The 144,179-nt window shown below is 43.5% G+C and overlaps 1 long non-coding RNA gene across 1 annotated transcript; it reads left to right on the top strand.

Moving 5' to 3' along the window:
- The first annotated feature begins 23,156 nt into the window (after positions 1 to 23,156).
- On the top strand, positions 23,157 to 140,029 carry LOC143988457 (uncharacterized). The gene is made up of 3 exons (XR_013276862.1): positions 23,157 to 23,251; positions 58,125 to 58,190; positions 139,941 to 140,029. It is a non-coding gene; the product is annotated as an uncharacterized LOC143988457 (long non-coding RNA).
- The last annotated feature ends 4,150 nt before the right edge of the window (positions 140,030 to 144,179 follow it).

Below are 144,179 nucleotides of genomic sequence, written 5' to 3'. Positions count from 1 at the left end.
TCACCTGTAAAAAAAAAAGTAAAAAAAAAACACAACACACAAGGGTTAAAATAGTTTATTGCACAGCTCCGGGGGTCTTCCGTCTTCGGGGGTATTCTCGCCGGACTCCTCCGCTATCTTCTGCTAGCTCTTTTACTAGCAGAGGAGCCTGGCTTTCTTCTTCACCGCCGCCCTCTTCTTCCGACTTCGGGGGTCTTGTCCCCCTCTTCGGTTCTTCTTCCCGGTCTTCTGTCGCCGCCTTCTGTTCTTCTCTTCAGATGTTGCCTCGTCGCATCCCATGCTCACAATGGCACCGACGCGACGCGCAGCGACTTATATAGGGACATCACCGGATGATGTCCCCGCCTATTATGATGTCACAGTCCCAGCATCCTCTATATAAGTCGCCGCGCGTCACGTTGGTGCCATTGTGAGCAGAGGATGCGACAAGGCAACATCTGAAGAGAAGAAGAGAAGAACAGAAGGCGGCGACAGTGGCGTCAGAAGACCGGGCCACCGCCTGTAAAAGAGCTGGAAGAAGGCGCGGTGGCCCGGCAAGAAGAACCTAAGAGGGGGACAAGACCCCCGAAGAGGGGGACAAGACCCCCGAAGTCGGAAGAAGAGGGCGGCAGCGAAGAAGAAAGCTGGGCTCCTCCGCTAGTAAAAGAGCTAGCAGAAGATAGTGGAGGAGTCCGGCGAGAAGACCCCCAAAGACGGAAGACCCCCGGAGCTGTGCAATAAACTATTTTAACCCTTGTGTGTTGTGTTTTTTTTTACTTTTTTTACAGGTGAATGGGTAGGGGTACATTGTACCCCATACTCATTCACATAGGGTGGGGGGCCAGGATCCGGGGGCCCCCTTATTAAAGGGGGCTCCCGGATTCTGATAAGCCCCCCGCCCGCAGACCCCGACAACCAACGGCCAGGGTTGTCGGGAAGAGGCCCTTGTCCTCATCGACATGGGGACATGGGGACAAGGTGCTTTGGGGTGGGGGGGCGCTTGCCCCCTCTTCCCCAAGGCACCCCCCATGTTGAGGGCACGCGGCCTAGTACGGCTCAGGAGGGGGCCGCTTGCTCCCCCCCCCTTTCCTGGCCGGCCGGGTAGCGTGCTCGGACAAGGGTCGGCGTTGGGGTTCCCCTTTAAGTCCATACCAGGTGGCGGGGCCAGCGACGCATCCTTTGCGGGCCCCGCCTACCTGGAGACGTGCTCAAAATGAGCGGACTTTTCTCAGGGCGGGAAAAGTCTGTTCATTTCAAAAGTACGGCGGACTTGCATACGCACGGCCGGATTGTCCGCCGAAATGCAAGTCCGGCGGGAAGATTGGAGTGCAAAACTACTTTCTAAGTCCGCCGTACTTTCGGGTCAAAAAAGTCCGCCGGAGGCTACACACGGGGGGGGATTTTCCGGCGGACTTGAGTTTGCCGGACTTTTTCACCCGATTGTTTGATCATGTGTACGCGGCATTAGAAACACCTCCCTAGGGAACACGTATCCCCTTGATCGCCACCTGGTGTTAACCCCTTCCCTGCCAGTGGCATTTATACAGTGATCAGTGGCTATTTTTAGCTCTGATCGCTGTATAAATGTCACTGGTCCCAAAAAAGTGTCAAAAGTGTTCGATCTGTCCGCCGTAATGTTGCAGTCCCACTAATGCTGATCACCACTATTACTAGCAAAAGAAAAAAACGTTATAATAAAAATACCATAAATATATCCCCTATTTTGTAGATGCTATAGCAAACTAATCAATATACGCTTATTGCTATTTTTTTTACCAAAAATATGTAGAAGAATACACATAGGCCTAAACTGATGAAGAATTTTTTCTTCTTTTATTTCAGGATATTTATTATAGCAAAAATCTTCTTCTTTTTTTTTTTTTTTTTAATTGTCGATATTTCTTTGTTTATAGTGCAAAAAGTAAAGAACGTAGAGGTGATCAAATACCACAAAAAAAAGCTCTATTTGTGGGAAAAAAAGGACGTTAATTTTGTTTGTGTACAGCATTGCACGACCGCATAATTGTCAGTTAAAGCAACACAGTGCCGTATCACAAAAAATGGCCTGGTCATTAAGGGGGTAAATCCTTCTGGGGCTGAAGTGGTCAAAACAATTTTAAACCCCAAAGAAAAAATTGCATATATTGCAACTTAAAAATTCTTGGATGTTGTGACTGCATTTGTGTTCTTTTTTACCTGGTGATCTGGCCAGTAAGGCTGTTTTTTCCTAACCTCCTTTACCAGACCAATCGGTCCAGCAAGAGTGGCAGAGGGTTGAGGCAAACCATTTAAGCCCCATACACACTATCAGATTATCTGCTGAGTTTTTCCTTCAGATTTACCAAAACCATGTAGTAGAAGGGCCTGCCTGATTGCATACACATTGAAACTCCTAAGGTTTGTCCTCATATTATATGGTTTTGGTAAATCTGAAGGAAAAACTCAGCAGATAATCTGATAGTGTGTATGGGGCTTTTCAGTGCCTTGCAAAAGTATTCACCCCCCTTGGCTTTTTGGGCTTTTTGCCTATTTTGTTACATTACAGCCTTTAGTTTAATGTTTTTTTTAAAATGTGAATTCTATCTGATGGATCAGAACACAATAGTCTAAGTTGGTGAAGTAAAATTAGAAAAATATATACATAAAACTATTTCTCGGAAATAAAAAAACTGATAATTGGCATGTGCGTATGTATTCACCCCCTTTGTTATGAAGCCCATAAAAAGCTCTGGTGCAACCAATTACCTTCAGAAGTCACATAATTAATGAAATGATGTCCACCTGTGTGCAATCTAAGTGTCACATGATCTGTCATTACATATACACACCTTTTTGAAAGGCCCCAGTGGCTGCAACACCTAAGCAAGAGGCACCACTAATCAAACACTGCCATGAAAACCAAGGAACTTTCCAAACAAGCAAGTGACAATGTTGTTGAGAAGTACAAGTCAGGGTAAGGTTATAAAAAAATATCCACATATTTGATGATCCCTGGGAGCACAATCAAATGTATCATAACCAGAACATGGAAAGAACATGGTACAACAGCAAACCTGCCAAGAGATGGCCGCACACCAAAACTCACGGACCAGGCAAGAAGGGCATTAATCAGACAGGCAGCACAGAGACCTAAGGTAACCTGGAGGAGCTACAGAGTTCCACAGCAGAGACTGGAGTATCTGTACATAGGACGACAATAAGCCGTAAGCTCCATAGATTTGGGCTTTATGGCAGAGCAGCCAGAAGAAAACCAAGACTGACAGTCAGCAGCTCTCCTATTCTGTTCCTCCACACTCATTGGAGTGCTGAGCTGTGGAGGGGCGGGAGCAGCCATCTCATTGTCTTGCTGAGACTGCCATCAATCAAGGCACCTGGCAGATCCAGACTTTCTAAGTCAGGATGATGCGGTGCCTCGACTGATTGCAGTGATGCCAGCGGAGAGCGGACTTCAGACCACTCTCCGCTGAAAACAGGTCACAGGAGTGCAAAACTAATTGCACCTTTGTGACCCATAGGAGGACAGCCTAAAAAGCTCAGGCTTCACGGTGGGTATCGATTATGAATGACACCATGAGAATGGAGGAGATGTTGGCACTGGACAATGACACTTACGCCAAATTTGTTTCTCAGTGGTCGATCTGGCTCCGCTTCTCTTCTTCTGACACTTTAATGAACCAAATCTTAAATGCATAAGGCCGCTGTGGGCTCTCCCTTACCCTACCCCCCCTATCCAATTGCTTCCCCCTCCCCCCCTTCCTCCCCCTTTTTTCTTCCTCTCCTCTTGCTATTTCGCTTTCCCCTATACTGCCTTGCTCCTCTTTACTTTGCTCTTTTCTCTTCTCTCTTCCTTTCTGTCTTTTCTTTTTTATGTTCTTATCTAAAAACTGCGTCATGTAGTAACCCATGGGTGCTTCTCCCCTACTGTAACCTTAGGGACCGGAGCACAGGCCGTCTTTTCTACCCTCCAAGCTTCCTGTCAGGGACCGGCTATGGCCGATTGTCGTTAGCCGATCTCCTGTAATTGTACCTCTGTCACTGTTCCTGTCTGTATATGCCTCATGATGGTTACTGTTTATTGTTTTTACTTGACATGTCTTAATAAAAATATTTTCAACACTAAAAAGCTCAGGCTGAACTTCTCCTTTAAACAGCAGTGCTCACATTTGCTTCTCCCCATCTTGTAAGTCCAGCTTCCTGGGATCAGTTTTGGGACAACAATTTGTGAACCCTGGACTTTTAGATGCAGTAGATTTGATGCCTTGCAGTCCAACGCTAAGCATTTTTTGTGACAATTTAAATTTGATTGAAATCTGCCAGATTTCCCCATCAACACAGACAGTGCTGACAGGGGAATCAGCAATTGTCTTCTCCCAGCGAGGGGGGGGGGGGGGTTGAGTGGGGAGACAGGAAAAGACAGTGATTATTGCTAGTGGCTATAGCAGGTGCTAGCAATAATCACAAGAGAATTCAGCGGGCTGGTTGTACCCAAGTTCTTTGATCAATCAACTTAGTAAATTTAGCCTGCCTTTTACCAGTTTGAAACCCGCCAGGTTCAGCAGGACCCAGCCTAGATTTGAATCATTAATGGGAGGCCTAAAGTGGATTAGGAATCCATAGAGTGAACTACACGTCCCATAATTCCATGCAGTGAGCAAGAGGGAGGCATGTTTAAAGATAACACATGGAAGATGAAGTGCCATGGAAAGGGTGACAGTGAGAAAGAAGTCAAGTGACCATTATTGGGAGTCTCCTCGGTTAACCATTGGTGGTGTATTCCTGATCTGCTGTCTTTTGAATTTATAATACGGGATCTGCCATTGGGACCCTGTCGGGGGGGGGGGGGGGGGGGTTGATTGCAAGCTGGTTGATGCTTGCCTCTGGTAAGTAAGCGTGCATTCTTTATGGTGGTCAACACTTATTGGTGACAGAAGATTGCATGTATCCATCACATTCACTTTATTATTTGGACTAATACTTGAATTCTATTATCACTCAAGATGTAATTTTTTATTCATTTTCATACATTTTTATTAATTTTTATTAATTTTGATAAAATTTGTATTCATTTACACAATATTGGTTGAGGGTATTTCACATTTGATTGTCCACATATTCATTTAATTGATTTAATTATCTGAATATTTACCTCTGATTCAAAACAGGGGTGTCACTGTCAGTGCAGCTACCTTCCTTTATTTTACTGTGTTTTTGTGTGTATCATACATAGTAGCTGCTGATATTCATTACTTTATAATTAGTTAGGAGCGCCGTATTTTTCCTTTTTTTCCTAAAGTAGATTGCACAACAAAATTGGTTAGATTGAAACATGCAATATACCTAAAGTTAGGAAAGGGAAGGAATGGTCGGCACTCAGGATGACTCTAAGTTGGCAATACACTGGTCAACTTGTGTTTCATATCCTACATAATCAGCCAAAATGAATTCCATGTATAGTCCTGTCAGCACCATCTGGTTCTTGTCACAATTACTGGGATAGAAATTCTAGGAAGCACAGTGCCTGCATCCAATCAGATACAGGTACTGTTTGGGTATTCTACCATCCATGGGTGGCTGTATAATAGTTGGCATTAAAAGTTTATCCATCAAGTAGGTTTAGCATGGATGAGGGAATCAAGTAATTTCTCTCATTCAGCCTGAGGAGCCAAACAAGAAAAATCTTAATGTGTATAGTCAGCCTAATCCTTGAAAAATAAAACTAACGGAAGCAAATTGGCTGCCCTTACAAACCAGTCAATGAACTGACAGCTGGAGTCTGAGTTGTCACCACGGACAACCTTTTTTTTTTTAACTAGCTTTAATAATTAATTTTCATTATCACAGTACCATGGCATGTATCAATGCTATATTCTGTATTCGCATGAAATTACCAATATATTCTCATAACCTGACAAGTAAAAAAAAAAAAGGAATAGTTTAGAATTTGTGTCACCTCAAAATTTTATTCTAAGAGTGGCACAATGAGAGAATGATTTACCAAGGTAGATACCAAGTATGACTTTATATCTGACAGTTCTCCAGTACAGCATGCCTCAGGGATGATCTGCCACAGCTAGGGTATTTAGCCTACAAAAAATTGCAGCAGCGAGTTGGTTTAATAGATGCTATAAACGGAATTACGGTGGAATTCATGTGTTATTTCGGTAATGCCACTCTGATTCACCATATGTGTAATATGTATGTATTAAGGTACCTCAGAAGCTCCATGCTGGTTTCATGATGACAGTTTTGTAATAGCGCTTTTTTTTTCTTTATACTGTAAAGCTAATGGGAAAAGATAGCGTGCGTTATAGTTTCAGTGATAAATGAGATTCCTTTTTAAATCAAATGATTGGCTACACTGAATAGTCATGGGATGGAGGCTGAGCTCCATGCTGTTCCTCTGGGCCAGCTATTAAAATCTAAAGATAGAACCAGAATCTTGTACATAGGGGAAGCTCTGAGTCTATAAAACCTAATGCTCAGAGAGAGAGATGTTACCTTTAAATGTGCTCCCTAGCGGTTACAGAGCTTTGTCTACGTCATATTTTGGACATCAGAGAAAGGTACTTTCCAAAAAACTGCTTGGGTCATGTCAAAAGACTATGCTCATACATGGCTAGAGGGGAATACAGTCTGTGCTTAAAGTGTATCTACGTTGTATACCCAAAAAAATTATTTTTATACATTTTTGGATAGAATGGGGAAAGGTTAGAATTCCTGCCAGGTTTTTACTGCTATCTGGAGCTCCAAGAGTTTTTCCCTCACTTCCTGTTCTGGGGACAATGTTTTACCAGGCAGGAAGTGAGGTACAATTTTCAACAGGGAAACGGACAACAATACAAAGCTGACAGGGATTCTAGCAACTCCTTAATATCATGCCCCTTACTCCCCTCGTTTAGCCTAAAGTGATTATAAACAAACACCTTGTAAAACAACCCATTCCGTTTAAAATTGAAATGAAAGGCAAAACATTTTTGTATACATAAACAGTGCATCCAGAAAGTATTCACCTTTTCCACATTTTGTTATATTACATCATAGGTTAGACTTGATGGACTTGTGTCTTTTTTCAACCTCATCTACTATGTAACAATGTAACAGCCTTATTCCAAAAATGGATTAAATTCATTATTCTTCTCAAAACTCTACAAACAGCTCAGGTGCATCCTGTTTCCACTGATCATACTGGAGATGTTTCTACAACTAGTTTGGAGTCCACTTGTGGTCAATTCAGTTGATTGGACATGATTTGGAAAGGCACACAACTGAGTTAACTCCTTACATGCTGAATGGTCAGTGGGGCACAGGCAAGATCACTTAACTCTTTATATGCCGAATGTTCAGTGGGCACACAGGCACAACACATGATCGGGCACCTTGACAGCTGAGCAGGGACACAGTCACGAGTCATCATTATTACAAGGGGATACAGGATTTCAGTGGCAAGAGGGGGTGGTAGTTGGGTGGGTAAAAGGGCAGTAGTTGTGGGGGGTCTGTCCATGGGGGGTCAGTAGTTGGGTGGTGAAGGACTGTGTGCAGGGGGCGGTGGTTGGGGATCTGTTAGTGGTGGGAGGGGGTGGTAGGTGAGGTGGTCTGTCAGTGGGGGTGTTTTGAAGGGGTGGCAGTTGGTGAGGTGGAGGTCAGAAGTTGGGAGGGTAGGGGAGGGGTCGGTAGTTTAGTGGGATGGGGATTTATCTGGGGGGACAAGATGGTATTTGGGGGGTGGGTGTTTGTCAGTAGGGAGTAGGGGGCAGTAGATGAGTGTTTGGGTGACATGAATTGGTAGCCAGAGGGGTAGAGGTCTATCAGTGGTGTGGTGTTGGGGGGGTGGGGATCTATCAGTGGGGGGAGGCAGTAGTTGGGGGTGGAGGTCTGTGGGTGGGGGGCAATAGTTGGAGGGGTGGGGGAGGTGACAGTAGTTGGGGGTTAGGGATTATGAGTAGTGGTGGGAGGGGCTGGTAGATGGGGGTGTGGGTCTGTTAGTGGGGGGTAGGGGTCTCTCAGGGGGCGGTAGTTGATGGAGTGTGGGTCAGTAGTTGGGGGTAGAGGAGGAGTCAGTAGGTGGGGATGTATCAGTGGGGGAACCAGGTGGTATTTTGGGGGGTGGGAGTCTGTCAGTGGGGGCACTAGTGAAGTAACCATCCCACACTGACCATTTGGCATGTAAGGATTTAACCTTCATGCTACACCGCCTCTCCCCGCCTGTGATGTCATCCTGTGGGTGAGGTGGGGTGAAGGAGGAGCTGGAGATCTGCATGGAGAGCGGCAGACTTTCATGTTGACAAGTGTTTGGTTACTTGCTTGTTGATGTGATCTAGGTCTGCAGCTCCTCCCACCCTCTGCCCTACTGGTGGGGTGACGTTGTCGGTGGGGAGGGAGACCCTGATAAAAATATGATTTCCATTGTCATTTGATTCTGTGCAAAATCGCACTATTGTGAACAGAACCTTAGTGATTAAAGCCGGGTTCACATATGTGCAACCACGGGTTCCTGCCTGGGGTCCGGCGCGTGTCTGTTCACCGGTTCAGGTGCGATTTCAGGTCTGAATTTTTGCCTGAATTGGCAGCTGAACAGGACCCAAACACACACAGGACCCTTTTGCAATACGCTCCACGGTTGCCCTGGACCTATGTGAACCGGCTCCATTGAGAGCCGGTCACACTCGTCTTTCATCTGAATTTGATGCAGGAAAACCTGCATCCAATTATCATATATGTGAACCCAGCCTAAATCAGCTACTGAAAATTCTTAAGAAACTGAGGATTTAATATCATTCTAGTAAAAAAAATGCATTTTTACTTCTGTCTGTTGTGCAACCTTTTTACCATATCAGAAGTGAAAGAATCTCTTTCCCACCAGCAGTAAAACGAGACCGGCGTTCTAATATTTCCCTACTCTGTCCAAAACTAACAAAAAAATATTAGGCTCTACATAAACAATTTTTTTATTTTCATCAAGTAAATCAAATAGAAAAGTGTTAGAGCTCCTGTCATGACCTCCAATAGGTACAATGACAGCTGCACTCCATTGATGCTTTTTCTTTAGTGTATTTTCATTGCCAAGCACCTGAAGCCAAAATCAACAGTCTACATAAAGCTAACTAAGTATAATAAACATACACAAATAAAAATTAAAGTGTAACTACATAATTACCAGTAATGACTATTATGAAAGTAAAGTGGGCCTAGTACAACTTAACCACAAGTCAAATAAAAGAAAACACACCGTCACTGAAGAATAGTATCATACAGTCATCATACACACCTAATAGTATAATATATTTGCATACCAAACACCTCTTTTATTATTGCCCTTTTCTCTGGGTAACAACATGGGCACCATTTTGTTTGCTTAGACCCCATACAAACTATACATCTTTTGTTATCAGATTTACTTTTGATTTACCAAAACCATGTAGTGCAAGTGCCTGCCTTATTGCATACAAATTGAAACTCTAATGCCGCATACACACGATCAGAATTTTGGTCGGAAAAAGCTCTGATGGTTTTCCCGATAGAATTCCGATAGGATTTCGCTCAAGCTGTCTTGCATACACACGGTCACACCAAATTCCGACCGTCAAGAACGTGGACGGCAGGGATCCTCAAACTACGGCCTCCAGCTGTTGCGGAACTACGCATCCCATGAGGCATTGTAAAACTTTTGACATTCACAGACATGACTAGGCATGATGGGAATTGTAGTTTCTGAACAGCTGGAGGGCCGTAGTTTGAAGACCCCTGTACTACGGGATTAGAAAAAGGAGGTTCAATAGCCAGTAGCCAATAGCTTCCGTCTCGTAGTTGAATCTGAGCATGCGTGAATTTTTGCGCGTCGGAATTGCATACACACGATCTGAATTTCCGATTGAAACTTTTTCCATCGGAAAAATTGAGAACCTGCTCTCAATCTTTTGCTGGTGGAAATTCGGCCAGCAAAATGGAGCATACGCATGGTCGCATTTTCCGATGAAAAGCTCTCATCGGTCTTTTGCTGGCTGAAATTCCGACCGTGTGTGTGCAACAATAAGGTGTGACCTATTATATTGTTTTGGTAAATCTGAAGGAAAAAAAATCTACAGAAAATTGTATAGTGTGTATTCAGCTTTATGCTGGCCATACACTATACGAAAAATCAAACCCATTTTTGAAAGCAAACATTTGGCACAAACGATAGTGCCATCAAGTAATGACCAATAAATCATTCAGTGGACATAAATGAATGCATTTTTTGTTAGTTTTTTTTACATATACCTAGTGCAAACAGTTCAGACGGGAAGCAAAATAACCTTTCAATTTATCGTTTGTTCGGCAGAAAATTTCCAAACTTGTCCTTCATTTTTTCGGCTCAAAAACGTCCCAACGATTATCAATTGTGTGCCCGTTATCTGGTGGAAAAACGAACAAACTGTTAATGACCGAATGACTAAACTCTACTACTGACAACTTTTCTTGTCCACTGCACCAAGGTCACAGGTTTTCTTTAGGCTGCATTCACACTGCTGCTGGATGCGGCTCACAGCCGGGGGTCCTATGTGTCCCTATTCTCTGTTTCAGGGACGAATCAGGGCTGAATTTTTGCCTGATCTTAGACCTGAAATGGAGCCAAAGACGCACAGGCCTCCTGTGCAAGCCGCTCCGCAGCCACCATGGAGATATGTGAACCGGCTCAATAGAGAGGCAGTCATAATCTCCTGTCATGCGAATTGGATGTGGGGAAACCCACATCCAATTCCCACTAGTGTGAACCCAGCCTTACAGATTTCTTGCCTGCTCTGGCAGTACTGTGCTGTCTTGATCATGCAGGCATGTCAATAAGATATTGACATGGATTAAAGTATTAGGTGTTGAGGGTATTGTGCTCCTTTAGCCTGCCTGTCCTATATAAAAAAAGGTCCTTCCTGCTTTATACGGCCCCTTTCACACAAGCGTTTTGATCGGGTCTGCCTGTCCGTTTTTCAGGCGGACCTAATCAGAACCTCCATTCTCCTCTATGGAGCTGCTCATGTAAATGGACTTGTGTTAGTTTACACCCACCTACATCCTATCCGATCCACTAAAAACAGACAGATGGGTATCTCCTCCTGTGTTAGGATCCTTCCAGGCCAACTTTTCCGAGCACCCGGCCTGAGGCAACACCCCCCTCCGGTAAAGGGTCCCTCAAGCACCACCGACAGCCTCTCCTAAGCACTGCTTCTCCATCTTCCACCCGACTACCTTGCTGGCATGGCCCATGTTTATTTACTTCTGGGAATTGGCTGAGGCCCTATAAATATTCATGGCAGCTCCTCCTAACCTCCAACCTTTAGTTCTAGAAGGTTCTCCAACCTTCCAGACACCAGGGGGGAGGCACCAGAGAGCTACGAGGATGAGTCATCCAACCCTGGCCTCTAGTAACCCTGACCTGATTTAGGTTTTTCCTGGCTAGAAATATGCTTTACCTACTCTCAACTCTAGTAGCACACACTAGAGGGTGCTACACCTGTACTCAATGATTGGTTAGCTGATCAGGAGGAAGTGGATCCACCAGACCTTTTGGCTAGGTGGATCAGAGTGTGCCTTGCCCCAGTCAAAAGTCTTGCTCCATGGGGGTCAGTGAAGGTTTCTTCCTTTTCAGGAGGGGACCATATGACACACCCTCATGCACTTTTTGTGTGTTCCATGCACTTTTTTGGTTCACTTTGGTGTTTTGTTTTTGTGTACCACACCATGGAAAATTAAATAAATAAATCAAGTAAGACCTTTTTTTTCTAAGATGGGATAAAGGGGCACATTTATGGCTATTTATGTAAGGTTCTTGATTTTCCTTGTCAATTATTCAGGATGTGGAGCACTAGCTGGATAACTGTGATAGAGCTCTTTGCCTTTCTAAAGCAAAGCAGTGTGATGTCTGACACCCAGGATGATCTTCTTTGATCAACACAGAGTCCAGACACATGTCCTAATTAAAGCCTTGCAAAAATAAGTGCTAAGGGATAATCTCTCTGCTACTCCATTATGTGAACATTTATGTACAGGTGAGATGTGACAGACCATCAAATGTTGGCACAGACACACCTGGTTTTAAAGGTTGCATCTGCTGCCTTTTGCCTGGTACACGCAATCAGAAAATCAGACAAAAATACCGCTTTTGAAGCAATCATACGATAATCTGATCGTTAGAACACAGCCTTCGAGAGCCGATCACGACAGTTCATCCGAAATTATCCGAAGGGACAAATGCAAAGCTTTTCTCGTACAATAGCAGAACATAGAATTTTCACCAGTACAGTACTAGTCCGAGCAAAAAAATCCGAAGATCAAGACCACGTATGCTCAGAAACGAAAGAATACATTACAATACAACACATTACAACACTTGCGAAGTTGTATTCTGTTGTAGAATTTTCAGAATTTTGTAACCTTTTCATTTTCAATATGAGACTAGAATGCAAAAATAAAAACGGATAATCATTCGTCCGATATTCTCATTTTGTGTATGAGGCTTAACATACATGGACATAATGCAGTGAATTCTGGAGAAACTAAACATTTGAAATACAGTTTACCGTGTATGGGCTTCTTTACCTGTAAGAATATTTAGAATTCTGTTCAGACAGGTTTGTGATTCCCACATTCCTGCCATAAGGCGTAACCAGGCCAGGGACATTTCTGTCTCTTATCACAGCTCTACAGCTGTATCATCTGTCTGTTCACTGAACTAGAAAAGGGTATCCTCGCCTTGCTGGAACACCTCCTCCTTCAGCTCCTAGTGCCTGAAAACATGTTATTCTTACAGCATTGTGCCATGGGGGGTGCTAAACATATTACAGAAGGAGAACTTATTGTGAAGGCATCATGCACACTGGACGTTATAAAACAAAACAAAAAAAAACAGTAGTGTTAGCTTTAGAAGCTGTAGAATATCAGTTTTTCAGCATTTTTGCAGTAGCGTTTTTTAGCTTTTTTTTTTACATAAATTATACTCCCGCAGAAGCTTATGGCTCAAAAACGCTGATAAACGCTGAATAGCCACATTTTTCAGCGTTTTTATGTTTTTTTCAGAGTAAAGCCTCGTACAGACGATCGGATTTCCTGCAAACAAAACCTCTGACTTTTGTCCAAAGGTGTGTGCCTGGATTTTGTCTTGCATAAAAACGGCAAGGAATTGTCGGGCAACAAACATTAACGTAGTAGCGTACTATGTGGTTTTTCATCTCTTTAGCGCCACCCTTTGAATTCCTTCTACTAATTTCCTGTTAGTATAAGTTTGGTGAGTGTTGAGTGGTGGGTTTTCAGTTCACGTTTTTTATTTGGTGCTTTTCTGTTAGTTTCTGAACAGCCATTCGTCAACCAGACAGGTTGCAGAATCGGAGGAGATAACTTGTTATTTATTATTGGCCTTGGAGTTATTGCTTTGATCCAAGTCCAGGAACAGGAGGAGGAGGAGTTCTTGGACCAAAAATTGGTTGCTTTATTGTGACCAATTATGTCATATGCCTTTGCTGTGGGAGCTCCAGGAGAATAATCCAGATGTTTTTTGGAATTATCTCCGGATGACAGACCCCTGCATTCACCAACTCTTGGCATTGTTGACCCCTATATTAAGAAGTAGGACACATGCATGAGGCTTTTGTTTTATTTTTAGTTGAATAATAATGATTTGATTTGTTATATTTTTGGATGAATAGAATGCACTTTTTGGTTAAGTTCTATTGGCAGATAGCATGTCTAATTTTATTTTTATTTTTAATACACAATACAAAAAAATTGTGGAGAATAATACTTGGCTATGTGTTTTACTTCAGATGACAGTTTAAGAGTAGGCAGTTACATAAAAAAAAAAAAAAATACAATGTAAAATTGACAATATAGTTGTATCTTTGATCTTAAAAACTATGGGATAATGGTGTTGTGGTAACTTGCCCAAAAAAAAAAAAAAACATAATAATATTATTCTTGATATCACTAGAAAAAAAAGCCTTTGAAAATGTGTTCTCAATAACTCCATCAGTATCACCAGCAAAGCAGCTTCATTATTATCCCATTAAAGAAGAAGAAAATGTGCACTGCATTTCGAGATTTCATAATTTGCCACATCACAAATGTTAATTCTCCATTACGAATGCTAGTTTGCGTGTTTGTACTTTGGACTTTTGTCCAACGGATTTGTGTACATACTCTCGGAAAATCCAACAGACACTTGTCTGCGAAAATTTTAAAACCTGCCATCCAACAGTTGTCTGTGCTAAATCCAACAATTGTCTGTTGGAGCGTACAAACGCTCTGACTTTCCGCCAACAGCCTGTCATCACACCTTTCCCGTCGGAAAATCTGATCGTGTGTACGAGGCTTTAGAGCATTTTTACAGCTGAAAAACTCCTCTCAAAACCCCCTAGATTTGAATTTTTTTCCAGCCAGAAAACGCCCCTGCAAAAAACTGCTAACAACACCCTGCATGGACACATAGGATAACATGTTGGAGAGTTTATTGGCTGCAGAAAAAAAAAGTCTAAAGCCAAAAACAGTCGCTGTAAAAGCATCCAGTGTGCATGAGGCCTTAAAGTGGTTCTAAAGGTTTTTATCTTTATGTTTTCTACGCATGAAGGCAAAAATCTTCAGTGTGTACCTCCCCCTTCAGCCTCCTCTAATAGTTACTAATCCTGATCTTGATCCAGTGATGTACACGAGAGCCGAGGCTCTCCCAGGTCTCTTCTTCCTCATTGGCTGAGATGCAGCAGCAGGAGCCATTGGCTCCCACCGCTGTCAATCAAAGCCAGTGAGTTGGGAATGGGGGTGTGGGGCTGAGCCATGCTCTTTGTCCTATGGACACCAAGAGTGGGGCTCGGGTGCGAGCATGCCTGAGTGTCCCCATAGCAAGCGGTTTGCTACGGGGCACTCGGCAGGAGGGAGGGGTCCAGAACGCTGGCAGGGGGACCCAAGAAGAGGAGGATATTGGCTGCTCTGTGCTAAACCATTGCATAAGGCAGGTAAGTATGACATGTTTGTTGTTTTAAAAAAAATGGGCTTTACAAACACTTTAAGCAGTATTTATTTCAGAGACTTTTCTCTTGTGCCCATGCCCATTCTCAAATTGACTGATAAAGGGCCCACTGTTATATGGCTACTACTTTCAATTATTACCACCTGAGAAATATCAGTGCTAAATAAGAATAGTAGCAGCAACTGCACCCCTTTTAGCCACGAAAGGTTTAAGACATGCTGGTAGGTTAATTGGCTTCTGTCCAAAAATTGGCCCTAGTTTATTAATGTGATTTGGGGACCTTGGGTGTGGGGATTGATGTGTGTGCTTAAATAAATAATATATAATGGAGGAGCATCTTGATGAGATGCAATGTACATGGATAGGGACAATTGTGGACACTCACTCAGGTTGAACTGGATGGACTGGTGTCTTTATTTAACTTTACTAACTATGACATGATCTCATCAAAAAAAAATAAGTTTAGCAGAGGATGCCTCCTACTAGTCTTTCAGCTCAGTGCAGGTTTTTGTGAGCCAATCCCAGCAAAAGAAAATGAGATGGCTAAAGCTCGGTACACACTACTAGTTTTTTTTCATTCAACCCAGCAGGGCTGAACGAAAGAAAAACCTGAAAGCTCAGGAGGAGCCGCTGTACTAACTACAGTGAGGGAAAAAATTTGATCTCCTGCTGATTTTGTACATTTGCCCACTGACAAAGAAATGATCAGTCTATAATTTTAATAGTAGGTTTATTTTAACAGTGAGAGGCAGAATAACAACAAAAATATCCTGAAAAACGCATTTTAAAAAAGTTATAAATTGATTTGCATTTTAATGAGTGAAATAAGTATTTGATCCCATATCAATCAGAAAGATTTCTGGCTCCCAGGTGTCTTCTATAGAGGTAACGAGCTGAGATTAAGAGCACTCTCTGAGGCCCTGTTCACTTTGGGCCCATTTGACATGCGATTTGACCTAGGTGATCCAAGCGGAAGTTCTCCTCTCCCCCTGTCTCCGTGAAGTTTTCTGGGACGTGTCACAGGTCCCAGAAGACTGCCTGACCATTCAGGAAGTGCAGCATGATTCGAGCATGCACAGTGCACAGCCGGTTGTGATGCCACAAGCTGTCCCAGAGGATGCCCACAGTTGAAAATCCGGCACTGGGGAGAAGAGAGGCAGAGAAGCGATGGTTTAGGCGACCACATCGCTGGACCGTGGGACAGGTAAGTGTCTGTTTATTAAAAGTCAGCTGCTGACTTTTAATAAACACAAAAAATTATTGGAACTTCACTTTAAAGTAAATCGATTGAACTTCCTGACTTTAGCACAGTTGCTGTGGTTATTATATAGCAGCCGTCATTAAATGGCAGCCCACGGTCTGAGTACGCTCCTGCCTGGGCCGCCAGTGTAGTGCCGATTGTCAGCAGTCACTGGTTTGCTGGGACAATGGGTCTCCCAGCAACCAGTGATGTTGCATGTGTGTGCCCCGCCCCCTGCTCCTGTTCAGGGCTCTCACTCCCAGTCAGGCCGTGAGTTGGAGGCATGATGTCACGTGCGCGCCCCGCCCCCTGCTGCTCACAGCTCCCGGCTCTTACTCCTTGCAAGGTATATCTCGCAGCTTCCGTCCCCTACAGCTTGCCAATTGTGCTGACTCCTGCAAGCAAGGTATTTGGGGCACATTTTTTTCTAAGGCGATCGCTGATGGCCATTTTTTTAATGTACACACTGATGGGCATATTTTGTTAAGGGGCACACTGATAGGCACATTTTGTGGTAAGGGGCACACAGATGGGCACATTTTGTAGTTCCCATCAGAGTGCCCCTTAACATAAAATGTGCCCATCAACATAAAATGTGCCCATCAGTGTGACCCCTGTTTTATGTTAAGGGGCACTCTGACAGGCACATTTTATGTTAAAGGGCACTCTGATGGAGACAACTGATGTGACAGGGACACCTGATGTAAAGGGGCACTCTGATGGGGACACCTGATGTAAGGGGCACTCTGATGGGGACACCTGATGTAAGGGGCACTCTGATGGGGACACCTGATGTAAGGGGCACTCTGATGGGGACACCTGATGTAATTGGGCACTCTGATGGGGACACCGGATATAAGGAGATACTCTGATGGTGGCAACTGATTTATGAGGGTAGTCTGATGGCGGCACCCAATGTAATTAATTACTCTGGTCATGTAAGAGGGAACCCTATTTACATTTACAGAGTATTACCAGAGTGTATGGAGGAAACAGTAAGAAAAGCGCCAGAGAGTGCAGCTTGCTCCAAAAAAAGAAAGGAAGACACGTACAATCTTTGATGGCACAGACTTGTGATTCGGACCTCGGGCAGAAATTTTTTTTAGTTAATGGACCTCCTTTAATTTCAATTCACTACCCCTGTTGTATACATAAGTAGTTCACTGAAAGTGTTCACCTTTAACTGCTCTATAAATGACAAAATTGCTTGCATGACAATTATACTGTATGTTGTATACATTTTAAGAGAAAGTAGCGTTTCCATGAAATGATTTTTAGCCTAGGTTCAGACTGACAGCGGGAATGAGATCATGCGACTTCGGGGGCGATTTCAGAGACATCTGTGCAGAAACCCACACAGATGTCTATTAAAATTGCACCCTGGAGTTTCCAAAAGTAGTACAGAAGCTACTTTTGGGAATCGGTGCGGCGTTGCCGAATTGGCGTCCACTTCGAGCAAAGCAATTTCAGGCAACAGCCTCCAATTTGGCATGCGATTTGACATGTGAAATCGCATGCCAAATCACTGCAATGTGCACCAGGGCTAAAACACAATTTGAATAATGGATGCTTTTTAATATACTGTTATTGAGTGCAGTCAACTCGATACTAAGGTAACAGGCAGGTCATTTTACTTTTGGAGGATAGCTTTCTTGTTTGAGCTTACTCGATGCAGCTATACATATTAGATATGTTTTATGTAATTTATACCATTACCATGTAATATCCAATCTCTATTGATTTTACGATATGAAGTACATATTGGCTCCCATCATCTATTATGTGCTATGATGCTTATCTTGTTTATGTATCAACATCACTATGCAATTTGATGTTATGTATATTAAAGTGCTCAATTTTTGTACAATTATATATATTGCAATTTGCTAATTTGTATGCAAATAAATACTTTTTTACAGATTGACCAGTTATTCACTCGCCACGTGCCTCATTTAAACTCCATAATTCCTTTCTCATTTATGTTGTTTGAGTTTAAGCAATTAAAACAATGAAAAATAAAGATGCACCCACACCCAGTGATGTATTTTGGTTTTGTGCGGCCCTAGGCAAGACAAAAAATGTGCGCCCCCCCCATCTAAGTTTGCCTGTATAGAGGCATGCTAGGGCAGTATAGCGATGGGCTGTATAGGGTGGGGCTAGGGTAGTATAGGGGCAGCTGTATAGGGCGGGGCTAGGGTAGTATAGGGGCAGGCTATGCAGTATAGCAATGGGTTAGGGCTGTATAGGGCAGGGCTAGGGTAGTATAGGGGCAGGCTAGGGCAGTAGAGCGATGGACTAGGGGGGTATAGGTGCAGCCATATCAGGCGGGGCTAGGGTAGTATAGCGATGGTTTAAGGTAGTATAGGTGCAGGCTAGGGTAGTATAGGGGCAGCCATATAGGGTGGGGCTAGGGTAGTGTAGAGATGGGCTAAGGCTATATAGGGCCGGGGCTAGGGTAGTATAGGGATGGTCTAGGGTAGTATCGGTGCAGGCTAGGGCAGTATAGCGATGGGCTAGGACTTTATAGAGTGGGGCTAGGGTAGTATAGGTGCAGGCTAGGGCTGTATATTGATTTTTAGTTTGAGCATGACAAATTATGCAACATTTGGGCTTGTGTATAAATTAAATGACCTTAGCAACCAGGCAGCAGATCAGTAGCCACTACTAAAAAAATTAAGGATTCCCTTTGTACTCTGTCATATATCCTGCAGCTACAGGACTAACTTACCAGGTGATCTTCTTGGTGCTATCTCTAACATTCTGCAACGCTTAGTCTCACTAATGCACCAAGAAGGCATGCAAGGCACGAGGCCGGCCACACCGACTCCTCGATTTTCACCCAATGGAAATGCAAGCCTCTAATGCTTCACCCACACATCAGCTGCTGGCAGAGGAGCTGCCCCGGTTCTCTGTCTCTCATGGGTACCCAGCCTCCTGCAGCACACATACCTCAGCTCTTCATGCATGTCAGGGTGTCAGTCAGACTCTGTGTGCAAGCAGCCCCACAGCAACTATGAGTACCGCATGTACTTTGTTGAAGACAGTAGGACAGCCTTTTTACAGATCATCAGTGTAGCCTGCCCCCCAGGCCCAGTCCATCCCTGGGGTGGTGCCGCCCCCTTGAAAAATGCTGCCCAAGGCAAATGCCTTGTTTGCCTCGGGTAGATACGCCCCTGCCCATACCCTACAACAAGAAAGGAAATTTAGAACAGAAGTAAGGTATCTTTTTTAATGCTTACTCTGAAATTCTGAGTTAAAAATTGTTCCTGCATGCACATGTGTGAATCTGTGTTCCATTTTGCATAATACATATTATCCATATGCGGTCTTGTAGAGTCTATTCATCACCATTAGAAAATGGCGATGAAGGAGTTACTACTGTCTGAGGGAAGTGATATCATCATTCCCTAGCAGAAACATCTCTAATAATTTTTTTTTTATTAATCCTCATCAAGAAATGGACATGTAATAAAGGTTCTTCTACACCCACCCTAATCAAAACTGTCTTCCGCTACTTTATCTGTCACTTGTTACTTATATTAAATGCTGTTGTCAATTAAATTACAAAAAAGGAATGCATGGTAGAACTGGGAGGAGTGACACTATTCTGTTTAGTTATTTGCTCTGCCCCTCAATGAAAAGATAGTGATATAATGTAATAACCTAATAAGACAAGGAAAGCCCATGACCTCTGGGCTATGCAGCCTGCAGAGCTGAGACCAAAAAGTCAACGGGGGAATTACAGGTCTTGTTCTATGCCGGCACAGAAGCTGAGTAACTACCTGGAAAAGCCACAAGACACATCCAGAGGGGTATTTAATATCGCTCTAATGTCATTCTTCTGGGGGTATGGCCCTTTAAAGTGACCTGTGCCATATTCAAAAATTCCTGTTGCCAGTTTTGGTGGCTTTACCGACACATGCGGCAGATTCATGTTCTACTTCGTAGTGCCACTTTAAAAAGTGGTGCTATTACTGCTTCAAGCAAAAAAATTATTACAAAACAAAGATAACAAAACTGGAGGTAATAAAGACTAACTCTAACTTGGAATACAGAGACAAGCCAAAGTGCCCATCCCTGTATGCTGTGTAGCAGCCACCACATCTAAGAACTGGTAAGCTTCAAATAACTTTGTTTTGCTCAGAGTTCAGCTTTAAAATGGTTGTAAAGGCATAAAGGGGGCTGCTTCACACAGAAGGTTTTTTACCTTCATACATTCTAATACTTACCAGAGTCCACCTCGATCCCATGATGTCTGGAGTGCGCCTGATTGGTTGCCCCAAGAGCGAGCTGTTTGCTGTGGAGGCACCCGGCATAACTGGGTACTAGCATTTATAGGTAAGGTAAATCCAGGGAATATCAGATTGCCTCTCAGGAAATCAGGGAGGAATTTTTTCCCCTGCTGAAGCAATTTGGATCATGCTTTGCTGTTTTTTTTTTTGCCTTCCTCTGGATCAACTGTGGGTATATTATTGTGTATATGGGATTGTGTCCTGGTTCACACTGATATGACAAATGCTCCGACTTTGTGAGCACATGTTGTATGGCATGTGCAAATCAATGATTTCCTATGAGAGCCATCTTAACTGATCCAACACAAGTCGGTCTGACTTTTTTAGAAAAGGTTCTTGCACTACTTTGGTCCAATTTCAGCCCATTCAATATCATTAAAGTCAGATCCTTGTCCTAACCATCCAACTTGTGACATCTGACGTGATTACAGCAGCAGGAAAAGGAATTTATGTCACGCTGGGATTGTTTTGATTGGTCAAAGGACAAGTCGGACTATCTCAAAGTTGGGGCAAAATCTTATCCTGTTCATTCAAGTCGGATGGAAGTAGGACTGAAGTTGGAACAATGTAGGACCAATATCACAGGCCAAAGTTGGACCGACATTTGTGCTGTACCAGTGTGAACCTGGCCTGTATGATTTTTCCCCCTCCTTTTATTGGCTGAATCAGATAGACTTGTGTCTCTTTTCAACCTGACAATGGAGTGCTGGTGTGGGACCCGACAAAAGGAGGATCGGGGCTGCTCTGTGCAAAAATAGAGCAGGTAAGTATTACATGTATATGTTTAAAAAAAAAAAACACACTTTAAAGGGGTTGTAAACCCTTTTGCGTTAAGGTGAAAAAACACCTGGCAGTGACTGGCCCCCTTTCTACTTACCTGAGCCCTGGAAGTTCATCTGCCGGGGATGCGCTATTCCTTTGCTCTGGGTTCTTGATTGGATAGATCGATAGCAGCGCAGCCATTAGCTCCTGCTGCTGTCAATCAAATCCAATGATGCGGGGGGCGGGGTCGAGTCATTCATTCGGCGGCTATGGATGCCGAATGCTGGACTCGGGAGCGTGCCCGCAAGGTAACCCCTGGAACAGCACTTCTCCTAGGGGGTTATCTGATATTGGGAGGAGCCACCGAGGGACCCCAGAAGAAGATGTTCGGGGCCATTCTGTGCAAAACGAGCTGCATACTGCCGGTAAGTATATGTTTTTTTTTTTTATATAAACAAAGCTTTACATTCACTTTAATGTCGCTTTAAAGAAAGAAGACCATTTTACAGCACACTTATTTTTTTTTTTCTCGCTGTGCATTTTTTCACTCACTCGGATGGTAGGGTGCAGAATGTCGGGCTGCCTGAGGTCTAGGGGGATTTGTGGCCCTTAGACCCCCTTCACACTGGGGCGCATTGCAGGCGCTGCAGCGCTAAAAATAGCACCTGCAAAACGCTCTGAAAGAGCCGCTGCTGTGTCTCCAATGTGAAAGCCCCGATGGCTTTCACACTGGAGCGGTGCGCTGGCAAGAAGCTAAAAAAAGTCCTGCTAGCAGCATCTTTGGAGCGGTGTATACACTGCTCCTGCCCATTGAAATCAATGGGGCAGGGTGGCTATACCGCTGGCATAGCGCTGCTGCAGCAGCGCTTTGCGTAGTCTTAACCCTTTCTCAGCTGCTAGCGGGGGTAAAAGCGCTCCCCGCTAGCGGCCGAATAGCGCAGCGAAATTGCCAGTAAAGCGCCACTAAAATAGCAGCGGTTTACCACCGACGCTGCCCCAGTGTGAAAGGGGCCTTAGGATTCTTCCTCCCCTGCCAGGGGGTCTCTCTTTGGGAGTGCCCCCACCTAATATTTGGGGAGAGGGGATCAGTGACGCACCCTAGTGCACTTTTTTTGTGTGAACACGTTTATCGAGTCATTTTAATTGTTTTTTTTTTTTTGCACAGCGCACTGTGAGCTTAAAAAAAATAAACCCATGTGATGCCAATTGCACAACACAATATTGATTGCACTTTTTTTAATGTAGAATAAATACAGTGGCATGTGAAGCCGTCATACGGCTCAGGCCATTGCCCCCCAGCACTGTGATCCATCCAGCATTGTGCAGTACTGACTTTACATACTACAAATCACAGGCATGCTGTCCCCAGAGTTGAAGTCAGGTGATGTGGGCAGTGCAGCCATGCAGCAGCAGCAGTACATCTCCCTCCAGTGTATACAGGATGTTGTCACAAGCTCTGACAGCTATGAAAACATCCAAACACATCCTAATTACACACACAAGCACATGGACCGCTGGCGTCACGTGACCTCTCGGCGGGGCGACACCCCGCCCCCTTGTGACTGACACGCTGTTACGTCACGCCACCTTCCTAAGCGTGTCAAGCCTCGTTGTGAGGCGGCTTGTCGCGCGGGATGTTGATGCGCGTGATTGAAGGCGAGGCTTGACTTCTCTCACCTGAGAGTCCTCGCGGGCACCGGAGCAAACCAACTAGGCTAAAAGAGAGGGGAAGGTTAAATTAAATTCTTTGTGGGAAAACGTTTTTTTATTTACAGCACTGCATCATACTATAAACACCTGTTTTTTTTGTGTGTGTTTTTTTAAAATTTTGGTTTAAATAAGGAACGAACTTCCCGGTGTTGATAAACATTTGGTATAGTCTGGGGGAAAGAGCGGGAACAGCGTGGTCATGTGACCCGCCCTCCTCATGAAGTGACGCATACTGGAGGAATTGCCGCTGGTGTGTATGAGGTGACAGAAGTCAGCCCTGGCCAGGTCATTATCCTCCCAGAGAGGCCATGTTTACCAGTCTAATGTTTGTATTCCGTAATGTAAGCGTTAATGATTGTGTACTCTATGGGGCCCCAGATAGAAGAATACTAAGTTGGCACATTTACCACCTGAAAGCGTCTCATTGTGAGGAACTGAGAATTATATGCCATTCAGTGCTCATTCACACCACTGCATAGCATTTGTTGTGTTGTGGGACCTTTTCTGGTGTTCAGTACATGACAAATGTGTGTTTACTAGCCTTATTTTCGTGTGTTATTAACATTTAATAAAACCGCAATATGACTTGCGTTTTTTGCACATTTCCAGCTTCACCCCTATAATAACTTGTGCTTAACCCCTAAGCGTTGACCGTACACAAAGATGCGGTCTCTTAGGGCCGGTTCACACTATTGTGATGCCAGACATCGCATGTAATTTGCAGCGCACTGCTGTTCACATTACATGCGATGTCAGCCATAAACTTAATATGGCTGATATTGCACCGCATTCGGTCCAAGCACACACAGGACCCTTTTTTCAGTTCGGACCAGAATCGGATCGCATGTGTGTTCACACATATGCGTTCCGATTCATGTCCGAACTGTCAGTTCGCAGTGCGATATACGATCTGAAATGGGGGTGTCGTTAACATATAATGACACTCCCCAGCAGTTCGCATATGGCAGTGTGAACTGCCGTGCGGGCCGGGTGCGATTCGGGAACTCGCGGTTGATTCGCAGGGTTCTCGCATCACAATAGTGTGAACCGGCCCTTAGCGGGTGGGCCTTGGTGCTGAGTGGCCGCATATTTGCGTTCATGAGGGCAAATACAGCCCTGCAAACTCCCGCCACAGTTAATCGCTGCTTGCGATTGGAAGTTTTCCGATCATGTGACAGCCAATCACAGCGGTCACATGATCCTAAACCCCTTAAAGGGGCGAGAGACGTCAGTTGCATTCATACCTGCACATTCTGGGAATGTGCTAAAAATGCGAGTTGCTCTTGGCGTGCAGTTAATTGTTAATGGCTCCCCAAACACGCACTTTTATTGCACAACAATAAGGATCCTTCCACATGGGCTTGTCCATTGGAAGGCCTCCACTTGTTCAGCGGGGGGATCAATCCGCTGATCCCCGCTGAGCAGGCGGATGACAGGTTTCACTGTACTGAGATGGACCTGTCTGAGTCCTGCTCTCCTCTATGGGGAGATCAGATGAAACAGGACCAGCCTATTCATTAGTGGAGCCTGGGCACCGCCCCCTCTATCTAAAGCGGCCACCCCCCTAGTCATCTGTCTGCTGTCATCCACTGCCCCCGAGCGACCCCCAGGTTGTTTTTTGACAAATAACTGGTTGATAAGGAGTGGGCCAGGAAGCTGGCCACCGCGTCCTTAACAACAGATGACTCATCAGCTGATGAGTCCTGCCCCCCCCCCCAAATGCATACAAGGCCCTTCGGATCTGGTATATATTTTAAGGGGAACCCCACACCAAAAAAAAAATCCATTCTGGACCCTTATGCAAGCATGCAGATGGGCAGGTTAGGAAAGGGGGAGACCAGGCCACAGGCCCTCAACATGGGTGGGCGCTTTGGGGCAGGGGAGCTCTGTCCTCCCACCCCAAAGCACGTTAACCCCATCTTGATCCCCGACCCCCAGGCTGTTTTTTGACAAATACCACATGTGATACCGCCAGCTAAAACCTGGTGGTAATTATTACATGCTTTTTTTACTCTCTGGTCCATTTGTGAATTGGACTTAAAGAGGAACTGCAGTCTGCTCACATAATTTGGGGAAGGGATCTCCACCCCAGGTGGATGTGTGGAAATGGCACTCTCCTCAAGGTAGAAGCATCAGGTGCAGGCTAAGCATATAGCAATTAGAAGAGGGAAGGTCCGGACAGTCACACTCCAATAAAAACACCTTTATTGTGATAAAAAACTGACACATTTCACACTCTCAACAGTGGTTAGTCATAGCGATGACTAAGCACTGCTGAGAGTGTGAAACGTGTCAGGATTTTTATCCTGTGGTAGGTACTTTTGTTATTTTTCACAATAAAGGCGTTTTTATGGGACTGCGGCTGTCCAGACCTTCCCTCTTCTAACTGCTCACATAATTTGTAATAAAAACACCTTTGCCATTCTGAAGCTTCCCTAAACCATTTTGCATATTATTTTATATATACTGTGATCCTGTACTTGCCTAAAATGCTGCAGAAATCTTCCTCCACTGAGTTTGGCTGCATCCATTTTAAGTGTGAGTAGCTGAAGCTGCTGTCTGTTCACTTCCTGGATTTACACAGACACACACCTCCAGTTCCTCTTTAATTTACTACATGGAATGATTTTGCAAATGAGCAACACAGTACCCTTATCGCATGCGGTAAAGCTTCGTGAATTGACCCCATGTACTATTTCATTTAACGCAAGGCTGAGGTGTGCACAGGCACCATTGGAAATAATAGATATTTTCGCACACAGGGTTCAGCTGCAGGAAGCATATGACAGAACTCTCAGGTGTGAATGGGGGTGTAGTACTTGGGTAGCAGTAAAATCATCTCTATTGAAGTATTTTCTGAATTCTGTCTGAACTCTGTAAGGAAGAGCTGATTTAGGGCCTGTTCATATCTCTGCATTTTTTGAAAACACATATCTTGCTTTTAGCTTGTCTTTAACACATGTTAAAATTTTCCACAACACGTAATGCATTTTGGATGTGACCCAACTCCAACCTTTCTGTTAAGCCACAGTAAAACGCAGAGGAAAGCACAGTACTAAGGCAGCCCATAGAAGAGTCAATTTTGTTTACTCAACCAGCTGTACCAACCAACGCGATTCTCCCATCCACACATTCAAGGTAGACGGGGGAATCCTTCCTGCTGAGCTATTGTGTTCTGACAGTAAGGACACCTCCCTGCCTTCAGAATACACTGATCAGTGTTGCAGGCTATAGTATGCAGTGCTGATTGTACAGGGAAAATCAAACAGGGCTGTTGTACAGAAGTTGATTGGTAGATGGACTTCTGTACTATCTCCCTGGCTAAACATGGTTTAAAATTTAGCCAGGCCCTACTGAACAGGCCAAACTTCGATCCATGTGCGGTCGGCTTAAAAGAGAAGTATGGGTATTTTTTTTTTTTTTTTTGATTCATTCTTACCTAGGTGGATGCAGCATCTGTTCAATGCTGCATATGTCCCCTGGCGTCTCTAATACTGAAAACGGAGCGATCGAACATCGCTGATCGCTTGGCTCTCAGGGCTCTGTGAGCAGAGAGCTGGTGACTGTGGATCAGCAGCTCTCTGCTCTGCTCCCTCCTCGCTCACTGGAGCACTGGGCTGTGGAGGGGGTAGGAGCAGCCAGCTCAGGCTCTCATTAGCTCACCGGTCCAGGCATGTGGGTGGATCCTGACTCTATGGTCATGATGACGCCCGAGCTTGGACCAACTCTGGAGTTCAGCCCTCTCAGGAATAAGAAGCAGCAGTGGCTGCCATTGGCTCCAAATCCTGTGAGGAGGGAGCAGGGGGTGGGGCTGAGCTACAGTGTGTGTGTGTGAATAGATCCACACAGCCTGGCTTTGGATCAAGTCCACAAAAGTGCCCCCATAGCACACGGCTTGCTATGCCGGCACTCAGAAGGGGGTGGAGCCAAGAGAGCCAGTGGGGGGGGGGAACCCCAGAAGGGAAGGTTCAGAGCTGCTCTTTGCAAAAACATTACACAGGTAAGTATAACATCTTTATTATTAAAAAAATAAATAAACCTTTACATTCACTATACATTTTGAGTAAATGCCAGTTTTTTCTCATCTCTCTTGGGGACTCTGCAGAATCATCTCTGCATCTAGTTCAGGGATATGCAATTAGTGCACCTCCAGCTGTTGCAAAACTACAAGTCCCATCATGCCTCTGCCTTTGGGTGCCATGCTTGTGGCTGTCAGAGTCTTGCTATGCCTCATGGGAACTGAAGTTCTGCAACAGTTGGAGGTCCGCTAATTGCATATCCCTGATCTAGTTGATCTTTATATTTTTCATTGCAGTAGGAAAAGTGAGACTGTGGTGATGAGGTTGGCAGTATCAGAGCTCTGGTGTTGGACTAAGGCCCCTTTCACACATCTATCCTCTGTTCTGTCTCAGTAAGGGATTTGTAAAGAGCCTCCCTGAGTTGGATCAGAATGAGGTAGAAGAGGCCGGATGCCGCGGACTAGGCTGAAGCCGTGACCTCTCCTAAAAACTCCTGTCAGCAGGACCGGCACGGTGTCCATCCAAAAAAAAAAACTTGATTTGAATCGTGAATTGAGTTTTTTTTTTTTTTTTAAATTGCACATTTTTTTCTTTTCTTTTTTTGAGAAAATCGCCCAGCTCTAATCCCGTCTGAATTTCCCCCACTGTGCTCAAAATGTACTTCAATGGGTGCCAGATTTTTGTCTTCTCCTGGAACAAAAATGTCATTTTTAGTGAGATACTCCCCACAGGAAATCACGACAAATGGGATGCAGACTCTGCAATTTTCCTCATTAGTTCCATGCAGATGCAGCAGCTGATTGATAGTTATACAACCACTCCCATACAGAGTCACTGAGCACATGGACACACAAACAAAAATCTATTTTTTTCAGAATAACAAAAGGTAGGAATCTGCAACAAGGTTTGTTAAAATTTCTACAATGTACATACAAAAGTGGAGCTACTCTCTAAACATTACATGTAGACAGTTTAGATGTAGACAGTGCATCATCCTGTAGAAAACATAGCACTCAAAAATTGCCCCTCATCCAATAAAAATTCCTATTAATTTATGAGTGCACACACTTTATTGTTTGCCATTAAATTGGTTGTAAACCCTTACAAACCACTTTGATCTACAGGTAAGCCTAGATTAAGGCTTACCTGTAGATCCAAGAAATATCTCTTAAACCTATACGGTTTAGGAGATATTTACCTGAAGACAGCCACCTCGGGTAAGCCACAGATCGCGGCGATATGCTGCGAGTGTCGGCTCCCGTGCGCATGCGCGGGAGTGATGTCATCGCTGCTCCGGCGAATCACAGCGTCAGAGCAGCGAGACCCACCAAGAAGATCGACGCTTGGAACTACAGGGGACAGCGGTGACTTCGCTGGCTCCTGTGTCAGGTAAGTGACACATAATGGACTACTATGCGATGCATAGTAGTCCATTATGCTTTTCCTTTGCAGGGAATGAAAGAGGAAGTAAACTCATCAGGGTTTACTTCCTCTTTAAACTGCTTGGGGTTGAGAAAAGACAGAATGTCAGTAAGTCAGTAGTAAGCAAATTAGCCACACATTTGACATTTTTTAACGCTGCTGATAGGGGCATCTGGTGTCTTATTTCTTACTGCCTCTAAACGCCCCTGCATGGTAGCTTACGTTTTTCGTGCACACATAGGGCTTTAGAGGCAAAATTAAAAACCACGACCAGCACATCCAGGAGCAGCAGAATTTGGGCAGGAAAAACGCTTGACATACGAAATTGCATCTAAATGCGCATTAACGATAGGCGTGTCAAGTACTTAAGCATTCATTTATTTCAGTGGCCAGAATAAATTATTATTCTAGACAATTAAATGAATTCACGCCCGAGCACCTGACCGCATACATGCATTTACAATAGTAAAGCAAAACTCTATTGCCAGTTGGAAAGGCATCTAGGAGAGATAGGCAAACACCCTGTATGCATGAGGCCATGCACAAAAATCAGGCTTCCTCTCCTTTACCAAAGTCTATGCAAGTTTTACTGATCATTTGTGACCCCTGTGCTTGGAAATAAGTTCTGAGACAGATTTATTACTGGAGATGAGACAGAAGTTCACTCTAAACTGTTGCATAATTAGTGAAGGTCAGATTTCTTTGTGTCATAGAGTCTCTTTTAGAGCAGCAAAGGATGGAATTCATGAATCAAGCTGTAACATTGTGGCAAAATTGTTACAAAATGTGTTTCACTCCACCTTGTGCACCATTGCCCTGCTGTGCAACAGAATTGATACATGTCCTCGAATGATTCTGCAGCAGTAGTATATTCTTATACTATACCATCCAACTCTTTTTTTTTTTTTTATTACCTGGTACCTCTGTTGCTAAAAGCATCCTGCAGCTTTAGGCTTTGTGCACACTGTTTGTAAACACTTTTCTCTTGGCAGGATAAATGTAGCTTCAAAAATACACCTAAGCCACGTTTGGCAAACGCATTTAGGCGCATCGAGTGGTTGGGTGTTTATTTAATTGACTAGAATTAATGCTAAACATGCCTAGTGCTTAGGTGCGTTTACCTGCATTTAGGTGCGTTCAGCATTTTTTTTTTTTGCCAAAATGCTCCTCCCCTCTGCCTCTACACTTCTATAATGCTTATGGGTGCATTAACATAGGCAAACATAGAGGGGCGTTTAGAGGAAAGAAAAAAAAGTCAAACTCCCGTGTACATGAGGCCTTAATGTATAATTTTTCTAGAGATTAATGTCAGGCAGTGAATCTGTGAGGCCCCTTTTACACGATCGGAACGATCGGGTCCGCCTGTCCATTTTTCAGGCGGACCCAATCGGGCCACCCATTGTCCTCTATTAGAAGGCGAATGTCTTTTATTGACAATTACATTAACTTTATACAAAGTCAACTTTTTCAGTGTTCTTTTTCAAGAAAATAGCATGCTGTCAATCAACTTCTGGGCCACATCCTGATTGATGGCAGCCCATTCTTGCATAATCAATGCTTGGAGTTTGCCAGAATTTGTGCTTTTTTTTCTCTTCATCCATCTCTTGAGGATTGACCACACGTTCTCAAGGAGATTAAGGTCTGGGGAGTTTCCTGGCCATGGACCCAACATTTCTATGTTTTTTCACCAAGCCTTTAGTTATCACTTTTGCTTTATGGCAAGGTGCTCCATCATGCTGGAGAGTGAGCCCACTCCCTTGGCCGAGAAGCAACATTACACATGAATGGTCCCAGGATGCTTTACTGTTGGCATGATAAAGGACTGATGGTAGCGCTCACCTTTTCTTCTCCGGACAAGGGTTTTTCTGGATGCCCCAAACAATTGGAAAGGGGATTCATTAGAAAAAATGACTTTACCCCAGTCCTCAGCAGTCCAATCCCTGTAACTTTTGCAGAATATCAGTCTGTCTCTGATGTTTTTCCTGGAGAGAAGTGGCTTCTTTGCTGCCCTTCTTGACTCCAGGCCATCCTCCAAAATTCTTCGCCTCACTGTGCGTGCAGATGTACTCACACCTACCTGCTGCCATTCCTGAGCACTGGGGGTGCCCCGATCCCTCAGCTGAATCAACTATAGGAGAGGCCCCTTGTGCTTGCTGGACATTCTTGACAACAATTAAATGATAGTGTTTTATTCCTGCGCTACCACTGGGGATCTATCAAATGTCAGGGGCTGCTGCTACTACCGGAATGGATCACACCGTATCCACTTAATATGAAACTAAAGATATGTTGGTATTGCGCTGCCCCTATATTAAATAACCCTCTGAGGGTGATAAGTATAATGCCTAGTTACACAAATCAATAGTGTAATATAAAAAATATATATAAATGTCTACTAAATAATATCAAAAAGTGCTACATTAAATAAAATAAAATAAACACACCACAGAGGTGATAGAATCCAAATAAATGAAAATCAAGTGAACAAAGGTAAGTAAAAAATTACTATTTTGATAAAGTACAGAGAAAATGCAAAAAAAAAAAAAAAAAAAGTAAACGCACTACAGAGTCAATTGAAAACCTCCACGGAAATACAACTGCTTCAATTGAGTGCAAAGCCAAAAAACAGTGAATTGATCATAAAGTGCCAAGTGCGTCTTATAAATGTGCAATTAACCACTTCAGCTCCGGACCAATAAACACCTTAAGGACCAGAGGTCTTTTTGCAATTTCGCACTGCGCTGCTTTAACTGGTAATTGCGCGGTCATGCAATATTGCACCCAAACGAAATTTGCGTCCTTTTCTTCCCACAAATAGAGCTTTCTTTTGATGGTATTTGATTGCCTCTGCGATTTTTTTTTTTTGCGATATAAATGGAAAAAGAGCGAAAATTTTGAAAAAAAAAGATATTTTCTTCTTTTTGTTATAAGAAAAATCGAATAAACTAAATTTTAGTCATACATTGAGGGCAAAATTTATTCAGCCACATGTCTTTAGTAAAAAAAATGTCAATAAGCGTATATTTTTTGGTTTGCGCAAAAGTTATAGCGTCTACAAACTAGAGTACATTTTCTGGAATTTACACAGCTTTTAATTTATGACTGCCGATCTCATTTCTTGAGGTGCTAAAATGGCAGGGCAGTACAAATCCCCCCCAAATGACCCCATTTTGGAAAGTAGACACCCCAAGGAAATTGCTGATGGGTATGTTGAGCCCATTGAATATTTATTTTTTTTGTCCTAAGGGATTGAATAATGACAAAAAAAAAATTTTTTTTTACAAAAAGTTGTCACTAAATGATATATTGCTCACACATGCCATGGTTATATGTGAAATGACACCCCAAAATACATTCTGCTGCTTCTCCCGAGTACGGGGATACCACATGTGTGGGACTTTTTGGGAGTCTAGTCGCGCACGGCACCCCGAAAACCAATCACCACCTTCAGGATTTCTAAGGGTGCAAATTTTTGATTTAACTCCTCACTACCTATCACAGTTTCGAAGGCCATAAAATGCCAAAATAGCACAAAACCCCCCCAAATGACCCCATTTTGGAAAGTAGACACCCCAAGCTATTTACTGAGAGGCATGTTGAGTCCATGGAATATTTTATATTTTGCCAAAAGTTGCGGGAATATTAAAAAACTTTTTTTTTTTGCACAAAGTTGTCACTAAATGATATATTGCTCACACATGCTATGGGCAGAAGTCAAATTACACCCCAAAATAAATTCTGCTGCTTCTCCCGAGTACGGGGATACCACATGTGGGGGACTTTTTGGGAGCCTAGTTAACTAGCTACCTAGCGACACTAGCGACACTGATGCAGCGTTCAGAAAAATTATCGCTTAGTGACACTGGCAAAAGGGGGTGAAAGGGTTAACTAGCGGAAATCAGGGGGTTAAAACCATTATTGGGTAGTATATCGGGGTACCTAGCGCTATAAAAACCTGGCGGTGAACCTAAAAAAATAACTAGCTACCTAGCGACTGTAGCGACACTAATGCAGCGATCAGAAAAACGATCGCTTAGTGACACTGGCAAAAGGGGGTGAAAGGGTTAACTAGCGGCAATCAGGGGGTTAAAAACATTATTGGGTAGTATATCGGGGTACCTAGCGATATAAAAACCTGGCGGTGAACCTAAAAAAATAACTAGCTACCTAGCGACACATGCAGCGATCAGAAAAATGATCGCTTAGTGACACTGGCAAAAGGGGGTGAAAGGGTTAACTAGCGGCAATCAGGGGGTTAAAAACATTATTGGGTAGTATATCGGGGTACCTAGCGCTATAAAAACCTGGCGGTGAACCTAAAAAAATAACTAGCTACCTAGCGACTGTAGCGACACTAATGCAGCGATCAGAAAAACGATCGCTTAGTGACACTGGCAAAAGGGGGTGAAAGGGTTAACTAGCGGCAATCAGGGGGTTAAAAACATTATTGGGTAGTATATCGGGGTACCTAGCGATATATAAAACCTGGCGGTGAACCTAAAAAAATAACTAGCTACCTAGCGACACTAGCGACACATGCAGCGATCAGAAAAATGATCGCTTAGTGACACTGGCAAAAGGGGGTGAAAGGGTTAACTCTAGGGGCAATCAGGGGGTTAAATCTTTATTGGGGGGTGATAGGGGGCTACCCTGGACCTAACACTAACTGTCCTGACAGTTTTTACTGTCACAACTGACACTGAATGCATTGATCAGTAAAGAAATGATCAATGCAATCAGTGACACTGTGACTGGGGGGGGAGGGGGGGCGGGGGGGATCGGGGGGGGGATCGGGGGGGGTTTGTGTGCCTGTGTGTACCTACATGTCAGTGTAGTGTTCGTGCAGACTTACTTTTACTCTTCTCCTCATAGTCCGGTCAAAAAGACCGCCCCGAGGAGAATGACATCACTTCCTCCTTCCTGTGTAAACAATACACAGGGGAGGAAGCTTCTCATTGGCCAGGAGCGATCCAGAGGGGGTGGCCGAAAACGAACGGCCATCCCCTCATCACGGAGCGCTCCTGGACCGAATTGGACCGCCGTAACCAGCGGGAGGGGGTCCGATGGGACCCCCCACCCGCTGGAAGGCAATCACGTAGATGTACGTGATTATGCCTGCCTGTGCCATTGTGCTGACGTACAATGGCAATACGGCGGTCCTCAAGTGGATAAGTAAACACTCTCCAGAGGTGATATAAGTGAACCACCCTAATAATAAACAAATGATATACAAGAAAATAAGAGAGTATACCTAGACCAAAAAGAGGGTACCCTCCCCTGATCACTTGGAAATAAACTTTAGAATTAAACAAAAAATATATATAGTAGTAAACGCACTACAGAGCCGGCTAACGTGTGTTACAGAACGTGTGTTACAGAGTTTCTGCAGAACCCTCATCTCCACATCTCCACACTGTCCTGCAAGCGCACCGCTCCAGTGTGAAAGCCCTCTGGCTTTCACACTGGAGAGACACCAGCGGCTGTTTCAGGGCGCTTTGCAGACACTATTTTTAGCGCTGTAGTGCCTGCAAAGTGCCCCAGTGTGAAAGGGGCCTAAGGTGTCGTTAAGCCTACTGTATAAGAATTATACAAAGCCACACTTACATTATGTTTTTTTATACCTAAAGCTTGTTCTTTGCAAGACACTTCCTTTGATATGGTGACTCCTATCACTAATGGTGTTTCTATAGTGACACTGCAGCATGAGCACTCCCTACCTAAAGACTACGCAATTCTGTGCATGTCCTGGTGGGAGGGAGGAATCTTTTTTTTTTTTGTTTTTTTTTGTTCAGCCCACTGACAGAATGAAAGAAAAAATACTACCTGCCTATGGCCAGCTTTAGAAAAATTTGTTCACCTACTATCCAGCAGATAGTAACTGCGGCGCTCCTGGCTCCTCCTCTTTTCGAGCGCCCAGTTGGAGAGCTGCTTTCCCTCGGGGCACTCGTGGGCAGGGCATGACTTACCATTGGGCTTGACTGGGCTCAAGCCCATGGGCCCCACCCAACAGGGGGCCCCGCAGAGATACATAGCCAAGTGTACTCGGCTCGGCTCCGCTCACAGTCCCGCCCTATGATGGACATAACACAGGGACTGGGCGTCACCATTTTTAAACTTCAAGACTGCAATGACAAGGTTGCAAATGACACTGGGGCAAGGCTGCAAATGAGAAGGCTGCAAATGACACTGACAAGGCTGCAATGACACTGTACAAGGCTGTAGATGGATGGGCAAGGCAGCAGATGGACACAGATAAGGCTGTGCATGATGGGCATTTAAATGTAAGTTTTTTTCGCTTAAACTTCCCTCCTAAAAGTTTTTTTCCTTAAAATTCCCTCCTAAACTTGCGGTGCGTGTTATACACTGATAAATACGGTAATGTATAGACGGTAGGGCCTGAAAGTGACTCAAGCCCAGGGGCCCCCACCACCCTAAGTCCTGCCCTGCTCGTGGGGGCATGTTGCTGTGTCCTGCTGCTGCGTCCATTAACACAGACAGTGGGACTCGGCCCCACCCCCGCATCATTGGATTTTATTAACAGCAGTGGGAGCCAATGGCTGCGCTGCTATCAATCTATCCAATCAGGACCAGAGACAGTGGCTGGAGCTGGTGTGCTCATCCCCATTGCTGGACAGACTGAGTTCAGGTAAGTAAAAGGGGGCTTTGGGGGGCAGCAGCATCACAGGAGGTTTTTCACCTTAAAGCGGAGTTCCACCCATATAAAAGTCAGCAGCTACAAAAATTGAAGCTGATCACTTTTAATAGTCGGACACTCACCTGTCCCACGGTCCAGCGATGTGGGCAAATTAAGCCTCTTCCTCTTCGAGGCGCCAGCATTCTGACTGTGGTTGCCTGGCTGTGGCCAAACATATCTCTAGACTTAAACCCTATTGAGCATCTGTGGGGCATCCTCAAACGGAAGGCGGAGGAGCACAAGGTCTCTAACATCCACCAGCTCCATGATGTTGTCATGGAGGAGTGGAACAGGACTCAGGTGGCAACCTGTGAAGCTCTGGTGAACTCCATGCCCAAGAGGATTAAGGCAGTGCTGGAAAATAATGGTGGCCACACAAAATATTGACACTTTGGGCCCAATTTGGACATTTTCACTTAGGGGTGTACTCACTTTTGTTGCCAGTGGTTTATACATTAATGGCTGTGTGTTGAGTTATTTTGAGGGGACAGCAAATTTACACTGTTATACAAGCTGTGCACTCACTACTTTACATTGTAGCAAAGTGTCATTTCTTCAGTGTTGTCACATGAAAAAATAGAATAAAATATTTACAAAAATGTGAGGGGTGTAATCACTTTTGTGAGATACTGTACATTTGTACATACATTTTAGGGCCATTGATTTGGGTTAACTCAACTGATGTGGTGTAAAGGTTTTTAAGCCCCGTTTCACAACTGTGTGACTTGTCATGTGGTTTGACAGTCAAAATTGCATGACAAGTTGCATCCTATTTGTGCCTATGGAATTATTCAAATCGGTGCGACTCCATCTTGCATCGATTGTGAAACACTATTTGTGAGGATTTCATATGTGACTTGCATAGACATCTGTGCATGAAGCCGCACAGATGTCAGCAAGCTGCACATGAAATCGCACTGACCGGCAGCTTTGGAATTGCGCTGAAGTAGTGCAATTTCAAAGCTGGATTCAGTGTTAACCAGGGTTAAAATTCAGGCCTGCCTACAGTCCAGACCTTTCCTCAAATTAAAATGTGGTGCATTTTGAAACTAATAATAAGACAAAGACAACCCAGGACTGTTGAGCAAGAATGGGACAGCATTCTTCTCCCAAAACACCAGCAACTGGTCTCCTCAGTTTCCAGACGTTTACAGAGTGTTGGTAAAAGAAGAGGAGATGCTACACCATGGTGAACTTGGCCCTGTCCCAACTTTTTTTTAGACCTGTTGCTGCCATCAATTTCAAAATTAACTTCTTTTTTTTCATAAATGGTACATTTTCTCAGTTTAAACATTTGATGTGTTTTCTATTGTGAATAGAATATGGGTTTCTGAAATTTGAAATTTATTGCATTCTGTTTTTATGTAGATTTTACACAGCGTCTCAACTTTTTTGGAATTAGGGCTGTATATAGGGAATTAAAGTGAAACCTGTTGCATTGCCTAAATGGGAAAATAATAGAGCTGCAACTAACAATTATTTTCATAATCGATTAGTTGTCCGATTTATTGTTTTGATTAATCGATTAATAACCTTACAAAAAAAGTGTGGTGCATAATTTAGTTAATATGTAAAGCTTAAAAAAAAGGCAATTTACTCATAAATATAAACCAACTATATGGTTAGGGACCAAAATATCTAATCTACTCTGAGAATAACAGACAGAAGAGATATACTGTATATACTATTAGAGGAGATATATACTGTATATACTATTAGAGGAGAGAGATACTGCATATACTATTAGAAGAGATATACTGTATATACAGTTAGAGGAGAGATATGCTGTATATACTATTAGAAGAGATATAGTGCCTATACTATTGGAGGAGATATACTGTATATACTATTAGAGGATAAACATACTGTATATACTATTAAAGGGTGAATTTGGTATATATCAGACTCAGAGATCACATTTTTTTTATTTAAAAAAACAAACAATGTCTTCCTTCAAAAGAAATATAATTTTAAGAACGTTCGTTCGATTTTCTAATCATTAGTGGGTTCAAATCGACGTTTATTTTCAACCACAATGATGGGAACATTTGGAAATAATAAAAAACTTCTTGGACAAAGGAATTTGCAGTTTTTGTTCAGAAATTACATTCATTTTAAAAAGAGAATGTTAAAGACAGATAACATTCTTTCATTCAGTGAATGTACAACAATTTTTCATCTGAATATTCTCGTCTGAAAATTGATCCGTGAGGCCAGCATAAGGCTCGGTATATACCTATGCAGTTTGTTTTTGATCTGTTTCTGCAGTGCTTTTTGCTGTGCGGTTTCATCTTTGCACACGTGATTTTGCTGCAATTTGCATTTTTGCTTTTTTTTTGTGCAGATTAAAAACAAAAATTGCTGCAAAAACGCATTGCATGCTTTTCTGCAGCTTCTTTTATTCAAGTATATTGAACCAAAAAAGCACCCTTTTGTGTAAAAAAAAAAAAAAAATGCCTGACCCTTTCCAAATACGCAGCTGCTGAAAAAAGCATAGATGTGAATGTGTCCCATAGGAAACCATGTAAATAAACTGTAGTGCGTTTCTACAAAAAGCACCAAAAAACACATAGCTGTGAACCAGGCCTAAGAATTTTAGTAACATAATGGGGTTAATTAGCCCTTTATAGTACAAAAAAGCAGACAATCACTACTGTAAGGGGTTCATTTTTTTTTTTTTACTGTAGAACTGTGAAAATAATATTTACAGTAGTGATTATTTTATTTTATTTTTTTGTCAAAGCTTAATTGAACAAGCTGAAGTTAGAAGGTGATTGGCTACCATGCACAGCTCAATCTGATTTTGCACTCTCCCATTTTAGTAAATCAACCTCATGGTTACATTGGTCCAGCTTGAACCAAATAACTGTGCATATACCATAACTGGAAGCTGGAACGCGCTACTCCATGCAAAACACTCTCTCATTGGTTGAGGTGGAGAGGCGGGGCATCACCTTGTCCAAACAGAAATCACTTTGCATTTATTAAGAAAATGAAAAGCATTCTCTGAATGGCACCAGTTTTAAGAATTCAGCAGGGCAGCTGCTCAGCACGGGACACAGAAACAAGTTGGAGATCACTGGATTAGCGATGTCTACATCAGGGAGTTCCAGTTTCCAAGGGGATCAGCCAAGTGTGGTATATTCATAGTTACGCTGGTCCAAGCTGGATTAATATAACTATGTATAAAATATCCATACCTGGAAACCTTCTTTACGATTCAAATATGCTGACCTTTGTGTGAACTCCGAAGTCGCCTGTATGTATCCCTCACGCAGTCTAAGCATTTGAAATATTATATTGTTTCAGCACTAGATAAAAGAAATTACAAATTTTGTGTCAATCACCCCTGAAATGCCATTCATTATTCATTTCAAGAGTCAGTTCTGACATCTGTACTGTCACATTGATCTAAAAAACACAGATGACACAGTTTTAAAGTATGTTTTGCAGTTTCCAATGAATAATATCATTCTGCTGGACCCACTCATTTTTATCTACTGTTGCATTGGGAATGTGTTTACCAAATGAGGAGGGAACACGTGTGGTGTGCAACCAATAAACACCTTGACTTGACCTGACCTGTGACATATAATGTATTCCTTCATATAACCAATGCAGTCATAACTTCATAAGTTTATGTGCCAAAGTTAAAATACCCTTGCATTACTAATTGTGCATGAGGTCATTTAATCCAGGTTCCTAAAGTTAGTTCATATAGACAAGGAAAAACCCATATAAAATCTAATTTCTCTAAGAGGATTTGAAGAAATTAAAAGGATATTTTAGGTATCATTGTTCATCCTTGTGTTGTCCTTACTATACCCCACACTGATATATTTTGATATAAGTACATGAAGTGTTCTAGGCCACATCTTTGTTGTTAAAAGGTTGCAGTTTAACCAGTGTAAGATTTGCTAGACTAAATAATATTACTAATTGAATTGCTATATACAGTAAATCAAATAAACAGTTAAATTTAACCAAAATGGATAGTTCAGTTCTGGGTTATACTGGCGAGCTGAAGCAGCTACTTGCTTCTTTTATTTTTTGCAGTCTTTGGTGGAACAATGTCTTCACCTCAATTCTAAGTTTGCATCTCCCTTCATGTGCTCCTTGTAGGATGCCTATTTTAGAGAGAGACTCAAGGAAAAGATTCAGGAGATGGCACAATGACCCTTCTTCCATTATCTTGTCAAAGGCATATTTTTTCTAAACTTGAACTCAGAGCTACTTTACAGTTGAACTTCAGGGAAACAGTTAAAGTGATTCTAAATCCCTCCATATATATATATATATATATATATATATATATATGGTCTCAACAGGTGTCGGGTTACTGGGCCAAGATTGCGTGCTGACAAGGGGGGGTTTATTTATTTATTTATAATTTTTCCTTCTTTTTTCTATATTTATTTATTTATTTATTTTGACAAGTGAAAGGTTGCTGAGACGATGTTGCATTTCTCAAGGGTCTTAACAAGGGTGTCAGGCTGCTGAGATGATTTGCATGGTTGCAAGGGTCTCAACAGGTGTCCGGCTGCTAGGCCGAGATTTTTTTTTTTTAATGAGCCAGAGATTGCTGAGACAATATTGTGTTTTGCAAGGGTCTCGGCAAGAGTGACAGGCTGCTGAGTCTGTTTTGCATGGCTGCAAGGGTCTCAACGAATGAGAGTTGGGTTACTGAGAAAAGGAAACACCTGGTTTGTTTGGCTACTTACCGTACCCTTAACCGAGCAGTATAAGGGACAAGGACAATGTCTGTTTGATTCGTAGGTTCCGTAGGGGGAACTAACAAACGATATGGGAGACAAGGAATGTTAAAGGGATTGTAAAGTGAATAATAATTTTTTTTTTTAAATAACAAACATGTTATACTTACCTCCACTGTGCAGCTTGTTTTGCACAGAGTGGCCCCGAACCTGCTCTTCTGGGGTCCCTCGGCGGCTGTCTCTGCTTCCTCCCGCAGATGCTTCTCACGTTCATGCGAGCTCCCTCGCATGGTGAGAAGCATCTGCGGGCGCGCTCCCTTTATACAGCCGGCGGCTATAGCCACTCGCTGTATCACACGGCCCCGCCCCCCCGGCGCTCCGCGTCGGTGGATGTGATTGACAGCAGCGCAAGCCAATGGCTGCGCTGCTTTCCATCCATCCACTCCAGCCAATCAGCGGCCAGGCTGAACGGTGGAAAGGACGTCGGGGGACGAGCGCGGGACATTCGAGGGGTGAGGTAAGTAAAACAGGGGGGGGGGGCTGGGGGCGCCGACACTGTCAGATGTTTTTTCACCTTAATGCATAGAATGCATTAAGGTAAAAAAGCATTTACCTTTACAACCCCTTTAACGAATTGCTAGGACATAAAGAATATGGTAACGAATCTTACTTGCGACCATGGGTTATACAAGTGAATTTGAGGGGGGCTGTGGTGTCATAACCGACAACAACTCGGAGACAGGTTTTTTACGAAGGGATGCAGGATAGGAAGTATAACGAATTGCAAGTTTGCACATGATACAAAAAGGTTTGAATTGATTCCTTCCTGGTAATTCTCAGCAGGCTCAAAGAGTCTCTGCAGTATTGCCACCACAATGCACATGCCCTGCTTTTCACTTAGTAAATGTATACTTATACAAGTGGGTTACTTTCCAGGTCATGTAATTGCTTTTGTCATCCCCACTGCACCGCCTGGGGGTTGAGCGGTTCTAAAGCACAGGCTTCTCTGTGGGGTTGATTTACTTAATCTGGAGAGTGCAAAATCTAGTGCAGCTCCACATAGGAACCAATCTGCTTCTAGAATTTAGGCTGGGTTCACACTGAAGCGATGCGGGAACGTCGCGAATCCGCGGCGGGTTCCCGCATCGCATGCCTCCCGCCGGCAGTTCGCATATCGCAGTGCGATCAGCAAACTCGGACAGGAATCGAATCGCATGGTGTGAACACCCACACATCCGATTCTGCTGCGGACCAAAAAAAGGGTCCCGTGCGAGTTTGCGGTGGGTGCAATGCGAATTCAGCCATACTATCTGTATGGCTGAACTCACATCGCACAGAGATCGGATGTGATTTGCACTGCAGTGCGGTGCGAATCACATCCGGTTCTCGTAGCCGCTCCAGTGTGAACCCAGCCTTATTGTTAAATCTTAATTGAACAAGCTGAAGTCAGAAGCTGATTGGCTGCCATGCACAGCTGCAGCAGATTCTCAGTGCTCCAGTTTTTGTTAATCTCCCCGTGTGTGTGCCTAGGAATCCTCATATGTCAGTTGTGTGCCACCTAAAATAATGTATCTCTTTCCAGCATGGCTGGGAGCGGGAGAAGGTAAAGCATGGCGCTTGCTACACGCCCTCCCATCCAGGCCATTGAAAATAAAATGCAGTGACAGTCAGGTATGTGCTCTGCTCCCTAGGCAGATCAAATTCATCATTGATGGAGCACTCCACTCTAAATGGTATGGAAGGGAGGTAGTGTAATAGCTAAAGCAATGTCACAAGACATTTGACGCCCTGTGGCTTAGCTCTGTCTGATTCTGGGCCATGTTGGGTGGGGGGCAGATAACTAACTTTAGTAACACTTTAAAGCGTGAACTTTTTTACCTGCCAAAGGATTGTAATTCTGTGCAGTCAACTCTGGCAGACATCACAATGTGGTCTTAAGTGGAGTACACTGTGGTAAAGCTATATAGCTTTGTTCAGTCTCATCCACATTTTCTGACTGGATAATGAAGGAGCAGCAGTGCATTGATGAGGTCATCCCTTTGTTTAACTTCCTGTAAGCATCCTCTAAGGCAGTGGTCATCAACCCTGTCTTCAGGGCCTACTAAGTGCTGGTTTACACTGGGACGACTTGTCAGGCAAGTTAGCCGTCTGACAAGTTGTGTCCTGTTCTGTACAATGCAACCGTTCTAATCGGAGCGTCACAAGTCGATCCGACATAGAAAAGGTTCCTGTACGACTTTGGGGGCGTCTTGAGGCGACTTGCATTGACTTCTATAAAGAAGTCATTTTGCAAGTCGCCGCAGCGGTAGTTTCCAGGTTGCTTGAGGCAGTTGCGCTGCAAGTCCTGCTGCCTCAGTGTGAACCGACACTAACAGGCCAGGTTTTCAAGATAACTGAAATACATCACAGGAGATATCATTTGCTGCTCAGTGATTGCAGTATTTTAGTCTGCCTCTCCCCAAGGTATTACATAAAACCTGGCCATTTAGTGGGCCCTGAGGACAGGGTTGATGACCACTGCTGTAAGGCCGCGTACACACGCGGGGACTGTTCGCTCAACTTTGTCCGTCAAACAGTTTCAGCGGACAGTCCGCTCAAAATTAGCATGGACGGACTTGCCCACACACGACGAACGAACAGTCCGCTGAAACCGTGCGCGATGACGTGAACGGCACGTACGACGGGACTAGAAAACGACGTCCTATACACTGCAATGCAACCTTCGGCGTGTAAATTCTTTCTGAGCATGCGCGAGACTTAGTTTGACGAACAAGCCTACACACGGGCGGACTGTCCGCTCAAACCAAGTTTCAGCGGACAGTTTTTCGGAATTTCCGAAAAACTTTGTTCGTCAGACTGTCCGCTGAAACTGTCCGCTGAAAGCCCACACACGAGCGGACTGTCCGCCGAAACACTGTTCAGCGGACAAAGTTGAGCGAACAGTCCCCGCGTGTGTACGCGGCCTAAGGGTTGTATTTGATAGCATTATGCAAACCAGTAGTGCTGTGACTTTCAGAGATGAGTGTTGCCTTACAGTGGCAAGAACAGGGATGATAATACAAATTCAGTTGCTAATGCTGGTTAAAAGTAAAAATACATTCAGTTTTAATGAATATGTAAAAGGATGAGCTAGTGTTTACATGTGATATCTGACTAGGTTTAAATATGAAAACATATACTAAGCATGCCTAGTCCAAAAACCATCCCAGTGGCTCCTGTTACCTTTTACTGACTTATTCAATAAAGTAGTGCAAATAGAAAAGTGCATAAGTGCATATCTCAGTAACCCATGGTCATTATTATGATGTCTCTTTACATCATGCCTTAGAATGGTGAGTTCTGATATTTTTTAAGAGGGGCATATAAAAGCTTTTAAGTAGGCCTTGGTGTATAAGGGTTAAACTTTGTATCAATAAATTTTTTTATTTATTTAACCAGCGAAAATACTGGGCACTTCTCACCCCCTTCCTGCCCAGGCAATTTTTCAGCTTTCAGTGCTGTCGCACTTTGGATGATAATTGTGCGGTCATGCTACACTGAACCCATATGAAATGTTTATCATTTTCTTCACACAAATAGAGCTTTCTTTTTTGGTGGTATTTAACCACTTCAATACAGGGCAATTTCGGCCCCTTCCTTCCCAGCCCAATTTTCAGCTTTCATCACTCTAGCGCTTTCAGTGACAATTGCGCGGTCATGCTACACTGTACCCAAATTAATTTTTTATCATTTTGTTCGCACAAATAGAGTTTTATTTTGGTGGTATTTATTCACGACTCCGTTTTTTTTTTTTTTGCGATATAAGCGCAAAAAAAGCAGAAATTTGGAAAAAAAAATATATTTTCTTTTTTCTATTTTAAAAGAAATCCAATAAAATCAAATTTTGTCATAAATTTAGGCCAAAATGTATTCTGCTACATGTTTTTGGTAAAAAAAATTCCGTTAAGTGTATAATAATTGGTTTGTGTGATCACGGACATATGTACGCAAATGATCATGTACATATGTGTGCAGGTGATCACGTACATATGTGTGCAGATAATCATTGGGACATGTGATTTTAGTGGGACATATGTGGGGGACATGTTTTTATTATTAGGGACATGTGTTTTTATTACTTGGGGACATGTATGTTTTGGGGACATATGTGGGGACTGTGTTTATACTGTGTGGTGTGTTGTGTTGTGTGTTTACACTAGACTGGTGTCTGGCGTGAGTAAAAAGCTGTAAAAAACAGCTCATACTCACTGATCATCAGCCGGCTGCAGCGATCTGCTCTCCTCTCCTCTCCTCAGCGATGACTTCTGTGTGAGGAGAGGAGGAGCCGATTGCCTAGCAACCGGCTGTTTGTTTACATCACATGACGACCGTGATTGGACACGGCCGACCTTGTGATCAGGAGGGCCAATCAAAGAGCCCTCCTGTTGATCTGAGATGCGCTGTGTCCGGGTGACACGAGCACATTGGGATCGCGCTGCTGCGCGGGCACGATCCCGCTCCTTCTGAAGGACGTTCCTGAACGTCCTATCAGAAGTAGACGGCTCCCACCCGACCGTATATGTGCATTGGCCGGGTGGGAAGTGGTTAATCACTGCTGGGTTTTTTATTTAAAAAAAAATAATTTTGGAGAAAAATAAAGGTTTTTCTTAGTTTCTGTCAGTATATTCTCATTCACTGATGAACAGGCACTGAAAGGCAGCACTGACTTGCATCATCAATGGGCAACAATGGGAACTGATTGGTGGCACTGGTGGGCACAGATTGGTGGCACTAATGGGCACTGCTGCTGCTTTACTGTGATCAGGGTACTGATGATCAGTGCCCTGATTACTTGTCCTGGTATCCTCTGTGAGGAGATGCCACTGATCATCTTTTCTCACCACACACTCTGTCAGTGTGAGGCGATGAGAGCCAATTACCGGCACTTCCGCATTGGACACAGCCGATCACATGGTTAAAGAGCCGCTGAGACGTTTACAGAGATTGGGGTCATGCTGTGTCTTAGGAATATGGTGCGTGCGCGAGAGCGGCCATTCTGGGTCGACGTCATATGATGCCTTCCCAAAACGAGAGCTGCACCTCTCCTCCATTGTTTGAAGGTGGGCAGGCAGCAAGTGGTTAAAGTATTACTAAAGGAAAAACTTTTTTTCTATAACCTTGTACAGAGGAGAGAGTTATTAGAACACCTGTCAATTTTTTTTTTGCTGTTTGTGCCATTGGGAGATTCAACCTCTTAACCTGTTTACCATTATCATTAAATGAGAAAATAAATGAAACACAAATTTTCCAATGGGGACACTCATTCTGGTGAAATCCTGGTATTCCCTCACTTTGAAGGGAGTATTTGCACAAGTATCGGTACTTGTGCAAATGCACCGATACCTGAAACCGATACTTTCAGGCTCGTTCTTTGAGCTGTCAGTGGGGATGAACAAATGTTCCTCTGTTTAACCCCTTTATCTACTCTAATCAGCCTGAATTAACTCCCTATTCTACTCCATTGAATTATTATTTTGCTGCATTTTTTTTTTGCACGTCTATTTTATAAACGATAAACAATTAAAACTTTTTTTTTGTTTGCTGTGTTAATGAATATTTTCACACATATATATTAACATATATTTACACATTTCACATTAAAAAAGGTGCAAAGTTAAAGCACAAAATCAATGTATTTAATTTGTAAATTACTTTTCAATGCTTTGTACCATTGCTGAAAGCTGAAGTGTAAACAAAACAGTTGCGGTAGGTATCGGTAGTTGGTAAAAAAATGGTATTGGTGCATCCCTAGATTTTGCCTTTGCCTTAGTTCTACTTTCATTGAATATCTAAATTTACATTGTTCTTATAAACTAGGGGAATCAATTGTTTTACAACTGACTGACCTGTAATGTGAAGACATGTACGGAGTACTACAGATCCATAATTTGAGCTCAGTTGTGTACTTGTAGGTCTCCTGGTTAGAACCTGAGTACCCAGGACATGTTCCTTTTTTGTCCTTTCTTTTCAGCAGCCTTGATTACACTGATTTTATCTGAGCTGCATAAATTAGTAAAGTAAATAAATATTTCATCATTGAAACAGTATAGATAAATGGGGCAGTATCACCTAAACCCAGGTCTGGCCAAAAACAATCTGAAAGGTGCAGGGAGCCAGCTTATGAATTTGCCCACTAATGTTCATCTATAACCAAAATAATTCATAGTCAGCCTTAAGGGGACACTAAAGGTTTGTATTTTTTTCCCCTAAGGCTCCTTTCACACGGGGCTGTCCGTATTTGGCATCCGCTTGGTCAGCGGGGATCGCTCCATTGATCCCCGCTGAGCCGGCGGATGACTCTCTGCAGGGACGGACCTGTCAGAGTCAGCTCTCCCCTATGGGGGGATCGGATGATTACGGACCGCCTGTCTGTTTTCATTCCGATCCAATCTGCCAGATGGATGGAAAATGGGGCTTCCATCCATCTGGATTTCGTGGAGCGGTTGTCACCGCTGACAACCATCGCTTCATAGAGCTGTATGGAGCGACCGTTCAGATCCGCCTCAAAAACTGACAGGTGGATCTGAATGGTCCGCACATGTGAAAGGGGCCTTAATGCATCCTATGCATTAAGGGGAAAAAACACCTGTCAGTGACCGGCCCCCCAGCCCTCCATTTTATTTACCTGAGCCCTCAAACTTGTCCCACAGGGATACGCTGTCTCTCTGCCCATGGTTCTCAGCTCTTGATTGGATAGATTGATAGCAGCGCAGCCATTGGCTCCCCCTGCTTTCAATCAAGTCTAATGACTCGCCTGCTGGGGGACGGAGCCAAGTCCTGCATTCGGCGTCTATGGACACGGAATGCTGAACTCGGGAGCGTGCCCGCATGGTAACCCCCAGGTGAGCGCTTCTCCCAGGGGATTATCTGATGCTGGGAGGAGCTGCCGAGGGACCCCAGAATAGCAGGTTCAGTGCAACAAAAACCCAAACCTTTAGTGGCCCTTTAATCTTATGGCTCCATGCACACTAGTGTAAAAAAACGTTGATTCTACAGGAGTTTTGTGTTCTGCCTGTAGAAGCAACTCAATGTCCTCCTATGTGTCCATGTACATTAGGACATTTACAGGCATATTTGAAGATAAATGTTTTGAGGAAGGAAAAAAAAATCCTTCTGATTCGTGTTTCTGATTGGAGCTTGGAGGCAGAAAAAAATTAAAACTCTCCTAAACTCATCCAAACTTTTTACAAAAAATGCTCTTTATGAGCATTTTTTACTCCAAAGAGAACAGACGATTTTTTAAGCCCAGTATCCATGGAGCCTGATACAAACGCTATAGCAAAGGCAATCACAAGGATATCACGTAAAGGATCTTAGAAAGTAGGACATGTACTCGTTTTCTCTGTCCCCTCTATGACATCTCTTTCTACCTGGTGGTCATGGGGAGCATACTGGTTTATAGAGAAGAAATACATTCTGCTTTGCATCTCTGTCCTGTCTCTTCTGGGGTTTACCATAAATGGAACAAAGAAGAAACACAGACAAAGACACTGGTGTATACAAGCCCCAAGATGAGCATGTTGGTGACTGATAGCAAGGGTTCTGTACATGCCAAGATTTGTAGATTTGCACCTTGGTGTAATTGAAAGGTTTGGAAGGCAGATGACATTCCCCAAAAAATCATGGCTTGTATTTTGATTTATAGATGTGTTAGGCCGCGTACACACGGGCGGATTGTCTGCCCAACTAAGTTCGGCAGACAATCCGACAGACAGTCCGTTCAAAATTAGCATGAACGGACTTGACCACACACAATGAGCAGACAGTCCGCTGAAAGCGTGCGTGATGACGTGTACAGCACGTACGACGGGACTAGAAAAACGACGTCCTATACACTGCAATGCAACCTTCGGCCGTGTAAACCCTTTCTGAGCATGCGCCATACTTAGTCCATCCAACTTGTCTACACACGAGCGGACTGTCCGCTGAAACCAAGTTTGGACGGACAAAACCAAGTTTGAACGGACTGTCTTACGGAAATTCCGTAAGACTTTGTTCGTCAGACTGTCCGCTGAAAAAGTCCGCTGAAGCCCACACACGAGCGGATTGTCCGCTGAAACACTGTTCAGCGGACTAAGTTGGGCAGACAGTCCGCCCGTGTGTACGCGGCCTTACTTTGTTTACACTTCATAAAAGCTTACAAAATACTAACTACATAAATTTATTTTTGCTATAATGAAATGCAATTTTTTTTTTTCTGCCAGACCTAAAAAACAAAACAAAAAAAAAACAAAAAAAACACAACACTCACACACACAGTTTATATATTCAAAATATAACTATTTGGTCCATTAACCAATTTTCATTAAACATTTTCATTGTAACAAACCCTGATTATTGTTAGCAAGATTTTTTTAGGCAGTTGTATAGATAAATGCAACTGATAAATGATGAGGGTAGATTAGAAGATAGAGCGATAAGTACTGTATTAAAAAGGAAAGGGAAATGTTCTAATCTTTTGAAAAATGTTTTGCTTTTCACAAAGTGCAAACATTTTAAGCTTATATAAACTATACCAGCTGATGATTGTAGAATTGGTCTTGTACAAATCAGTAATATATATTTATATGCCTGCTGCCTGCATACACACCCTTCTGGAGTGTGGTGATAGGTTTATTAGCCTTACTAATATTTTACTGTGGAAAAGAGGTCTGAGTGTATACAGTCACTTGACAGTTCTCTTTTGAGGCCTTCATGTCCTGATAGGTATGATGTACAGTATGACAGACAGTGCACAAAACAGTCTATTCATGTTATATTAATTACCTCATAAGAAATAATGAGAAAGTAACTAAACATGCATGTAAAAGGGGATATGTATTTGGGTGAACATAGTATCGCTTGCATTATTCAGAAACAAACATCGATTCCCTTTGTGTGTAGTTAGCTATACTATTACGTGAACCTACTCTTGCCAATGGAACTGAAACAATGCCTAACTAGAAAGTATTTATATGACACGATGTCCACCAAAAAACAAGGTAGTCAGATCATAATTTTAAGTCAAATAAATCATTAATTTAATTCCATATGACCCACTGAGCATCCAGATCTGTAAGTTTATAGTTTATGCGCAGCCCACAATTAGAGAGACTTTTATTCCAACTAGAATACAGCTGTTTTAAGCTGGCCACACAGTGGAACTTCTTTCAAACATTCATACAAACATTTTGAAAAATCGTTTGTCAGAGCATTCAATGATGCCAACATTAATGACCCGTACAAATTGGACAGCAGATCTTCTGGGTTTTTTTTTTTGCATGCTGGTCGCATATTGAAGATGGAAATGTTACGAAAATTCTTGTACAACAGAATAAAAAATTGGAAGAGATGTAATGTGTTGTAGTGTATTTGTATTGTATATTTGGACGACAACTGTACTGATTAAACAAAAATCGTACCATCTGGTATCATATGAGAACAATTTTTGCACTTGTCCGATCAGATAATATCGGATGAACTGTCACGATCGGCTCTCGAAAGCTCTATACTAACGATCCAATTATCATACAATCTCTGCAAAATCTGTATTTTTCGTCTGATTTTCAGATCATGTGTAAATTTTTTTCAAAGCCCTTAAAGCTTCACCCAGATGTGCTTCTTCAATGGAATCCTAGACATAAAGAGTTTTTTTCTGTCTAGCATATGCACTTTTTAATACGTATGATTTTTCCTGAATGAAAACCACATATATGGTTAGAATTTTGTTTGTTCAAGAAAAAAGTGATGAAAAACCTTTTCATCACTGCATTCATGAACATCACCGATTTGACCTTACTAACCGTTAGAAAATAAAAAAGGAATGTTCTGGAAATAAAAATATTATACTGATGTACGGTCTCAGCTTTAGGCTTATTAGTTAGTGTTAGTTAGCGTGTTAATCCTTAATGGAAGATTTGAAAACCAACCCTTATATCTATAGAACATGATTTGGGGAGTAATTAGAGGGTAAAAGGATTTGAGTGTTGAGTGTAAATGCTTTTAGCAGTAACACTTATTTAAAGCGGAATAAACCCAAAGACAAAATATTTATATTTTGCAGCTTAGAAATCTTTTAATGTGGTGGCTGCAAACGTTTTTTTTTTTTTTTTTTTTTTTAGGTTTTTCTCTCATTTTTACCTGGTAATCCAACCAGTAACACACTTCGGAGGATATTTAAGAAAGGCAAATCCACTTTGCACTGCAAGTGCACTTGAAAGTGCATAGAAAGTCGCTCTAAATCTAAGGGATAGATCTGAAATGAGGGGAAGCTCTGCTGATTTTATCATCCAATCATGTGCAAGCTAAAATGCTGTTTTTTATTTTCCTTGTATGTCGCCCTCGGATCTACAGCGACTGCACTTCCATGTGCACATTCAGTGCACTTTCAAGTGTACTTGCAGTGCAAAGTGGATTTTCCTTTAGTAAATAACCCCTCCCTGTCTTAAGGTGTCTCTATTCCAGATGAAGGAGCACAGGGGCACCTTTGAACAGAAGCATTGTCAGTCTGGGGAGAGGGTAGTGTTAGATGCACTAGCAGATTTAGATGGAATTGACTAACAAATCACTTTTCAAGCAATTATAGCAACAGTTTATTTTTCTTTTGGAATAAAAGTTTTATATAAATTAATAAAAGCTGTCAGTGGTAAATGGTTTGTCTCAACCCTCTAACTGTGACTTTTGCTGGAGAGCTTAGTCTGTTAAATGAAATTGAAAAACAGCAGACTTACTGGCTGGAGCAAAAGGAGGAGAGAGAAGCGCCAAGCCAATCCTTTAAACAGCTTAAGAATTTATTCAGCATATAAGTATAAAACCTCAAGCCTTATATTTATCTGCCCCTGTTCCGTCAGATTAGGAGACCCGTCAGATTTTGAAAAGGAAGTGACGTTCTGGCACAGCCATCTTGGTACACCCACATGCGGCAAGAGTAAGGGCACAGTGAGAAGGTGGCAAGGGGGCATCTTTTTACACCCACTGGAGTCTTGCATTTCACACTTCTTTTTATCAGTAAACTCAGCTTATATAGTGAAATTCAATTGGCTGTAAAAAGATATCCGCTTGCCACCTTCTCATTGTATCCTTACTGCGGCCGAGTGCAGGTGTACCAAGATGGCCGTGCCGGATTGTCACTTCCGTTACAAATTCTGACAGGTCAACTAATCTGACGGGAACACCCCCCCCTCCCTGAATCATCCATGATTACAAATATTCTTGCATACAAATGGCAAATAAAGGATCTATAAAAAGCAGAAAAAGAACAAGAAAATAATTACTTCAGAGTACTTCAGACTTGAACATGTGATTTCTTATTCATGTTGACTGAAAGGGATCCAGAACTCATTAGGAATGAATGAATAAATAAATTAATGAGATAAAGGTGGGTTATTGTTTTTACTGTTACCATGTTAACACCCTCCCCCTTTCTCCTTGTTTATAATAGGCTCTTGGTAGATTTTGACTGGAACCAGTTATGATGGTTGCTTTTTGCACGTTTCCATGGGTTCCTGCGCATCTTATTTAGGGCAGCCCATTAAATTCTTTAAAAAAGTGCCTGAACCATTTAAAAAAAAAAAAGTGTTCATGTTTTGCAGAATGCATGGGCTTGCCATTAAGAATGAATGGCACCGGCATGCGTCTTCAAAGGCGCAGCATGTTTTTGTGCATTGCAGCAAAGCATGTTATTTCCACAATGCACTGGTGTAAATGAAAACTTAGTGTGTTATATACATTAAATGTAACATGAACCCTTTATTAATTAGAAAGATAAACAACATTTGATGGATTACCTGACAATACCAACAAACCACAATATTTTGGAAGGGGTGGAATTCAGTATTTAAAAATTGGCAGACAAAAACCTATTGGAGCACCTGAGCGGGTGTGAAGTGTCCACCATTTACATTGCTTTCACTGAAGTTGTTCAGTGTCGCTGGGAATTGTATCCTGGGTTTTTGAAAAAAATAGCCTTGAAGTTGTTAAGGTCTACAAGAAAGTGATGCTGCAGAAAAAAAAAAAAGATGTTTGACTAGTCCAATTTATTTATTTTTTGATGGTTCGGCTGTTCTATTTTAACACATTTACAGAGACAAAAGAAAAGTGAGAACTGTGGAGATTATCCTCTTCAAAGGCAATAGGATACACAAACTCTTATTTACCCTGCAAAGACCTGCTATGTGAACACAGCCAAAGCCTTTGTAGTTTTTGTAAACAGTATAACTTTCACTGCTTTTTTCACATTCATTTGTAATTGTTTATTGTCTCTTGGCACTCAGCCTATTTCTCAACAAAGTAGACATGCGTTCTGCTTGCAAGTTCATTGGTAAAGCCGTGTTTAACTTATGGAAACTCTGAGTTCTTTCTTTTGTATGTTACAAGAGGATGAATTCACTCTTCCTGTTCAGGAGCATGCAGAATAGCTGCTCTCTTCAAACAGAGAGGTGAGGGGATGTGATCCTTTTTGATGCATGCTGGAAGTCATTGAACAACCAGGAAAGGTCTGCTCTGATCAGTCAGTGAATCGAAGGACTGAAGACCAATAAAGACCCCTCCATTGTAACCGAAAACCCTTTAAAGGAACACTCAAGTATTTGTTCATTAGACTTCTGTCTGTGAAGCTCTGAAAAATACAAAGTTCATGAAACCGTAAAAAAAAAATTTTTCTAGTAGAAATGGTCTTATTTGAAGTTAAAGCATAATGCTGAATTGCTTTGAAAATTATTATTATTATTTTTTTTTGATCCATTGAAGTCTATGGAACCAAAAACCAGAAAAAAATTCCCTGGCCCTTTCCATAAAATGTACAGATTTGAACGCGACTCATAAGAACAGTGGTGTAGTGGTTAGCACTTTCACCCAGCAGTACAAACCCCAACCACGACACTACCTGCCTGGGGTTTGCATGTTCTCCCTGTGCCTGCGGGGGTTTTCTCCGGGTACTCCGGTTTCCTCCCACACTCCAAAGACATGCTGGTAGGTTAATTGGATACTGTCTAAATTGTCCCTAGTATATATGAATTAGAGGTCGACCGATATGGGTTTTTCTCTGGCCGATGCTGATACCGATATTTAGAAATCGCCACGGCCGATGGCCGATATATGATGCCGATTTTTTTGGGCCGATATGTTAGGCCGATTATTTATTTATTTTTTTCCCTTCATCTCATAAAATCTAACAGACACTGGGGCGTTTTTCAGGTGCTTTAAAATAGCGCCTGTAAAGTGCCTGCAAAACGGCTCCCCTACAGTCTGTGTGGAAGCCCCGAGTGCTTTCACACTGAGAAGATGGCAGGACGTTAAAAAAAAGTCCTGCAAGCAGCATCTTTCGAGTGGTGTATACCGCTCCTCTACCACTCCTGCCCATTGAAATGAATGGGCACCGCTGCTGAAGCCCCTGCAATGCGATTTGGCAGCGGCGCTTCACGGGCACATTTAACCCCTTCCTGGGCTGCTAGCTGGATTATAAGTGCCCCGCTAAAATGACGGTAAAGCGCCGCTAAAACTGGCAGTGTTTTACCGTCAACGCCTGCTCGCTCCAGTGTGAAAGCAGCCTTAAGTGATACAGAAAATTTCTTACATTTATTAAACAAAACAAACATCCAAACAGTTCACTTGTATGTATAATTTAGAATGAAAAATTATATATATATATATATATATATATATATATATATATATATATATATTACACAAAAACAGGTAATCAAAACTTTTGGATGAAAAAAAATGGGCTAACTTTACTGTGTTTTTTTTTTTTTTTAATCTGTGTATTTTTTTCCAAAAAAAATTGAGTTTGAAAGACCGCTGCGCAAATACCGTGTGACGTAAAATAAGTCGCTTCACTCAAGTCTCCAGGCAACTTACACTGACTTCTATTACTGAAGTCATTTGCAAGTCGTGCTGAATATATGATCGGCCTTTTTTAACAGCACAATCGGCCGATGCCGATTAATTAAAAACGCCAAATATCGGCCGATATATCGATCGACCTCTAGTATGAATGTAAGTTAGGGACCTTAGATTGTAAGCTCCTTGAGGGTAGGGACTGATGTGAATGTATATGTAAGAGTGCTGCGTAAATTGATGGCTCTATATAAGTGACTGAAATAAATAAATAAATAAGAAACCATGTTACATGGATTGTAGTGTGTTTCTGCAAAACTGAACGCACACAAAAAAAATGCATAGGTGTGAACCAGGCCTAAAAGCCCGTGGGTCACTCAGCTGAACATGTAACTGAAATATGATTTTTGGGTGGGCTGCCTCTTTCATTCCATGATGCTGTTGCAAACAAGTAATAAGCAAGTTATGCCGTGCTCCAGTATCAGGTCAGGTGACCTGAAGTGACAATACACTGGGGTATTAACGTCAACAGAGTCCTCAGTTAACGTAAATCACTTCAGTCAATGTACACTAAATGTGCTGCGGGTCACATTATTTCACATAAAATAACCCAAATTTGTTGCGCTCGGACCATACACTAGCAATAAAATCAATAATTGGTATAAAAGCAGCTGATACAATATGCATGGATAACACACATTAGTATATATGGGGTGGTGTAGCATTATTATATTTATATTACATTGTAATATAAACAGTTTTCCAGCCACCAACGCAGTCAAAACAAATGTTACTTTTCTAATTAATGAATTAAGTGCTACCTGTCTTATATGATTTTTCCACCATTTGAATAATGTCTGGTACACACAATGAGTTTATCAGACGAATGATCGTCCCTGTTTTTTTTTTTTGCATGCTAGTCTCATATAGATATATATATATATATGACAGAATAAAAATTTGGAAGTGATGTCATTTGTTGTAGTGTATTTGTATTGTATTTTTTAAATGACAACTGTCCTGATTAAATGAAAATCGTACAAGAAAATTTTTTGTGCTAGTCCCATCGAATAAATTTGCAAGAATTGTTGTGATCGGGTCTAGAAAGCTGTGTGCTAACGATCGCTTCAAAAGTGGTATTTTCTGATCAGGTGTACAGGCCTAATATTAGGCTTCATGTACACTTGGCCATCCCATTGGAAAGTGCACAATTGCGGCAAACTTTACTGCAGTTTCCATTTTACCGCAGCTGGTGCTCAAAACGTTCCTATCCTGAGTGCGATTCTTCCACTTTTAGGAGAAGGAGGTTGAACCTCACCTAACCGCAGCAGCTCCTAAACTCTGCTAAAAGCCTGTATGTACATTGACACAGGCTTGTGTGGAGTTGAGGTTAGGAGCTTTGGCAAAAAAACGCCAAAAGCTGCTAAACTCAAGTTTAGGAGCTGCTAGAGTACATGAGTGAGGCTTTATATTATAAAAGCAAAAAGTAGAAAAGTGACACCCCACCCACAAGGGCTGAGTATAAGTGAGAAGTTTATATACAATCAGATTCCAGTTTCTATTTTTTCTGACAAGATACACAATAAATGTAGCCACCTGATTAGTTTATTTTCTTTGAGGTCAGACAGACACTTTAAATATGCGTTAGCATTGCTGTAAACTATTTGTATCTAATGTTTTTCAATAGCTAATCCACCAACATGCTGTCTTACCACTATCTTGCCAGATTGTGGTTGCTAAATGCACTACAGGTAGCATTTTAGTATAGTGTCTCTGTCACTGTCACCATGTTTTATGCTCTAAAGCAGGGATATGCAATTTAGCGGACCTCCAGCTGTTGCAAAACTACAAGTCCCATCATGCCTCTGCCTTTAGGTGTCATGCTTGTGGCTGTCAGAGTCTTGCTATGCCTTTATAGGACTTGTAGTTCTGCAACAGCTGGAGGTCCGCTAATTGCATATCCCTGCTCTAAAGATACACTGGGGTTGATTTAATAAAACTGGAAAGTACAAAATCTGGTGCAGCTTTGCATGGTAGCCAATCAAATTCCAAATTCAGCTTTTTCAATTACGCTTGTAAAAATAACCTGGAAGCTGATTGGTTTTGATGCAGAGCTGCACTAGATTTTGTATACTCCAGTTTTAGTAAATCAACCCCATAGTGTCTAGGCCAGGAAAAGGCATTAGTTTAAATTTGCTATGATGTTGAACTTTATGAGCCAAGCCTACAATATTGTAGACATATAGTAGATAGACATACTGTACATAGGACAGCACAGTGGCTGAGCGGTTAGCATTGTTTTATTGAGGCACAGGGGTTCTACAAAGGACACGATGGGGGTTATTTACTAAAGGAAAATCCACTTTGCACTGCAAGTGCACTTGAAAGTAAAGTCGCTGTAGATCCGAGGGCAACATGCAAGGAAAATAAAAAATGGCATTTTAGCTTGCACATGATTGGATGATAGAATCAGCAGAGCTTCCCCTCATTTCAGCTCTACCCCTCAGATTTAGAGCGACTGCACTTCCAAGTGCACTTTCAGTGCAAAGTGGATTTACCTTTTGTAAATAACCCCCATATGCAAGTTTCTTCATACAGACAAAAAAAAACTATTATGTTTATGGTTCACTTTAGAATGTCAGGGCAAAAACAACACACACACATGCAGGACATATTTGCAATAAATGCACATTTCCCCAGGCTTTATTCCTTTAAAATGTTGCAACTTTACTACACCCTTCCTTGCATCTTTTATTTTGTATCCTATTGTGATTAGACGGATCTCTTATTTTCTACATGTTGTTTATGTTATAACAGTATCTTTACTGCCTTTTGTGACGTTTGTAGTGTATGATTGCTACCATGTTGTATGTATTGTTGATGAGTTTAATGAGATCCTAGTGTCATATGTATTTATAAAAATGTCCTTGTTTACATAATATCTGTACTTAAAACACATATACCGTGCTCTTTCATATTACTTTAACCACTTGGGATCCGCGCTATTGCAAAATGACGGCAATAGCGCGGACCCACATTTTCGGGACTACGTCTATTGACGTAGTCCCGGTTACGAGCGGCCTGCGCGCCCCCTGAGGGGCGCGCAAGGCGCGCTCTGTGATCGGCGAGTCCGTGAGACTCGCCTGATCACCGATCCGTGTAAGGGGTCGATCCTGACCCCTTATCACGTGATCAGCTGTCAGCCAATGACAGCTGATCATGTGATAAAACGGAGCCGGTAATCGGCTAGTATTCCTCCTCGCGCTGACAGCGCGAGGAGAAAAAAAAAAAGCCGATCGCCGGCGGCCGTGTTCGGGACATCAGTCCCGATCACGGCCAGCAATTTAAACGGACACCTGCCCCCTGCCAGTGCCCACCTGCCACCCGCAGTGCCATCCTGAAATAAAGTAAGTGCCCCCCTGTCAGTGCCACCCAGCAGTGCCCATAGTGCCCACAGTGCCACCCAGCAGTGCCCACAGTGCCACCCAGCAGTGCCCACAGTGCCACCCACAGTGCCACCCAGCAGTGCCACCCACAGTGCCACCCAAAATCTGCCTCAAAGGTGCTGCACCCCAGTGCCGCCCATCAGTGCCCAGCAGTGCCGCCCATCAGTGCCCAGCAGTGCCGCCCATCAGTGCCCAGCAGTGCCGCCCATCAGTGCCCAGCAGTGCCACCTATCAGAGCCACCTATCAGTGCCACCTATCAGTGCCCATCAGTCCCATCTATCTGTGGTACCTATCAGTGCCCATCCGTGCCACCCATCCATGCCACTTATCCGTGCCACCCATCCGTGCCATCTTATCTGTGCCCATCTTTGCCCATCAGTGCCGCCTTATCTGTGCCCATCGGTGCCGCCTTATCTGTGCCTATTAGTGCCGCCTTAACTATGCCTATCAGTGCCCACCAGTGCAGCCTATCAGTGCCCACCAATGCAGCCCATCAGTGCCCACCAATGCAGCCCATCAGTGCCCACCAATGCAGCCTATCAGTGCCGCCTAATCAGCGCACTTCAATGAAGGAGAAAAATGACCCGTTTGCAAAATTTTATAACAAACTATTAAAACATGATTTTTTTTTTTTTGCATCTTTTTTTGTTTGTTTAGCAAAAAATAAAACTCCGAGCTGTAACTAAATACCACCAAAAGAAAGCTCTATTTGTGGGAAAAAAATGATAAAAATTTCATTTGGGTACAGTGTTGTATGACCGCGTAATTGTCACTCAAAGTGCATCAGCGCTGAAAGCTGAAAATTGGTCTGGGACTGAGGGGGGTTTAAGTGCCCAGTAAGCAAGTGGTTAAAACACTCTTATGGCCATATATAGGAAAAGCCCATCCAGTATAAAGCACACCATTCTGCCTGATTTCAGATGGGACTTTATCTAATATAGTTGTGTGATAACCACTATAATTACAAACTGTGAACATGTAGTAATAAAAGCTGTTTCTCGCAACAGGGACGCAGTAAAAGAAAAAAAAAGAATGCTGGGACTTTCTCTAGAAGGGGAGATGAAAATTTGGAGGTAAATTTCTATTATGCCTATACAAATACTTTAATAGGCTTTTGAGTAAATTGGAGTCAGCTGGACTGTGGTAGAGACATTAGTTTGTGAGATCCTCAGGGGCAGGGAGTAATGTGATTGATTCTATGTACACTGTAAAGTACTGTATAGTATATTGTTACTATATTAATATGAAACACAAATAAATAACAGTGCTTCAGGTTATCATGGGTTTAGTCTGTAGGGGCTAGGTGGTCAGCTCGCTTTTCTTGTAGTTCTGTTCTCACGCAGCTTCTACTATAGGCGTTAACTGCATGGTTGCCTTTGAGTGTTGTAGTTTCCTTTCAGGTTAATCCACTTACCAGATTTTCTCTTACCTTGTGTGTATGCATCTGTATGAATGTGGTGTAAACTTTAAACTGAAAAATCAACTTAGTGCATATAATTGAATTTCTTTGTAAAGGACTGCAGAATATATTGGTTGCCAATTGAAAACAATAAATACTAGATTTTTTTGAAACACTTAATAGCCTATTGGGGGAACATGAATTTTTCAATTTTTCTACATCCAACAATATTTTCTCTGTATTTGCATATTTTTAGCTGATGATATTTTATTCACTATTTATCTCTTTAGGGAGCAATACAAAACAGTAAGCAAACATGGTCAGAAATGTATCACATTCTATGTTTGGGCCACTGCAACAGCGCATCCACAACCATATGTATGAGTTTGACTTAGCTGGCCATACACGCCTTGAATGCCGACTGTGCAGGTATTCAGGCTGCTGAGGGTTCTGCTGCTGGCTGAATACCATAGCACTGGAGGTTACTTGATCCACGCTGTTTAGAGCAGATAGATTAATCTATAGATTTCCTCTTATTTAGTCCATGGGCTGAACAAGAGAAAATGAAATATAGATTTAATATAAGATTTAATAAGTACTTTTACACCAATAATTTGGCGAGTGTTTAAGTGTTGGATTGGCCTGCCAGACTTACTATTTAATCACTTGCTGCACACTCACATGCGTGTATTTCACGTTCAAGTTATTGTACCCGAGCCATATTGTACCTGAGCCATGGCTGCAGCCATAACCCTAGTATTCTTTCTTTCCAGTTGGTGATGTCCTATACTGTAAAAGCGATCCTAGCAGCTACTTTTACAACTGGCGGGGGGCTCACCCCCTTCCTTCTGCTGCTCTCTGATGCTTTTCCAGGCTCTACTGTCCCACCCAAGGGCCCAGGATCTGATCCAGCAGTTCTCACTGATACTAATAGAGGTGATCGGGGACTTGACGTGACAAGCAATTTGTTAGCATTTCATAATTTTCGGTTAGAGAAAATGTAAACAGAGCAAATTTTTTTCTGGAAAGCATGAGAGCAATGTTTTTTTTATTTTTCCTTTTTAATCTCATGCTCATGTAGAGAAAAGATCTGGGGTCTTAAAGACCCTAGATGCAGTGGCGACTGGTGCTCAAATTTTTTTGGGGGTGGGCGCAAATGAACTGAAAAATTCTGAAACAATAACATCAATTGCAGCCACTATGCCCATCATATGCAGCCTCTGTGTTTATCAAATGCAGCCGACTGTGCCCCATCATTTGCAGCCTCTGTACCCATAATATGCAGCCACTGTGCCCTGCAAATGCAGCCACTGTGCCCCCTGCTGTTTGCCCGGCACTTACCCCATCATTGTGGTGGGTCAGGCAGCAGTTCAGGCGGCGAGCTGTGGGACAGGTAGTTCGGCAATGGATGCAGTACTCCGTGCATGTCTTCTTCCTGTTCTGCTTCGTGGCTAATGGGATCGCCCCTACCTTCAGCCAATCAGGTGCCCTGTATTACATCCGGGACTCGTAATTGGCTGAGAGGCGGTTCTGTGTTGGCAAAGCAAATATTAATTTTCTTTGCTAACACACCTGGGCGCACTGCCTATGGCTCTAATCAGGTGCTTCAAAACACCCCCCGCCGCTGTAATTCAGGCACCCAGCATCCGAAAAGGGTCTGGACAACTGAATGGGGGGGTGGCTACAGTGGCCATGGATAGATTCACGCAATGCATGAATCTATCCATAGTACACAGAGGGGGTGGCTGAAGAGAGGGGGCAGCGCCCCTAATTGACACACCGCCACTGCCCAGGTGTCTACATAAAGATGACCTGTCATGCTTTATTGTTATCACAAGGGATGTTTACATTTCTTTTAATAGCAATACAAGTGATAAAAAAAAAATGGTAAGGGACAGTGTAAAAAAATAATAATAATAAATAAAATAAATAAAAATAATAACATTTTTTTAAACGCCCCCTGTGCTCCTGCACAGAGGTGAATGCATGCGTAGGTCGCACATGCATGTGTAAATGGGCAGAGTTACTGAGCAGCTTTGCGTCACTTCTGGTTTGGGCTGTGGATCATGTATCGTCCCGACTGCTTCACATTTTAAACTTGCTTGTCACAGTGTAAATGTGAGTATATCTCCATGTTTTTTTGGATTCAATAAAATCTTTAAAGCGGTATTATGCTATGGGCACTTTCTTCTTCCATATATGAAACCTACAGAGGATTGTATCAGAATTAAACACACAGAGGATCCATTGAGTGCTGCACAGTGGCATATACTGTGAATGTGCAATTCCCCCGTGTGGGGTAAGGAAATTCAGTGAGTGCAATTCCGATAGGAGCACTATAAAAGAGCACCAGCACTATAGATGGAAGAGCACAGTAAAAGTCACTTTTTTGAAGAGCATCAGTCACTTTATTTGGGAATATATATCCAGTGTATTTTATTTAATATTTTTTTTGTAACAACATTTTTAGTATATTGTCTGAAAGACTGCAACCACATATATGTAGCACCATAGATAGAAGAGCACAGGAAAAGTCACTTTTTTTGAAGAGCACCAGACACTTTATTTGGGAATATATATCAAATATATTTTATTACATTTTTTGCAACTAACTTTTTAGTATATTGTTTGAGGAGTTGTAACACAAATTTATTTGAAGCACTTATCACTTTAAGATTTTATTTAAAAGTTGCAGCAGCCAAGAAAAACAAACACTTCATCACCTCAAATATTTGTTAAATCATCTTTTTTTGCATATCACTTATCCTTTATTTATGATATCAATAGTTAAACATCAGTCGTCTTAGATCACTCCAATCCTTAGGCTGCTTTCACACTGGGGCGGTATTCAGGCGTTACAGCGCTAAAAATAGCGCCTGTGTAGCGCCTGAAAAAAACCGGCCCCTTTCACTCCAGTGTGAAAGCCGGAGGGCTTTCACACTGGGGCGGTGCGCTGGCAGGACAGTGAAAAAAGTCCTGCTAGCCGCATCTTTGGAGCGGTGAAGGAGCGATGTATTCATCGCGCCTAAACCGCTCCTACCCATTGAAATCAATGGGACAGCGCGGCAATACCGCCGGCAGTTTTAACCCCTTTTTCGGCCGCTAGCGGGGGTTAAAACCACCCCGTTAGCGCCCGCAGACCGCCGCTAAAACGACGGTAAAGCGCCGCTAAAAATAGCGGCGCTTTACCGCCGACGACACCCGCACCGCCCCAGTGTGAAAGGGGCCTTATAGTACCTTCAAGTTTATTTCAAATTACATTACAAGGCCCAGACCTTATATGAACAGCGCCACACCTACATCTCTCCCAATCAATTCTTGTACTCCACTCAGGTGGTTGTATCTGAAGGGGCAGCAGTTCTTTGTTTTCTCAAACCAATTGCGTGGAACCACCAACAACAAATTTTAATCAATATGTAAATGGTGTTCGCACCACACATGTGAGGTATTGCTGCAAACGTTATAGCGGGAGCAATAATTCTAGTGCCAGACCTCCTTTGTCCTAAACTGATAACCTGTAAAACATTTTAAAGCGCCGCCTAAGTATCATAGTTTGTCACCATTCCCTGAGTGTGCACAGTTTTAAAGAGTGACATTTTAGGTATTTATTTACTCAGTGTAACATTAGCTTTTATGTTTTACCAGAAATGTGGTTATATATTGTGTTTTTCTTCCAGTAAAATTAAAGTGCATTTTTTCCCAATTTTCATTTGAAAAACTGCTGCACAAATACTGTGTGACATAAAAAAAAATGCAAAAAACACTATTTAATTCTCTAGGGCCTCTGTAAAAAATATATATTTACAGTGTTTGGTGGTTCTAAGTAATTCTCTAGCAAAACAAAAACAGATTTTTACATATAGGAGAGAAATGTCAGAATAGGCCTGGTCTTCAAGTGGTTAAAAGCCAATGTAGAAACCAAACGTAGCCTAGTTGTCTAATTTATTTATTTAAATATACAACTAGTAATTACACAAAAATGATAACATGCAAACAGAAGTCGTATGGGTAAAAGTGTTTGGCAGCAATTATTAATTTTCTCATGAGGAAAAAAACAGATCAGTTAAATATTTCTATAAAAGACCAAGTTATATCTTTTCCAGCTATACTTATCCAAACTGTTTTTTTGATTTAACCTGAGAATAAAATACACTGTTAATACAGCCTTTGTAGTACTAGCAGAGCCCTCACCAACTGCAGTCCCTAAATGGTCCGGGTTAGAGGTATCCCATTTGTAACGAGTTAGAGCAAATAGATTTTGTACCTGAAAGAAAAGGATATTTGCTTTTATCACACAAGGCTTCTGGAGTAATTCAGTAAGACCTGTGCACCTTCCTTTCTAGTTTGACATGTCCGTGCGGCTTCTAGTGCCGTTTAAAAAGCAGCATGTTTTTGGGCGTGGGTGCTTTAGAAGTCTGTGGTTAAGCTGTGAGTTCAACATGAATGCAACGTGAACTCAGGATTTCCTTTGAAGTTTGACACCAGAGATTTTCCCCGCCTACTGGGGGGGCTGAAGAAGAAGAAAAAAAACCTTTAAACTTCTCCAAGTACCATGTAGCTAGGAAGAAGTTTCAGAAGAAAATTGCCTGTGTTTGAAGAGTTAGTTTGAATGTGGATCATATTCCTTTAACCTTACCCATTTTGTTTGAAAGAGTGTGCCGGGCATGAAGGGAATAACTGAACAGAAAGAGTGCTGCTGCACTGAAAATTCTTATAGGAGGAGGAGAGATTTAAAGTGTACTTTGCATTGTTTCTGTGTGTACACTATGTGAAATTACCCCATTTCAACTTTATATAAATATATGCAACAGTGCCATGGTGTGATCTGCATTTTGTGAGATTAGTCTAAGGGTCCATTCACATGGGGCATTTTACTGTGGGCCCAATGCAGGTTCGGTGTTTTCCCAGTATGGAGATGCACAGGTGTTGCATGTGTCCCCCTGCCACCACCATATTTGAGTAGCCTCAGATTGCCCACAGAAAGATTATTTCCTTGTTCACTTTCCTAAGGCCGGGTTCACACTATTGTAAATTGGATGTGGGATCTCCACATCCAATTTGCAATAGCAAGAGATTGTGATCTGCTCTCTATGGAGCCGGTTCACATATCTCTGATGCAGCTCCTGTGCGAACGTGCACAGGAGCCCTGTGCGTCTATTGGTCCATTTCTGGTCTGAATTCAGCCCAAAATTCTGGCTGAAATTGGACCTGAAATGGAGAACCAGGATGCACAGGACCCCTGCTGGGAGCCGCATCAGCATTAGTTGTGAACCCAGCCTTAATCCTTTAAATCTTTGTGAGGTCTCAGACATACAGCAAGGATTGGAGATTGCAACCATCACAAATCACATGACCAGCATACCGGGAAGTTTCTGTACTTGTTCTACTAGTTGTTGCCGGAAGAAGGTACAGATACTAGTTGTTGGTGCTGGGATTTGGGTGTAGTTAGGGCATTTTGGAATGCAGGCCAGGAAGGGGAGGGGGGTGAGCGAGTGCCCCCCTCCTGAACCATAGCAGGCCACATGCCCTAAACATGGGAGGGGGTGGGGCAGGAGTGGCTCTGTCAACCAAACTATGTAATATCCAGTGAAACATCTGGTATTATATGTTCCAATATTTTTTTTTGTTTGTTATATTTGCTAAAATGAAATGCAGAGGTTTGGAATGGAAAATTAAATTTCCCATGAAATGAGCAGGCTTGCGCCCAATGTTCAAAAGCATGCACGTTTGATGGTAGATTAAGAGGCATTTATTGAGAATAGCAACATGTACATCAAGCCAACGTGCCTCACTAGAAAGGGCTCTCCCTTCTACAGGGTTGTTGCTGCATGCTATTAACTGGAAATGGTTCCATTGCCTGAAGAAGGGATAGCTCTTGCTCCCAAAATGCATTGGCTTGATGTGCTTGTTACTGTTCTCAATAAACGCCTGGACTTTGAACGGATGAGAAGACTGCAGATAAACAAGTACAACTTATGTAGGATGATTTGTTTCATCTCTGTGTAAGGTTTTATAACCATTTTAAAGAGTTGCTCTCTGCTATTTCAAATCTATAATTTTTACATGCTATTTAATAACTGGTTCAGTACCACTAGATTGGCATGAGGCCAGTGTGGTGCCTATATTTAACCACTTCAATACCAGGCCATAGTCATAGTCATATGACATCCGCAAATGGGATCTACCATCCTGGGCGGGCATCATATGGCGTCGTCGGTATCTCGCCGCTCCTGCGGGCCCCCGGGGGCCCTCATAGCGGTGATCGTGGATGAGGTGTGTCCCTCGCACACAGCCATTCCTGATCTGGGTAACGAGCCAATAATGAATGACCTTTACCATGTGACCGGCTGTGTCCAATCACAGCCAGTCACATGTATTGCCCACGGCACTCATGCACGTCCCTAAGGTGCGCACAGAACGGCGATTGGGGATGCAGCTTGTCACCCTAACACAACCTAACCCCGATCGCAGTAACCACGTGACCGGCTATGTCCAATCACAGCCAGTCACAGAATGTAAACAAACCACGGTATCGAGATGTCACAGCCCATCTGAGTACCTGTCACAGTATATCTGAGTACCTGAGCACCTGTCACAGCCCATCTGAGTACCTGTCACAGTATATATGAGTACCTGTCACAGCTCATCTGAGTACCCGAGTACCTGTCACCGTCCATCTGAGTACCCGGGTATCTGTCACAGTCCATCTGCGTACCCGAGTACCTGTCACAGTCCATCTGAGTACCTGAATACCTGTCACAGTTCATCTAAGTACCCGGGTACCTATCACAGTCCATCTGAGTACCTGAGTACCAGTCACAGTTCATATGAGTACCTGAGTACCTGTCACAGTCCATCTGAGTTCCCAAATACCTGTCACAGTTCATCTGAGTACACGAGTACCTGAGTACCAGTCACCAGCTCATCAAAGTACCCCAATACCTATCTGTAGCCCATCAGAGTATCCGAGTACTTGTCTTCAGCCCAACAGAGTACCCGAGTACCTACCTGCAGCCCATGCCTCATAGAATATATGTTGGGGTGTTTGCTTTCCAAAATGGGGTAATGTTGTTGGTAATTCCACTGTCCTGGTGCTCCAGGGCCTTCAAAAGTGTCATAGGTAGGAATGAAATGAGATGTGTAATTTATTCTCCTAGAACGCCTGAGAGCCGATTCACACAGGGGCGACTCAGATCCGACTTCAGGTCGCCCCTAGTCGCCTCAGGTCAGACAACATTTAAAAATCAATGTAAGTGAATGAGAGCAGTCTTAATGCACGCTACTGAAGTCGCTCCGACTTCAGAAGAGGTTCCTGTACTACTTCAATCCGACTTGTAGGCGACTGGTACCCATTGATTTCAATGGAGGTCGCCTCCAAGTCAGATCTCCGTCTATACGGAGGCGACTCTGACAGAATTATTAGCTCTGAAGGGGGAACTCCACGCCAAATTTATGAAAAAAATTTGGCGTGGGTTCCCCCTCCGAGAGCATACCAGGCCCTTAGGTCTGGTATGGATTCTAAGGGGAACCCCCTACGCCGAAAAAACGGCGTGGGGTCCCCCCCCAGATCCATACCAGACCCTTATCTGAGCATGCTACCCGGCCGGCCAGGAAAGGGGGTGGGGACGAGCGAGTGCCCCCCCCCTCCTGAGCCGTACCAGGCCATCAACATGGGGGGTGCCTTGGGGAAGGGGGGGCGTGCGGCCCCCCACCCCAAAGCACCTTGTCCCCATGTTGATGAGGACAAGGGCCTCTTCCCGACAACCCTGGCCGTTGGTTGTCGGGGTCTGCGGGTGGGGGGCTTATCGGAATCCGGAAGCCCCCTTTAATAGGGGGGGCCCCCGGATACCGGCCCCCCACCCTATGTGAATGAGTATGGGGTACAATGTACCCCTACCCATTCACCTGTGAAAATAAGTAAAAAAACACAACACAGGGTTAAAATAGTTTATTGCACAGCTCCGGGGCTCTTCTCCGGGACTGTGACATGAGGGGGCGGGGTCATCATGTGACATCAACCGGTGACCCCGCCCCTTGTCCCTATATAAGGCACCGCATTCCTGGCATTGAAGCCAGAGAGAGCGTCGAGTCAACATCAGAAGAAGAAGAAGAACGGAAGGCGGCAGCGACGACGGCGGCGACAGAAGACCGGGCCACCGCTAGTAAAAGAGCTGGAAGAAGAAGCGGTGGCCCGGCAAGAAGAACAGAAGAGGGGGACAAGACCCCCAAAGTTGGAAGAAGAGGGCGGCGGCGAAGAAGAAAGCCAGGCTCCTCCGCTAGTAAAAGAGCTAGCAGAAGATAGCATTTTTTTTACTTGTTTTCACAGGTGAATGGGTAGGGGTACATTGTACCCCATACTCATTCACATAGGGCAGGGGGGCCCGGTCTTAAAGGGGGCTCCCGGATTCCGATAAGCCCCCCGCCCGCAGACCCCGACAACCAACGGCCAGGGTTGTCGGGAAGAGGCCCTTGTCCTCATCAACATGGGGACAAGGTGCTTTGGGGTGGGGGGCCGCGCGGCCCCCCCTTCCCCAAGGCACCCCCCATGTTGAGGGCTCGCGGCCTGGTACGGCTCAGGAGGGGGGGTGCTCGCTCGTCCCCACCCCCTTTCCTGGCCGGCCAGGTAGCGTGCTCGGATAAGGGTCTGGTATGGATCTGGAGGGGACCCCCACGCCGTTTTTTCGGCGTAGGGGGTTCCTCTTAGAATCCATACCAGACCTAAGGGCCTGGTATGCTCTCGGAGGGGGAACCCACGCCAATTTTTTTTCATAAATTTGGCATGGAGTTCCCCCTTCAGAGCTCATTCTCTGATTGGCCACGGCAAAAGTCGTGTTGTAAGTCGCCCCAGGTCGTGTCTAATTCATGTTCAAGTCGTCTCCAAGTTGCCTCATAAAGTCGTCCTGGAAGTTGTGTCGCCCCTGTGTGAACCGGCTCTGAAGGTACTACTTCAATATTGGGCCTCTGTATGTGAACTGGCTGTGTAAAAGTATCACACATGTGATATCACCATACTCAGGACGAGTAGCAGAATGTGTTTTGGGGTGTAATTTTTGCTATATACATGCTATGTGTTAGAAATATTTTATAATCTGACAACTTTGGGTAAAAAAAAAAAAATGTTTTAATTTTCTTTCTACGTTTTACGAAGACTTGTGGAAAAAAATTAACCATTCAAGAGACTCATTATGCCTCATAGAATAGACATTGGGGTGTCTGCTTTCCAAAATGGGGTCATTTTGTGGGTAATACCACTGTCCTGGGGCTCCAGAGCCTTCACAAATGTAATAGGTGGTTAGGAAATTAGAGGTGTAATTTTATGCTCCTGGAACCCCTGACGGTGCTTCCTGCATGTTGGACCTCTCTGTGTGGACAGGCTGTGTAAAAGTAACACATGTGGTATCGCCATACTCGGGAGGAGTAGCAGAATGTATTTTGGGGTGTAATTGGAAGTATGTATATGCTGTGTGTGAGAAATAACTTTATTATGACAATTGTGTGAAAAAAAAATTCTTAATTTTCCCAAGAATTGTGGGAAAAAATTACAACTTTAAAAAACTCACCATGCCTCTTGCAAAATACCTTGGACTGTCTACTTTTCAAAAAAAGGGGTCATTTGGGGGGTATTTGTACTTTCCTGGCATTTCAGGACCTCAAGAAATGAGATAGGCCATCAGTGCATCAGGTGTGATCAATTTTCAATGATTTGCACCATAGCTTGTAGACTCTATAACTTTCACATAGACTAAATAATATCCACTAATTTGGGTTATTTTTTTACCAAAGAGATGTAGCCGTATAAATTTTGGCCCAAATTTATGAACAAAAATTACTTATTTGCAAAATTTTATCATAGAAAATTTTTCAAAATCTTCACTTTTTTCACTTATGTCGCAAAAAATAAAAAACCCAGTGGTGATTAAATACCACCAAAAGAAAGCTCTATTTGTATGAAAAAAAATGATAAAAGTGGTTAAAAAAGAATCAAAGTCTTTACAATATAGCTATAGACCTGTATTTGAACTATAGATAGGGACATACTTGAGAATTTGATAATAAACCTCATAGGAGAGTTTTTTTTCCCTAGAAAACAATAATATAAGCAATAGATAGTATTGATTGTTAATCTTTTCATGAACATGTAGGCAAAAAACATATAGAAAAAAGTGTCTGTGGATATAGTATACTTGGACTTTACAAAAGCATTTGGCACAGTTCCCCACATATAACTAATGTGTAGGATGATGTCTTAAGGCCCACACACACAATCTGACTTTTTGGCAACAAATATGCCAATTACCTATTTTAAGGCAACACCCGATCGTGTGTACGCTCCATCGGACAAACTTTTTCTGTTTTTATCAGACTTTTGTTGGCTGTGCGAATGGACAAACTTTCCAGCGACAAAAGTCTGATGGAGCAAAGTCCGATCGTGTGTACAGAAAACCATAGGACTTTTGTGCAAAGTACAAACACGCATGCTCAGAACCAATGCAAAAGATCAGACAACAATACAGAAATTGACCAAAGGTGGCGGTACAGAGCAGAAAAACCACGTGATTTGTTGAAAGTTGGCTGGAAAAGCCTTGCCGTGTGTATACAATACAAGTTCACGGTCGACACCCTTCGTACAAAAATTTACGGGAAAGTTTGTACAAAGTCCAATCGTGTGTATGAGGCTTTAGGCTTCAGCTTGTAAATGGCTAAACTGGCTTAAAGACTGTGTTCAGAGAGTAGTAATTAATGATTCATATTCTGAATGGTCTAAGGTTATTAGTGGTGTACCCAAGGTTCAGTGTTGGGACCCTTGAACGTTTTGCAATTAGGTTAATTGGCAACAGGTCACTAACATGATTGAGTATAAAAAGAGGATCTTAGAGAGTGTCTCAAAAGTAAAGATGGCCAGAGGTTCACCACTCTGTGTAAAGCTTTGTGTAAAAATTGTTGAACAATTTCAGAATAACATTCCTTAACGTAAAATTACAAAAACTTTAAATATATCATTATCTACAGTACATAATATCATCAAAGAAGTCTGAGCATATGGAGAAATCTCCCAGGCCTGCAGGTGGCTGAAAGCAGCCATGATTCTGTAATGGACATTATTGCATGGGCTCAGGAATACTTCCAAAAATCACTCTGTAAACACAGTTCTCTGTGCCTTCCAAAAATTCAGGTAAAGCTCTTATGCAAAGAAGTCATATCTCAATATGATCCAGAAACACCACCGTCTTCTCTGGGCCAAAGCTTATTTAAAACAGTCTGTTGCAAAGTGAAAAACTTTTCTGTGGTCAAAAGAATCAAAATTTGTCATTTTTTTGGGCAACCATGGGTGCCACATCCTCCAGACTAAAGAGGAGAGGGACCTTCTGGCTTATTATCAGTGCTCAGTTCAAAAGCCTCCATCTCTGATTGTATAGGGGTGCATTAGTGCCTATGGAATAGACAGCTTGCACATCTAGAAAGGCACCATCAATGCTGAAAGACATACCCAGGTTTTAGAGCAGCATATGCTCAAGCACAAATAGGACAACATTCCTCTCCCAAAATTCCAGCACCTGGTCTCCTCAGTTCCCAAACGTGAATAGAGTGTTGTTAAAAAAAAGGGGATGCTATAGTTGCCTGACGTAACTTTTTGGAACTGGGGTTGTACTTGGCAAGCTTTTTGTTGCCCTGTCCCAACTTTTTTTGAGACATGTTGCTGCCATCAATTTCAAAATGATCTGATTTTTTTCTTTAATTTGTTTACATTTCTTCAGTTACTTCCTGGTTTCCAGACCTAGGCAAATGATGGGTTGATAGTGGGGTTGTCAGGGGAATGGCTCATCAATGATTGAAAAGCATTATTTATATTATTACATTGTTATATATAATTAAATAGTTTTAACTCACCATAATGCAGAATCAGTGGGAGCCTTGAGCTTGTTATTTGTCACCGTCACCTGCAACCAGATGCAGCGTGTCACTTGCCACTGTCACCTGCCACCAGATGCAGCTGGGGGGATTTACTATAACTGGAACGTTCATAATCTGGTGCAGCTCTGCATAGAAACCAATTAGCTTCCAGGTTTTTTTTTTGTCAAAGATTAATTGAACAAGCTGAAGTTAGAAGCTGATTGGCTACCATGCACAACTGGACCAGATTTTGCACCCTCCAGTTTTAGTAAATCAACCCCTGCTTGCCACTGTTGCCTGCCACCAGATGCAGCATATCACTTGCCACCTTCGCCTGCCACCAGATGCAGTTTTATTTGTGCAGTGTATGAGCTGTGTATCCCTGGGGATCGGCACTGTCCCGCCCATTAAATCCTGTATTCCCCTGTGTGATCCCAGGGATCGACATTGTTAGTTGTTGCCTGGCACTTATGTAGTTAGGTGCTTTCACGGAAATCTTTGGTTCAAGCTCGGTGTGCGACTTGCTTTTCTTGATTGCTTCATTGAGCCGACACATGCACAATAGCTGTAGGGATACAGGAGGCAGTGTGACCTGGAGGGGACCCCTGTTCTAGGGGGAGTACAACTAGGAGAGTCAGTGGTTGAGAAGGAGGTAGAGATTGCAGAGAGAGAGGCGTAGATAATTACAAAATTGTTCAATGCATTAGTAAGTCCTCGTAGCTACTTAAGCCCCGGACCATTTGGCTGGCCATAGACCAGAGCGTTTTTTACAATTTGGCACTGCATCGCTTTAATTGACAATTGCGTGATCGTGCGACGTGGCTCCCAAACAAAATTGACGTCCTTTTTTACCCACAGGTAGATCTTTCTTTTGGTGGTATTTGATCACCTCTGCGGTTTTTATTTTTTGCGCTATAAACAAAAAAAAGCGACAATTTTGAAAAAAAACACATTATTTTTTACTTTTTGCTATGATAAATATCCCCCAAAAAAAAAAAAAAAAATATATATATATATATATATATATATATATATATATATATATATATAAAAAATTTCCTCAGTTTAGGCCGATACGTAATCCACATATTTTTGGTAAAAAAAAAACGAAATAAGCGTTTATTGATTGGTTTGCACAAAAGTTATAGCGTCTACAAAATAGGGGATAGTTTTATGGCATTTTTATTATTATTTTTTTTTTTTTACTAGTAATGGCGGCGATCAGCAATTTTTATTGGGACTGCGACATTATGGCAGACACATCGGACACTTTTGGTGCGATTTTGGTACCATTCACATTGATACAGCGATCATTGCAATTAAAGCAGGAGTAAACCCGCTGACTTTTTTTGTTTACACCTGTAAGGGAAAAGGCATAATGAGCTAGTATGTACCGCATACTAGCTCATTATGAAATACTTACCAAGAGAGCGAGGTGCCGGAATCTCACTCCACGCCAAGGGAGCTGACATGTTCCCTCGGCATGTCTTCCGAGTATCGCAGCTCCGGCGATGTGAGTGGCCGGAGCCGCAATGTCGTCACTCCCGCGCATGCGCGCGGGAGTTTTCTTCCCGGCAGGGTCTGGCTCCTGCCGGACTGTCAGAATCCCCAGTGCGCATGCCCCGCTGAAGTCAGCGGCTCATTGCGAGGGGAATATCTCCTAAACCATACAGGTTTAGGAGATATTTTTTTACCTACGGGTAAGCCTTATTATAGGCTTACCTGTAGGTCAAAGTGAAAAAACGAACTATACAACCGCTTTAAAAATGCATTGATTACTGTGTAAATGTGACTGCCAGTGAAGGGGTTAACCACTAGGTGGTGCTGTAGGGGTCAAGTGTGCCCTAGGGAGTGATTCTAACAGCGGGGGGAGGGGCTGTGTGTGACGTGACACTGATCACCGCTCCCGATCACAGGGAGCTATGATCAGTGACAGTGTCATTAGGCAGAACAGGGAAATGCTCGTTTACATTTCCCCATTCTTCCTCCCCGTGAGACGATTGGATGGAAAAGTAGATTTTTCCTTCGTCACACTTTTTCAGATCTGAGCGAGTCACATGTCAGCGAACATGTCACCGCTGACATCTGGTGCTGCATAGAGTTCTATGGAGCGTCCGTTCAGGTCTGCCTAAAAAACTGACAGGCGCACCTGAACATACAGTCCGTGTGAAAGAGGCCTAAGCCCTTGTACACACGGTCGGACATTCCGACCACAAAATACGTCACATTTTTTCCAACAGATTTTGTCTGAAACTGGTGTTGCATACACACGGTCGGACAAAGTTCATCCGCATTTTCTGACTGGATAATGAAGGAGCAGCAGCACATTGATGAGGTCATCCCTTTGTTTAACTTCCTGTAAGCATCCTCTAAGGCAGTGGTCATCAACCCTGCCTTCAGGGCCCACTAAGTGCTGGTTCACACTGGGGCGACTTGTCAGGCAACTTAGCCGCCTGACAAGTCATGTCCCATTCTGCACAATGGAACCGTTCTAATCGGAGCGACACAATTCGATCCGGCTTAGAAAAAGGCCACTGTACGACTTTGGGGGCGACTTGCATTGACTTCTATAAAGAAGTCATTTTGCAAGTCGCCGCAGTGGTCGTTTCCAGGTCGCCTGAGACAGTCACACTGCAAGTCCTGCTGCCTCAGTGTGAACTGACACTAAGCCCTTGTACACACGGTCGGAAATTCCAACCACAAAATCCGTCTGATTTTTTCCAACGGATTTTGTCTGCAACTGGTGTTGCATACACACGGTCGGACAAAGTTATCCGAAAATCCGATCGTTCGGAACATGATGACGTTCGTTAATTACGACGAAACTACGTTCAGGCTAGTAGCCAATAGCTTTGGTCTCGTAATTTGATCTGAGCATGTGTGGCACTTTGTCTGATCAAAATTCTCTACAAACGATCGGACAAAGTCCGATCAGATCATGTTGTCGGAAAGTGTTATATTCAGCTCTCAAACTTTGTTGGTCAGACATTCCAACGGAAAAAGTCAGATGGAGCCCACACGGATTATCCGACAACACGGTCTGATCGGACATTTTCCGTCGGAATGTCCGACCGTGTGTACGGGGGCTAAGACTTTGCACGTCTTTTTGTTTTAATGCACTTGGAATATATTTAGCTGCTTTAAAGTGTATCTACATAAGTAAAATTTTAAATTCATATATTTCCACATTAAATTTCTATAATTTTTGGCCTACTATTAATCAGAATGATCTTAAAATTGGAAAACATTTTTAAAGAATCCCAAATATTTACTTCCTTGAATGCAGTGACACATATTCACTATGTCGTGTAAGAATGCAATGCTGTGTCATCCATTTCTCAGAGCCAAATTGTGAACTTGTTTCTGTGTTGCTCAGTAGGCTCTGGGCAATCAGTAGAACATGGATCTCGGTGGCTATGGAGTGATTAACCTGAGTGATTCATATGCTCCTTCTGCAACCATAACTAATTACTTCAGGATGGAAAATGGGAATAGCCTGGGGAACCCAGAAGCACTGGAAGAAGAACTCTGAGCATTTTTGATTTCAGAGCTGTCAATATCCTGGCTAGAAAACTGGGTGGTGCACAGTGGATCAAGCACCACCTGTACTTGATCAGCTGGAACAGAAGCAGTGGGAGACATTGGGGATCTAATAAATCCCTGATATAAATAAAGAACCTGTCAGCTCCTGAATGCTATCACATAGAAAACTGTTAGCCCCCTTGTGACAGCAATAAGGTTAAGAGAAAAAAATTATTTAACCACTTAAGAACTGGGCCTATTTTTCAAACTTGTTGTTTACAAGTTAAAATCATTTTTTTTGCTACAAAATTACTTAGAACCCACAAACATATATATTTTTTTCTAACACCCTAGAGAATAAAATGGCAGTCATTGCAATACTTTCTGTCACATTGTATTTGCACAGCGGTCTTAGAAGCACACTTTTTTTTTTTAAAATACACTTTTTTGAATTAAAAAATAAGACAAGTTAGCCCAATTTTTTTTTATATTGTGAAATATGATGTTATGCTGAGTAAATTGATACCCAACATATCACGCTTCAAAATTGCTCCTGCTCGTGGAATCAGGACACGCATTTATCCTTAAAAATCTCCATTGGCGATGTTTAAAAAATTCTACAGGTTGCATATTTTGAGTTACAGAGGAGGTCTAGGACTAGAATTATTGTTCTCGCTCTAAAGATTGCAGTGATACCTCATATGTGTGGTTTGAATACCGTTTTCATATGCAAGCACTACTGCTTCTGCAAGTGAGCTCAGCGGGATGGGGTGCGTTAAAATGTATTTTATTTTTTCTCGTATTTTTTTTAACTTTTTTATTTTTACACTGTTCTTTCAAAAAAAAAAAAAAAGTTGTGTCACTTTTATTCCTATTACTAGGAATGTAAACATAGTTTTTGGGGGGGCTTTCTTTCCCTTATTTTCACCTGGTTATCCGGCCAGTAAGTCTTGTCTTCAAAATGAACAAGAGCAAGATCCGGTTACACCTGCTGTTGATGACATCGCGTAACTGGTCTTCCTGGAAGCCGTATTTCTCTGTCCAGAAAGTGCTTTTTCCTACAAGCACAATTGCGGAATTTTGAATTTAAGTGCATAACAATTTTATAATAAAAAAAAAAATATTTGATGGTTTTACACTATGTGGGGCATTTGCTCATATTTCTTGTATGAGTGATGAGGATGGATGGTTGAATACAGAGATGTCAGTCACATACAGTATGTTTGGTGAGGATTGCAGCTAAACCCAGCCTTCTGTGGACCATATAAGAGGGGATTACTACGAAACAACACCGTCGATGCTCTTTTTGGATTTCTAGAGTTAGAGGGTAATTTCCATCTGGTGAGCCTGCATGTTGCTATCTGGTGAAGGCTTTAACAGCTATCTTCAGATACCTTAATTTCCAAGTTCTTTTTTTGGTGGCTGTGGTCATACTTTCTTACCTTTTTTTCTTTGGACTTTGATTGTTTTTTGCACATGATCGAGCTACTGCATGTATTAAGTTATATAGAGTTATCACTGTTTTTGAATTTTGATTAGTCACATAATTATTCATTTAAGGTGGTAAAATGGCTTAAGTTCTGAGGTGGTAGAAATTAGTGCAGCATTTTTTGTCACAAAAGCTTATATCATATATCAAAGGTAAATTTAAAAAAAACTACTTGTCCTTTCTCCTTAACTGTGTTTGAGAGTTCCTGAAAAACCATGGACCTGGTGAAAGGTCGCATTTCCATACTACATAACCTCTTAAAAACATTGGACCGTTACATAGTAGGCAAGGTTGAAAAAAGTCCTTTAAGTCCAACCTATGTGTATGATTTTATGTCAGGATTACATTGTATATCCCTGTATGTTATGATCATTCAGGTGCTTATTTAATAGTTTTTTTTAAATCATTTTTTTTAAGTGTTTTATTAACCACTTCCGAACCGCCACACGCCGATATACGTCCTAACTTTGATGGGGGATTGCATTGTTATGGCAGCAGCAAGCTGCCATAACCCCAGTATCCTCTTGTTCGGCTGGCGGTCTGCTTCAAGATGAAGGTGGTCTTTGTGGCGGATTCACTGCGGATTCACTGTGAGATCACTTTTATCAGTGGGGGGATAGGGGCCCTGCTCCGGTGCCCTCTGCTGACCTCTGTCGCTTACCGGAGCCGTCGGCAGTGGCGGAGGCAATCGGATGTTCTTCCTTCCTTGGCATGGAGACAAGTGAGGGGAAAATGGCCCCCACCAGTTTCCATGACATTGCAGGGTGGAAGCAATATCAAAACGTAGCTCTTAAAGGGAAATTTTTTTTAAATAATTTTTTTAAATGACAATTATTATTTTTTATTGTATTTTAGTGTAAATATGAGATCTGAGATCTTTTTGACCCCAGATCTCGTATTTAAGCGGTCCTGTCATGCTTTTTTTCTATTACAAGGGATGTTTACATTCCTTGTAATAGGAATAAAAGTGACACAATTAAAAAAACAAACAAAAAAAAACAGTGTAAAAATAAAAAATAAAAGGTAAAATAAATAAGATTTTTTTTTTTAAACGTGCCCCGTCCTGCCGAGCTCGTGTGCAGAAGCGAACGCGTACGTGAGTAGTGCCCACATATGAAAACAGTGTTCAAACCACACAGGTATCGCCACGATCGGTAGAGCGAGAGCAATAATTCTAGCTCTAGAACTCCTCTGTAACTCAAAACATGCAGCCTATAGAAATTATTAAATGTCGCCTATGGAGATTTTTAAGGGTAAAAGTTTGTCGGCATTCCACGGGCGGGAGCAATTTTGAAGCGTGACATGTTGGGTATCAATTTACTCGGCGTAACATTATCTTTCACAATCTAAAAAAAAAAAAAATGGGGCATCTTTACTGTTGTCTTAGTTTTATTTAAAAAAAGTACACTTGTAAGATCGCTGCACAAATACGGACAGAAAGTATTGCAACGACCGCCATTTTATTCTCTAGGGTGTTAGAAAAAATGTTTGGGCGTTCTAAGTGATTTTCTAGCAAAAAAAAAAACCTGTTTTTAACTTATAAACAACACATCTAAAAAAGAGGCTAGGTCCTTAAAGCGGGAGTCCCTTAAATTTTTATTTAAAAGTCAGCAGCTACAAATACTGCAGCTGCTGACTTTTAAAATAAGGACACTCCCCTGTCCCAGGGTCCAGCAATGTCGGTACCCGAGGCCGGACCGTCCCTCGGTCCTCCATTGCTGCCGCCGCCATGTTCGGTAAGGGAATTAGGAAATTAAGCCATGCACATGCATGAGTCACGCAGCTCAATCCGAATGGTCCCTGCTGTCTCTGGGACCCTGGTGTGTCCCAGCAGACAGGGAGGCAGGACAGGAAGAGGCATAGACTCCCGTGGGAGTCTATGTCTGGAAGTAGGTGCAAATACCTGTCTTGGGACAGGTATCTGCACCCCCCCGAAAGGTGCCAAATGTGACATCGGAGGGGGGGAGGGTTTCGGAAGAGTGGAGGTTACATTTTTGTGTGAACCTCCGCTTTAAGTGGTTAAATTCCCTTACACGGTAAAGTTTTATCCCTATTGTGGGATCACCAGCATGGTATTTGTACATTGAAATCATATACCCTCTCAAGCGTCTCTTCACCAGAGAGTACAAGTTCAGTGCTCGTAACCTTTCCTCATAACTAAGGTCGTACAGTCCTTTTATTCGTTTTGTTGCCCTTCTCTGGACTCTCTCCAGTTCCAGCACATCCTTCCTGAGTACTGGTGCCCAGAACTGAATAGCATACTCCAGGTGGGGCCGAACCAGAGTCTTGTAGAGTGGGAGAATTATCGTTTTATCTCTGGAGTCAATCCCCTTTTTAATGCATGCCAATATTCTGTTTGCTTTGCATGCAGTAGCTTGTCATTGCTGAGCCTGTCATCTACTAGGACCGCTAAGGCCCTTTTCCATCCTAGATCCCCCCAGATGTACTCCTCCCAGTGAGTAAATTGCATTCATATTTTTGCCACCTAAATGCATTTTTTAAAATTTTTCCACATTACCCTCATTTGCCATGTAGTTGCCCAACCCATTAATTTGTTCAGATCTTCTTGCAAGGTTTCCACATCCTGCGGCAAATTTATTTCCCTGCTTATCTTAGTACCGTCCACAAATACAGAGATCAAACTGTTTATTCCATCCTCCAGGTCGTTTATGAATAAATTAAATACGATCGGTCCAAGTATAGAACCCTGGGGGACCCCACTTTCCACCCCTACCCACTCCAAGCACTCCCCATTTATCACTACCCTCTGAACTCCCCCCCCCGTAGCCAGTTTTCAATCCATGTACTCAACCTATGGTCCATGCCAACTGACCTTACTTAGTACAGTAAACGTTTATGGGGAACTGTATCAAATGCTTTTGCAAATTCCAGATACACCACGTCTACAGGCCTTCCTTTATCTAGAGGGCAGCTCACCTCCTCATAGAAGGTTAATAGATTGGTTTGGCAAGAATGATTCTTCATGAATCCATGCTGATTACTGCTAATGATACTGTTGTCATTATTAAAATATTGTATATAGTCCCTTATCATCCCCTCCTAGAGCTTGCATACTATTGTTGTTAGGCTAACTGGTCTGTAATTCACAAGGATGTATCTCAGCCCTTTTTTAACCACTTGGGATCCGCGCTATTGCCAAATGACGGCATTAGCGCGGACCTACTTTTCCGGGACTACGTCTATTGACGTCGTCCCGTGCACGAGCGGCCTGCGCGCCCCCTGAGGGGCGCGCGCGGCACGCTCTGTGATCGGCGAGTCCGCGAGACTCGCCTGATCACCGATCTGAGCAAGGGGTCGATCCTGACCCCTTATCACGTGATCAGCTGTCAGCCAATGACAGCTGATCATGTGATAGAACGGAGCCGGTAATCGGCTATTATTCCTCCTCGCGCTGACAGCGCGAGGAGAAAAAAAAAGAGCCGATCACCGGAGGCAGTGATCGGGACATCAGTCCCGATCATGGCCAGCCCTGCTAGTGCCCACCTGCCCCCTGCCAGTGCCCACCTGCCCACCAACATTAATAAAATGTTAGTGCCACCCAGCAGTGCCCACAGTGCCACCCAGCAGTGCCCACAGTGCCACCCAGCAGTGCCACCCAGCAGTGCCCACAGTGCCACCCAGCAGTGCCCACAATCTGCCTCAACAAAGGTGCTGCACCCCAGTGCCACATATCCGTGCCCATCAGTGTCATCTACCAGTGCCCATCAGTGCTGCCCATCAGTGCCCAGCAGTGCCACCTATCAGAGCCACCTATCAGTGCCCATCAGTCCCATCTATCCGTGCCACCCATCCGTGCCACCCATCCGTGCCACCCATCCGTGCCACCCATCCGTGCCACCTTATCTGTGCCCATCTTTGCCCATCAGTGCCGCCTTATCTGTGCCTATTAGTGCCGCCTTAACTATGCCTATCAGTGCCCACCAGTGCAGCCTATCAGTGCCCACCAATGCAGCCTATCAGTGCCCACCAGTGCAGCCTATCAGTGCCCACCAGTGCAGCCTATCAGTGCCCACCAGTGCAGCCTATCAGTGCCGCCTCATCAGCGCACTTCAATGAAGGAGAAAAATGACCTGTTTGCAAAATTTTATAACAAACTATTAAACATGATTTTTTTTTTTTTTTTTTTTTGCATCTTTTTTTGTTTGTTTAGCAAAAAATAAAACTCCGAGCTGTAATTAAATACCACCAAAAGAAAGCTCTATTTGTGGGAAAAAAATGATAAAAATGTCATTTGGGTACAGTGTTGTATGCCTGCGCAATTGTCATTCAAAGTGCATCAGCGCTGAAAGCTGAAAATTGGTCTGGGACTGAGGGGGGTTTAAGTGCCCAGTAAGCAAGTGGTTAAAGTATGAAATGTTACGTTTTTCAAGTCTTTTTCTAATTCTGTCCTCTGTTAGCCATGATGGTGCTTCCTGTCTCGTGTCATGAGGATAAACATTGCTGTTTTGGTTACTGAAGCCCCCCCGACTTCCTCATGAAAACCAAGAAGATTAAATTCAATGCCTTCGCCATCTCTCCATCCTTACTAACCAGATTACCTTCATCATTCTTTATGGGACCAATATGATCTGACCTCCTTTTCTTACTATTTATGTACTTCAAGAACTTCTTGGGATTTTTCTTACTCTCCTCCACTATGTGCCTTTCGCGTTCTATCTTAGCCCCCCTGATTGCACCCTTACATTCCTTGTTGCATTCTTTGTAAAATTGGAATGCTGATGATGATCCCTCAGCCTTGTATTCTCAGCCTGGCCTTCTCCTTCACTTTTATATGCATTTTTACGTTGGAGTTAAGCCACCCAGGACTTTTATTAGCTCTTTTAAATTTGTTTCCCATTGGGATGCACTGACTAATGCCCTTATGTAATATGCTCTTTTTTTTTTAAACAACAGGAGTGCTTTATTGTCAGATACATATATACAGAATAATGAAACAGGAAACAGAGGATCAACCCACATCACATCCGGAGAACATTACGGTGCAGTACATAGTTACATACATCAAAACAAACAGTTTTGGCAAAGTTCAGAACGTAAAACCAATCGCAAGAGGTGATACCCAGGTCGACCAGGTGTACAAAGACGTAAGCCCCCAGAGTGTGGGGAAGGTGGGGGAGAGAGGAGGGGGGGGGAGAAGGGGAGAGAGAGAAAAAAAGGGGGGGGGGGAAAGGGGAGAAAATGACAGGGGGAAAAAAGGGAGGGAAAGGAGAGGGGAGGAACCTCCCCTGGAAGTAAAAAGAAAAGGGAAAGGGAAGGTGGGGGGAACCCCTACGACCAATCAGAAGCGTCTAGCCAGAGGTCCATGGGAGCCAGACCTTGTCGAATTTCCATGAACAACCTCGATTAAGGTATGTTAATTTATATAGTGGTAAAATACTATTTATATATTTTTCCCACAAGGCCACGCTAGGAGGGGAAAAGGAGAACCATTTACATATAATCTCCTTTTTTGCATAGAAAAGAAGGTATGAGATCAACAACTTAGTGTGGTAGGGTTTTTGTTCATCTAGGTGGATGCCCAAAAAAGCCAACTCAGGAGCCCTGGGAACCTCCAACCCCAGCCGGGTATTTAAGTGATCAAAGATCTCAGTCCAAAACCTAGACAACTTGCGGCATTCCCAAAACATATGAATGTATGACCCAAGCTCTGACCTGCATCTGGGACAGTGAGGATCCCTGGCAGGGTAGATTCTGGACAGACGCACAGGGGTATGATACACCCTATGCAAAAATTTCGTTTGGATAAGCTTGTCCCCCGCGGATATAACCAACTTGGGACCTCTTTCCAAGCATTCCTCCCAGTCCCCCCTCTCCAATGCTGGCATATCCGCCTTCCATTTACTCCAGAGTGAGTCTAGTTTGGGAGAGTCTATTGGGAATATGGTTCGGTATACGTCTGATAAGGGTTTTTTCGGGCCTTCCCCCATAAACAACTCCTCCAGCGGGTTGACTTGTAGGGTCGGGGGTTCAGGGAACTGAGCCCTGGCTGCATGGCGCAGCTGGGCGTACCTGAAGTACATCCAACCGGGCAACGCATGAGAGATGGTCAGCTGATTAAACGATAGCAGGCTACCCGATGGCATGATGTCTCCCAATGTTTTTACACCAAATTGCACCCATATCTGCGGATCCGGGACTGTCCTAAAGTGTGATAAGTTCGGATTGCTCCATAGGGGTTGGGCCCGGAGACCAGCATCCCGACCGTAAGAATCTACGCCCGGCCACCCTCCACACCTTGAGCGACGCCTTCGTCGGTCCAGGGATAGCCGCGTATGCCTTCTCCCCCCTGTAACCCAAAGTTTGTAGGTTCTGCAAGGAGCCCAGTACGGCTGCCTCCAGGCACACTGCTGCATTAGATCTTCATGCCGCGAACCACCAGGAGACAGTGACTAACATAGCTGCCCAATAGTAGACCCGCAGATTGGGAAGGGCGAGGCCCCCCACATTCACCGGGGACTGCAATGTGGATTTGGCCAGCCTGGGGGTAGAGCCATTCCATATAAAGGAACCTATGTGTTTGTCCGCCTCCTGAAAAAGGAACCCCGAATCCACCCTGGGCAGTTCCAAAATACATAGTTAAACTTGGGAAGAAGCACCATTTTAAAGATATTTATGCGTCCTACCAGGTTCAACGGGAGCCCAGACCAGGATTGACATCTCTCTCGCAGCAGGCGGAGAAGAGGGAGCACGTTGAGGGTGTAGTATTTGCTAGGGTCTCTGGTCACTCTCACCCCAAGGTATTTAAATTCAGTGGCCCATTGCAGCTGCACACTACCAGGTGGTGGGGATGCCCGGGCGTCCAGGGGGAAAAGGATTGATTTTGACCAATTTATACATATACCCGAGAAAGACCCGAACCGATTAAAAATCATGAGTGCTGCCAAGAGGGACGGACCCGTGTCATTTAAGTAAAGTAGGGCGTCGTCGGCATACAGGGAGATCTTTTCTTCCGTGACGCCTTTCTTGAGACCCCGTATATCATGCGAATCTCTAATCAAAATTGCAAGAGGCTCCAGGGCCAGAGCGAACAACCCAGGTGACAGGGGGCACCCCTGCCGAGTGCCCCTCTGTAAGGAGAAGGGTTCTGAAATCCAAGTATTAGTGCACACCCTGGCCCTGGGAGCCTTGTAGAGCAATCTCACCCAGCTCAGGAACTTAGGGCCAAACCCAAAACAGTGGAGTACCCCCCAGAGGATCTCCCACTCCACCGAATCGAATGCCTTCTCAGCATCGAGGGAGGCAGTCGCTCGGAAACCCACTTCATCATGATCAATAGAGAGATTTAGAAACAGGCGCCTAATATTTATGTCAGTTTCCGGGCATAAAGGCTGTTTGATCGGTGTAGACTAAGGTAGAGATCACTGAGTTCAATCGAGTGGCCAAGATTTTAGCTAGCAATTTGGCATCTACATTCAGAAGAGAAATAGGTCGCTAAGACCCACATTCCCGGGGATCCTTGCCCAGTTTGGGGATCAAAACAATAATTGCCTCCCCCATAGACTCCAGAAGACAATCTCCCCCCCCCCCCCGAGCCCATCTAGGAGGGCCTTGAATCTAGGGGCCACCAGGTCAGCATGCTGTGAGTAGAATTCGGCGGGCAGTCCGTCAGCGCCTGGGGTCTTACCACTTTGAAGACCGCCAATCGCCAGCTAGACCTCCTCCAATGAAATATCCCCGTCTAACAACGCTCTGTCCTCATCTGACAGTTCAGGGAAGGAGATTCCCGCCAGATAATTCTGCAGCTCAGTGGCCGAGTAGTGAGTTTGAGAAGCATACACCCCCTGGAAAAATTCATAGAATCTATTGTTTATATCCGCTGGGGAGGTAAGCTCCTGGCCCTGGGTGTCCCGAATACTGGCGATATGTGTAGAGGCCGACTGGGTTCTTGCCAGCCATGCTAGCAACCTGCCATTTTTATTCCCAAATTCAAAAAGCCTCTGTTTAGAGTGTAGCATAGACTGCTGAGTCTGGGTTACATTAATGAGGGACACCTCCCTAAGGACCTCCTGCCACTTCCTGTATGTGTCACTATCCCCAGCCCGGACATAATCCGCCTTGCATCTCCCACATTCATCTTCTAGCGTTGCAAGAGATCTAGCTGTTTCCTTGCGTAGGGAAGCTATGTTAGAAATGTAATGGCCCCGAATTGCAGCCTTAAATGCATCCCAAACAATGGTACCCCCTGCGGATTCTTCATTAAGGTGCCAAAAATTACAGACAGCCTCCACAGTCCTTTCCTGTAACCTCGCATCCGTAGCCCAGAACCTGGACAGATGCCACAATTTTAAACTCGGAGATTGCATCAGAGATAAAGTAAGCATGAGTGGAGCATGATCTGAAATCCCACGGGGCAAGTGCCGCACAGACCTCGACCATCTCAAGGCCCCAGGGGAGGCATAGGCCAGGTCAATGCGGGACAGCGCCCGATGGGTGGCAGAATGGCATGTAAATTCTCGCACATAAGGGTGGTAATGACGCCATACATCCGCCAGAGCAAAGGTGTCCGCCCAAATTTGTAGCTCATTACTGGAACGGGGCATGGGGTGGAGTCTGTCCAGGTCTTGCTGGGGCACTAAGTTGAAATCTCCAAAAACAAAAACCTCCTGTGTATGAAATCCCATAGGTATGTGCATGATATCATACAACAGCTGTCCATTCACTGGAGGTGGGAGATATAACCCCACCAACACTATATCTTTTTCATATAAAGAGGCATGCAAAATCACAAACCTGCCCCCAGGGTCCGTCCGCACGGCCCGGATCTGTATCGGGAGAGACCTGTGGATCAAAATGCTGACGCCCCTAGCATAAGTAGAATAAGTAGCATGATAATGAGAGCCCACCCATGCCCTCCGAATACCAAGTATTCGTGAGCCAATCAGATGAGTCTCTTGAAAAATACAAATGTGGGGGCTATATCTTTGCAAGAATTTAAATACCAGGGACCTCTTGGTAGCCAAGTTGAGACCCCGGACATTCCAGGAGATAATGGAAATGTCAGCCATCATACACTACGTACATGTGATACAGCCCGATCCACAGGTACCCCCCCCCCCCACCAGACCCCACCCAGAGAGACCATAGAACCGGGCACCTTAAGAGCATACCTATACGAAACCGCACTTGAAATGGAACACACCCCCTTCGGACATAAAGCAACTCCATCAAAAAAATGGGTAACACAACGGCAGATATGAACATTCCCTCCCTCCCCACACCCCCCCCAAACCCGGGGGTGCATCAATCCCCCAAAAGATTAACAAGTACATCCGCTATGGAGGGTGTGCGTTCATAGCTAGAGGTTTCGCCCAAAGGCACTAATGGGACATAGAGTTGCTGATAAACGGCAGGACAGGTCTCCTAGCTCCTGCTAGGGGCTTCAACTTAGTTGCAAACAGAACTACAGTTAGAAAGTATCTGGGTATGGATCCTTCAGTTAACAGCAGACAAACCACCCCCGGGGAGCGGGCAGCAGCTTAGGTGGCACAGAGGGTTAGTAGCATACACGTTCAGCCTCACCCGGGGATGCCGATACCACCACCCCTAACAAGGATATCCTACCCCCATGTTTACCCTCCACCCACACACTGTTCCCGATGGGGCACAAAGTTTCTTGCATGGGTAGAGCCAGAGCGGGTCTTAAGTAGTATCAGATCAGTATACACCCAGCATACAGTTTCAGGATCCATCCGCATAGCAGGCGGGTGACAAGTGGACAGTGGACCCTCACCGCCAAGCCACTCATAGGCACAAACATAGCTCAAGGGGTCCATCGCTGCCCCGGTTTTCCGATCACCAAGGAGTATTATAGCCGGTCATAAAATAAATCCTCCATAACCCCCCGCCGGCAAAAGGATGTCATAAGTGAGGGAGAAAGAAGGATCCATAAAAAGCGAAACACAATTATATCCAACTGTAGTAACCAGAAGACAATCAGGAACACAGCCGATGCCCTACCGACGTGAGGGCAGAGATTACAGCCAGACAGCAGCCTCCCGCGGGTTGGTGAAGAACCTGGCAGTTTCGCCATCTTGCACTCTTAGCTTGGCAGGGAAGAGAATACTATATTTGATATTCCGTGCCCATAGCCCCACTTTCACTTGATCGAAGGATCTGTGCAGTTTCTGCGTTTCCAGGGAATAGTCCGGGAACAGCATAACAGTGGCATTTTGGTAGCGCAGCTCTCCCACCCGTCGGGCAGCTCGCAAGGCCTCATCCCGGTCCCTAAAGTGCAGGAGCCTAAAAATCATGGTGCGTGGTCACGCTCCAGGAGGCCCCGGGGTAGGGGGAACGCGGTGCGCCCTCTTCACCGTAAAGTACGGGGAGAACTGTGCTTCAGGCAGTAAGCTCCGCAACAGCTCCTCAACAAAAGTGGTAGGGTTCTTCCCCTCCACCCCCTCAGGCAGGGCGACAACGCGGAGGTTGTTCTCCGCGTCGTCGGCGTTGTATTCCAGGGCCCGGACCCGCGTGTGGAGGGTGCGGATGGACTCCGCGTGTTCAGCCGCGAGGTCCTCCGTCTGCCCGATTCGCTGCTCTGCCTCCGTCACCCGTGACCGGAGCTTGTCGAGATCCTGACGAACGAGGCCAACATCCAACTGTACAGCCTCGATCTTGTTGGTCAGAGTAGCTTGGCATGTTGCAATAGCCGCCATCACCTCTCTGAAGCTGATCTCCGTATCCTCCGCCTGGTCCTCCATCTCCGTCTGCGACGCCATATTGCGCGCTCTCACGGGGGACCGCAGCTTGCAAGGCCGTCACCGGGGCTGGATCCGGAAAATTAAGCTTTTTCCCCTTGCGTCGTGTTCTGCAGGATATCCGGAGCACCGAGGAGTGATTTTCGCCCAAAAAGAACAGCAGGAGTTCAGATTCAGGATAATAGTGCAGCAGAGCTCTGGCAACCACAACCTCTCAGTTCGCCATCTTGGACACGCCCCCTTAATATGCTCTTTAAGCAAACCAATTTCTCCTCTGTGTTCTTTGTTCCTAAGATTTTATCCCAGTTTGTATCTTCTAGCAAGGCTCGTAGCTTAGGGAAGTTGGCTCTTTTGAAATTCAGTATCTTTGTATTCCACTTATGTTTCCAATTAGTGTGATTTATACTGAAACTAATTGACCTATGATCACTGTTTCCTAAATTGCCCCGTATTTCCACATCCGTGATCAGGTCTGCATTGTTAGTAATCAGTAGGTATAGCAACGCATTGTTTCTAGTTGGTGCCTTAGATGAATGCGCGGTTCCTTCCACCCGGGCTATGTCTGGATAATTAAAATCCCCCATTATGATGACAATTCCCATCTTTGCCACTACTCCAGTTTTGATAGGAGGTCCGCCTCTGCCTCCTCTCTCTGGTTAGGGGGCCTATACCATACTTCCAGTATTACTTTTCCCTTAGTTGCATCCATTTGCAGCTCTACCCATAAGTATTCCACCTCCTCCCTTGCTCCCTTAGTGATGTCATCTCTCACATTCACTTGTACATAATTTTTGATATACAGGCATACCCCTCCACCTTTTCTTACCCTCTCTATGCATGTGATATAGGGAATACCCTTGAATGGTTGCCAGCCAATCATGAGAGCTGTTGAACCAAGTCTCTGAAATTCCTACAAATTCGAAATCAGTAGCTCCAGTTCTCCCATCTTGTCCACCAGACTCCTGGCATTGGTGAACATGCCACGTAGTTTAGACTGGTTGCATACTGTCTCCTTATTGGGTATTCAGAGGTTGCAAATAGGACCATGAACTACCATAAATAGAATATTGGGAAAGAGAGCGTAACATCCAATGGGACCTGCTAGATTAGCAAAATCTTGAGAAAAGCCTGTCTGCAATATCAATTAATACAGCTTTGGTTGAATCCAACTACAAAATATTGCTATGCTGGTATATGGTCCCAACCAGAATAGCTAAGAGGAACAAGCAGACTTCTCCCTGGTGTGAACGGAATAGACGGCGGAGGGCGGAGCTATGACGTAGGAGACAGGTGTCCGCCCGGACCTCCTGAGGGCCTCGCTCTGTCTCCCCCCTCCTCCATGCACCTCCGTACATCCGCGGCTGGGCTGCGGGCCATCCTGAGCGGCTCGCCGTGTGGCTCAGCATTGCTGCACTGACCTGCACCGATCCGGGCTGATCCTCCCGACCAACGCGGCTGCAACGTAAGACAGCGGGCTTCCCACCCCAGCCTCAGCATTCGTCGGCGGTGTGGCTGCCTCGGAAAACAGCGGTAGATCACCTCGGGACGCTGCTACATGCCAGGACGAGACCCGGGTTGCATCCCCCTTTCAGAAGCGAAGATTCCTGTCTGAGCACACCGGATCACAGTGAGAAGCTTGTTGTCCTAGTGAGCCACGAAAGCGGTAAGACAAGCAGTTTGACGGGGGCGCAGGGGGTGTTCTTGGCTGATTGGATGGGGACACGGACAGTATGCTAGATAAGGGGATATATTCCCCCTAAGTAAACTGGACTCCAACTCACCTCTTCTTTTTCCTAAACGAGCAAACTGATTTGAAGGAAGCTTCCCTAAGGACAGTATCTCTTTTGAAAACGCTGCTAGAACTGGTGCTGTTTTCTATGCTATCAGAGGAGAATAAAAGGGAATAAAGGAAAAGAAATAGAAAAGGAAAAAGGAACTGTTATCTGAAGTTTGCCCCACCTGCTCCCCCTCCCCCTGACTATAAGGGACAGTCTCATTTACACACATATATCTAAATAATAGCTGCAGGAGGAAATCTGCCACGCTTTTAATAGCAGACGCAGGAGGAACATATATATTGTTGTAAGAGCCCAGGCTGCTGGCTGCTGACAGCTAGACTTGAGCTCCCCTGATATCTGGAGATTATTGGGGAACATCTTCAACGGCCTAAAGAGTGTTCATAATTGATATACCTTACAGATATTACTAATTAACAGTTGACCAACATAGAAAGGTGGCTGTAAGGCAACAAATAACATTTTCTCATTATTTGCACTTTTTTAATTAATATGATATATGGTTATTTGGAAGCGAATAACGTCTGAGGAATCAAGACAGAGGACTTATTTGTTATTGAATAATAACTTCCCTCTCTCCCCTACCTCCCCCCCCCTTTTTTTTTTTTTGAGATATTTGTGTTAATGAAATTTAGTTGGTCGGCATTGATTACCTCTAATTAATTGTATTAACATTGTGGTTGATGCTTTAGGGGTAGGCGGTCTTATGAAGGGGGGTGTTATAAAGACCCATAGCGATTTCTGAGTAGAGGGAAGGGAGATTAGTTCGGTTAGGATGAGAGGGAAAGCAGGTAAAACAAATAAGCCATTAACCCCTGCTGTAAGCCCAGTTGGAATTCAAAAGTATATGGCCGCGAACACCAGTATAAGGGTAGAGGAAGAGGTTGGCAGCCCCAGGATAGAGAAACCACTCCGCTCAGGACCAAGTAGACAGAAGGGGGAAGAGGGTAGGGGGGCAAAAAACCTAGCTACCAAGTCAACTGAGGCAAAAAAAATAAAATGGTGTAAACTTACAAAATAGTGATATAAGCCAGAATGAACTTCAAGGAAAGGGGGGGTTAGTACATCTGGAGGTAGGAGAGGGGGGTTTGGATGCACAAGGGGAAACCTCCCAGCCCCCAAAAATTAGGGAGATGCTCCCGGAGATGTTCATAAGAATGGAGGTCTCTCTAAGGGCAGATATCGCAACTATAAGGGGGGATATTGGCCTGGTCTTGGGGAGAGTGGAGGAGATAGAAAACAGAGTAGAGACCCATGAGCATAGAATAGATGAAATCCTAGAGCAAGTAACAGCTCTTCGTAGGGGAAACAGAACAATTAGATATAAATTAGAAGACCAGGAGAATAGAAGCAGAAAGAAGAACCTACGAATAAAAGGCCTCCCTGAGTCACATAGCGGATCTGCTCTTGGAGAGATAGCCCAACACATTTTCAACCCCTTATTAGATAGGGAAGTTACAATCCCACTGAAGATAGACAGAATACACAGGATGACACGATCTTTTGGAGTTAGATCAGAAGCTCCACGAGATGTCATAGTGAGATTTCATCATGTAGCAGAGAGGATGCAGGTAATGAGAAAAGTTAGAACACAGCCAGGGGTGAGCTACGGGGACGTGGAACTGCAGATTTACTCCGATTTATCGGGAGAAACGTTGGGTAGAAGGAGACGATTGAAACCGCTAACGGAACTATTGAGAGCAGCCGATATCCCATATCAATGGGGATTTCCGGCATGTCTCATAGGGAAGAAAGAGGGACGATCTGCGGTTCTACGTTTCCCGGAAGATCTCCAAGAATTTTGTGAGCAGTTAGGAATTCAACCTGCCCCACAGATAGAATGGGATAGTGAAGAAGAGCTAGGGGATGGGAGAAGCATGACTCAAAGGAGTATGAGGCAGAAAGGGCCGAGCCCTTGGAGACGAAAGAATCCAATTATTTGAAGCCAAGATGACTAGAAGGATGTTCCGGGAGGTGGGGGGTGTGGGGGATGGAGGAAGGTTCGAGGGAGGCTTGGACGGACATGGGGGTGAGCCCCAGGGATACTATGGGGGAGAGGAGACCACAAATATTGGCCTACCAGACCCATAGGCTTAACAGGAAAGGGGGAGTCCTACCCAGTCTTACGAGACGTTCTGTTATAGGACAAGGGGGGGAGGGAGGGGGGTTTGTTTTTTCGGTGTTTTTTCTCGGGCTCTCACTCGGTCCTCCCATAGGGTTAGCAAGGATAGTTTCTACCAGGTTCACTAGACGCTCCAAAAAGGGAGGAAGAATGGTCATTGGAAGAGAGATATGGGGATAGTTAATGTTATTACCTATAATGTAAGGGGCTTAAACACAAAAAGGAAAAGATACAGGATAAATGACGAGTTGCAACATATGGAAGCAAATATAGTATGTCTCCAAGAGACGCATATAACATGCACTTCTAGGATTAGACTGAATTCGGTTAATTTCCCGGTATGGATTTATGGGGATTCCCCATCCTCATACTCTAGAGGGGTTGCTATAGGCTTTAGTAAAACAACGAGGTTTAACTTAGAGGAGCGACTAGTGGACCCGGAGGGACGATACCTGTGCTTAAAAGGAATGCTGTTTAATCTTAAATGTACAATTGTCAATATTTATGCCCCAAATGAAAACGCTGGTACATTTTTGAAGAAAGTATTGAACAAAATAGAAGATTTTAAAGAGGGGAAATTAATCCTTGCTGGGGATTTTAACTGGAGTATGAACCCTAAAATGGATACCACAGCAGGGGGTCTCAGGACATCTGAATACAAGCAGAGAATGTTTTTAAGGGCTCTAGCCTTATTCCAGCTACAGGATACCTGGAGAGTATTGCATCCAAAGGATAGAGATTACACATGCTTCTCCTCGGTCCATGGTTCCTACTCTCACATAGATTATATCTTTTTGGAACACTCATTTTTGATGGCACTTAAGAAAGCGGAAATAAAAATAAGAACAGTGTCTGATCATGTGCCAGTTAAGATCCAGTTGGAGATAGGGGAGGACCAGGGACCAAGGATGAATTGGAGATTGAATGAATCACTGTTACAGGACAAGGACTCTGTAAGTGGGATTGAGAGGGAACTGGAACAATTTTTTTAGATTAAATGACACACCGGGAATCTCCAGCCCTATATTATGGGAAACGCACAAAGCAGTTATAAGAGGAGTATTAATAGGGATTGGAGCGGGGAAAAAGCGTGAGAGAGAGAGAGGAGGAAAACCCTACTGTACGAAGAAATCCAGAGACTGGAGTTGAGTAGTAGACCAAGGGGGCTCCAAGATACTCAGGATTTAGTAAAAAAAAAAAGAGAACTAGAAGATTGCCTAGAGCAGGACAGGAAGGCCGCTCACCACATCCTGGGAACAGAGAAATATCAATGGGGAAATAAATCAGGTAAATGGCTGGCCAGGAGGGTTAAGGAAAAAAAAAAGTAAAACCTTCATTCCAAAAGTGAGAAATGATGTGGGGGATATACAAAATATGCCTGAGGATATAGTGAATACGTTCTATACATATTATAGGGCCCTTTATAATATTCAACAACAGGATAACATAGCGAATAGAGGACGGGAAGCCATAAAGGATTATTTGAAAGGGATAGACATCCCCAGGGCTAAACAAATAGAAATGGAAGCATTAGAAGCCCCAATATCAAAGGCGGAAGTTGAGTGGGCGATTAAAAATACAGCTAAGGGAGGTTGCCCTGGACCAGATGGCTTCCCGATCTCATATTATAAGCAATTTCAAAAACAGCTGGTCCCAAAATTATGCGATTATTTTAATGCAGTGGGGAGAGGTGGGAAATTTTCGAGATGAGACATTACTGGCACATGTGGTCCTGATACTGAAGGAGGCAAAGGATCCGCTTGCGGTGGAAAGTTATAGACCAATTTCCTTGCTAAATTCAGATATTAAACTCTTTGCAAAAATTATATCTGAACGATTAGGACCTCATGTGCCAGAGTGGATACAGCAGGACCAGGTTGGATTTATTCAAGGGAGAGAAGGGCGAGATAACGTATTAAAGACCATTATGTTAAGCCAGGAAACCATAAGGCAGGGGGCCCCCACGATACTCATGTCTATAGATGCTGAAAAGGCATTTGACAGGGTTAGCTGGGGGTTCCTATTTGAAGTGTTGGAACGATATGGAATAGGGGAGAGGATGAGAGGCTGGATAGAAGCGTTGTATACTCAACCTAAAGCTAAAATTAGAATAAACGGGGCCCTGTCCTGCCCCCTGGAATTATGCAACGGGACAAGACAGGGCTGCCCGCTTTCCCCACTATTATTCATATTGTCACTAGAACCCCTCTTGACGGCTATTAGGAAGAGTCAAAACATCCAGGGAATACGAGTTGAAGGGAGGGAATACAGGGTCGCTGCTTTTGCAGATGATCTCCTGCTCTATCTTTCTAGCCCTGAGACCTCCATACCGGCGATTATGGAAGAACTGTTAAAATTTGGGAAAGTTTCAAACTTTAAGGTTAACGCAACCAAATCTGAAATTTTAAACTTAAATATACCAGCAGAAGAGCAGAGAACCCTCCAAGCTAAACTCCCTTTTAGGTGGTGTGGGAGGGAGCTAGTCTATCTGGGAATAAAGCTGACGGCAGTGATGGGCGATTTGTTTGAGGTTAATTACATCCCCTTATTAAATAAAATCAAACAGCATCTGGATAAGATCCAATATAAAGCTTTATCATGGATAGGGAGAATAAACGTAGTTAAAATGTTTATCTTACCAATGTTTAGTTACACATGTCAAATGGTCCCCATACTGTTACCACAGGGCTATTTAAATAAATTAAGAACTATGATTAAAAGATTCATATGGAAAAAAAAAGCGACAAGGGTGGCTCTTAATATCCTGACAAGAAGCAAAGACAGAGGAGGGTTAGCAATGCCCGATTTTAAAAGATATTATGAGGCTATAGCAATTTCACGAATCACAGATTGGATACATAATAAAAAGGGGAAGGATTGGGTGGACTTAGAAATAAAGTTAAGTAGAAGGGAATTAGGGGAGATAATATGGATACCTGCAAAATATAGAGAATTAGGGAATAGCACAAATTTATTGACAAAAGGTTTACTTCGAATTTGGGACACAATAAATAAGAAACATAATTGGGAACACAACTCACCACTAATCCCACTATTGGACACTAAATTTTTTTTACCAGGTCAAGAGGAACACGTATATTATAGTAGATGGGCTAAAAAAGATAACATCAAGCTACAAGATGTTATGGAAGGGAATAGGTTATGCACATATGAGGAAATTATAGGGAAGTGGGGACACAAGCCACTAGACAAATGGAGATATTCACAGTTACATTATTTTACTCAGTCTTTAACACAACCACTACGGGGTAAGGAGCAACTTAGACCACTAGAGAAGCTGGTAGTGAACTGTCATTGCCTGGTAAAAAGGATCTCAAAAATATACGAAATCCTAACAGATGTAGGAGAGCAAAAGTACCCCCCATATTTGGAGAAGTGGGAAAGGGAAATTGGACCTTTAGATAATGACCTCCATAGAAATAGGATCATTAGACAGACTTACTCAGTAGCTCAAGACTCACAAACTAGAGAGATGTCATATAAACTCTTAACAAGGTGGTATATAACCCCACAGCAAGGAAATAAAATTAGGAGTGAGACCCCCTCAACATGCTGGAGAGGTTGTTCAGTGGTGGGTACTTTTGCTCATTTATGGTGGGAGTGCCCCAAGATACAGCTATTCTGGGAGAAAATCATAAAAGCGATCCTTGAAATAACAGGAGAAGGGATTAGGAGAGACCCCTGGGTATGTTTATTTCACGACCCGGAAAAAGGAGAGAGAGAGTATGCGCATTCTCTGGTCCCTGGCTTATTGAACTCTGCTAAGGCTCTGATCCCGCGAAGATGGAGGAATCTCGACCCTCCATTCATGAAGGAGTGGGTAGAAAGATTAGAAAGTATACGAAATATTGAAGAGACAATGTTTAAATTGGATAATTTAGAAGAGAGATATCAGAATAAATGGCGACCCTGGATACAATTTCGAAAAACTGAACGCTATTTGAAGATGCTTGAATGTTAGGAAAAACTCTCTGGGTAAGGACCGAGTGAGGGGGGGGGGGGGGGCGGGTGAGGGATAAGGAAGAGTATCTGTAAAGAAATGTTGTTGTATTTATTATTATGCTGAACAGTCTATATTTGTATATTTTGAAAAATTTGGAAAATAAAGAATAAAAAAAAAAAAAAAAGACTTCTCCCTGGTGTCTTCAGAAATGTGGCCAAGAAGGTTACACGATCTACATATGGTGGCTATGCCCAGGACATTTACCCTTATGTGATTGGTTACAGGACAAAATATCTTCAGAAAGCCAGGCACTGCCCTCTCCAAAACTAGGAAACGACTGATCTTTTATATGATAAAAGCGTGCTGAATAGCCATTGCACGGTGTTTGGAACCAAACAATAGTCCTACTAGACTATCCTAAACAAAAGTTAAATTGGACCATGATTAATGATAAATTAACATTCACCCTCCACAGTTATTAAACAAAATTTGATAAAACATGGCAATCATGGCTACTACTTCTGATCTCTACCTATTAACATCTGCAAAACTAGATTGGAAGCATTCCAAAGGGAAATTAATACATGTATTTGGTCGGATAAAAAAAAAAACAGATTTAGCTATTCCCTAATGTATAGACCACAATCCAAGGACGGTCTTGGACTTCCGAACATATGGCTATACTTTCTAGCAGCCAGATTCTCACAGCTGGCACAATAGTTTGCCCATATAGACAATATACCATGGATATCCTTTGAATCTATCTAGATTTCCGCTCTCCAAGGTCTTTTATGGTCCGATATAAATACCGCAGTATCCTAAAAAAAAAAAAACATAATAGTCGCACATTCCTTTCAACTATGGCTCAGACACAAAGATACTCTTATGCCCCGTACACACGATCGAACATTCCGACGTCAAAATCCGTTTTTTTCCGACGGATTTTGGCCAAACTTGTTTTGCATACACACGGTCCACCAAGTTGTCGGAAGATCCGATCGTTCAGAACGAGGTGACGTACAACACGTACAACACGTACGACGGGACTATAAAGAGGCCAGCTTTTGTCTCGTAATTTATTCTGAGCATGCGTGGCACTTTGTGCGTCGGAATTGTCTACACAAATTTTAAATCCAGATCTCAAACTTTGTGTGTTGGAAATTCCAACAGAAAAAGTCCGATGGAACCCACACATGATCGGAATTTCCGACAACACAATCCGATCGCACATTAATCCGACCGTGTGTACAGGGCATAAAACTGGAGCAGCCACTGTGCACAGGCCCTGGAAAATCACAGCGATTACTGTAGTAGCAATGACTGCCAGCTTCCACAGCGGCCCCTCACATATGAAATATGCATACTTACATTAGTCCAAGCTAGACCAATTTAAGTATGCAATTAACCACTTCAGCCCCGGACCATTTTGCTGGCCAAAGACCAGACCACTTTTTGCGATTCTGCACTGCGTCGCTTTAACATGTTTCAGCCTTTTGTGCTCAATCACAAAAATTACTCACAACACACTTTTAATGTGAATTATTGTATAAAATTATATTATTGATCATAATAATTTACTGTGTATCATTTTTCTACGATGTATCTTCCAATAAAAACTTTAAAAAAAACATGGCAACCATGGATATACCTGTAATACAGTGGGGGCAAAAAAGTATTTAGTCAGCCACCAATTGTGCAATTTCTCCCACTTAAAAAGATGAGAGAGGCCTGTAATTGTCATCATAACTATGAGAGACAAAATGTGGAAATAAATCCAGACAATCACATCTGATTTTTGAAAGAATTTATTTGCAAATTATGGTGGAAAATAAGTATTTGGTCAATATCAAAAGTTAATCTCAATACTTTGTTATATATCCTTTGTTGGCAATGACAGAGGTCAAACGTTTTCTCTAAGGCCGCGTACACACGGGCGGACTGTCTGACGGACTTGGTCCGCTGAAACGTGTTTCAGCGGACAATCCGCTCGTGTGTGGGCTTCAGCGGACTTTTTCAGCGGACAGTCTGGCGGACTAAGTCTTTCGGAATTTCCGTAATATTGTCCGTCCAACTTTGGTTTCAGCGGACAGTCCGCTCGTGAGTAGGCAAGTTGGACGGACTAAGTATGGCGCATGCTCAGAAAGGATTTACACGGCCGAAGGTTGCATTGCAGTGTATTGGACATCGTATTTCTAGTCCCGTCGTACGTGCTGTACACGTCATCGTGCAAGCTTTCAGCGGACTGTCTGTTCATCGTGTGTGGTCAAGTCCGTTCATTCAAAAGTAGGACGGACTGTCTGTCGGATTGTCTGATGGACTTAGTTGGCCAGACAGTCCGCCCGTGTGTACGCGGCCTAAGTCTTCACAAGGTTGTCACACACTGTTACTGGTATGTTGGCCCATTCCTCCATGCAGATCTCTAGAGCAGTGATGTTATGGGGCTGTCGCTGGGTAACACAGACTTTCAACTCCCTCCAAAGGTTTTCTATAGGGTTGAGATCTGGAGACTGGCTAGGCCACTCAAGGACCTTGAAATGCTTCTTCCGAAGCCACTCTTTCGTTGCCCGGGCGGGGTGTTTGGGATCATTGTCATGCTGAAAGACCCAACCACGTTTCATCTTCTTTTTTTTTTTTTTTTTTATCTTAAATCTCTATTAAATTTTCACATCATAAATACATAAAATAAACAATTTGTGACCAGGAGTTGAACACGTACTAGTACATATTCCTACTAACCAGGAAAAAAAACAAGAAAGCCACAAAAATAAAAACAGGTTTTTCCTCACCCGACTCCCTTTGGAAACCGACTATCTCACATCTTGCTCTTATGGAAATGGCTAGGGGCTCAATTGCTAGGGAAAAGAACAGGGGCGACAATGGGCACCTCTGTCTTGTCCCCCTTTCTAATTCTATCTTGTCAGAGATCTCATTATTAATTTTTAACCTGGCACTGGGCATATCATATAATATTTTAACCCAGCCAGTAAAGGGACCAAAACCAAATTTCCCCAATACTCTCCAGATGTACCCCCATTCTACACTATCAAACGCTTTGGTTACGTCCAAAGCCAATACTGCACTTGAGGTTTTGTTCTCCGTTGCAATTTGTAGATTTAAAAAAGCTCTCCTAATATTTGTGCTTGTGGATCTATTGGCTATAAATCCTGCTTGATCTGGATGTACTAATCTTGGAATAATTCTGTTAAGCCTAGCTGCAAGTACTTTGGCCAAAATTTTTGCGTCGTAACACAAAAGAGAGATTGGCCTATACGTGGCTACATCTAGTGGATCCTTCCCCTCCTTATGTAGCACTATTATAATTGCTTCCAGCATTGAAGCAGGCAGTTTACATTTCCTAGCTGCACCCTCCAAAGTTTTAAAAAGTTTAGGGAGCAATACGTCACCATCATTTTTATACACTTCAACCAGGAGTCCACCTGGCCCGGGGGACTTCTGGTTTACCATGCTAACCACTTCCTGCTGGAGTTCTACCATAGTTAACGGGGCTTCCAAGTCATCTCTTTCCTCTTGTGTTAGGCACAAAACCTCCAAGTTCCCCAGGAAGTTTTCCATTGCCTCTTCCACCCCTACTTTCTGGGCTGTATACAGCTTTTTATAATAATCTCTGAATATCTGAAGTACCCTCATAGTATTGGTTGTGACCTCTCCTTCCACTGTCCTAATAATCGGGATTAATGATGGCGGGGCACTGGCCTTCATCAACTGTGCCAACATCCTTCCCATGCTTTCCCCTTCAGCAAAGGAAGCCTGTCACTGAAGAATGTGCCTTATCTCCACCTTTTCCATGATTACTAAGCTATATTCTTCTTGTTTATCCAGCCATATTTTTTCTTTCCCTGATATGGGATCTATGATATCGTTTTTTTCAGTTTCCATCACCTCTCTACATATTCTTTCCTCCTGCTCCCTCGCTTTTCTATAAAATTGTGCCACTTGTTGAATCAGGACTCCCCTAAAGAATGCCTTCAAGGCATCCCATAGGATCCCTGATGCATCTGTACCCCGATTAAATTCTACAAATTATTTTAATTTAGGTTGAGTCCCATCTGATTTTTTTATTAGTTCTAACCAAAGCGGATTTATTTTCCATACCTTTTGGCTTCCCATCCCTCCTGTTTTTAGTGTAATTGCCATTGGAGAGTGGTCTGAGATCCCTCTTGGCCGATATTCAATCCTTTTCACCAACTGTAGGGCCCGATCATTACCCAATGTCATATCTATCCTGGAGAGCATGGAATATGAGGCCGAGTGGCAGCTATATTGCCGGACCCCCGGATTCCACGCCCTCCAGATATCTCTTAAACCCCCTTCCTCCAGAAATTGACCCAAAGTCCTTTCTGGAAATCTATCGAGCTTGATATCCAGGACCATATTAAAATCCCCTACTATTATAATAGGGATTTCTTCTGCCCCTAGCAAAAATTAATTGAGCCTAAACATAACATCCATTTTAAATGGTGGAGGGATATAGACATTTGCCACTATATACTCTCTGTCCTCAATTAAACACTGCAAGAAAATGTATTGACCCTTCTCATCTATACTAGCCCGCCTGCAGGAAAAATTCACCCTGTTTCTTACCATAACGCTTACCCCCCTGCTATATGATGAATATACCGAGTGGTACTGATACTGGTATTTTTTATTCTGTAAACGGTGTATTGTATCTTTATTTAAATGAGTTTCCTGCAGGAAGACCAGCCCAACACCATATCCCTCCATCATAGTGAACACTGCTGCTTTTTTAACTTCCCCAATCCCCTAACATTCCAGGATCCTATCTTAACTGTTTTAGCTTGCATCTAAAGGTGAGAGATGTATACCCAGATGTTAAACTTGCCTGTTCCACACATATTAGTTACCATACCTCGCCCTACTTCAGTTCTCTTAATCATACTTTGCACTCCCCAAGACTCTATTTTTTGTTATTACCAAAATCATCACACAACCATATTTATAACTCCCAATAGGACGGAGATATGTCTGAACAAACTTTAACCCCATATTTCCTTTTATCATCATAAACATTCCTGTATGTGTTAGGTGTGCCATAATATAGACCGTGTAATATAACCAATCATTATAATCTTTTACAGTAAATCCAATAATATTTCCGTGTTACATTTCCCTTTTTTGTATCTTTTCTTTCCTTGACTTACATGCAAAATACAAATCCTTTGTGCAGTTAATTCATCTTTACCAGTGTCCCACCTCCCCCCCCCAACCTTCCTCTGCCTCTTCCACCCCCCACCTACCTAGGTGAACTCTAAGGCCGTGTACACACGGGCGGATTGTCTGCCCAACTAAGTTTGGCAGACAATCCGACAGACAGTCCGTTCAAAATTTGCATGAACGGACTTGACCACACACGATGAGCAGACAGTCCGCTGAAAGCGTGCATGATGACGTGTACAGCACGTACGATGGGACTAGAAAAACGATGTCCTATACACTGCAATGCAACCTTCGGCCGTGTAAACCCTTTCTGAGCATGCGCCATACTTAGTCCGTCCAACTTGCCTACACACGAGCGGACTGTCCGCTGAAACCAAGTTTGGACGGACAAAACCAAGTTTGAACGGACTGTCTTACGGAAATTCCGTAAGACTTTGTTCGTCAGACTGTCCGCTGAAAAAGTCCGCTGAAGCCCACACACGAGCGGATTGTCCGCTGAAACACTGTTCAGCGGACTAAGTTGGACAGACAATCCGCCCGTGTGTACGCGGCCTAAGGGGCTCATTAGTGACCTTATTCCACACCTTTTGCTCCATTTGTTCCACATATTCATACCCATACATCTCACTTCATATCCTAGCTGTGTGCTGCTACCCCCCCCCCCCCCCGCAATCTTATCTTCTATCCACCAGTCAAAGGGAGATAGAACAAAAACCACAAAAAAATTTGTTCTAAGTCACTATTCCATCCTCCTGTCACATTTCAAATTATAAGCTTCAATTTATAAAAAAATTCTAAAGTTTTTCTTTATTTTTTTCCAACCATCTCTCCACCTCGGCTGGTGAACTAAATATTTGGGTATTCCTCAGTGCATTGACACATAATTTTGCAGGGTAAAGAAGAGCACACGTCAGCTTAAATTTCTGTAAAGTACGCTTCACCTGTATAAACTCTGCTAGACGTCTTTGAAGTTCCGGTGAAAAATCAGAATACAATGACATTTTTGTACCATTAAACAAAATATTTACCATTTCTCTTGCCTTTCGCAACTGTACCAATTTATCCTTATAATTAAGGAACTTCATCAGAAGTGGCCTGGGATAGCCCCCATCCAATGGGGCTCTAAAAGGGACTCTGTGCGCTCTCTCAATAGAGAATGTTGTTGAAAATGATTTTTACCGAAGAGATCAACTAGCCAAAGTTCCAAAAACTCAATGGGATTTAGACCCTCGCTTTTTTCAGGGAGCCCAACTATCCGCACATTATCCCTTCGGAGACTATTTTCCATGTCTTCCATTTTTATCCCATATCTAGTAAGCTGTTCTTTCATGCTCTTTTGTTAAAAAAGCTGTATCATCTTCCAGTTGGATAGTCCTAATCTCCAGGTCAGCTGTCCTTTCTGCTGTTTTCTGAAGTTCTTGTCTAATCAGTAATCAGTATCAAGTCCTCCTTCACTCCCTTCATTTGGTCACAGAGTTCTTTCAGCGACCCATTGCATGCATTCATCGCCAAAAATACATCCTTTATTGTTGGTTCTTTTTCTAAAAGCAGCGGGACCTCAGTCATAACTCAGTCATCTATACTGTGCTCAGCTGTTCCCGGGTTTTTATTAGTCATGCTATTTGCTGCTACCGCAATAGATACATTAGCAGTAATCTGACTCTGGCTTTTTCTATCCGAGGGTGCTCCTTGCTGTCCTTTAGTCTGTGTCATTTTTTTAGTTTTTTTTAGGGGGGGTCTGAACCCGAGGGGTGTACATACTGCTCCAATTTGGCTGCTGCTGCGGTGGATTGTTGCAGGCCTTTTTCCCCCTTTTCTTTTGAGGAGTGTAAATGCTGCATCCTTCTCCCAAAAAGAAATCAGTCCTTAGTCTTGAGGGATAGATTGTTATGGCCATTATATAAATGCACCCACCCCTGTATGTCCAAGCAGTCTCCAGGCAGTACCCAGTTGTTATAATTGCAGGCACTTATAAAGATGTTCTCATCCTTCCAACAACCCCCAGGCTATACCCAGTTGTTATTATTGCAGGCACTTATAGGGATGTTCTCATCCTTTCAACCTCATATCTCTCAATGCAGCTCTGTAAGGTTAACTCTGAGCTTTTTAACTTGGCAGCTTTTATAGTATTTTCAGCGGTTACAATCTCTGCGTCTATATTTGATTACTTACACGGTCCTCTTAACCAGCGCCCGCTACACAGGGTCAAAAGATCTCACACTGCTCACCAATCTCCATACCTCCGGACCTTCACCGCTCCCAGAGCCCTTCCAGGGGCTGTCAATGTCAGATTCCCGCCTAGCTCCTCACACAACAATCACCTTCGCTGCTGCCGCTTACCTCCCTCCTCTTAGTGCGGCGTGCAGCGGTCCTCTCAGCGCACAATGTGTGATGTCCCTCGGGAGCCCTCTGCACCACTCACAGAGCCTTCGGATCGGCTCGCAGATCCCCGACCGCCTTCGGTAAGCTTGTCGACGCTCCTCCTCCACTCCAGTGTCATGTTCCGACCCCTCGGCACTCAGCACTCAGTGGCAGCCTCTCCTTGCTTAATTGCCGGCCAGGGAGGGAGCAGCACACAGCGTCTCACACCACTCCTCACTCCTCCAGTCTCATCCGGTCACACCCCCCAGCACTCCCATTTTATCTTCAATGCCCTTGCTGATGGGAGGAGGTTTGCACTCAAAATCTCACAATACATGGCCCTATTCATTCTTTCATGTACACGGATCCTTCGTCCTGTTCCCTTTGCAGAGAAACAGCCCCAAAGCATGATGTTGCCACCCCCATGCTTCACAGTAGGTATGGTGTTCTTTGGTTGCAACCACACGTTCTCTCTCCTCCAAACACGACAAGTTGTGTTTCTATCAAACAGTTCTACTTTGGTTTCATCTGACCATATGACATTCTCCCAATCCTCTTCTGGATCATCCAAATGCTCTCTGGCAAACCTCAGACAGGCCCGGACATGTACTGTCTTAAGCAGGGGGACACGCCTGGCTCTGCAGAATCTGAGTCCTTTGTGGCATAGTGTTTGCATAGTGTAGCCTTTGTTACGTTGGTCCCAGCTCTCTGCAGGTCATTCACTAGGTCCCCCCACTCTCTTATGATCATTTTGACCCCACGCTGTGAGATCTTGCGTGGCGCCCCAGATCGAGGGAGATTATCAGTGGTCTTGTATGTCTTCCATTTTCTAATTATTGCTCCCACAGTTGATTTATTCACACCAAGCTGCTTGCTAATTGCAAATTCAGTCTTCCCAGCCTGGTGCAGGTCTACAATTTTGTTTCTGGTGTCCTTCGACAGCTCTTTGATCTTTACAGTAGTGGAGTTTGGAGTGTGACTGTTTGAACTTGTTATCAGTATAAAAGACACCTGTCCACAACCTCAAACAGGTGCCATTAATACAGGTAATGAGTGGGGGACAAAGGAGCCTATTAAAGAAGAAGATACAGATCTGTGAGAGCCAGAAATCTTGCTTGTTTGTAGGTGACCAAATACTTATTTTCCACCATAATTTGCAAATAAATTCTTTAAAAAATCAGACAATGTGATTGTCTGGATTTGTTTCCACATTTTGTCTCTCATAGTTGAGGTATACCTATGATGACAATTACAAGCCTCTCGCATCTTTTTAAGTGGGAGAACTTGCACAATTGGTGACTGACTAAATACTTTTTTGCCCCACTGTACCTCTCGGTGGATGGTTGAGGTGGGGTGGAGGGAAGCATCCTGACTGCTCTCTACTTTCTTACTGTCCTTTCCTTCTTTTTTTCTTCCCTCCTCTCTCTTAAAATATGCTCGGATTTTTGGGCTGAGCGAACATCGGTTCATTTTTATACTCTTTCATTGTGCAAAGTTTTCTGTTCTTTTTGATCACTAATCTATGTAACCTAACAAATTAATGTTATGTTTGTTGTTCCTCTGTCTTGACGAGAACTATGCAACACCCAACAATATTGGGCCCCTCAAATTTATCATAAAGGGCTATCGAATCAATGACTTTATAGCTGAATTAGTACATGATATTTTTGGTCAATGTGGACATGTTTCTCTTACCTGAAACTGTTTACATTACCACTTGTCGATTTTTGTTAGTCATCCTCCTAATGCTGAGAGGTCTCATATTCTACTTTATGTATGAAACTTGTAAACTTGAAAAACGAATAAAAATATTGCAATGTAAATGTTATGATATGTGGCCATGTGTTAACTGTGTATAGTTTATACTGTTGGTCTCACTAAATCAGAGATGCCAAATTCTAAAGCAAAACCGCTCACCTCGTCTTTAGCTATTGGTCACTCTATGCCTTTCCTGTTCTGGTGGGACAAGATTTGGATCCATGCTTGTTTGGTGTAACAGTGCTGATAGTGAGTCTGATCTACTAAAGGAGTTGAGAATCTGCACTCAATAAAATTATTGAAAATTCACTTCACTTATCTACATCTAAAAAGCAAATTCCTGTTTATTTTTTCCATTGCACGTGATCGAAGTAAGCAGACTTTTGAGTGAAGATTCTAAATGTGAAAATGCTTGGATGTATGCTGTTGGCAACTGGTGACTTTAACCAAAGAGAATCTCCTTTCTAAAAGAACATTTAACGTCAAATTAATTTGTAATGTAGAATTGTCCTTGTCCTACTAATGGATTCAGTGTGTTTTTGGAGTTTTAATTGGAGTTGTCCTTTAGAAGGGATGGCCTCTCCGTAGTTTAGGAAAAATAAACAAAACACATTTTGCAAATAGATCTTCTTGCTTGTCTTCTTTTGTTTTTGGAAATGTGGTGAGTTAGAGAAACATTTCATATCCACCATGTGGCTTTATAGTCATATGAAAGGTACACTTTAAGAGGACAGACAAGGACATGCAGTGATTTGCATAACATTTGCATCTCCTTGTAGATCAGAGTCAAAAAGGCTGGATTACAATGATAGCACTGAAAGTCTATAGAGCCTTAGCTTTAAAATCTGTATTCTCTTTTAAACTGTAGCTTAACTTGTTCTGTTCAGAGATGACTAGGTCACATCCTAACATCAGGATATAAAAACTGTATAAACGGAATCTGCATAAATGCGTCATAGAGAAATAATGTAACTGCATTCAACAGTCAGTCAATGCAAAACTAATATGCAGTTTGCCAGCATCCCAAATGGCTTATTGATTGTTTGCTGTTTGTGGACTGTTATGGCTCTAGTCACCTGCATAGCCAAGTATGAGGTAGTACCCTACTCCATGTTGTTCTTCCTTTGCATTTCAAGCACAACTCTGGGAAAACGAAAATTCCTCCCTTACAGTGGGGCTGCGCTTGCACTGCAAAGGTTAAATGCTATTTTTTTTTTGTTAGGGGATTAGAAAAGCAGTTTTAACTACCTGATCTTCTGCTTACCCCAGAACCCCAGCTCCCCTGCGCTCAGGCAGTGGATTGCCCAGCTGCGTTTCCATGTCCAATGCAGGGCTACAAGCTATGGAGTTCAGCTTTAACATCATGAATACCCAAGTAGAACTGAGTCTCTATCTACAGTAGCAAGATAAAAAGTAAACCTGTACCCTTTTCTCTCTAAACTCAAATCCAGTGCTTGATTTGCCAGCAAACTTGCCTGACCTAAATCCCATAGAGGATTTCTGGGGTATTGTCAAGAGGAAGATGACAGACACCAGACCCAACAATGCAGACAAACTGAAGGACACTGTCAAAGCAACACCTCAGCAGTGCCACAGGCTCCAAGCCATGCCACATTCATGCAGTAGTTCATGCAAAAGGAGCCCCGCCCAAGTATTGAGTGCATACAATACATGGACATACTTTTCAGTAAGCCAACATTTCTCTATTCAAAACCCTTTTTTTTTTAATTGGTCTTATGTAACATTTTCATTTTCTGAGACACTGAATTTTGGATTTTTGCTAGCTGCAACCCATAATCGTGGGTCAACACAAAGGGATATTTAGTAAAGACCACAACAACAGATCATTTCAAACAAATAACTTCTTTATTTGGCAATAATTAATGGCCATGGTGTTATCCAAGGTGTAACCTAATAATGATTAAAAATTTAACTGGAATATGAATATTTCAAACAAAATTTCAGTGTCCATCCAGACAATGCTGGACAACTACTCCCCACTGGCTGAGGCCAGGAAAGAAGCTAGTGGCTGAGGCCCCCCCCCCTAACACCATGGCTGATTCTATCAAATTTTGTAGGCCCATATTAAAAATGTCCAGACCTATTGCAGATAAATGAACTACATCAGGGCGAAATAAACCCAGAACAAAACCTTCCAATTCCATGTGGTGGAATGAAATTCCTCCCAGCGAGGACAGAAAGCTATGAATGGTCCTATTAAGGCATCTTCTTATCCTTTCTACGTAAAACAGGCTGCCATATGGCGACCAAATAGGCCTAGGGATCATTTCAGAAAATGCCAAAACGGCAGATGGGAACATAAGTTTAACGGAGTAAAGGCCTCTCTTAATTTTACAGAGCAGATCCCATGTCCAAACCTTACCCACATCATTACCCCTGGCATAAATGATTAAAACTTGGGGAGAGGGCCATATACTGGACAAATAAATGATCCATAAGGTTCCTCCACCTTAAACCCCTAATACCTGACCAAAAAACTGAAAATGTCTTAGCATGCAGACTGTTTTGCAGCCCAGAAAACCTAGGAATATCCTACTATCTAGATATTGGTGTTTGGAGAATCTGAAAGATAAAATTAGAACATTAGTATATCGGGCAGACATCGATTTTATACCTATCACTGCCCCAGTGGCCTAGTCTTTTCAACATCTCTTCCGAGAAACCCAGAGAATCAGCTGTAGTAGCCGCCCCAATCCTAAATGAATGGGATGAGAAACAAAAGCCCGAAAGATTCAGGCGTTTCAAACAGGAAGCTAAAACAGCTGAAAGCTGGTACCTGGTCAAGGGTGACAGGTCCTGATGAATAAAGAAAGAACCACTAGAAGAAGGCCTAACCGAAAGATATCTAGAAACATTAGAGACTGAAATGTTCCTTTAGTAGATCTCCCTCCAAAGAGACATTGGGAAAAAAGGAGAAAGGAGTTAGATTTCTTATTCTAGGCGATAGAAAAGGCAGCTCTGAAGAGTAAGTGCTCAAATTCAGAAAAGCAAACCAGCCTCAACGTTTCAAGAAGATCTCCTAAAATTTTAACTGATATCGGATGCTTATTAACTCGGGTAGGTTTGGATCTCCTAAAACCTTTCATCACCTGACTAACCTGAAAAAATGAAGTTAACGAAGGTAAGCCTGTGAATTATTTAAGAAAAAATTATACATCTGCTAGAATCTTATGCACTGAAGTAGGCTTGAGCTGTGATTGAATCAATGTGGACACAAACGGCAGAGAGACATAAGCATTCACCTCCAAAATATCCAGCTCAGCTCATGGCCAGCCCAGCTCATGACAGAATGAACACCATCTAGACCAGGAAAGACGATAGTCTATCTATGTCTTCCTCGCTACTGAGTGTCAGGGCTGGCTTAGCCCTTCCTTCTCTGGGCTGGCCACTCAGCTGTCGGCTAATTGCCAGCTCTCTCAGCAGTTACCAGCTGTTCCTGATGATGCTCGTTTGACCTGCCTACTTAAAGTCTTCCAGCTCACTTCACCTCTGCCTTCGCCTTGGTCACATCACTAGAAACCATCTCCTGCGGTTTGTTTAAAGACTGGCTTGCTGACATCCCTTCTGGCTCCATATCCTGCTTGCTGTTGCTCTACTTGGATCCCTGACTTCTGGCCTGGCTGACTGCCCGATCTGGTTACTGGACTCTGGCTATGCTTGACTACGCTTTTTCTATTTACCTTTTTATTTTTATTAATAAACAAGTGTGATTTAATTGTACTTCTGTCTCAGTCTGATTCATGGTTTCTGACACTGAGTTTTCAAGGTTAGCCATTATCAGTTCCAAATTAAGCCCCAGAGGAAATCTGGGCAGGGTGCACCATATTGATCTGCCGATGGAGCCAGCTCCTGAAACTTCGTGAACTGCAAACGAGATAAAGCGTCAGATATATTATTATGAATTCCTGCTGTGTTCCACTTTAAGCCAGATATTAAAATGCTTGCAGTGCAAGACTAGAAAATGCAGCAATTTAATAACTGGCTCAGATTTCGATGACAATGTGTTAATAGCAAAGAAAACACCTTTGTTGTCCGTGTGCACCATAACTCTGCGGTTCATCAACTGATCCTTCCAACCCACTAGAAACTTTGACTGGGAACAATTCCAATAGAACAAGGTTCTGTAAAATGATGTAACCAATCCGAACTCCACTCAGGGGCGCACCAATGACCGTTCATAAATGCGCCGAAGCCAGAAGACACCGCAGCATCTGTAAAGAATTGAAACTGATGCATCCCAGACTTTCAGATCGTCTCTAATGCTTTTAGATATATGGACATGGGCATAATGATTCTTAAGACCTCTGATAGATGAATAAAATCTGCATGAAAATACCCTGGCCATAGGAATGACCCTGGCTGCAAAAGCAAATAAACCCAATAACGATTGAGCTTCTTTTAGTAGTACTTTCTTTTTTGACAGAGATAGTGAAACCAAAGATCTCATCTTATGTAATCCATTAAAGCGCAGTGAATTGTTATTCCCAAAAAATTCAAAAGTGGTGGAAGGAAGAACCGTCTTTTCATGCGCAAGCAGAACCCCAAAGTATTCACACATGCTAAAAAATACATTTTAAAGATTTGAAGCAAGAATTTGAGCCCGGGGGGGCCGACAAACAAAAAATCATCTAAATGGTGCAAAACAACCCCAAAAGGATAAAGTGCTGACAAAACCCAATGTAAGAATTTGGAAAAGGCTTCAAAATAAAAGCAGGATAAAGGAAACCCCATAGGCATACATCTGTCAAAATAGAATTAACCCTGAATTTGAAAACCCAATGAATTGAAACCTTGAGGGTGAACTGGTTGCAAGCGAAAATGCCGACTTAATGTCCGTCTTTGCCATTTCAGCTCCGATACCATATCCCCTCAAGATGACAATAGCTTCATCGAATGAGGAATAGGATACCGGAGCCTCAACATCCGAAACGTCATAATTTAGGGAAGAGTCTGATGGGTAGGACAGATGGTGTATTTTGACAAAAACTACCAGGCTCCTTTTTGAGAACAATACCCTAAGGGGATAGCCTATCCGGGTTGAGAAAAGGTGCCAGCTATCCTACCATCTAAAATTTCTTTAGATATTTTTGTCTGAACCACATCAGAATGTATATAGGCCGAATGCAAATTCTTGACCAAGGTACAACCCGATCCTTTGAAAGAGGGAACTAAAAAAACATCTCTAAAACCTTAAATTAGTAGAGCCGCCATCCTGCACTCTGGATATAGCTCTAACCAGGGGAGCATTCTTAATAGATTCACTGGGGTCGAGGCTTTTCCCACTAGGGTCCCTGGAAACTGACTGGAAAGAGGCTGAGGAAAATCTCCGAAAGCACCTGTTGGCTAAATGGTTCCCATTACAGTAAGAGCACTCATGCCTTTATCTGCAATTAGCGAGGAATTTGCATTGCGCTTCATTAAAGGCAAAACAAAACCCTTTCCGAAATGAGGTCTGTGTATTAGGCACTATCCTGGGGGTGAATTGAGGCTTTTGACCTTCGATAACATTATCTAACATTAGATTCAGCCACAGGCCTACATCCTTATAACCCCAAGTTAAAGAGGGGTGGACTGACAATTTTTGGCGAAAATTCTCATCATAGGTGTACCATTCTGTACCCCCAAAATGACGAAAAGCCTCTGCAATGATATCCAAAAGCTGGAACAGGCCACATAAATGCAAAAGGCCTGTAACCAGTTTTGGAAAGTTTTAGGAATTACTCTTCTCCTCTCCTTCTTTGTTCGCTCCCCAGCATGTTTTTCAGTTTTAGCCAAAAATTCTTTTGATGCAGGTAATAATGACAATATGTCAATAAATTCACCTTTCCAAATTTTGTCTTTGACTGATTTAGCTAGGTGAAAACCTAAAGGTGACACGCCACAAGGCACCACCTCTTTAAAAGAAGATTTGCCAATCATACCCGCCGGGTTTTGTCTCAGAGGCTGGGAGTGATTACCTTGTATAGCAAAGTCAATGGGCATTCTAGTTCAGAATGACCTACCATTATCAGCCACATCATAATGAATTTTTCTCAGTGAAACCTTTATTCCATACAGTACCAATGTCTTTCATAATCCACTTTCCCTTGTGCACCATAAGAATGTGCCTCTGTAATATTTGTAGTATTTGCAGACTTATCCAATGCACCAGGTAACTGTGCCCTTACAAACTCAGTATTATCAGCACCAAATGACTGTGCCCCTTTAAATTGCTGTAACACATTAGATAAAGATATAATTAATAAAGATAGCTCAGAAAAATTTGTATTAGAACTTGTCTCACCACCAGAAACGCACTAACGCACTGAATTGTGCTGCGTTAACCAGCACGTAACGCACTGAAATATACGGCGTTAAACTGCACTAACGCACAGAAATATACAGTGTAAAACTTGCAGTAATGCACAGAAATGTACTGCGTTAAATGGCACGTAACACTGAAATATACAGTGTTAAACTTGCAGAAACGCACTGAACTATACTGCGTTGAATGGAAGATAACACACTGAAATATACATTGTTAAACTTGCAGTAACTCACAGAAATTTACTGCATTGAACGTGCACTAACGCACAGAAATGTACTGCATTAAACTTGCAGTAACACACTGAAATATACTGCATTAAGCGTGCACTAACGCACAGAAATGTGCTGCGTTAAACGGCATGTAGCACACTGAAATATACTGAGATAAATGTGCACTAACACACTGAAATATACTGCGTTAAGCGCACACTAACGCACAGAAATGTACTGCGTTAAACGGCACATAAAACACTGAAATATACAGTGAGCTACTGTGAGTTTAATGCTGTATATTTCAGTGCAAACAGCCACTGGATCAAACAGCCTTTTTACACAGTGCAGAGGATTAACCTCTTCGGTTCCACAGTGAGTATAACAAGCATGTTTTACTGCTTATACAGACTGATTTTACTGTTGTGGGTTTAGTAACAGTTTAAATTGAAATGCTAACAATAACTTACAAAGCCATCCACAACCTGTCCCCCAGCAACATCACTAACCCAGTCTCAAAATACCAACCAAATTGTTCTCTTTGTTCCTCCCAAGACTTCCTAATCTCTAGCTCCCTTGTCACCTCCCCCATGCTCACCTCCTGGACTTCCCCCAAGCCTCCCCCATCCAATGGAGCTCCCTACCCCAATCTGCCTGACTATTTTACTCTGCCCTCATTTAGGTGATACCTGAAAATCCTTCTCTTCAGAGAAGCCTATCCTGCCTCCACCTAATAACTGTACTTTTATTTTCTCCATCAGCTCACCCCCCACAGTTATTACCTTTTGTATCACTTGACCCTCACTTTTTAGATTGTAAGCTCTAATGGGCAGGGTCCTCAGATTGCTCCTGTATTGAATTGTAACTGTACTGTCTACCCTCATGTTGTAAATATGATGTACATCGGCAGAATGGCACGGACAGGCAAATGGGCGTACAGGTGCATCCCTTTAAATTTGCCGCCTTGCCATAGCGCGTGCTCCGCCGGTGACACGCGCCAGCCAGGACCTCCGTGAGTCAGATCACGGGTCCAGCAGACTCGATGTCCGTGGGGATACCCGCAATCGTCTCACAAGGAGGAAGAACGGGGAGATGCTAATGTAAACAAGCATCTCCACGTTCTGCCTAGTGACAGTGTCACTGATCTCTGCTCCCTGTGATTGGGAGCAGAGATCAGTGACATGTCACATGTATCGATGCCCCCCCACAGTTAGAAACACACCCCAGGACACACCTAACTCTTACCCTGTCCCCTAGTGGTTAACCCCTTCACTGCCAGTGTCATTTACACAGAAATCAGTGCATTTGTATAGCACTGATTGCTGTATAAATGACAATGGTCCCAAAAATGTGTCAAAAATGTCCGATGTGTCCACCATAATGTCGCAGTCACAATAAAAATCGCAGATCGCTGCCATTACTAGTAAAAATATAAAACGAAAAATCAACCAGCGCTAAACACAATAAGATAAGTGAAAAAGTGAAAAATGCAGCTAGAATACTATAGGTCAAAATACCAAATCCCACATTACAAAGTTAAAAAGTAACAGTATAGTGCAAATATATGATATAAATAATTAAATAATTCAACAACACAAAATGCATAAAACACAAAAGTCCATAGGTGAGAGAAAAAAGATGCAGTAATCAGGAAGAGTCCGCTTGTGCAGTGTGTCTTCAATCAATATAGCAAGTGACGATGTGATCCCTTCACCATTGACCAAGTTGGACTCTCACCTCAAATAATGGACCCCTGATATATCAGACAGGTCAGAAAACGCATGTTCCCATCAAGGGTAGATCATAAAATTTCAGCAGACAAAACGGGAGTACTCCAAGACAAAATCCTTCTCCATGTCATCAGATCAATATGATTCCATGCCAGGCATGTGGCAGCCAGCCATGTTGCTTTCCATCTGGAGGTGAAAAGCCCTTTTCAATCATATTGATCTGATGACATGGAGAAGGATTTTGTCTTGGAGTACTCCCGTTTTGTCTGCTGAACTTTTATGATCTACCCTTGATGAGAACATGCGTTTTCTGACCTGTCTGATATATCAGGGGTCCATTATTTGAGGTGAGAGTCCAACTTGCTCAATGGTGAAGGGATCACATCGTCACTTGCTATATTGATTGAAGACACACTGCACAAGCGGACTCTTCCTGATTACTGCATCTTTTTTCTCTCACCTATGGACTTTTGTGTTTTATGCACTTTGTGTTGTTGAATTATTTAATTATTTATATCATATATTTGCGCTGTACTGTTACTTTTTTACTTTTTAATTACTAGTAAAAAAAAATTATTAATAAAAATGCCATAAAACTATCCCCTATTTTGTAAACGGTAGAACTTTTGCGCAAACCAATCAATAAACGCTTATTGTGATTTTTTATTTTTTTTGAAGAAAAAATATGTAGAAGAATACGTATCGGCCTAAACTGAGGAAAATTTTTTTTTTATATATTTTTGGGGGGTATTTATTATAGCAAAATCTAAAAAATAATGTGTTTTTTTTCAAAATTGTCGCTCTTTTTTTGTTTATAGAAAAATAAAAACTGCAGGGGTGATTATATACCACCAAAATAAAGCTCTATTTGTGGGAAAAAAAGGACGTCAATTTTGTTTGGGAGCCACTTCGCACGACCGCACAATTTTCAGTTAAAGCGACGCAGTGTTGAATCACAAAAAGTGCTCTGGTCAGGAAGAGGGTAAAATCTTCCAGGGTTGAAAAGGTTAACCACTTAAGGACCGCCGAAGGTAGATATACGTCGGCACAATGGCACCGACAGGCAAAAGCATGTACCGGTACGCGCTTGCCTTCCAGCGGGTGTTGGGTCCGATTGGACCCCCTCCCGCTGGCTGCGACGGTCCGTTTCGCTTCAGGAGCGATCCGGGATGAGGGGATGGCCGTTGGTTTCTGCCCATCCCCTCTCAATCGCTCCTGGCGAATGAGAAGCTTCCCCCGCCTGTGTATTGTAAACACAGGCAGGGAGGAAGTGATGTCACTCTCCTCAGGTTGGTCTTTTTGACCGGACTGTGAGGAGAACACATAGTTAGTGCACCAATCAATACACAGACATGTAGGTACACATAGGCACACAAATCACCCCCCGATCGCCCTCCGATCCCCACCAGCCCCCCCCCCCCCTTCCAGTCACAGTGTCACTGATTGCAGCGATCATTTATTTACTGATCATTGCATTTAGTGTCAGTTGTGACAGTAAAAAGTGACAGGGCAGTTAGTGTTAGGTCCAGGGTAGCCCCCTACCCCCCTAATAAAGGTTTAACCCCCCTGATTGCCCCTAGAGTTAACCCTTTCACCCCCTTTTGCCAGTGTCACTAAGCAATCATTTTTCTGATCGCTGCATTAGTGTCACTGGTGCCGCTAGGTAGCTAATTATTTTTTTAGGTTCACCGCCAGGTTTTTATAGCATTAGGTACCCCCATATACTACCCAATAAAGGTTTTAACCCCCTGATTGCCCCTAAAGTTAACCCTTTCACCAGCGATCACCGTATAAGTGTCACTGGTGATGCTGGATAGCCAGTTAGTTATTTAGTTATTTCGGATCCCCGTCAGGTTTTTATGTAGCGTCCGGGACCCCCATATACTACCTAATAAAGGTTTTAACCCCCTGATTGCCCCTAGTTAACCCTTTCACCCCCTTTTGCCAGTGTCACTAAGCGATCGTTTTTCTGATCGCTGCATTAGTGTCACTGGTGCCGATAGGTAGCTAGTTATTTTTTTAGGTTCACCGCCAGGTTTTTATAGCGCTAGGTACCCCCATATACTACCCAATAAAGGTTTTAACCCCCTGATTGCTCCTAGAGTTAACCCTTTCACCAGCGATCACCGTATAAGTGTCACTGGTGATGCTGGATAGCCAGTTAGTTATTTAGTTATTTGGGTTTCTGTCAGGTTTTTATATAGCGTCCGTGACCCCCATATACTACCTAATAAAGGTTTTAACCCCCTGATTGCCCCTAGTTAACCCTTTCACCAGTGATCACCGTATAAGTGTTACGGGTGACTCTGGTTAGTTCGTTTGCTTTTTATAGCATTAGGGCACCCACCATTTATTACCCAATAAAGGTTTAACCCCCTGATCACCCGGCGGGTGATATCAATTAGGTTTTAGGGTCGCCCCAGGCAGCGCTAGGTTAGTGCCAGTACCGCTAACACCCACGCGCAAAGCATAACCTCCCGTAGGGGTATAGTATCTGAACAGATCAATATCTGATCTGATCAGATCTATACTAGCGTCCCCAGCAGTTTAGGGTTCCAAAAAAACGCATTGTTAGCGGGATCAGCCCAGATACCTGCTAGCACCTGCGTTTTGCCCCTCCGCCCAGCCCACCCAAGTGCAGTATCGATCGATCACTGTCACTTACAAAACACTAAACACATAACTGCAGCGTTCACAGAGTCAGGCCTGATCCCTGCGATCGCTAACAGTTTTTTTGGTAGCGTTTTATATATATTTTTTTTTTTAAACAACAGGAGTGCTTTATTGTCAGAGACAAGTGTACAGAATAATAGAACAAAAGACAGGGGAGTGGCCCACATCACAGTCGGATACATAAAAAGAAAAGGTGACATTTCCTACATATAATACAGGTAGCCAACAAGGAATACATACAATCTTAACAGAGGTTCCATCCCATTAACACGCATAGAAGGAAAAAAAGAAAAAAAAAAAACACAGCACCACCTGGCTTAGGCAAGTGCTCCCATACTATCCAGAGGTCCATGGGAGCCAGACCTTATCGAACTTCCACGGGCAGCCTCGATTGTGATACGTGAGTTTGTAAAGTGGCAGAACACTATTTATTTTCTTCTCCCACAAGGCCACACTAGGAGGAGAGGGTAAAAACCAATGACAAATAATTTCTTTTTTGGCGTAAAAAAGGAGATATGAAATCAAGAGTTTAGTATGGTAAGGTGTTTGCTCATCAGCCTGAATGTCCAGCAAAGCTAGCTCAGGAAGCCTGGGGACACCCAGCTCTAGCCTGATATTTAAATGATCAAATATTCCAATCCAGAAATCAACCGTTTTGCACCGGGGACAATGCGGATCCCTAGCGGGATAAATTCTGGATAGACGCATGGGGGTATGATATACCCGGTGTATAAATTTGGTTTGAACAAGCTTATCTCCTGCGGATATTACCAATTTACTGCCCCTATCCAGACACTCCTCCCAATCATCCCTCTCCAACGCCGGAATATCCGCTTTCCATTTGTCCCATAAAGAGTTCAATTTAGAAGGAGCAACAGGGGACACGACACGATACACATCAGAGAGTGTTTTTGTAAGATCACCTCCCGCGAACAGTTCTTCCAACGGAGTGGCCTGTAGTGTCGGGGGGGCAGGGAACTGCGCTCTGGCTGCGTGGCGCAGCTGGGCATACCTGAAGTACATCCAACCGGGCAAAGCGTTGGAGGCAGTCAGTTGAGCAAAGGAGAGAAGCCTACCCGACGGCATTATGTCTCCCAGCGTTCGGACCCCAAACCTCACCCATACCTGCGGGTCCGGGACTGTCCTAAAATGAGGCAGATTCGGATTACCCCACAAAGGTTGAGCCGGAGACCAATATCCCGGCCGCCGAAACCTGCGTCCGGCCACCCCCCAGACTCTAAGTGACGTCTTCGTGGGACCGGGGAGGACAGCATATGCCCGCGCCCCCTTGTAGGCCACTACCCCCAACTCCTGCAGGGAACCCAGGATAGCCGCCTCCAAGCACACCGCCGCATTCGACCTTCGCGCCGCAAACCACCAAGAAACGGTAACTAACATGGCGGCCCAGTAGTAGAGCTGCAGGTTAGGAAGGGCGAGGCCTCCAACAGTCGTTGGGGACTGCAACGTAGACTTGGCTAGCCTAGGGGCAGAACCATTCCATATAAAGGAGCCTATAAGTTTGTCCGCTTCCCGAAAAAAATATCCCGGTATCCAGCCTGGGCAGTTCCGGAAAACATAGTTAAATTTGGGCAAAAGTATCATTTTAAAAATATTAATATGTCCCAGCAAATTAAGTGGGAGTCCGGACCAGGATTGACACTTCTCACGCAGGAGACGGAGGAGAGGGAGCACATTCAGATTGTAATACTGACTGGGGTCCCTAGTCACCCGCACCCCCAGGTATTTAAATTCGGTAGTCCAGTGCAACTGCATAGTGCCAACCGACGGAGGAGTTCCAACATCTATGGGAAATAGGACGGATTTAGACCAGTTAATATTAATACCCGAAAACGAGCCAAATTTATCAAATATCGTGAGTGCTGCTAAAAGAGATGGACCCGTGTCATTTAAATAGAGTAGGATGTCGTCCGCGTAAAGAGATATCTTTTCTTCCACAGTACCCACCCGAAGGCCCCGCACGACAGGCGACCCCCTGATCAGGATAGCCAGGGGTTCCAGGGCCAGAGCAAACAATCCAGGCGACAAAGGGCACCCTTGTCTGGTACCCCTCTGCAAGGAAAAAGGTTCAGAGAGGCAGGTATTCGTGCGCACCCTGGCCCTGGGAGCCCTATAAAGCAGCTTAACCCATTTGATGAACCTAGGGCCAAACCCAAAGCTAAGGAGTGTCCCCCAGAGAAAGTTCCATTCAACGGAGTCGAATGCCTTCTCGGCATCGAGAGAGGCAATCGCTCTGGATCCCACCACCTCATGGTCTACAGATAAATTGAGAAACAGACGTCTGATGTTGATATCCGTGCCCTTGGCGGGCATAAAGCCCGTCTGGTCGGCATGGACCAACGTAGATATCACTAAATTTAACCGGGTGGCTAAGATTTTGGCTAGCACTTTGGCATCCACATTTAAAAGGGAGATAGGGCGATACGACCCACACTCCCGGGGATCCTTGCCTGGCTTGGGGATCAGGACAATTATAGCCTCCCCCATAGATTCGGGGATGCAGTCCTCCCTCTCAAGCCCCTCAAGGAGTTTGTGAAATCTAGGTGCCACCAAGTCAGCATGCTGGGAATAGAATTCTGCAGGCAGGCCATCAGCTCCCGGGGTCTTACCATTTTGAAGGCCCCCGATTGCTGATTGTATCTCCTCCAGGGAAATATCCCCGTCCATCAACGCCTTATGTTCCCCGGATAGAACCGGGAAGGGGATATTCGCCAGGTAATCCTGCAGCGCCTCAGCCGAGTACTGTGCCCTCGACGCATAGAGGCTTTGAAAAAATTCACAAAATCTTCTGTTGATATCTACTTGGGAGGTAAGCTCTCTGCCCTGGGCATCCGTCACACTTGCTATATGGGAAGAGGCTGATTGAACCCGTGCCAACCATGCCAGTAACCTGCCATTCTTGTTACCGTACTCAAAAAGCCTCTGCTTGGAATACAACATAGACTGCTGAGTCTGAGTCACCTGAAGGAGAGATACTTCCCTAAGGACCTCCTGCCATCTGCGATAGGTATCCACATGGCCCGTCCGGACATATTCCGCCAGCGTTTTTATTTTTAAATCCTGAAGGCGGTGCTTGGTTTTCATGGTCCCGTACGCGGCTAGGCTAGGCTCCCAAAAAGTCCCCCACGTGTGTCCCCCGTACTCAGGAGAAACAGCAGAATTTATTTTGGGGGTGTAATTTCACTTATGCCCATAGCATGTGTGAGCAATATATCATTTAGTGACAACTTTGTGCAAAAAAAAAAAAAAAAAAGTTTGTAATATTCCCGCAACTTGTGGCAAAATATAAAATATTTCATGGACTCAACATGCCTCTCAGTAAATAGCTTGGGGTGTCTACTTTCCAAAATGGGGTCATTTGGGGGGGGGGGGGGGGTTGTGCTATTTTGGCATTTTATGGCCTTCGAAACTGTGATAGGTAGTGAGGAGTGAAATAAAAAATTTGCACCCTTAGAAATCCTGAAGGCAGTGATTGGTTTTCAGGGTCCCGTACGCAGCTAAACTCCCAAAAAGTCCCACATATGTGATATCCCCGTACTCAGGAGAAGCAGCAGAATATATTTTGGGGTGCAATTCCACATATAACTGGCATGTGTGAGCAAAATATCATTTAGTGACAACTTTTTGTAAACTTTTTTTTTTTGTCATTATTCAATCACTTGGGACAAAAAAATAAAAAATATTCGATGGGCTCAACATTCCACTCAGCAATTTCCTTGGGGTGTCTACTTTCCAAAATGGGGTCATTTGGGGGGGGGGGGGGGGTTGTACTGCCCTGCCATTTTAGCACCTCAAGAAATGAGATAGGCAGTCATAAATTAAAAGCTGTGTAAATTCCAGAAAATGTACTCTAGTTTGTAGACGCTATAACTTTTGCGCAAACCAATAAATATACGCTTATTGACATTTTTTTTACTAAAGACATGTGGCTGAATACATTTTGGCCTAAATGTATGACTAAAATTTAGTTTATTCGATTTTTCTTATAAAAAAAAGTAGAAAATATCTTTTTTTTTCCTTTTATATCGAAAAAAATTAAAATCGCAGAGGCAATCAAATACCATCAAAAGAAAGCTCTATTTCTGGGAAGAAAAGGACGCAAATTTCGTTTGGGTACAACATTGCATGACCGCGCAATTACCAGTTAAAGCAGTGCAGTGCGAAATTGTAAAAAGACCTCTGGTCCTTAGGCTGACAATTGGTCCGGGGCTTAAGTGGTTAACCAGTTGCCGACCGCCGCACGCCGATGTACGTCGGCAGAATGGCACGGGCAGGCATAAGGGCTTACATGTACGTCCCTTGCCTCCCGCGGGTCGGGGGCCCGATCGGGCCCCCGCCCGGTGCCTGCGGCGGTCGGTTTTCGTCCGGGAGCGATCCGGGACGAGGGGGCGGCCATTCATTCATGGCCACCCCCTCGCGATCGCTCCCGACGAATAGAAATCCCCCGTGACATCACTTCCTCTCCTGTAATGTAAACACAGGAGAGGAAGTGATGTATTCTCTCCTCCGTGTCGATATTTTCCGTTCCGACACGGAGGAGAGCGGATCGGTGAGTTGCACCAACACTCTACACACACAGTAGAACATGCCAGGCACACTCACACCCCCCCTTTACCCCCCGATCACCCCCCCAATTACCCCTGCCCCCCCAGTCACAGTGACACCAATGTCATTTTTTTTTTTTTTTTTGCATTGGTGTCATTTGTGACTGTAATAACTGTTAGGGCAGTTAGAGTTAGCCCCCTTTAGTTCTAATGTACCCCCCTAACCCCCCCAATAAAGGTTTAACCCCGTGATCACCCCCCGTCGCCAGTGTCACTAAGGCTGGGTTCACATTGCAGCGGTTTATGAGAACGAATGTGATTCGCACCGCACTGCAGTGCAAATCACATCCGATCTCTGTGCGATTCGAGTTCAGCCATTCGCCGCACCCGCCGCACCCGCCACACCCGCCGCACCCGCCGCAAATTCGCACGGGACCCTTTTTTTGGCCCGCAGCAGAATCGGATCGCATGGGTGTTCACACCATGCGATCCGAGTTTGCAGATCGCACTGCGATATGCGAACTGATCTGGGGGTGTCAGTAACATTTCACTGACACTCCCAGCAGTTCGCATAGGGCAGTGTGAACTGCCGCCGGGAGGCATGCGATGCGGGAACCCGCCGCGGATTCGCGGCGTTTCCGCATCGCTCCAGTGTGAACCCAGCCTAATAAGCGATCATTTTTCTGATCGCCGTATTAGTGTCACAGGTGACGCTAGTTAGGCAGGTAGGTATTTAGGTTCGCCGCAGCTTTTTATAGCGCCAGGGACCCCCATATACTACCGCATAAAGCCCCCTGATTGCCCCCTGATTGCCCCCTAGTTAACCCTTTCACCAGTGATCACCATATAACTGTTACAGGTGACGCTGGTTGGTTAGTTATTTTTTTATAATTTCAGGGCACCCGCCATTTATTACCTAATAAAGGTTTAACCCCCTGATCACCCGGCGGGTGTCATTTGTGACTAATAACTGTTAGGGCAGTTAGGGTTAGCCCCCTTTAGTTCTAAGGTACCCCCCTAACCCCCCCAATAAAGGTTTAACCCCGTGATCACCCCCGTCGCCAGTGTCACTAAGGCTGGGTTCACATTGCAGCGGTTTATGAGAACGGATGTGATTCGCACCGCACTGCAGTGCAAATCACATCCGATCTCTGTGCGATTCGAGTTCAGCCATTCGCCGCACCCGCCGCAAATTCGCACAGGACCCTTTTTTTGGCCCGCAGCAGAATCGGATCGCATGGGTGTTCACACCATGCGATCCGAGTTTGCAGATCGCACTGCGATATGCGAACTGATCTGGGGGTGTCAGTAACATTTCACTGACACTCCCAGCAGTTCGCATAGGGCAGTGTGAACTGCCGCCGGGAGGCATGCGATGCGGGAACCCGCCGCGCATTCGTGGCGTTCCCGCATCGCTCCAGTGTGAACCCAGCCTAATAAGCGATCGTTTTTCTGATCGCTGTATTAGTGTCACAGGTGACGCTAGTTAGGCAGGTAGGTATTTAGGTTCGCTGCAGCTTTTTATAGCGCCAGGGACCCCCATATACTACCGCATAAAGCCCCCTGATTGCCCCCTAGTTAACCCTTTCACCAGTGATCACCATATAACTGTTACAGGTGACGCTGGTTGGTTAGTTATTTTTTTATAGTTTCAGGGCACCCGCCATTTATTACCTAGTCTCACTAGTGTACCCCTAAATTTAGGGGTGTCTACTTTCCAAAATGGGGTCATTTGGGGGGGGGTTTGTGCCATCTTGGCATTTTATGGCCTTCAAAACTGTAACGCCCTTAGAAAGCCTGAAGGCGGTGCTTGGTTTTCGGGGCCCCGTACACGGCTAGGCTCCCAAAAAGTCCCACATATGTGGTATCCCCGTACTCAGGAGAAGCAGCAGAATTTATTTTGGGGTGTCATTTCACATATGCCCATGGCATGCGTGAGCAATATATCATTTAGTGACAACTTTGTGGAAAAAAAAAAAAAAAAAAGTTTGTAATTTTCCCGCAACTTGTGGCAAAATATAAAATATTCCATGGACTCAACATGCCTCTCAGCAAATAGCTTGGGGTGTCTACTTTCTAAAATGGGGTCATTTGTGGGGGTTTTGTGCCATCTTGGCATTTTATGGCCTTCAAAACTGTAATAGGTAGTGAGAAGTGAACTCAAAAATTTACGCCCTTAGAAAGCCTGAAGGCGGTGCTTGGTTTTCGGGGCCCCGTACGCGGCTAGGCTCCCAAAAAGTCCCACATATGTGGTATCCCCGTACTCAGGAGAAGCAGCAGAATTTATTTTGGGGTGTCATTTCACATATGCCCATGGCATGCATGAGCAATATATCATTTAGTGACAACTTTGTGAAAAAAAAAAATAAAAAAAAAAAGTTTGTAATTTTCCCACAACTTGTGGCAAAATATAAAATATTCCATGAACTCAACATGCCTCTCAGCAAATAGCTTGGGGTGTCTACTTTCTAAAATGGGGTCATTTGTGGGGGTTTTGTGCCATCTTGGCATTTTATGGCCTTAAAAACTGTAATAGGTAGTGAGAAGTGAACTCAAAAATTTACGCCCTTAGAAAGCCTGAAGGCGGTGCTTGGTTTTCGGGGCCCCGTGCGTGGCTAGGCTCCCAAAAAGTCCCACATATGTGGTATCCCCGTACTCAGGAGAAGCAGCAGAATTTATTTTGGGGTGTCATTTCACATACGCCCATAGCATGTGTGAGCAATATATCATTTAGTGACAACTTTGTGTAAAAAAAAAAAAAAATTTTTTTTTTTGTCATTATTCAATCGCTTGAGGCAAAAAAATAAAATATTCAATGGGCTCAACATGCCTCTTATCAATTTCCTTAGGGGGTCTACTTTCCAAAATGGGGTCATTTGGGGGGGTTTTGTACTGCCCTGCCATTTTAGCACCTCAAGAAATGAGATAGGCAGTCGTAAACTAAAAGCTGCGTAAATTCCAGAAAACGTACCTTAGTTTGTAGATGTGACAACTTTTGCGCAAACCAATAAATATACAATTATTGACTTTTTTTTTACCAAAGACATGTGGCTGAATACATTTTGGCCTAAATGTATGACTAAAATTGAGTTTATTGGATTTTTCTAATAACAAAAAGTAGAAAATATCATTTTTTTTCAAAATTTGCGGTCTTTTTACGTTTATATCGCAAAAAATAAAAATCGCAGAGGCAATCAAATACCATCAAAAGAAAGCTCTATTTGTGGGAAGAAAAGGACGCAAATTTTGTTTGGGTACAACATTGCATGACCGCGCAATTACCAGTTAAAGCAGCGCAGTGCCAAAGTGTAAAAAGACCTCTGGTCATTTACCAGCAAAATGGTCCGGTCTGAAAGTGGTTAAGCTACACTAGGTGAAAGCAGAAATTAGCCTTGCAGTGGGAGTGCTTGCTCTGAAAGCTAAAGGACAGGAGAGAAGTTTATAGGTGGTTTTAAAGCGGTAGTAAACCCGCTGACACTTTTTTTCTTTTTCTACACCTGTAAGGCAAAAGGCATAATGGGCTAGTATGCACCGCATACTAGCTCATTATGAAATACTTACCTTAGAATGAGGCATCGGTATCTCACCTGGTCCACACCGAGGTAGCTGACATGTTGCCTCGGCGTGTCTTCCGAGTATCGTGGCCCCAGCGCTATGAGTGGATGGAGCAGCAATGTCATCACTCCCGTGCATGCACGCAGGAGACTTCTTTCCAGCAAGGTCCGGCGTCTGCCAGGCTTTCAGCTGAGAATCCCCTGTGCGCATGCGCCGCTGCAGTCAGCGGCTCATTGCAGGGGGAATATCTCCTAAACCTGTACGGTATAGGAGATTTTTTTTACCTACAGGTAAGCCTTATTGTAGGCTTACCTGTAGGTAAAAGTTAAAATTTTGACTATACAACTACTTTAAAAGAGGAATTGAGCACAATGGGCAAGAATAGGCAGATGGCAAGGTATGTGCTTAGAGCCTGTAGAATTACAAGTGATAACGAATTATCTATAGTATTCCCCCCTATAAAAAAAACCCATCATACTCCATGTGACTACACAGCCATGTACTGCTGTGAAATCAATGTACATTGTACCATTTGGTAACTGAAAATTCTCATGTATGGTTTGATGTATTGTCTATTTAGCTGTTTTGACTTGTAACTGTTTAGCTGTAACAGTCTGAGTAGACATAATTGTTTTGTTTTGTTTTTTGGAATCTTTCACATGTATGTGGCTGTTCCAGGCAGGAGTACACCTGTACCAATCAACATTTTACACTGAATGTGATGTTGTTTTTCTGAACTGATGTTGAGATATTGATACAATGCCAGTCTACATGCAGTTTTCTGTTGAGATCTTTTTTGTTAACATTCTGCTGAAAAAAGCTATATTTACTACTCGAAACTCAAGTTAGACCTTTGTTTCAGATATTGATTTAGAGTGCAATTGCATTGCAGTATAAATGCAATTATTATCTTGCAAATAAATGTAATTGTGTGTATGTAAATGTATATTGAAATTGCATCCCAGAAGTTAGCAAGTTTTCTATAATAAGCTGTTAGGAAGAGATGAGCTTTAAGCACGATCTACCTGTGCATCAGTGTTCCATCCGTGCCCTGTTGTGTTTCAGTTTTCTGATTGGTTGGAGTTTCCATAGCAACCAAAGGTCCTGGGGGGAGCTAAGGACAGCTATTGGTTTGCCTAGCTGACTGCATTGACAGATTCCAACCTGTGTCCCTCCGGATCAACCAGGAACTTGAGCAGAAAGCATGTGAAAGAGGAAAAAACAATGAGCAGTGGATTAAGCTTCAACGAAAGTAAAATATGTAGCCACATTTGTTTCATCTATATAAATACAATAAAAGAACAGTATACTAAGATGATTTCAGGTTTCATATATCTTGTTTTCTGTAAAAGTTATGGTTTATGGTAGTTTGCAGTTCCAAAATAAAATTCAAATTGAAAGGAATTAAGAATACTCATTTATTTTTGGTGATAGCTAGAGCTTATTAAAAAAAAAAAAAACTGGCAGAAATAGTATTATTATTATTTTATCATAACAGTAGCTTCCAGCAAAAGGATTCCATGGTGTCGACACCTTCCTTAGTGCAGTTCACAGTGAGAAGGACATTCACGGTCTATTACAATGATGTTACAACATACACAGATATGCAGCAGGGGCGGATCCAGAGTCTAGTCTGGGGAGGGGCACTGCTATAAAATATGTTTTTTTGGGTGCAATTTATATGGAAAATGGCTGGTATTGGCACTTCCATCCATATGGCACCATGGCTGTTATGGTGTCAGGATGATTGAAGCGCATAATTTCTATTATTACATTGTAATATAAAATTAAATGGTTCAACTCACCATAATGCAGAATCAGTGGGAGCCCTGAGGGTGTCATTTGCCATGTCGCCTGCCACCATATGCGGATTGTCACTTGCCATGTCACTTGTCACCAAATGCGGATTGTTACTTGCCACGTCATCTGCCACACATTGTGGATTGCCACGTAGCCTGCCACACATTGTGGATTGTCACTTGCCACATCACCTGCCACACATTGCGGATTGACACTTGCCAGGTCACCTGCCACACATTGCGGATTGCCACTTGCCACATAGCCTGCCACACATTGCGGATTGTCACTTACCACATCACCTGCCACACATTGTGGATTGTCACTTGCCATGTAGCCTGCCACACATTGCGGATTGTCACTTGCCACGTAGCCTGCCACACATTGCAGATTGTCACTTGCCACGTAGCCTGCCACACATTGCGGATTGTCACTTGCCACACATTGCGGATTGTGACTTGCCACGTCACCTGCCACACATTGCGGATTGCCACTTGTCACGTAGCCTGCCACACATTGCGGATTGACACTTTCCACATAGCCTGCCACACATTGCGGATTGTCACCTATTGTGTCACTTTTCTGCTAGGGTGGTCTTTTGATGTGTCCCACTTCCAGTGAAGATAAGCAGCAGAGAGATGATGTAATCTCTCTGCTGCACACAGCTTCCTGCACAGTGAGGGCGGAACTGGAGGGATGCAGGGCAGTGAGAGATGATGTCATCTCCCTGCTCCCCTGCCCGCTGGCTTCCTGATTGGCCAGCAGCCCTCCTAAGCCACCCAGCTGCCCCCCTCACCCATCCACTCACCAGCACTCAGCACAGTCACCCATGGAACCGGCTGCGCTGGCACCCGCGGAACCAGCCGTGCTGGCACCCGCGGAACCGGTTGCGCTGTCATCCGCTGCCCGTATTCTCGGAGGGGGCAATTGCCCCCCCTGGATCCCCCCCTAATATTCAGTGGAAATAGAGGTTACACTATAGCATCAGATTCTCGGGGACCAGTTCACATCACAGAAATGGATGTGTGGATGTGTTCTGCATACAATTCTGCATACATGTTTTTTATGTGTTTTCAATGTGTTCCATTGAATTTTTCCCTCAAAGTTTCCTGCTTTATGTAATTTTTGTTTGTTTTGTTGTGATGCGTTCCGGGGCATTTTGGATACATTTAGATGCGTTACGGTGCATTTTGTCACGTAGCAGTACCATTTATTTGCATAAAAAATGCAGCATGTTCCACTTTTGTTGGATGTATTGGAGCGCAATGGTGTGAACTCTGCCATTGACATTTATGTAACCTACTGTGTATGCGTTTTTGATGAAAAACCTTTGGAGGGATGCAATGGGTCTCCAGTGCATTTTTCCCTGCCTCCACATCTCCCTTTTTTTTTCTTCCCCCCCACCCCCCGAGTGACTCTCCTCTTTTGCAGATGACCCCAGTTGCCTAGAGCAGCCACATGTCCAGCAGCGGAGCTCCCTCACCTCTAGCTTCCTCATTCTGGATGTGGTCCACTCCTTTAGTGGCAATTACTGAATTAGTGACTCATTACTCCAGGATCTGCCATATTTCCCCTAGCATAGTTGCGGCCATTTGTAGGCCATTGAGGCCCCTGAATTGGGCAAGGGTAGTGCTGCCATGTCTCATCTCACCACAATGGCTCCCACCCCATTGAAAATATACTCTCACAATATCCGCGTCTTCAACTCCCTGATCAAGTGATCTGAAGTATTCCATTCCCTCAAGTCCAGCCAGGTTGACCCTGCAGGAGACCAGGTTTTCCTCCTCCTTTGCCCCCAAATAACCCTCCCCATTACCCAACTTTCTATCTGACCTCTGCCCCTGAGAAACAGGGGAGTCTTCATTGTGTTCCATCGCCATTTCTTTTTTTTAGTGCGCTAAGGAAATTGCAGATCCAACCGACACATATATGCTTCTTCAGGGCGCTCTTAGTGGAGTTAACTCTAGGACCCTGTTCCTCATGGAGGCTAATGTGGCTTTGGACTGATAAGGCAACAGATGCTATACCCCTGGATTCATTTCCCGCACAAGCAAACAGTTGAGGGACAAATGCGCACTTCTGCTTTCTCACAGACTCGTACATGCCTGGTGAGAACATCATCCACGCGAAGAAGACTTCATTTACAATTCTAACCTGCACAACAGCTTTTGTAGCAACGATCTTCCATGTGCTGGCCCCACTCTGCTAACTCCCTTGTATTGAAAAGATTTCGATCCACACTTCCCCCTAGGCTGATCACAATCCCCTTATTTTCTTTACTTCACTTGCTTGTCCCGTTCGTCATCCCTCTCACTGGAGACTTAACGAGTCTCTTCTCACATCTCAGGATTCATGCCTTAATATACATACCTGCATCCAAACCTTTTTCATAGGAAATATCGGTTCACTCTGGGAGGCCCACAAAGCCACCTTATCCAAATTGCCTCAGTTCGTACACATGAGCGGGAACAGAGACTTTAAGATCTCAATACTCAACTGGTCACTGCGGATGCGGCCTGAAAATCCTCCCTTTCGACCGCGACCCGGAAGCCTTGTGATGCCGTTGTAGCGTAGCTAGACCTCCTGGCTACTGATCGAGCCATAAAGGCCCTTCCCTGGGCAAAACATACATTTTACTGTTGTGTGAACAAGTCAGGCGTGACGCTGCTCCAAAAACTGAACTTGTCTGGTTGAACTCACCAGACTTTCGATCCAGCAAAAATCACAGAGTCTTTTGCAGCTCTTCTGTCTTTCCTCTACAGTAAGCTCTGCTGACCTGGCTGATGCTTTTTTCCGAGACCTTCACCTACCCTCCTTGCCCAAAGCCTCACAGGAGTCATTGAATGCGGCCATTAATTAACTAGAAGTGACCCTGCCATCAAATTACCCATCCTGTGAAGGCCCCAGGTCCTGATGCCTTCTCCGGCCTCTACTACCACAAGTTCTCCCAGTTACTGGCTTCCCACGTGATGGTCTTTTTTAATGCTATGCAACGGGGTGAGATGCCTTCCCCTGATGTCCTCTGGACACATATCTCTATAAATCTGAAATCGGATACAGAAGCACATAATCTCTGGGCCTTCTGGCAGATTTCCTTATTAAATAAGGACATGAAACTTTTGGGCACAATTTTGTGTACCCACTTCAGCAAGTATTTGTGCCAGCTGATCCATATGTCAGAAACCATGAACCAGACCGAGACAGAAGTACAATTAAATCACACTTGTTTGTTAATAAAAAATTAAAAGGTAAATAGAGTAAGCATAGTCAAAGCCAGAGTCCAGTAACCGGATCGAGTAGTCAGCCAGTCCAGAGTTCAATAACCAGATTGTGTAATCAGCCAGACCAGAAGTCAGGGATCCAATTGGAGCAACAGCAACCAGGATAAGGAACCAGAAGGGATGTCAGCAAGCCAGTCTTAAAACAGAACCGCAGGAGATGGTTTCTTGTTATGTGACCAAGGCGAAGGCAAAGATGAAGTGAGCTGGACAGCTTTAAGTAGGCAGGCCAGACAAGCAGCATCAGGAACAGCTGGTAACTGTGGAGAGAGATGAGAGCTGGCAATTAGCAGACAGCTGAGCAGCCAGCCCAGAGGAGGGCTAAGCCAGCCCTGACACCGTAGAGACCAGGTCGGAAGCGTTTTGGGCTGCCAGGCGGTTGACAATGTCCGCAAAATGATACACCTCATTACTCTGATGAACCAACATAAAATCCCAGGGTTTCTGCTTTCACTTTCACATATTTATAAGACATTTAATACCCTCTTTTGGGACTACTTGTTCTAATGTTGGGGCTTTGGGGAATTCTTCCTGACCTTGCTCTGAGCCCTGTACTCCTCCCCCTCAGCTTCTGTACACTGTGCGGGCTTCTCCATAACCTCCTTTCCTATATTCCAGGGAATGTGTCAGAGCTGCCCTCTTTCCCTGGCACTTTTTATCCTGGCCTTGGAGCTTTTGGCAATAGCCCTCTGTGCTGACCCCAACATTATGGGGATCACCTATGCTGGTGAGTAAGTAAACTGTAAATATTCCTAGACAATGGATGATCTCCTGACCCTCTCCAACCCCATCACTATGCTTTCTAACTTGCACGCACTGTTGGCCTGCTTTGTGACCATCTCCAGCTTACGGATCAATCCACATAAAACAACTGTCATGAACGTTTCTCTCCTGGACTCCATGGTTTTTCACCTCCAGACATCCTTCCCATACCATTGAGCTAACTCATCCCTGAAATACCTATGAGTCTGCCTGCCCCCCTCTTATTCTTCTCTTTTTGCCACTAACTATTATTCCATCCTCTGCACTATCACTACCCTTATGGACCCCTTCTGATTCCCCTCACTGTCATGGATAGGTCGCATCAATGTGGTCAAAATGACCATCCTTCCCTAGATCCTATGCTTCTTTGTGACTCTACTGATCTGAGTACCCATATTTTTTTTTTTTTTTTTTTTACTTTTTCTTCAAAATAAAAAAATTTCATCTGGCCCACAAATGCCCTGGAGTAGTCCATGCTACCCTTTTTGCTCACAGGTTAAGAGGCGGTCTCAGTGGTCCGAATGTATCTGATGGCGCATACACACGACCGGACTTTCCGGTAGACTAGGTCCGAAGGAATCAGTCCGTTGGACAATCCGATCATGTGTGGGCTAATCCGATTGTTTTTTGGTAAACAAATCTGACGGACCTAGAAATAGAACAGGTTTCAAATCTGTCTGATGGACTCCATCCCTATCGGGAAAACCGTTCATCTGTATGCTGGTCCAACGGAAAGGGAAGCTATTGGCTACTGGCTATTGAACTTCCTTTTTTAGTCCCGTCTTACGTCATCACGTTCAAAGCGAGCAAACTTTCGAATGGACTTAGTCTGTTCGTTCAGCAAGTCCGTCGGAACTCCGCCGAAAGTCCATCGGGAAGACCGTCGGACCTAGTCTAGTCGTGTGTACGCTGTAAAAGTATTATTTGGCTGTGCAACTGTCACAATTTGTGATGCTGCACGCTATTTCGGATGTTATGGGTACTAATTGCACTCCTGTCACAGTTTTGGCCCATTTGTGGCTTCCCTCAGCATTGTGCACCCCCCTTTAGCCTTTTTATGGCCCATAGTTTGTGCCTTTGTGAGTCGGTCTGCTACTCGGGTAACTTAATGTCCCCCTATCTCCTACTTCTCCCACTCCTGAACAACCCTCTCTTCCCACAGGGGCTGAATGAACCCCAGGCTTTTGCCTGGTGGCCCGTCCATGGCTACTCTCAGGTCCAACAGATCCTGAGGTCCCATACTTTTCCATCCTGGGTTTCCATCTGCGAGATTCATGATGCACCCCCTACAGTTCTGCTACATACAACTCCAACACTGGTGTCAGGAATCAGCAGCTGGGAGACCAGTTACATGTAGCTACAGACAGAAATTGGGACCAGACATGTACTCTATGTATTACATTGAAGTGAGATTTATTTACAGTGAACAATAACCATACACCAACAGCAATAAACATGAAAACACATGAAAATCAAAACTGAACAACCAAAATGCAGAAACCTAACAACTAACTAACTATACAAATATATACACAGGAAATATAGAAGGCATGGCAAGTAGAAAACTGAGGGAGTGGGTGGGAAGAAGGAAAACAAGACTGAGAAAGCAAAAAGGCAACAGGGTACTGGATACAGGGCAAGATCAAGGGTAAATAGCAACAGAGTCTGACAGAAACACAGCAAACGGGGAACAAGGCAGGAGCAGCCAAAATACTGAGGCAAGGAGCCAATGCAGAAGTGGAATTAAAGTACCCTCCCAGCAGGTGTGGTAAGGTGGAGCTAATTTCTGGAACCTACTGACTGCTTGGAGACACATGCTGGTGGGCACTGGATCTGCAGAAATCAGTCCAGAGCACCACAGTGCCATCAGAAGGCAAACTCGATCCTAATAGTTCCCCCCTTTAAGGAGTGGCCTCTGTACACTCCATTGTGCCCCACCATCAGGATCTGGAAGCCAACTTGGTACCCCACTGCCAGGGTGTCAGGACCTGGGCTTGAACCTGGGACCTCTTCTGTGTCTGGCGTTGATTCTTCCCATTGAGCTAGCTGGGATGCTGAACAGCTCCCTGCCCGATCTATTGGACAATCCTCTCTGATCCATTGGACAACCCTACCTTGAGTCTTAATTGCTGTTGAACCTTGAACTCCTTGCTCCTCCCATGAACTTCCTATGTAAGTCTTGTCTCAGCACTTCCTCTGCCAGGTTATTGTGCCTTCTCAGCCAGTGCCTTGCTCTTGTCTTCCCTGCTGTCGTCCGTATTTGCTACCACTTGTGATTGACCCTTGGCTTGTTCCTTGACTACTCTACTGCCTGATCCCAATCTGCATCTACTCATTACCGACCTTTTGGCTTGTTTACTGACCACACTGCAGTTTAATCCTTATCTGCTCATCCGCTACTGGCCCCCGGCTTGCTCACACCCTGGTGGGGCAAACCTGAGGACCGCGACCTAGTACTAGCACTCAGCTAAATCCATCTCCACCATCAGGAGCTCTGGTAAACACTGGCTAGTACTTAAATTTCGCATCTCTGTGTCATCTGCCAGAGTGACTGACTGTGTACATATCCTGCTGTTTGGTGGTAGTCTTGCAACTGCTATAGCAATTGGTCTTCAAGCCCGACACCTGATCGTGACACAGGGTCTGGAGGCTGCCTTAGTACCCAGTCAACAGTCTGGCTGGACAGCAGCCTGGGAATCAGCATGGTCTGGCTGGGCCACAGCCTGGGAATTGGAATAGTCTGGCTGGTTGGCAGCCCAGAAATCAGCAAAATCCAGCAGCCTGGGAATCACAAGCAGGCTTGGTAGAAGACAACAGTTTACCAACGGCAAGCTTGGCATGCCTGTCACGTCAAGTTCCTCAAAGTGTGGAACCCATGGGGGTCTTATGCTCTCCCCACTCTGCCCCCAGCCAGTTTAGGTATTCCAGGCCGTTCTGGAACACCAGCTAACCCGCAGGTTCCATCTTCTCTTCCTACTTAGTTCTGCATCTCTCTTCTTCCTTTCTTATCCTATTTCCCACCTTATTTCTTTGCACTTCCTCCTCCTGCCTCCCCACCCCTTACTTATGGCCCACCCTTCCCCTTGGATTTTGTGGTCCCCCTTTTTCTTTTATTTTTCCTTTTCCCTCTACAATGAGATGATAAACCGACGCCCTACGTTCTGGACCTCTGCACCAGTTACTCATTGCCACTTCCGACACTAGCTGCCAAATGTGTCTACTTTTTGCTTTGGAAATTTACAAAATTGTGCTTCTTCTGTATTTACATGTGCTTTACTGTTTTACTCCCCTGTGTGGGACCTTTTTTTTGCTCAAGCTTGTATCTTGGTATTGTTTTTTTTTTCAATAAAAACGATTGTATCAGAAAAGGAGGGTCGCACACCACTTGGTATTATCCACAAGAAACTTCATTGGAGACTGCTCAGACAGAACACCATGGCATGGGGTGTGAGTGAGCTCTGTGCCAGTCTACAGTTTCCCTTCACAGCTTAAATAAGAACTCCATCTTTCCACACATTGTACACACTGGCTGAGTCAAAGGTTGTGACATCATCAGCCCGCCTCTCTGACTCAGAGAAAGCTTTGTATTAATTGTTCGAATACATTGCTTTCTCTGATTGGCTAAGCTCTGCTGTGGGAGATTTCTGTGTTATGGGTAATGGACAGAAAGGTTTGGCTTGCACCCATAACACAGTGTTGTAAGCTGTATGTAGCTGCAGCAATAAGTGATTTAACTAACAGGTCTATAGTTACTTTGTAAAGACTTTCAATCTTGTTTAAATATAGGTACCACATTGGTGCTTTATTCATGTTTATTCTGTCTACATGTTTCTGTATTATATCAATTCTCAGCCATAATGGTTCATTTTGGGCTATTTTAATACTACCCCCATTATGGGCATTAGCTCCCCGTGTTCCTTTGTAAAAAGAGCTGAAGAAGGTATTTGACAAATGTGCTTGCTCATTGTCCCCGGTCATCATGTTTAAATTTTATTGTAAAGGGCCTACATGCTCAGACTTGACCCTTTTACTGTTAATATATTTGAAGAATTTTTGGGGGTTTGTCCTACTCTCTTTTGCAATCTGTCATTCATTTTGAATTTTTGCGGCCTTGATTTCCTTTTTACATATTCTGTTATATTCCTTGTAACATTTAAATGATGATTGTGTTCCCCTATTTTTATATGTTTTAAATACTCTTTTTTTAATTTATAGCTTTTTTTACTATTGGCCGTGAGCAACATAGGTTTTATTATTAGCCTTCTAAACGTATTGCCCATGGGATGTATGCTTGTATGCATTGTATGCATGGGATGTATGTAAGTGTGCTTGCATACAGTCGATTTGAAACATTCCCATTTCTGTTGTGTGTTCTTCGATAACATTATTCTGTCCCAGTCTAAATCTTGGATCAGCCTTGAAAATTGTGTTTTTATCTTTCTAGTATGTGCTTGTTGCTTACAGTTAACGTTAAATGAAATCATTTTCATTTAAAAAATCGTTTATTATGAACATTAGTAATAAGCTCTGCATGGTTTGAGGTCCAGCAGAGAATAATTTCTAGTTGGGGCTTCTATCGACTGTACTATAAAATTGTTTTGTAATAGGTTTATATATTTCTGCCCTATAACTGTTTCAGCAGTGCCATTACTCAGTTACAGTCAAATTCAGGATAGTTAAAATCACCCATTATTATCACTGTCCCAGCTCTTGCAGCCCTGTCTGTCTGTGCAAGGAGCTGAGTCTCCACCTTCAATGGGTGGCCTATAACAAACTCAAGTGATTAACTCTGAAGCATGTTCACCCATATGCAGTTCCACCCAAAAACGTCATCTCCTTTACGTTTTACCCTGTCTCTCTGAATGAGCGTATAGCCAGGATATTTTTTTTATTTTTTATCAGCAAAATCATGTGAAGAATAAACTGAGAATCAGCAATACCAATGAAATCAAAGTTCTATTCATGCACCAAAGCCTACAACTCTCCTATTTTGCTTGGCAGACATCTGTCATTGGTGAACAAACACTTAAAGAGCTTATTTGTTCATGCACATAGGGCTTAAAAAACGCTGCTTACAGACATCTTTTTTCTGCCTGTAAATGCACCACTATGTTACCCCATGCACATCCATGTTAACCCATGTTATATCCATGCACACACAGGCATTTACAGGTGTATCAGAAGCGTTTACAGGCAGGAAAAAAAACATCAACAGCATCATGCAGTAGAGGAGCCTTTGGGCACACAATATGCTTGACGTGCCTAAATGCTAGACCTGTTTAACACTTGAGTGCATCTTTTAAGCCAGGAGAAAAGGTGTTTGGGGGAGCTGAGCAAATGCTCAGTTTGCATGAGGCCTAATTCATTGTCGCATTTTGCACTTCTGTTTTGCATATTCTTCATGAAAGAATGTGAGCACAATAGTGTGAAGCCACCCCTAGATTTTCGTTCAAATTTCCATTGACAAGAGCGTTTTTGCTTAGGGCTCATTTACACTTGCTGAAAAACTATCCACAGTGTATCACTTTTCAGAGGGTAATTAACAGGCAGCTAGGAGGTGATATGTTGCCTCGTGGATGATTGTTTTAACCCTTGAAAGCCTGCAGCACTGTGATGTAACCATTGCATTACACACAGTTACAGGGTGGTTGTAGCATAGCCTCATTCACTTGAATGGGTCCTGTTTGGCAGCAGTACTGCCTGACATGCCGCATCCATGAAGAAAGACATCATGGCCATGGAATATGTATTACCCCCTCCGGCTGCCATGTTGGATTAAGGTGGGTAGTAAAACCATATGCTGATCTCATATTTTTACTGCCCAGTCTGGCTGCAAGTGTAAACAAATTTTAGTTTTCTGTTAATGACACCTCATTCATTAAGCTAAAGAAATTTCCATTGGAAAGTGACAACTCCTTGCAATGACAAGATCCCATTTGCCTTTAGTAAATCAACAGCAGAATCTCATTGAATCCACTTCAATCATTTGTAATCATTTTTAAATTAATATAAAACTGCATTAATTGATGTATTTTAGCTGACTTCAATTCAACTTTAACTTGTCACAGTGTATGTGGTTTAAGAAACATGGCTTCAGTTCAAGAAGAATGTTTCCAATCACTATTTTTACCTAAAATTATAATGAATGCATAACTTGTAATCCACTCCATGTTCTGCTCAAAAGAAATATAATGTGTCTGACTGTCTTTAGCTGTTAAAAAAACATTCAGAAACATTTGAATTTTTGTTCCTGCCAGTGGCTATTCCTTCTTATCAACATATTATAGATAAATTGGTTGTACCAATAAATTTCTCACGTGTGAGGTTTAGATAACCTTACCTTACATTGTTTTATATAGTAGACTTTTTTTCTGATCCGGGAGATCTGAATTAGTTAAATGGTTTCATCTTGCTTTACACTAAGGCAAGGCGCTACGCAAAGTAACCCAAAATGTCACTGGAAAAATATCTTCATGGGGCCATTAATGCTTAAAAGCAGTTTATTTTTCTGATGTTGAAAATGGTTGTCATGGTGCCTGATTGGCAATTACATACTTGGCTACAACTATCTAATAGTCCCAAAGGGAAGGCAAAATATAACTTCATATTAAGTCACTAACATTTATTACCATTTAAAGGGGTTTCTAATGTGTGATGGTATTTGCCCAGGCCACTCTGTTGTATTTGAGCCATTGCATTTGTTTTATGCTGCTACATACTAGAGAACCAAATAATGCAAATACTACCTTTGGACGAGGCAAAATATGACACTATCATTAACATGACTATGTTGACCATTCAGTTTAAATTCTTGGCGGTCGGAATTTGTTGTGACCGTGTGGAGGCAAGACAGTTTGAGCGGAATTCCACGGAATTCTGATGGGAAAACCATCAGAGCTTTTTCCAACGAGAATTCAGATCGTGTGTACGTGGCATAAGTCTTCCATCCCTGATACACCAACCAATGGATGCTGGCTCCAGGCGCTCTGTGACCAGCTCACAATTATAGCATCAAAAACAAAAAGCCACTCGCCTTCTAAAAGTCCAGAATGAGTTTTATTAATTTTATCTGGTATAGGAGTAATTCACCTGTTCCTCTTATGCGTTTCACTCTGCCAGAAGCTTAGTCATAGACCTTGGGGATATAGGCTGCTACCTTCAGGTGATTAGACACTCCCCCTAGGTGTATCCCTACAACCTTACTCCACCCTGCGAGTCCTCAGTTTTTTGCTAGTGCCCTTAGGTGATCTGTTCTCCCTTAAGTTTTCATGCTTATCTTTTATTTATTGTGAGATCTTCAACAAACTCATCACTGCTTTCTGTAAGAATTGAAGCAGTGCATCTGGAATGGTGCAAACCCTGTAAGGCCATAGGAAACATATTTGGACCCTGCACTGTGGGGAGGGCAGCCTATAATGTTGCTTAAGGCACTAGATCCCATTGGGCACTTACCTTGGCTCTGAATGCAATGCCTGTAGTTATCTGCATGGTGCTATGAAGGCTATTTCTCTGGTTCCCAGACCCTAAAGACTCCTCCATGGTTATGCCCACTGTGACGGGGCCATATTGGGACCAGCGACATGGAAAGGTAAGACAGGTTCATCCTGTTATCAGAACAATGATGTAGCCTTATGGTAAATATGAGACTTACCGCTTCCTGCCCAGGCCAATTTTCAGCTTTCAGCACTGTCACATTTTGAATGGCAATTGCACGGTCATGCAACACTGTATCAAAACCAAATTTTTATCATTTTGTTTACACAAATAGAGCTTTCTTTTGGTGGTATTTAAACACCACTGGGTTTTTTATTTTTTGCTAAATAAAAGAAAAGAAGACAGAGAATTTTGTAAAAAAAAAAAAACATGTTTTTTCCGTTTCTGTTATACAATTTTTGCAAATAAATAGTTTTTCCTCATAAATTTAGGTCAAATGTATTCTGCTACATTTCTTTGGTGAATATAACCCAAACCAGTATTTATTATTTAGTTTGTAGGAAAGTTCACAAACAATGGTATATACAGTATATCTTAATATGAATCAGTTCTGATGAACAGACATTTCTTGAAGCCTGAAAATGCTAGGACAGTACAAATACAGTACACAACTCTTTTGTGGAAAGTAGACAGTCCAAGGTATTTAGTAAAAAGAATGGCAAGTTTTTTGAAGTTGTACATTTTTTGTCACAATTATTTGGAAAATTAAGAAATTCAGAAAAAAAATAATCATGTTTTCACCTTTTTATTTTTTTTTTACATACTGTAACCAGTGCAGTACAGCATTATCACATAACTGGTGTGGCAGAGATCAGGAACACTGACTGGTATGTAAAAAAAAAAAAATATATATATATATATATATATATATATATATATATATATATATATATATATATATATATATATATATATATATATATATATATATATATATATATATATATATATTTATATATTATTTTTTTTTCTAACAAACTGTGACCAGAGTAATAGTAACATTGTACTACTCTGAGGAAGTGATTAGGATTTTTTTTTTTTTTTTTTACACATTACGATGTTAATTTCATTGGTGTAATCAACCATTTTTACTGAATGAAACTGATTCATTTAGTGTGTTTTGTTATGATTATCTGTGATTGGTCAAAGCTAATCACAAAGTACAGATGGGCTGCGATTGGCCCTGTGTATATGTGTATATATATATATATATATATATATATATATATATATATATATATATAAATAATAGTATGCATCTGGTTACTATGCAAGAAATTCATGTACAATCAAACAGTGATTTGAATAGTCGATAAAGTTCAGTATGGAAATAAGTCCACGTGCCAAAAGCATATAGTGGAATGAAGGTGTATCTAATGCTGCTCAAGATAATGATATATCCCACTGAGTGGCAAACCACATGAATTGTTAAGGAATTCCACCATACATGTCCTCCACTGTAATCAAGCCTCTTACCAGATAGTTGATCCACAATTACTGAGATCAAACACACATGAGCAATAATGGACCCCTCCAGGTGTCTCTTAATGGGATCAGTATGAGCCACTGAGTTTAAATGTATGATATTTCCCAATAACAATGCCACAACTTTGGATCCAAATCAGACAGGCATCATAGAGGAAAAGCTACAAGCTTTGTTTGACCCCCCTGAGTAAGGGCGGTCGCTGGCTTTCCGGTAAGCCTCTTGTCTCTCCGTGGTGACGGGTTTCACATGGTCAAGTTTAGTTTTTCTATGCTTCACATTTCATGAATGATCCAATTCATTGAACTCACATTGCATTAGGATCTTAATCCATGAATTAAAATCACTTTTGAATTATATGGATGTGTGTATTTTGTGCACTTCATGATACATTGGACTTTCACCTCATCATTTTTGTTGTGCACTGTATTGATTTACATGATGAATGTTTACTAATCAATAACATTTGCACTTTAATATCCAGTTTTGGTACATGCATATCTGTATCAACCAATTAAAATTTTATAGGCTGCACTTTTTGTCATTGTTTACAATTGTCATGTTATCTGCTGTGATTGGTCACAGCAATCACATGACACTGGTAGCGGGTCGGTGCAGTGATCAGTCATCGGCTGTGACAGAACGCGTGGCTGCGTGAAAGGTGTGTTCTGGAGAGCATCATATGACATCCTCCCAGAACAACAGTGCTCCTGCTTGGCCGTCATTGTACTATAGGCTAGGCAGGAAGGTGTTAAACCTTCAAATGTAGTGGTAGAAATTGCACCATTCAGAGCTTAGTCTAAAGTGGATGTCCAGGTGTTAAATCACACCACAGGTTGTACTATTACCACTTCCACCCAGAGCTCTTATAAGGTACTCAGGCACTTCCTCTCACTTTTTCACAACAAGGACTTTGCTATAGCACAGTCAACACCTAGGCTGCTTTGAGGGGAAATACCCTCATTGATAACAATAGTAGAAGCCAGGCAGAATGAGCCATGGCACAACTCTGACAATGCTTCCCTTGCACCAGAACAGGTCTCTGTTTTAATACCTGTCTGTGAATCTGACTCTAGCTCTATCTTAGGCATGCAACAAGCAGTCTACCTGACTAGAGCAGGTTTTTGTACTGTGTCATTAATTTCAGCCATCCCTGTTTAGAGTCCAATAGGCCACTTCTCCACCATCTCTACTGAGTCAGAAGTGTAACTACCTTGTTTAGAAGAGTTAGACATGGAGAACATTGAAGAAGTCTAGACAAGGAGGCAGTGTTATGCTGCGTACACACGATCAGACTATCCGGCGGACAACCCGCCGGACTTTGCAGCGGAGGTCCGCCAGACTTTCCGAACGAGCGGACCTGCACACACACGCCCCGCGAAGAAGGCAGCGACAGCGACAAGACCGGGCCAACGCTAGTTGGAAGACGAAAGCAGAGAAAGCAAAAAAGAGCAGCACAAGACCCTCAAAGTCAGAAGAAGACCTCCGGACGGCGGCAGTGGCAAAGGAGAAAGCTGGCGGCAAAGGAGAAAGCCGGGCTCCTCTGCTAGTAAAAGAGCTAGCAAAAGAGCAGAAGATAGCGGAGGAGCATGGCAAGAAGACCCCATGAAGATGGAAGAAGAAGTACTTTAAAAACCTGTGTTGTGTTTTTTTATGTACACTTTTTTTCCCTAGGTGAATGGGTAGGGGTACATCGTACCCCTTACTCATTCACATAGGGTAGGGGGCTGGAATCTGGGGGCCCCCTTATTAAAGGGGGCTCCCAGAATCTGATAAGCCCCCTACCCGCAGACCCGCGACAACCAACGGCCAGGGTTGTCGGGAAGAGGCCCTTGTCCTCATCAACATGGGGGCAAGGTGCTCTGGGATGGGGGGGCCGCAGGGCCCCCCTTCCCCAAAGCACCCCCCATGTTGAGGGCAAGGAGCCTGGTGCGGCTCAGGAGGGGGGGCGCTTGCTGGTCCCACCCCCTTTCCTGACTGGCTGGGCTGCGTGCTCGGATAAGGGTCTGCTATGGACTTTGGGGGGACCCCCACGCGGTTTTTTCAACGTAGGGGTTCCCCTTTCAATCCATACCAGGTGACGGGACTAGCACATGGTGTGTGAATGGGGCCAAAGGAAAGCATTGTGTGCATTTAGCTGCGGTAGAAAACTTCATCTGTCCGCAGCTAAAAGCACAATTCTATCCGCTCGTGTGAAAGGGGCCTATATGTTCTCTGATTATGGGGTCAATCATCTGAATTAAAAATCTAGCTCTGTTGTTGTGAATTCTATTGTCTGCCGATAGAGCGCTCCCACACTTCAGATACAAATGTAAGGAAAGTAAACAACCATGTTTACGAATCCCAGGACAAGGCCAGCATTTCTATATTCAACTACAATAAATGGCTGTGTTCATCTCTATTTATTGATTCTTGCTCCCTGCTTTCTACATTTTATATAGCATAAAGCATTGAATACCCAGTTGCCTTATATAAATGAACGTATTCATACATACATAATAGGACTAGCCATACTTGAAAGGAATAATAACCAGTGTTGCTTAAAATAAAACTGCAAAACAAGTAAAACTCAGACGTACAAGGGGGTACTGATAAGTATTGAGCCTTACCCATAAAAAATGTAGATATGAAGCTGTAAATTGCAGGATGTACTGGCCAATTTGTCTATATTCAATGGTGCAAAAATCAACTACCTATGATTTTAACTTATCTTTCTTTTATAAAATGATGGTTTTCAGAAAGACTACATCCTCTCTGGTTGGGAAAGGATCTTACTATTCTTCACACTGCAGACAAGAGGAAAAGGTAGAGTTTATCTAAGACAAATCTGTGCAGGTGTGTTGTGTGTACTGACTTTCATACACCTGAACCAGATTACTTTACAGCTTTAACAGTTTCTTATGATTTAAAACACCATTTACAACTTCCAGTAACTATCTGCTGCCTGAGTAATGATTTGGATCACATTCATCTTTCTCTGAAATGTGTACTCTTTGTGGTCCCATTGCATTGCTTTGCCTATTCATTTTCAGTACGCACATAATGTGCGTCCATTGTGTTGTTGAAAATTAATAGCAATGCACCATACATAGCACATGTGTTACGATGCATTCATGTGCATAATAAGGCACAGTATTGTGAAGTGAAATGCCCACGCATAGGTGTGAAGCCACTCTAAAAATATGTATTAGATTTTTTTCTTTCACTTTTACCCAGTCTGGGAAAATCAGGACACTTCTGAGTAGGGATGAGCCGAACACCCCCCAGTTCGGTTCGCACCAGAACTTGCGAACGACCCCCGCGTTCGGTACGAACGTTAGAACCCCATTGAAGTCTATGGGACTCGAACGTTCGAATTGGAAAGTGCTCATTTTAACGGCTAATATGCAAGATAGTGTCCTAAAAAGGGTTTGGCGACCTGCCTCCTGCCTCAGGGGACATGGGTCACTGCAAAAAAAAGTTTTAAAAACTACCGTTTTGGCGGGAGCACTGATTTTAATGACGATTAAAGTGAAAAAAAAAAGTGAAATATTCCTTTAAATATGGTGCCTGCGGGGTGTCTGTAGTATGCCTGTGAAGTGCCACGTGTTTCCCGTGTTTAGAACAGTCCCTGCACAAAATGACATTAAACGGAAATAACACCATTTAAAACTGCTTGCGGTTTTAATGTTATATCTGGTTCCTGCAATATGGTTGAAAATCATTGAGAAACATGGCATGGGTAGCCCTCCCTGCCCATTACCAGCCTATTTGGGTCTTGTACGCATATTAAGGGGAACCCCGTACCCATATTAAAAAAAGGAAATGCGTGTGGCCCCCAGGCCCTATATACTCAGAACAGCAGTATACAGGCGGTGCAAACAAGACAGGGACTGTGTAGGTTTGTTGTGTTAAGTTGAATCTGTTTGTCATTTTCAACCGGTACATTTTTAAAGTGTAGCTCCAGTCAAAAAAACTATCTTTAAGCTTTTTGGAAAACATAGGGAAGGGTTATCACCCCTGTATAATTTGTTTTGTCGTCCATCTTTTTTCATCTCACTTGCTGCTGTCTCCTTGCGTTTGCAAGTAGGAGATGTTTGTAAGTTGGATGTTTGAAAGTAGGGGCCTGCCCTATATTATAGCGGTATGTACTGGGTACAGAGCACGCAGACAGCACGCACTCCTAACACTACTGACTGCAAGCTCTATTATTAACCACTTGTTAGCCCAATGTTTGCATAAAGTGAAAGATGAAGTTATGCTGAGTAAATAGATATCAAACATGTCACTCTTCAAAATTGCACATGCCCGTGGAATGGCGCCAAACGTCGCTACTTAAAAAATCCCCATAGGCGACGCTTTAAATATTTTTTTACTGGTTACATGTTTTGAGTTGCAGAGGAGGTCTAGGACTAGAATTATTGCTCTCGCTCTAACATTCTCGGCGATACCTCACATGTGTGGCACATGCGAGCACATGGGGACATGGGCGCTTTAATTTTTATTTTATTTTTTTATTGTTCATTTTACTTTATTTATTTTAGTTTGACATTTTTTTTCCCAAAAATATATTTTTGATCACTTTTATTCCTATTACAAGAAATGTAAACATCCCTTGTAATAGGAATATGGGGTGACAGGTCCTCTTTACAGTGAAATCTGGGGGGTCAATATGACCCCACATCTCACCTCTAGGCTGGGAAGCCTGAAATAAAAAATAAAAAAAAGATTCTGGCTTTGATCGTACTGGCGAGTTGGTAGAAGCACCGGAGGGCGGTGAGGGGTGGGGGGCGTCTATGGCTGGGTATTTCAGGGTATCACCGAGTATGGCTGGGTATCTCTGAGTATGGCTGGGTATGGCAATTTATGGCAGGGTATTACAGAGTATTGGCGGGGTACTACAGAGTAATAGCAGGGTACTGCAGAGTATTGGGGGTACTGCAGAGTAATGGCGGGTACTGCAGAGTATTGGGGGGTACTGCAGAGTAATGGGGGTTACTGCAGAGTAATGGGGGGTACTGCAGAGTAATGGCAGGGTACTGCACTGCAGAGTAATGGCGGGGTACTGCACTGCAGAGTAATGGCGGGGTACTGCAGAGTAATGGCGGGGTACTGCAGAGTAATGGCAGGGTACTGCACTGCAGAGTAATGGCAGGGTACTGCACTGCAGAGTAATGGCGGGGTACTGCACTGCAGAGTAATGGCGGGGTACTGCAGAGTAATGGCGGGGTACTGCAGAGTAATGGCAGGGTACTGCAGAGTATGCACTGGTATTGCAGAGTATTGGCAGGGAATTGAGGGGTTAAATTCGGTGAGCAGCGATGTGGGCACTGCAGATGCAGCCCACATCGCTGCTGACACCGATCTCTTTCCCCTCCGCTGTACCGATCGGTACAGAAAGGGGAGGGAGGAACAGGCGTCATAACATGAGGCCGGTTTGTTTCCAAGTGATCACTCCGTCATTTGACGGAGCAATCACGTGGTAAACGGCCGATATGAGCGGCCGTTTACCGTGATGCGCCGGGTCCTATGGACCCGGCGGTCACGGATGCTCTCGAGTGCGCACACCTCGGGGCACGCAAGAGCAGAATTCTGGGAGGCCGTTAATTAACGGCCTCTCTGAGTTAAACAACCGCCCTGAAGCCGTTAATCGGCAATGGGCAGTTGTTAAGTGGTTAAAGCTAGATCACTAGCTATATAGGTGAGGTGAATATAGTGGTGTATACTGCAGTCAGGGCACAGACAACAACCACTACACAGCAGCAAGATAGGAAATCAGCCAAAAACGATTGGTGTGTACTGTGTTGAAGGTACACAGAACACCCACTGCTTCAGATGCAAAGTAACACACTACAGGAGGCCGCCTTAAAGGCGGCCTTATATAGTGTGGGGCGTGCACTACACAGCCTGAGCTATGATTGGCCACAGGCAGGATGCCTGTGGCCAATCATGGCTCTCCTCGCTGCCGGCGCTGCGATTGGCCAAGCATGCGGGGTCACAGTGCATGCTTGGCCAATCATCGGGCAGCAATGCACTGCGCCAACGCAGTGCATTGTGGTCCGCGCGCGCGTCACTCGAATTTTGACGCGAACGGCCAAAACGTTCGGAATTCGCCGAACGGCCGAACAGCCAATGTTCGAGTCGAACGTACGTTCGACTCGAACACGAAGCTCATCCCTACTTCTGAGTAAGCCCATTGGTCCTGTAAGGGAAAGAGCTAACTGAAGATCAAAAATGCTGTATGGCTTAACTAGCAAACAGCATCAGCTGCTAAATATTAAAGAGTAATTCTAGGCAACAAATTATTATTATTATTTAAGGTACTTATATAGCTCCATCAATTTACGCAGCGCTTTACATATACATTGTACATTCACATTGGTCCCAACCCTCAAGGAGTTTACAATCTAAGGTCCCTAACTCACATTCATATACAGGGGCCAATTTAAACAGAAGCCAATTAACCTACCAGCATGTCTTTGGAGTGTGAGAGGAAACCAGAGCACCCAGAGGAAACCCACGCAGGCACAGGGAAAACATGCAAACTCCAGGCAGGTAGTGTCGTGGTTGGGATTCGAACCAGCGACCCTTTTTACTGCTGGGTAAGAATGCTACCCACTACACCAAATGCAACCAATCAGTGAACTACTAATGATAGCTATGATTTATTGCAACTATGCTAAACTAATAATGCCAGAAAAAAGTTCTTCTACAATGAATAAGTAAATATGCAGCACTACTGCTGCCCATGCTGTTGAACCTCACTCTTCTAAAGAGAAATCGTCCTCTGAAGCCTCTTCAGAAGCTAACAATGGTTTCTTCTGCTGACCCCTACATCACGTGTTTTAGAGATGTAGTGGTTGGAAGATGAAACCACTGAGCTCAGTGGGGAACAAAAGTGATCAAGACGGAGCTTTCAGTAAAGTTGGGTATACATGTTCAGTTTTTTTTTCATTCAACCAGTGGGTTGAACAAGAAAAAAAATTGACATCCAAACA

Source organism: Lithobates pipiens, unplaced genomic scaffold, assembly GCF_037356315.1.
Source record: "Lithobates pipiens isolate NorthernLeopardFrog02 unplaced genomic scaffold, aLitPip1_a1.2 Scaffold_1, whole genome shotgun sequence".
NCBI classification, from domain to species: Eukaryota; Metazoa; Chordata; class Amphibia; order Anura; family Ranidae; genus Lithobates; species Lithobates pipiens.
This window is presented reverse-complemented; position numbering and strand designations above follow the sequence as displayed.